This window comes from Peromyscus californicus, unplaced genomic scaffold (assembly GCF_007827085.1).
Source record: "Peromyscus californicus insignis strain IS unplaced genomic scaffold, ASM782708v3 Scaffold_6__1_contigs__length_162567912, whole genome shotgun sequence".
In the NCBI taxonomy this organism is placed as follows: domain Eukaryota; kingdom Metazoa; phylum Chordata; class Mammalia; order Rodentia; family Cricetidae; genus Peromyscus; species Peromyscus californicus.
Window position 1 is genome coordinate 98,552,054 of NW_026294584.1, and position 106,909 is coordinate 98,658,962.

General features: G+C 45.2%; 5 protein-coding genes and 1 pseudogene across 16 annotated transcripts; 4 read left to right on the forward strand and 2 right to left on the reverse strand.

The window, feature by feature from the left end:
• Positions 1-29,581: 29,581 nt before the first annotated feature.
• Positions 29,582-49,934, forward strand: Dusp11 (dual specificity phosphatase 11). Its single transcript, XM_052719722.1, has 9 exons — positions 29,582-29,844; positions 32,040-32,115; positions 32,655-32,786; positions 38,240-38,363; positions 39,376-39,436; positions 41,005-41,051; positions 41,481-41,556; positions 41,779-41,958; positions 44,008-49,934. Exons 1-9 carry the CDS (start codon positions 29,744-29,746, stop codon positions 44,201-44,203), a joined length of 993 nt encoding a protein of 330 aa, XP_052575682.1. The 5' UTR covers positions 29,582-29,743; the 3' UTR covers positions 44,204-49,934.
• A 1,864-nt stretch (positions 49,935-51,798) lies between these two features.
• On the forward strand, positions 51,799-57,993 carry LOC128099967 (probable N-acetyltransferase CML1). The gene is made up of 2 exons (XM_052721924.1): positions 51,799-52,748; positions 57,116-57,993. The coding sequence occupies exons 1-2, from the start codon at positions 52,553-52,555 to the stop codon at positions 57,859-57,861; spliced, it is 942 nt and encodes a 313-aa protein (XP_052577884.1). The 5' UTR covers positions 51,799-52,552; the 3' UTR covers positions 57,862-57,993.
• Positions 57,994-60,578: 2,585 nt separating this feature from the next.
• On the reverse strand, positions 60,579-92,406 carry Tprkb (TP53RK binding protein). Of its 7 annotated transcripts, XM_052721923.1 has the most exons (7): positions 92,079-92,406; positions 91,192-91,350; positions 85,271-85,352; positions 66,538-66,700; positions 63,358-63,480; positions 61,731-61,907; positions 60,579-60,902 (listed from the first exon to the last, which is right to left on the reverse strand). In XM_052721923.1, exons 4-7 carry the CDS (start codon positions 66,676-66,678, stop codon positions 60,816-60,818), a joined length of 528 nt encoding a protein of 175 aa, XP_052577883.1. In that variant the 5' UTR covers positions 66,679-66,700; positions 85,271-85,352; positions 91,192-91,350; positions 92,079-92,406; the 3' UTR covers positions 60,579-60,815. The 7 variants fall into 7 exon arrangements, with proteins under 7 accessions (XP_052577883.1, XP_052577879.1, XP_052577876.1 ...); XM_052721919.1 differs by lacking the exons at positions 85,271-85,352; positions 91,192-91,350; positions 92,079-92,406 and adding exons at positions 67,920-69,128; positions 73,963-74,074 and having other exon boundaries at positions 66,538-66,697; XM_052721916.1 differs by lacking the exons at positions 85,271-85,352; positions 91,192-91,350; positions 92,079-92,406 and adding exons at positions 67,920-69,128; positions 73,963-74,074.
• On the forward strand, positions 73,929-80,393 carry LOC128099969 (probable N-acetyltransferase CML1). 2 transcript variants are annotated; one of them, XM_052721929.1, is made up of 3 exons: positions 73,929-74,044; positions 74,140-74,212; positions 79,537-80,393. In XM_052721929.1, the coding sequence occupies exon 3, from the start codon at positions 79,609-79,611 to the stop codon at positions 80,275-80,277; it is 669 nt and encodes a 222-aa protein (XP_052577889.1). In that variant the 5' UTR covers positions 73,929-74,044; positions 74,140-74,212; positions 79,537-79,608; the 3' UTR covers positions 80,278-80,393. The 2 variants fall into 2 exon arrangements, with proteins under 2 accessions (XP_052577889.1, XP_052577890.1); XM_052721930.1 differs by lacking the exons at positions 73,929-74,044; positions 74,140-74,212 and adding an exon at positions 74,611-74,827.
• On the reverse strand, positions 89,323-92,009 carry LOC128099707 (40S ribosomal protein S7-like; annotated as a pseudogene).
• Positions 91,887-102,440, forward strand: LOC128099968 (N-acetyltransferase family 8 member 2-like). Of its 5 annotated transcripts, none has more exons than XM_052721928.1 (5): positions 91,895-92,149; positions 94,288-94,410; positions 94,523-94,667; positions 95,030-95,452; positions 102,096-102,440. In XM_052721928.1, the coding sequence occupies exons 4-5, from the start codon at positions 95,104-95,106 to the stop codon at positions 102,164-102,166; spliced, it is 420 nt and encodes a 139-aa protein (XP_052577888.1). In that variant the 5' UTR covers positions 91,895-92,149; positions 94,288-94,410; positions 94,523-94,667; positions 95,030-95,103; the 3' UTR covers positions 102,167-102,440. The 5 variants fall into 5 exon arrangements, 4 of the variants coding, with proteins under 4 accessions (XP_052577887.1, XP_052577888.1, XP_052577885.1 ...); XR_008214625.1 differs by having other exon boundaries at positions 91,900-92,149; positions 95,030-97,035; positions 97,761-102,440; XM_052721927.1 differs by having other exon boundaries at positions 91,887-92,017; positions 95,030-102,440.
• Positions 102,441-106,909: the final 4,469 nt, after the last annotated feature.

The following is a 106,909-nucleotide window of genomic DNA, read 5'->3' on the forward strand; positions in this document are numbered from 1 at the left end:
CTGTAGTGGAAATTCATTCCACCAATTAGCTTTGAGGTATAAGTCTTAGGGCATGGCGTCTGATCGCTTAAAAGGAAGGAGAGTGTGTCCTGCCCCGTCTTTTTTTCCCCCTCATTCCCACCTCTTACAAGGCAAGGCCTCCCTCCCATGGAGAGTCAGCAGAGCCTGACATTCAGTTGAGGCAGGTCCAAGCCCCTCCCCCTGCACCAGGGCTGTGTGAGGTGTCCCACCATAGGCACTGGGCTCCAAAGAGCCCGCACATGCACCAGAGAAGGATCCTGATCCCACTGCCAAGGGGCCCCTTAAGCAGGTCAAGCTGCACACTGTCTCACCCAGGCAGAGCCGACACTTCCTGGGGTGGATTCAGACGGCTGGATCCATTTGCTCCCCGGCAGAACGGATGACGGCTGTTCACTTGGGTCTGTGTTTGTGACTGTATCTCCCCTGTTATTACCTTAACAAATCCCTGTTACTCTCTGAAACAGACTCCCCTGGATTTTTCATAATAAAACTCTGCACTTTTTCCTGTCTTTAGTGCTCTGTGTTTCACGGATGATTAATGTTGGGTGCAGAGGAACACCAGGCTGGTCCTTTTCCAGTGCTTGTGTAGGGCACAGCATTAGAGGCTACTTGACTTGGACTCCATTTTCATCATTTTAATGCGGAAAATGTGTCTTATGGTATTGTAGTGGTGACTCGGTGGTTAAGAGTGCTTACTGCTTTATCACTGTAACTCCAGCTCTGCAGAGAGCCATTTGTCCCTTCTAGAATTTGGGGACATGGAGTTTCCCTTGGACCTGACAACTCACACACATAAAATAAAAATAAATTAAAATAATAAACTCCCAGTGCTAGAAAGGGTTCAGTAGAGTCAGGGTTGGCAGCACTAGGGTGCAGGGATATGCTTGTTTTAGGAGGTTTATGGCCTGTGTCAGTTTCTAGGGATCCAGCTAATGGTTTATCCTCAGGTTCCTTCAAAGCCTTACATAGGAATTTAGCTACCATGCTAAGCTGGGAAATCCAGATTCCAGAAGTTCCTCCATGACCTTGCCTTAGGCAAGCAAGATAAAACAACACCACATTCTACATAAACAAATGCAGCATAAACAAATGCAATACACCTTTACATAGTTAAAGTAATATTCTGCAACATAAATGTAACACATCTTTATGTAGTTAAAGTACTATTCCACAACACAGCCCTCCTTCCTTTCTTACAGGTATTTGAAGACAGGTCGCTAGATTTTATGAATGACCAAGTAGCCTGCCAGGCACACCGCTCAGGTTGACCATGCTGCTTACAGATCAGCAGCACTCCAGGGCATGATGATTCGGTGACCTTTTTAAAAAGTCAGCCACTGTTTTGCATGTGGTACTAACCATTTTAAAATTTTCTAGGAAGTGCAGCCATTGACATCTAGTTCATGGAGTGCTTCAGATCTCTTAAAAGGTGAGGATCTGACTTCCAACAAGTTTTCAGAAAACTGACCTGGCGTAAGTTAAACACCACTTTTACAAGCCAGTCAGGGCGCCAGGACACACAAACACAGCACTCATCACACGAGGTTCTGTCCCCACAGTGGAGTCAGCGGACCACGGAGCAAAAGCCTGAGGACGTGGACAAGGGGACACAGCATTCTCTGTGGTGCTCAGTGCTCCAGACTCCAGACACCTGTCCACCAGCACTGCCTCAGCTGATCAATGAGCTCCAGTCTCACTCCTGTGGGGCTGACCCAGACGCAATGGGGACCACTTCTACACAAGTCTTTTCCAAGTCAGGAACCTGTGGTGACTAACCTGGCCTTGTCAGCATCACACTTTCCCCGGGCTGAGTGGCTGATGCCGATGTGCTGGGGGCTAAGTTGTCAGAGGCTTCCTCAAGGTCACATCAGCAGTGTTTTGCCAGGTGTGGTTCCTACAGAAGAGACTTCAGCCTTTGTAGATGACCATGATTCAGCAGGACCCACTTCCTCCCAGAGATTTTTTGCTTCAGCAACCCCTAGCCCAGTTGGTCAACTGTTTAGCTAGATTTTGTAGAAGGTTTTGGATTTCTTGTCAGAAGGCAACATTCTGCACCCCTTCTTCCTCCTCCTATAGAAAAGAAAAGGATTTAGGCTGATACTCCACATCTTGGAAGAAAAAGCCTTGTCAGCATGGAGATGTTCAAACTGTAGTTCTTTTCTGGTCTGACTTTCCAGCTCAGAATCCATGCTCCCTGGATACCCCTGGAGTCATGGAACACATCTGCTAGTTCCTTACTGAGCTACAATATAGCTGTCTTCAGTAACAGCTAGGTCTCACTCTTCTCAGGACCGTGTATGTGCGTGTGCGTGTGCGTGTGCGTGTCTGTGGTGTTGACATATGCATGCATGCATGCGAATGTGTTTGCAAGTAAGCGTGAATGTTAGCCATCAACTTTTGGTGCTGATCTTCAGGGGTAGCCTACCTTTTTTTTTTTTTCCAAAAAGTATGCTTCATTGGTCTGGAAACTCACACCATTGGCCAGGCTGGCTGTCTCTGCTTTTCCAGAGCTGGGGTTGCAAGCATACACTACCCTGTCTGGATTTATTATTATTATTATTATTTATTATTATTATTATTATTATTATTAATAGTAGTAGTAGGATCATTATTATTTTATTATTATTAATGCTTGGGTTCAGGGCCTAGAGCTCAGGTCCTCGTGCTTGCCTGACAAGCACTTTATGGCCTGAGGATCTCTCAGACCTGCACTTTACTCTTTCCTGAAGTCTTGATGCACCTTCATTGTCTGTATCTGATAACCTGTCATCCACAGTTCCATTCTGTAGCTTTGCCGACATTGTATATTCTGTATCCCAGGCAAGGCTGACAGTAAATGTTACACCCGCTGATCAGCAGTCTCTAGTGAATCTGAACTGAACATAAAGCCTCCATTTTGTTTCTGATGCTCACTTCCAGTGACATTTAAAACAGCACAAAATGCCAAGTAATAAACTCCCTTCACTTGGCGCTTTAGAAATGTTTGGGGGCTGGAGAGGTGGTTCAGCAGTTAAGAGTACTGGCTGCTCTTTAAGAGGACTCGAGTTCAATTCCCAGCACCCACATGGCAGCTCACACCTGTCTGCAACTCCAACTCCAGTGAATATGGCACCTTCACATTGACATACATGTGGCCAAAACACCAATGCACATAAATAAATCTTCAAAAAAGGAGAAATGTTTGGAATAGAGCAGCTCAGCCCTCGGCAGACCATCAACACTTGCATACAGAACAACCCAGTAACAGTCTGTGTGTGACTACAGTGTACACTCCAGCCCCACACCGGAGCCCTGCAGAGCCCTGGACTCCTCTCCACGAGCCAAAACTGACTCTCCCCAACCAGACCCACTGCACACCACTGGGAAGATGAATAGCTACAAAAAGCTTTAGGGACAAGCACAGGATCTAAACTTCCCACACCCGACATCTGAAACACCTATGCTCTGGCGAGAAAGTCTTTCTGCTCTTCACACCAACCTTGTCTGCCAGGCAATATTTGTACTCCCTGGTGTACCTCTGTAGGAGGTGACATTTCAGGCTCTGGGAAGATGATTTTTCAGTCTGAGATACAGCACTGACAGCAAATGAGAACAGTTTTAATGTCAGAAAAGAGAGAAGACAGGTCGGGAGAGGCAGCCCTGTCTCACACATGACTTGACCCCGAACCTGCCATCCTGCTCCTCTCTGCTGCTCTGTGGTGCCAGCTCTCTCCCCAGGCCACTGAGACAGGGAAGACCCACACTGAGGATGTTCTTTTTTTTTTTTTTTTTTTTTTTTTTAAAGATTTATTTATTTATTATGTACACAGTGTTCTGCCTGCATGCATGCCTGCAGGCCAGAAGAGGGCACCAGATCTCATTACAGATGGTTGTGAGCCACCATGTGGTTGCTGGGAATTGAACTCAGGACCTTTGGAAGAGCAGCCAGTGCTCTTAACCGCTGAGCCATCTCTCCAGGCCCCGAGGATGTTCTTTTTTTCTCGAAGTGACTACAGTTGTTCAACATTTGCTGCATTTCAGCAGTTTCTCAATAAAGAGTTTAAGGAAAGAGATCAGAATGACGAAGATGTACGGAAAATGTCAAAATGAGGCCCTGAGATGTGACCTCTGTATGCAGGGTTCCAGGGGTGCATAGAGGAAAAGAGGCACACCTTGAAAGCCCTTGTCCCCATATCTTGAAATATGATTTGTTGTTGTTGTTGTTGCTGTTGTTTTGAGACAGGGTTTCTCTGGGTAGTTTTGGTGCCGATCCTGGATCTCACTCTGTAAACCAGGCTGGCTTCGAACTCACAGAGATCCACCTGACTCTGCCTTCTGAGTGCTGGGATTAAAGGCGTGTGCCACCACCACCGAGGTTGAAATATGAATTCTTTCTGTGAATATATGTGGAAGATTTAGCAGTATAGAAATATGATCTAAACCAGTGAATTTTTAAAAAGCATTTACTTTCCTTTTAGCTTAGTGTTGTATTTCAGATAGCCTGCTTCCATATTGTACCTATATACATATATGTATATATATATTTCTATAAGCCAAACAAGTCTCTATTTTATCTATGTTCTCATGGAAATCAAGAGACTCCACAACCACCACAGGTTAAGGGGGAATGCTCTAAAAAGATTGAGAGGAGTGTGATGTTGTAGTCATTATCTTTTTATCATAAAAACACCTGAGATAGCTAGCTTATAAATAGAAAGTGTTGTTTTGCCTGACAGAGCGGGAGATTTCACATAACAGTCAGTTATGGGAGGATGTCATGGCAAGGAGCAGTCAGTGGAGCAAGCTGCTCACCTCAAGGCCTGGACAAAGAACAGGAAGTGATGTGGCTCAGTTGGTAGTGGTCGCCTAATATGCATGAGGTCCTGGGATCCCTCTTTAGCACTTTATAATACTAGATGTGTTGCGACACATGCCTGTAATCCTATAAGTTGGTAGGTGAAGGCGGGAGCATCAGACGTACAGACATTCTTGACTATGTAGCAAGTTTGATGCTGAACGGACTGGAAGAGTTCTTGCCTTTAAAAAGATGGAGAGTGATCTTGGTATGCTGGTCCATGCCTTTAATCCCAGCACTCAGGAGGCAGAGGCAGGAGGATCTCTGTGAAGGCAAGGCTGGCCAGGTTTACATAACAAGTTTCAGGCCAGCCAAACTTACACAATAAGAAAGACCCTGTATTGAAAGAGAGAGAAGTGGGGGAGGGGATGGGCTGGCTCTCCTTATTCTTCAATAATGCTAATGACTGGAAGTCCTGACCCACTTGGATCTCGATGTGAAAGTCCCCGACTTGTGCTTGGGGGCTTGGGCTTTGCCCCCCACATCCCCTACCGCACACCTCATGCTTTCCTGGGGACATCTAAGGGGAGAGAGTCCTCCGGGAGGAACTGTGGGAAGGGAAGTGTGGGAGAGGGAGCAGCGTCCTCCATTGGGTGTCCCCCGCAGCTTGCTCACCTGGCTGTCTCTAACAGGCTGGAGTCCAGGTCCAGGGCATGCCCCCGCGCCCCGCCCACCCCCATCACCTCCCAGCACCCATGCAGCCATGCAGCCACTCTCTGACGCGTGGCGATCCCGAACCCACGGGTGGCCAGGAAGCCTATAGGTGGGGACGGGTGCGTCGGCTGAGCCCCCGGGCTCTCTGGGGAAGGTGTGGAGAAGTGTCAGGGAGAGCTTGAGCTCGGGGAGGGCGGAGGAGCGGTGGAGAAGAAGCCCAGCCACAGTTGAGAGTTTGAGGTTTGGGTCTCGCTGTCCCTCCGTTCCCAGGGAGGAAGGGCCACGCGCGCTGTGCGGCAGGGTCGCTGCGGGGGCCGGTGCTGCTTCTGATCATTCCCGGAAGGTTGGCTACCAAGCGAGTCTGGACGGCGTCAGGGCAGGGGCGGGAGCAGCAGCGAGTAGAGACAGGCGATCGGCGCGTGGGCTGGGTGGCAGAGGGTTGGGGAGGGAGGAGGGCTTTAGGAAGAGAGGGGTTTTAGGAGCCGAGTGAAGAGAGGTCAGCGTCAGTGTCAGGGCCAGCAGGCTAGCCTGTGAGGGGGTGGGGCAGCCAGTGGGTAGGCGAGGGCTCTGGTCTGCAGTGAGTGTCAGTGCCCGACCCGACCGCCAGGGGTCGGCCGCGCGCCCGAGTCCGGGCAAGTGAGTCCGCGAGTGGAGCAGGGACACCGGGAGTGGGAACCTGCGAAAGGCTGTGTGCAGACATTGGCACACAGCAGGTGCGGCGGCGTGTGGACGTGCGGTGTGAGGGGGCCTTGTGTCCCGCGTCATCGCTGGGCAGCTTCGAGTAGGTCCGTGTCGCCGGTTGTGGTGGCGCACGCCGGTAGGATTTGCTGAAGGAGGCGAAACATGCCCGTTCTGTAAATCTGGAGAATAGCCGTGCTGGCAAACTCACAGATCCCCAGGGTGACCTTACCACAATTACTGTGCACAATGGTCATATCCAACTGCCCTCTGAATTGACATCTCTGCACTCAGAGGTTGGTGAGCTCACAGACCTCCTCTGAGAAGTTTCTTATCCCAGCGAGCTGTGTCAACATTGGAAACAGTCATAATGTAGATAGCGTCTGTGGAGTTCTCAGGCATATATGTGAGAGTTATAGTACACCTTCCTCTAAGTCTCAGAGGTGTTTCTAGAAGAGGATGTTTAAAGATTTTAAATTCCAGAGGTCAGGAAGGATTGAAACAGTGTCTTCTGGACATGAGAGTCCTGATGCACTAAAGAACTCTGAGGTCAAGTCAGTCAGTCTTCTCGCATGGAAGGGAAAGGAGCCCACTGGCGCCTCCCCTAACTGAGAAGCTGTTGACAGTTGAATGCTTCTACAGAAGAGTCAGTTCTCTTTAGGGTGCTGATGCTGGATATATTGAGCAAAACTTAGTGGGTGGCCCCATACCCATGAGCATATGAGAGTGAAATCTTGGCCTAGGTATGTCATTTAAAAAAATACACCGTAGCCGGGCGGTGGTGGTGCACGCCTTTAATCCCAGCACTCGGGAGGCAGAGCCAGGCGGATCTCTGTGAGTTCGAGGCCAGCCTGGGCTACCAAGTGAGTTCCAGGAAAAGGCACAAAGCTACACAGAGAAACCCTGTCTCGAAAAACCAAAAAAAAAAAAAAAAAAATACACCAATTTTGGACGGCTGAGTGTGAGATCAGAGAGGGTTTTGGAGAAATGAAGAGGCATGTGGTCAAAATACAATATATTCGTGTATGACATTCTGAAGGAGTTACTTTAAATGTAATGCTGAAAACTTTGTTGTTTAGTGCTATTAAAATTCTTAGGAAATCTTTTCTCTTTTAAAGGAAAAGTGGGAGACACTCACCGTCACTGAATTCTGCTCTGTGACATTGGAAGTCACTGTTACTGCAGTTCAAGTTCAGCTCTCTGCACACTGGACTGAAGATCTGGCTGTGGAGCCGGATGATGGGTGGGGCTCAGTGACGCTTGTCAACCATTTTCTTGGTTCTTCAGAAATGTGAAATGCTGCCGCGTGATTCTTTTTTTTTTAATTAATTAAATTTATTTATTTATTTTACATCCCGACTGCAGTTTCCCCTCCCTCCTCTCCTCCCACCTCCTTCCCTTACCTCCCTTCTGCATGCTCCCCCCCCACTCCTCCTCTGTTTGTGTTCAGAAAGGAGAAGGCCTCCCATGGATATCAACAAAACATGGCACATCAAGTTGTGGTAGGACTGAGCTCCTCCCCTTGTATTAAGGCTGGGCAAGGCAACCCAGTATGAGGAATTGTTTCCCAAGAGCCAGCAAAAGCATTAGGGACAGCCCCTGCTCCACTGTTAGGAGTCCGACAAGTAGACCAAGCTGCACAACTGCCACATATATGTAGAGGACCTAGATCAGTTCCATGCAGTCTCCCTGGTTGTCGGTTCAGACTGTGAGCTCCTATGAGCCCAGGTTAGTTGAATCTGTGGGTTTTCTTGTGATGTCCTTGACCTCTCTGGCTCCTACAATCCTTCCTCTCTTCAGCAGGATTCCCTGAGCTCTGCCTAGTGTTTGCCTGTGGGTCTCTGCATCTGTTTCTATCAGTTACTAGATGAAGCCTCTCTGATAACTATTGGGCTAGGCACCAATCCAGGAGTATAGCAAAATATTGGGCATCATTATGTTGACTTATCTTTTTCTCCAATTGTGTTTGGTTTTATCCTAGGTCTCTGAGCCATCCAGCCTCTGGGTCCTGGCACTCCAGGCAGTCTCAGGGGTAGGGTCACTCTCATGGCATGGGTCTCAGGCTGGACTAGTCATTGTTTGGCCACTCCCACAATCTCTGCACCGCCCTTACCCCTGCACATCCCATAGGCAGGACAGACTGTAGGTTGAAGGTTATGTGGCTGGGTTGGTGTCCTCATCCACTGGAAGTCTTGCCTGGTCACAGGAAATGGCCAGTTCTGGGTACCACATATCTACTGTTGCTAGGCGTCTTAGCTGGGGTCATCCTTAAGATTCCTGGGAGTTTCCCTTGCACCAGGGTTCTACCTGACCCTGAAATGCCCACCCATTCTAGTCATCTCTTTCTGTATTTTCGCCCCCCACCTATCCCCCAAACTGATCCCTCAGGTTCCCATCCCCACCTGCCCTCAGACCACCCATGAGATCTATTTCCCCTTCCCAGGGAGATACTAGCATTCTCCCCTTGAGCCCTCCTTGTTACCTAGCCTCTCTGAGTCTGTGGATTAGTCATGGTTATCCTTGACTTTGTAACTAATATCTACTTATAAGTGAGTACATACCGTGTTTGTCTTTTAGGGTCTGAGTAACCTCACTCAGGATGATTTTTTTCTAGTTCCCATCATTTGCCTGCCAGCTTCATATTTTAGTATAGTAGAGTCATATATATATATTTAGTATAATAGGGACAGCCCTAAGCATCCTTATTCGGGCTAAACTGGGGCAACGGGAGCTTTACTAGATGATGATCTAATTTACAATGTAATTGTAACCTCCCATGCATTTGTTATAATTTTCTTCATAGTCATACCAATAATAATAATGATGATGATGATGATGATGATGATCATTGTTTTTAACAGTTGAGTAATACTCCATTGTGTAAATGTACCACATTTTCTTCAGCAATTTTTTGGTTGAGGGACATCTAGGTTTTTTACAGGTTCTGGCTATTATAAATAATGCGCTATGAACATAGTTGAGCAGGTGTCCTTGTGGTATGATTGAGCATCCTTTGGATATATGCTCAAGAGTAGTATAACTGGCTCTTGAGGGTAGGTCAATTCTCAGTTTTCTGAGAAACCACCACATTGACTTTCAAAGTGGCTGTACAAGTTTGTGCTCCCACCAGGAATGGAAGAGTGTTCCCCTTGCTCCACATCCTCGCCAGCATAAGCTGTCACTTGTGTTTTTGAACTTAGCCATTCTAACAGGTATAAGATGGAATCTCAGAGTCATTTTGATTTGCATTTTCCTGATGGCTAAGGATGTTGAATATTTCTTTAAGTGTTTCTGGGTCATTTGAGATTCTTATGTTTGAGAATTCTCTGTTTAGGTCTGTGCCCTGTTTTTGAGTTGGATTATTTGGTTTGTTGATGTCTAGTTTCTTGAGTTCTTTACATATTTTGGAAATCAGTCCTCTGTCAGATGTGGGGTTGGTGAAGATCTTTCCCTGTTCTGTAGGTTGCTGATTTGTCCTATTGACAGTATCCTTTGCTTTACAGAAGTTTTCCAGTTTCATGAGGTTCTGTTCATTAATTGTCCATCTAAGTGTCTATGCTACTGGTGTTCTATTCAGGAAGTTATCTCCTATGCCAATGAATTCAAGGCTCTTTTCCACTTTATCTTCTATCAGGTTCCGTGTAACTGGATTTATATTGAGGTCTTTTATCCACTTGGACTTGAGTTTCGTGCAGGGTGATAGATATGGATCTGTTTCCATAGTTCTGCTTGTCGACATCCATTTATGCCAGCGCCATTTGTTGAAGATGCTTTTTCCCCCCATTGTATAATTTTGGCTTCTTTGTCAAAAATCAGGTGCATGGGGGTTTACATCTGGGTCTTCAATTCAATTCCGTTGATCCACCTGTCTGTTTTTATGCCAGTACCATGCTGTTTTCATTATTATAGCTCTGTAGTATAGTTTGAAATCAGGGATGGTGATACCTCTGGAAGTTCTTTTGTTGTACAGGATTATTTTAGCTAACCTCGGTTTTTGTTTTCCCACATGAAGTTGAGTACTATTCTTTCAAGGTCTGTAAAGAATTGTGTGGGATTTTAATGGGGATTGCATTGAATCTGTAGATTGCTTTTGGTAAGATGGCCATTTTCACTATGTTAATCCTATCAATCTGTGAGCATGGGAGATCTTTCTATCTTCTGATATTTTCTTCAATTTCCTTCTTCAAAGATTGGAAGTTCTTGTCATACAGGTCTTTCACTTGCTTGGCTAGAGTTACCCCAAGATTTTTATATTAGTTGTGGCTATTGTGAAGGGTGTTGTTTCCCCAATTTGTTTCTCAGCCCATTTGTCATTTGTATATAGGGGGGCTACTGATTTTATTGAGTTAATCTTGTATCCAACCACTTTGCTGGAGGTGTTTATCAGCGTTAGGAGTTCTCTAGTGGAATTTTTAGGGTCACTTATGTATACTATCATAACATTTGCAAATGAAGATATTTCAACTTTTATTTTTCCTATTTGTATTTCCTTGATCTCCTTTTGTTGTCTTATTGCTCTATCTAAGATTTCAAGTACTATATTGAATAGATATGGAGAGAGTGGACAGCCTTGTCTTGTTCTTGATTTCAGCGGAATTGCTTTGAATTTTTCTCCATTGAATTCAATGTTGGCTATTGGCTTGCTGTACATTGCCTTTATTATTTTAGATATGTTCTTGTATCCCCGATCTCACCAAGAATTTTTATCTTGAAGGGGTGTTGGATTTTGTTAAAGACTTTTTCAGCATTTAATGATATGAGCATGTGTTTTTTTTTCTTTCAGTCTGTTTATATGGTTGATTACATTGACAGATTTTTGTATGCTGAACTATTCCTGTGTCTCTGTGATGAAGCCTATTTGATCAATGGTGAATGATCTTTTGGATGCGTTCTTCCATTCAGTTTGTGAGTATTTTATTGAATATTTTTGCATCAATACTCATGAGGGAAATTGGTCTGTAATTCTCTTTGTTAGATCTTTATGTGGTTTGGATATCAGGGTAACTATAGCATTATAAGGTGAATTGGGCAATGGTTCCTTCTGTTTCTATTTTGTAAAACAATTTGAGGAGTATTGGCATTAATTCTTCCTTGAAAGTCTGGTAGAATTCTTCCCTAAAACCATCTGGCCTTGGGCTCTTTTGTTTGGGAGGTTTTAATGACTACTTCTATTTCACTAGGGGTTACAGGTCTGTTTAAATTGCTTGTCTGATTTTGATTTAACTTTAGTAAGTGGTACCTATCAAGAAAAATTTCCATTTCTTTGATTTTTTTTTTCAATTTTGTGATGTACAGGTTATTCAAAGATGACCTAATGATTCTTTGGATTTCCTCTGCGCCTGCTTTTCAGATTTTGTTCATTTGGCTATTCTCTGGCTTTTAGTTAATTTGCGTAAGGGTTTGCCTATCTTGTGGATTTTCTCAAGGAGTCAACTCTTTGTTTCATTGACTCTTTGTATTTGTTCTCTTTGTTTCTGTTTCATTGATTTCAGCCCTGAGTTTGATTATTAATTGATGTCTGTGTCTCTTGGATGTGATTACTTCTTCTTGTTCTAGAGTTTTCAGGTGTGCTGTTAAGTTGCTAGTATGAGATCACTCCAGTTTTTTTTTTCTTTTTCATGTAGGCACTTAGTGCTATGAACTTTCCTTTCATGAGCACTTCCATTGTGTCCCATATGTCTGACTATGTTGTGTATTCCTTTTCCTTGGATTTTAGAAAGTCTTTACTTTCTTTATGTCTGTCCTTAACCCATTTTCAATTCAGTAGAGAGTTCCACGAGTTTGTGAGCTTTCTGTTGTTTCTGTTGTTGTTGATATCTAGCTTCAATCCATGATGTTCTGATAGGATGCAGGGAGTTACTTTAATTTTCTTGTATCTGTTGAGATGTGCTTTGTGTTTGAGTATAGGGTCAATTTTGGAGTAAGTTCCATGAGGTGCAGAGAAGAATGTATATTCTTTTGTGTTGGGGTGAAATGGTCTAAAAATATCTATTCAGTCCATTTGTTTTATAACATCTGATAGCTCCAGTATTCATTTGTTTAGTCTTTGGGTGGATGGCATGTCCATTGGTGAGAGTTGGGTATTAAAGTCTCCCACTATCAGTTTGTGAGGTTCAGTATGTGATTTAAGTTTTAGTAATGTTTTCTTATGCAATTGTGGGTGCCCTTTTGTTTGGGGCATAGGTTTTAAGAATGGAAATATCATCTTGGTTGAATTTTTCCTTTCATGAGTATGTAATGTCCCTTACCTACCTCTTTTAATTAGTTTTTGTTTGAAGTCTGTTTTGTTAGATATTAAAATTGAAGCAGATGCAGAGATCCACAGCCAAGCACTGGGCTGAGCACTAGGAGTCCAGTTAAGAGAGAGAGGAGAGATTATATGAACAAGAGGGGTGGTGAAGATCATGACGGGAAAACCCACAGAGACAGAAGACCCGAGCTCCTGAGAGTCACATGGACTCTAGACCAACAGCTAGGGAGCCTGCATGAGACTGACCTAGGCCCTCTGTAGGTGGGTGACAGTTGTGTAGCTTGGTCTGTTTGCGGGGCGCCTAGCAATGGGACCAGAATCTGTCCCTGGCACATGAACTGGCTTGTTGGAACCTACTCCCTATGGTGGGATGCCTTGCTCAGCCTTGAAGCAGCGGGGAGGAACTTGGTCCTGCCTCAACTTGATATGCAGTGCTTTGTTGACTCCCATGGGAGGAGACCTTAACTGTTTCTGAGCAGTGGATGTTGGGGTAGAAAGGAGCTGGAAGGAGGGACCAGGAAGAGAGTAGGGAGGGGAAACTGTGGTTGGTGTGTAAAATAAATTTTAAAAATTAATAAAAAAAGATATTAAAATGGCCACATCAGCTTGAAGATTCTTAGGTCCATTTGCTTGGAATATTTTTTCCAACTTGAGGTAATGCTGATTCTTGAGATGAGGTCTAAATGCAGCAGAAGGATGGATTCTGTTTTCACATTCATTCTGTTAGTCTGTGCCTATTTATTGGGAAATTGAGTTCATTGATATTGAGAGATATCAATGACAATGATCTATTACTTGTTGGTGGTGGTCCTGGTGGTGTGTGTGGATGTGTGTGTGCTTCCCTTCTTTTGATTTTGTTGGTCTGAGATTATTATTTCCCTGTGTTTTCTTTTGTATGGTGAACTGTAATACCCAGATCGCAGGGACCCCCAAAAGACCACCACAGAGACCGAATCCCATATGTAAAAGCAAAAAACCTTTATTTCAAGCTCAGCACTTGGTCTCTCTGGCCAATGCAGTGGTGAGAGCAGAGAGCCCCCGAGCCCAGGCAGGGTGAGGTTTTTATCATAGCAGAGGTTGGGATGAGGGGATTTCCAGGGTTCAGGACCCCTGATTGGCTGACATTTGTCTAGGGGGTATAGGGAATGTTTGCAATGTCAAGTATTTCCCCTTAGATGTAGGCCCTCTCTGGGTGGGGGTCAGCTCATGGCTTCTCCTAGATCAGGGGTGTTGCCTGCCAGTAACACAAAGCTGAGTCTGGGGCTCTAAGCCTGTCACGGCAGTTGTGTGGTCAAGCTGTTCTGAGCTCCCCCACATAGAACCTCCTTAGGTTGGAGTTTCCCTTCTAGCACCTTCTGTAGGGCTGGATTTGTATTAGATATTTAAGGTAGTCTTTATCATGGAAGTTTATTTTCTCCATCTATGGTGATTGAAAGTTTTGCTAGGTGTATTATTCTGGGCTGTGGTCTGGGATGTCTTAGAGTCTGCAACACATCTGTCCAGGGTCCTTCTGCTTTTAGAATCTCCATTGTGAAGTCAGATACAATTCTAATAGGTCTGCCTTTATAAGTTACTTGGGTCTTTTCTCCTTTCAGCTTTTTAAAATTCTTTCTTTGTTCTCCATCATTAGTGTTTTATTATGTGCGGAGGGGATTTTCTTTTGTGGTCCAATCTATTTGGTGTTCTGTATGTTTCATGTACCTTTATAGACATTTCCTTCTTTAGATTAGGAAAACATATGGATTTTTGTTGAAAATATTTTCTAGGCCTGAGCTGGTATTCCTCTCCTTCCTCTATTCCCATTTATTCTTAGGTTTTGACCTTTCATAATGTCCCAGCTTTTCCTGGATGTTCTGTGTCAGCAGGTTTTTATAGTTAATGTTTTCTATGACCCGGGGGATCCATTTCTTCTATCGAACCTCAAATGCCTGAGATTTTTCTCTTCCATCTCTCATATTCTGTCTGTGAGGCTTACATCTGTGGTTCCTGTTTGCATTTCAAAAATTTTTTATTTCCAGAATTCTCTCAGTTTGTATTGCTTCTATTTCCATTTTTAGGTTTCCACGGTTTGTATTTTCCTGGATTTCTTTAAGGGATTTATTTGTTTCCTCACCTCGTCTTTTTCCTGACTTTTTAAAAAGGTATTTATTCATATCCTTAAACTGTTTGTTTGTATTTTCCTGAATTTCTTGAAGGGATTCATTAAAATCTTTAAGTCCTCTACCATTATCATACAAGTGGCATAAGGACTTTTTCTTGTACTCCTGGAATATTCTGGACCTACTGTGGTACGCCAGCTGAGCTCTAGTGGGAACATGTTGCCCCCGGATGTCTTGATTGTATTTTTACGCTGCATATAGGCATCTGGGCTTGGGATGACTATAGATCTAGGAGCTGGTTTCTGGGTTTGTCTTTGTTGAGGTAGTGTGGTCTATGGTTTCTGTTGCCTCTCTGGATTTTTGGAGAGTGTGATGGGTGTGTGTTGACTGATAGGGCAATTTCTTCTTATCTTATAATTGTGGTCACTGAGGATTGCAGGGTAAAATGTGTTTCTTGATATTGGGAGCTGACACTTGGGAATGGGGGATAGGCTAGGGATTTGAAGTGGTTCACAGGAGTGAGAAAAGCAGAGTGTTCAACCAGGATCTGCTTATTTTATTTCTGTTTATTATGTTTATTTCCATATCCTTGGAATGGGAAGGGGTAGAACAATGAAGAGAGGTTTCCCCCAGAAGGTCTGCTATAGCCCTGGATCTGAGACTTGGGGACCGGATCTAGAGGAACAGAGGGAGAAGGGAAGATCTACAAACAGCCCATCTGCTTCCATGGTATGAGTGGTCTTTGGGTTAGCAGGAGGTGCCTCATGGAGTTGGGGAACTGGGACAAAGCATATGTGGGGGAGAGAGAGGTTAGGAGGGGAAGGGCTATAGGACCTAAAGGAGATGTGGGCGAAGGGGGGAATGAAGGTTGCAGCAGACGTTCTGTCCCAGTGATAGGGATGAGCCTGGGGTTTGGAATTTGGAGGAGAGTGGGGAGAGGTGAAGGTCTTCAGTTAGCTTACCTGTTTCGCTGGTCTGCTCAGCAGGTGTGTACATAGGGAATGTCTGCTGGTGTTGGAGACTGGAATAATGGGATGTGTTGAGGGAAGGGAGATGGAGGCGATCTTTGTGATCCATTCTGGAAGGGGTCAGAGAGAAAAGGGACCCTGCAGCAGGTGTTCTGCTACAGATTAGGGAAAGCAATTTGGAGATTGGGACTAGAAGAGCAGAAGGAGAGGAGAGGATTTGCAGTCAGCCTATCTGCTTCTCCAGGAGGAGTGGCCTGTGGGTTGTCAAGGGGGTGGCTGCTGGAGTTGAGGGCTGGGATAAAGAAACAAGTCGGGGGAGGGGGGGAGTCAGGTTAGAAGGGAAAGATCTGTTGGAACCACAGTAGATGAAGGCAGGGGACAGGAAAAGGGGAAGCAGGTGTTCTGTAGCAGAGCTGTGGGGATGAGACTCAGAGACTGGGTCTGGAGGAACACAAGGAGAGATGAAGATAGGTAGTAGATGAAGATTTGCCTGATCCCTGTCAGGAGTCCATTCTACAGAATGCTTTTTGGAGCTATTTCATGTATAAGGTAGAGCCTTACAAGCTACTAATTTGAATTAACTTATAACTGAAATTTTATTGAATATTCTTGCTGTTTGACCTCTCATTTCTTTAGTGTCCAACACAAGTAACACTCATCAGTGTAACCTTTTGGGAGGTTGGCAGACGTCCTTGGTTTCTGGTGTGCTGATGAACATTCCGTTTGTTCTTGATCCTCCCTGTCAATGCAGAACATTGAGGTCTGGTGTCAAGAACGCATGCCTTGTGAGTCAGTGTGCTTCCATCTATAGACGAGGCTCTTATTGCAGATGTCAGGAATGGAGCCAGGTGTGGTGGTCCCTGAATCTCATTACCTGACAGAGAGAGACAAGAGGAGCAATGTGAGTTGAAGGCCAGGATGGCCTGTGTACCAAAACCTGGTCTCAAAAATAAAACCAGGCCTTACAAATAGACAAAATACTGATTGATTGAACAGTTATATGTGTCAAATATTGAAAACAACATGTTAAGTCTGCTAGTGTTTGAGCACTCAAGGTCCTAATGTGTTCGAGCATATTACCTAATGTGCAGTAATACAGGCATTCCTTGATCTTGCCAGAGTGTCTCATTTCATTGGTTTTTCCACAGTGAATTATATACACCTCAAAAGCTTTCTTTCTTACATGGACCAAGTATCCACATGATTTGCATAAAAAGTGAAAAATCTATATTAAGTATGTGGATACCACAAAAGCATTGTATGTGCGTTTGAGGTGTGGGAAGATAGTTAAATGTATATCTAAATATAAAAGAATTTTTACAAACCATATTCATAGGATAATTGTTGACTTTCTGGGGTCTGACACACTCAGTATAAATCTGAAACAAAAGGCCAATCAGATTTCTGCTGCTCCCGTGAGAAGTGAGCATGCTTACAATCCTCTCTTCTGTGTTTCTCTCCTTCCAGATGAGGGCAGCACAGTAGGGATGGATTTAATATGAGAGACAGGGCTTGAGGAAATGTGTGGGTGGAATGGGGTTATAGGAGAGGATAGAGCATGTACCCTGGGATGTCAGCTGATTTAAAGGTTTACGATATGGGCTCCATGTCACCATGGACATGTCCAACACGATGCTGTAATGTCTGTGGTTGTGACTCCTTGTGAGAAGAGAGATCTAGGGGGGCAGGCAGAAGTGCCCAACCAAAATAGGCATACATGAAATATGTGTCATTGCATAAACACTATAATATTGAGTCTTAAACCCAGTCTAAGACTTTCATTAAATAATTCTAAAAAAATTATTTTACCATTTTTAAAATAAAAATAAAATCACACTATTTTCATACTCCTTTTCTCTCTCTTACCATTTTAATTCTTTCACTCCCTCTCCAATTCATGGCCCCTTTTTATTTATAATTGATATTTATCAAACAAAAATTGCATAAATGTATGCCAACAATGTGCCAAGTCTGCTCAGTAATGCTTGCATGTGTATGTTTTCAGGTCTGAACACTAGGTATTGGATAGTCGGTTATGGGGTTCATCTCCTGGAAAGACCAATTATTCCTCTCTCAGGAGTGTTTAGTTGCCTATAGCTTGGGATGAGTCCCCGTGAGGTTTCCCCCATCCACACTAACATATCCAATGGCATTGTCCTTGTGTAGGTCTTTTCTAGGCAGCCATATTGTTGTGGTTTCTTGGGTCCATGTTCCACACCATTTCTAGGAGACACTAGCCCTGTGCCTATTAGGATAAATATGGAGAATATAGTCAGGAATTACAATGGTTTAGTAGAGTGACAATAATAGGTTCTAGCATAAGATCCATGACTGCAGTAGCCATAGTGATTGACTAGTATTCCAGTAATAAATAGGCAGTATATCCCCCTCTGTTGAACAAGCCTTATCATGCAGACCAGAACCTGCCATACATGAGTGCCAGTGTTGCATTCTTTGGGACACACAGCCATGTGGGTCATTTTGTGGTTAATGGGTTAATCACTGTTGAATGCTTCTGGTCCTTGGCAGTTACTATAGCACCTGCCAGGATTAAGAAAGCTAGTCCTTGTGGAGAAGGTTTTAGTGTGACATCAGCCCAAATTCTCTACGTCCCATGTCCCAAGACATTGACATTTTCAGAAATAGGGCCTTACCTTCAATTTCTGGGAAGTGACCAAGGGAAGCAGCTCTTTTATAATATTTAAAGGGCCAGCCTTAATATTATAGATCCCAGGGGCTCAGGAGAGAGAACTACGAACGGCGAGGACTATTTTGGGGAAATAGAATCTCAGCACACAGAGCTCTTTAGCCCACTTACTTTAATTCCTCTGGGATAACATCCTATTTACACAGCTTCAGTTCTGTTTTTGTGCCTAGCTCCTTTCTCGCCTGATTTCTCTCTATATTTATCTACTGTTCCCTCTATCTTAATTCTCTTGTCTTAATTCTGCCTCATCTAGGTCCTTTTCATCTCGTTCTTACCCAGCTAGTACTTCCCCATCTGACCCTTCCTCATCTTCCATCTCGTCCACACGTTCTCTCTGGTCAAAATCCTCTTTATCCCTCTCCATTTTCCGTCTCAAAGTTCTCTCCAAGTCTCTCAGGAATCCAGTTATAAACCCAAGCAATAGCAATCCCCTGGTCGAGAAGGTCACCAGGCTTGAATTCTACGGGGTCATAAAAGTAGGTAAGAATTTTCCTCAGGCAGTGACCATCAAGCTTTCTTTTACAATCCAAAATGGGAGTGGTAAAAGAGGAAGTCAACTGAGTGTTAATGACCAGTTAGTATATGAAAAGGGGAATCTATGTGCTCAGTCTACATTCCGAGAAGTGGTTAGGTAAGAAGTTAGGGGTCAAAAACCACATGATCATCTCATTAGATGCTGAAAATGCCTTTGACAAAATCCAACACCCCTTCATGATAAAGGTCTTGGAGAGATCAGGAATACAAGGAACATTCCTAAACATAATAAAGGCAATTTACAGCAAGCTAACAGCCACCATCAAATTAAACGGAGAGAAACTCAAAAAAGCGATTCCACTAAAATCAGGAACAAGACAAGGCTGTCCACTCTCCCCATATTTATTCAATATAGTACTTGAAGTTCTAGCTAGAGCAATAAGACAACAAAAGGAGATCAAAGGGATACAAATCGGAAAACAAGAAGTCAAACTTTCACTATTTGCAGATGATATGATAGTATACATAAGTGACCCCAAAAATTCTACCAGGGAACTCCTACAGCTGATAAACTCCTTCAGTAAAGTGGCAAGATACAAGATCAACTCAAAAAAATCAGTAGCCCTCCTATATACAAATGATAAAAGGGCTGAGAAAGAAGTCAGAGAAACATCACCCTTTACAATAGCCACAAATAATATAAAATACCTTGGGATAACACTAACTAAACAAGTGAAGGACCTTTTTGGTAAGAACTTTAAATCTCTAAAGAAAGAAATTGAAGAAAATATCAGAAAATGGAAGGATCTCCCATGCTCATGGATAGGCAGGATTAACATAGTAAAAATGGCAATCTTAGCCGGGCGGTGGTGGCGCACGCCTTTAATCCCAGCACTCGGGAGGCAGAGCCAGGCGGATCTCTGTGAGTTCGAGGCCAGCCTGGACTACCAAGTGAGTTCCAGGAAAGGCGCAAAGCTACACAGAGAAACCCTGTCTCGAAAAACCAAAAAAAAAAAAAAAATGGCAATCTTACCAAAAGCAATCTACAGATTCAATGCAATCCCCATCAAAATCCCAACACAATTCTTCACAGACTTGGAAAGAAAAATACTCAACTTCATATGGAAAAACAAAAGACCCAAGATAGCTTAAAAAAAATCCTGTATAATAAAGCAACCTCTGGAGACATCACCATCCCTGACCTAAAGTTCTACTATAAAGCTATAGTAATAAAAACAGCTTGGTACTAGTATAAAAACCGACATACAGACCAATGGAATCAAATTGAAGACCCTGACATTAATCCACGCACATCTGAACACCTGATATTTGACAAAGAAGCCAAAACTATACAATGGAAAAAAGAAAGTATCTTCAACAAATGGTGCTGGCATAACTGGATGTCAATATGTAAAAGATTACAAATAGATCCAGATCTGTCACCATGCACAAAACTCAAGTCCAAGTAGATTAAAGACCTCAACATAAATCCAGTTACACTAAACTTAATAGAAGAGAAAGTAGGAAGTACACTTGAATGCATTGGCACAGGAGATCACTTCCTAAATATAACACCAGCAGCACAAACACTGAGCACAACAATTAATAAATGGGACCTCTTGAAACTGAGAAGCTTTTGTAGGGCAAAAGACACGGTCAATAAGACAAAAAGACAGCCAACAGAATGGGAAAAAAACTTTACCAACCCCACATCTGACAAAGGACTGATCTCCAAAGTATATAAAGAACTCAAGAAACTAGACATCAAAATACTGAACAATCCAATTAAAAAATGGGCTAAAGAGCTAAACAGAGAATTCTCAAAAGAAGAATCACAAATGGCTGAAAGACATTTAAAGAAATGCTCAACATCCTAAATCATCAGAGAAATGCAAATCAAAACGACTCTGAGATACCACCTTACACCTGTCAGAATGGCTATAATCAAAAACACTAATGACAGTCTATGTTGGAGAGGATGCAGAGCAAAGGGAACACTCCTCCACTGTTGGTGGGAATGCAAACTTGTACAACCACTGTGGAAATCAGTATGGTAGTTTCTCACAAAATTGGGAATCAATCTACCTCAAGACCCAGGCATACCACTCTTGGGCATATACCCAAGGAATGCTCAATCATACCACAAAGAAACATGCTCAATTATGTTCATAGCAGCACTGTTTGTAATGGCCAGAACCTGGAAACAACCTAGATGCCCGTCAACCGAAGAATGGATTAAGAAAATGTGGTTCATATACACAATGGAGTACTACTCAGCAGAGAAAAACAATGACAGCATGAAATTTGCAGGCATCTGGATGGAACTACAAAATATCATCTTGAGTGAGGTAACCCAAACCCAGAAGGACAAACATGGTATGTACTCACTCATAAGTGGATTCTAGATATAAAGCAAAGAACAATCAGATTGCAACCCACAGAACCAGGGAGGCTATATGGCAGGGGGGACCCTAAGATGACTGTGGCTTACAATAAGTTTTGGTTTTACTCAAAATAAATAAATAAATAAACAAATAAATAAACAAAAAAAGAAGTTAGGGGTCTATAAAGTTAGTAAAGCTGTAAGAAAGGAGGGTCTGAACTAAATTGTGTAAAGCTATTACTTAAGGTCCACCTGACCTAGGCGGTGTCTCCTTGTGGAATTTGCCTTAAATCAGGAGACTAGTATGTGGTGATCTGGACTTTTATTTGTTAGTTCTAGAATGTAGCTAAGGGAGATATCTGATTCCAGTGCTGAAAGGGAAGAAATGGATGGGCTGGGGGAAAGGAAGCCTTTCCTGAGGCTGTTCTCCAAATACCTTGAATGTATATGTCCAGAGAGTGATCAGTCCACACTGTTAGCACTTCTTAGGGAAAAATCAACTGGGAAAACTATGAAGGTACACATGATTTTCATAACAGAAGACAGCTGATATATATAACAAGCCAAATAATACCAAAAGCTCCTTGAAATTTGGCTTCCTCTTAAGGAATTCCTTGATCCCTTCAAGTAGTGGCTTTGCCATAACCAGCTGAGTTCTTATAATATTTTCCTGTAGTCTGCAGCAAGCAGCATTACCTTATTTTGTTTTGGAAGTCTCCTAAACTCACATACATACCAGCAATCCAAGAGAGTTTTCTCATGCCAGGGTCTTTGTGTTTGAGGGTTTGGCTTGGGGGGTCTTTGGTTTCAGGATACATTTTTGTCTTTTTGGGGGACTTGGTTTGTTCAGGGATTGTAGCAACAGGGTTTGATCCCTGACTCCTAAGATTTAGATTGTGTCCTGATCTTCTATGGGTTCGTATTTTGACAGGGCTCTTTCCTATCAGCCTTTGTCCTGGGTTCTCTCATTTAGGTTTCTTCCAGGTTCCTTCGATTTCAGGTTTAGCCAGGTGTAGTTTTGTGTTAGCTTTGAGCCCATACTTAAAATACACATGTTTAGTGGTAGGACCAACATGTAAGTCACCAAGGATCCCTGATGGTGTTTCTCACCATTTTTTTTTGTTTTTTTTTCGAGACAGGGTTTCTCTTTGTAGCTTTGGTTCCTGTCCTGGATCTCGCTCTGTAGACCAGGCTGGCCTTGAACTCACAGAGATCCACCTGGCTCTGCCTCCCAAGTGCTGGGATTAAAGGTGTGCACCACCACCACCCGGCTCTCACTATTTTTTGAATCCCCAATTTGATCCATCAAAGGTGAATGAACAAGCAATGATATAAATCTTGGTTAAGGTGACCTGATTATCTTTAGGAAAGATGGTTTCTAACTCACTGACGTTTAAACACCCTTCCATCTGATGCTGCCCCAAGTGTGTTGCATTCAGAGTCTTCTAGCTTCTTTCCAGGAGTGGAAGCGGAAGGTTCAGATCTCCTTAGAATGTCACGTGATAGTTACTGCAAGAGCCAGCAAAACGTAAGATCCATGGCCTTTCTTTTCATACAGTCTGATGGACCCTCATATCTCTGAAGGGAAAGGATGTGTGCATGGGGAACAGAGTGAATCAGACCTGACTGGGAAGGGGGAGCCCTGTGACCATGGACGTCCATCTGTAAGGAAGGGACATTGATGGACAAGACAGTCAAAGCCATAGGATGTTTTCCACAGAAATCCTGCAAAGTCCCTGGGGCAATGGGAAGAATGTACATTGACCAAAGACCACAGGAAGGGAGGCAGAGGTGTATATGACTGGATAGTAAACATGCCAACAAGTCTGCCACCTAAACTTCATAAGATCATCAGGGACAAGTCTAGAGTTGCAACATGTCAGCCTCTAGTTCCTCTAATTGAAGGAGCACAGCACATTTTACTGTTCCTTTAACATGAATCTGGACCTGACTGTGTTTAGGCTCCATGCATGGAATTTCACTGGGAGTGCATTCATCCTCATGTGGAGTCTCACTGGAAAACACTTTCCAGATTCTTGGTGCCCTGTGAACCACACAGAACCTTTGTTCCTTCTCTGCCTTGCAGCCAATCTTCAGCAACTCTCTGGAAATTGATGCTAATCTGATTCTGGAGCTGGAAGGTGTAGTGGGTAGCAGCTCCTCCCATTAGGAAATTTTATCACAGTGATTTCATGACTAGGGAAGCACTCCTGCCTCCTTGGACCTGTTCTTTAGTTTTCCTTGGGAGACTCCAGCTTAAAGATATAAAGCATGGACAGAGGTGCAATGATCTTCAGGATGAGGTCTGAGAATTCAGATATGTGTTGTCTACATGGACACAGCAGGTGAGAAAGAGATGGGCTGGCTACCCACACTTGCTGTTTGTGAATGACCATCACAGCCTGGTCTTTACATCTTCAATCCAAAGTCTGAAAACCTTCTGTTAGAAGTATAGGGAAAGGGCCAAAATGAGCATTCCAGGATAAACTATGGTTGCAGATGAACCTCATGTTTATTGAATACTATATACACACCACTAGGGCATGAAATGCATAATAAAGAATAATATAAGACTACAAGGCACCAGGCGGTGGTGGTGCACACCTTTAATCCCAGCACTCGGGAGGCAGAGGCAGGTGAATCTCTGTGAGTTTGAGGCCAGCCTGGTCTACAAAGCGAGTTCCAGGAAAGGTGCAAAGCTACACAGAGAAACCCTGTCTCAAAAAAAAAAAAAAAAGACTACATGGCTTCAGAACTGTTTTATATACAGAAGATGAAGGCAGAGGTTTATAGAAATCACTGTATAATTCCATCTTCCTTTAGGTAGGCCCTGGTGAGAGTTTAAGGAATCCTCAGTAACTACTTCTAGACGGTGAACATGCCAAAAACATGCCTCCAGAGGAGGGCTTTCAAGGATTCCCATTACCGGTTAGCATTAAAATTATGTCTGTACTTGTGCTCCATCACATTCTTAACCCAATGGGTTATATAAGTCTCTGTGTTTACTTGGTCAGCTCTGAGCGGCTGTGGGACTGGCAGGTGAGTGGGCCAGGCAGGAAAACTCTAGCTACAAATAACGCCCAACGTGGTGGCAAGAGTTTCTACCTAAAACCTGAGAAAAGATTCTAAAACAGAGCTAAAAACAGCTTCCTAATTGTCTCTCTCAAATGAGCTGCAGCTGCTGGTTTGAGCTACTGGTGGGTTCCTAGCATGCGTGCTCGACCTGCCCTATGGTGGGAATGAGGCCTCTGCAAGTGGCACATTAAGCTGCATGGTGGATTTAGCCTTTGCTAGTACAAAACAAAAAAGGTTTTTGGGCTACACGCTGCTTGGATAAAAGCATAGACCCACTATAGCTCCCAGAGCTGGTGGTAAACGCACCACCGCCATGTTGGGAAGCTGAGGTGGGCAGAGCCAGCAACCACAGCTGCTGCAGTTTAAAGCAATAGATTCACAATAAGACGGATTCAGATGTAATAGTTTACAATGTGTGTAAAAGATACGTAGGCTTGAAAGAGACAGAAAAGGTGATATATACAGTTATATAAACAAGTACATAGTTTTAAAAAATAAAGTCTTTAAAGAGACAGTAAAATTAATATAAAAAATAAACCACGTAAAGATGAATATTGCACAGAGAATCTGGATTGTGTTGTCTTTGGGATTTTTAACTGCAGAAAAACATTTGATTGTAAAAGCTGTTGAGTTATGCCAAAATGTATATTTTAAAGGTACCTTGACTTCAAAATTTGGATATAAGGATATGTTCCTTTGGAAAAGAGTCTCTGCTTTTGTTTCCACAGAAAGGCAAAGGCTATGGATTTGTTCCAGATTAAGATACATCAGGTTTGACTAGCCAAGACCCCCTGAAAGGTTTCCAGTGACACCATGGCCCAGATGATCCAACATCCAGAATGGTTTGAAGGCATCTGGCTCAGACAATACAGCTTCATGGACTATTCCATAATTCTAAAATTTTCTTTGTGTCCCCATAAGATACAGTGCCCCCCTCCAGCAGGAAGTAGTAAGAGAAGCTATGCCCAAATTCCCAAATATACCAAGCTGGCTCTGGAGATGTGTAAAAGTTAAAACCTTCCTGTTTTTTTTTTTTTTAAAAAAAAAAGAAGAAAAGGGGAAGTGCTGTGGGATGGTCTGTATGTCAAATCTGTTGCTCTGATTGGTTAATAAATAAAACACTGATTGGCCATTGGCTAGGCAGGAAGTATAGGCGGGACAAGGAGGAGAATAAAGCTGGGAAGTGGAAGGCTGAGTCAGAGAGACACTGCCAGCTGCCATGATGAGAAACAGCATGTGAAGATGCCGGTAAGCCATGAGCCATGTGGCAAGGTATAGATTTATAGAAATGAATTAATTTAAGCTGTAAGAAAAGTTAGCAAGAAGCCTGCCACAGCCGTACAGTTTATAAGCAATATAAGTCTCTGTGTTTACTTGGTCAGGACTGAGTGGCTGTGGGACTGGCAGGTGAGAGAGATTTGTCCTGACTGTGGGCCAGGCAGGAAAACTCTAGCTACAGGGTTACTTGATGTTTCTAATCAGGTCAGGTTGAGGACCAAGGTCAACAGGGAGTAGGAAGGGAACCTGAGATGTCATGCTAAGAGAGTTTGGACCACAGTCTTGTGAGGTTCGTTAAGTTTATGAGGCTGATGTCACATAGCAGACCACTAATGCTGGTTGTTGTGGTGGTTCCAATTTCCTGTGAGGTCTTGGTGTTGGCTAAGTCACACATGAGATCATCTTGTCCTGGGTCTCTTGTAGACAAGATAGTGGCTGGACAAATAATGACACCTGGGTGCGGCCCACACACCCATCATGGCAAAGTCTGTCCAGGTTGCTTCTCTGGTGTGACCCAGACATCATGAAGGCCATGTTTTGTGGTCCTGGGTCCTCCTAGTTAAGCTTATCTCTTGAGTTTGATGAAGAGAGGTGAGGTCCACAACCCTCAAAGTTAATTTTGACCCAGGCTTCTTGGTAAGTTAGCCCCCAGCTCACACTGGTATTGATTGGCTGGCAGGATCCCATTGAGGTCACTTCATGGTCTTTTTCCATGATGTCATTCTGCAGACCACCACCCCATGGTGTTAAAATGTGTCCACCCTTTCTGGAGTCATATGTGCTGTAGGTCACACCTGAGATCAAAGTGCTATCCTTGATCTGTTGTAGTCCTGACAAAACCTGGGCACAGGGGATTCCTGGGTGCGGCCCACACACCCTCTATCCAGTGTGTGCCTATTTGATATTCATATGTGACCCAGATGGTCATGAAGGCTGTGAGGTAGTCTTGACTCCCTGATTTGAGCATGGTTGCCTGAGCTGGGTGAAAGGTGTGCATAGTCTATACATCTTGAAGGTAATATGTGGAAATTCAGTGATTAAACCACCAATGCTTTTGTTAGTACAGTGGGTCCATTCTTGTTGGAGGGTTTCTTGTGGGCTAACTCACACATCAACTTCTCCTGTATTGTTTGGAGTCCAGACAGCATGTGGTCAGACTTGAAATGTGGGTGCAGCTCACATGCTCCTAAGCACAAGGTCTACCCATAATGGCTGATGGTCATTTGTGGCTCAGACACAGGCAAGGATGTCCTTTGGTCCTGGCTCCCCTGTATTGTTCATGGAGCCTGGTTTGGAAGTGTGGCCCAAACACACTTGAAATTTGACCTGAGGTTCTTGGTGGTCAAACAGCCCCCAACTTCCATTGATACCCTACAAAATAAACTAACATGAAGGTGATGCCTGGTGGTCAGACCAGGTCAGGGGCATGGGTATATCCATTTCCTGGGTGTTGCCTGCCAGTAAGCCTGTCACAGAAGCTGTGTCTAGGCCCCTAAGCCTGTCATGACTGCTGTGTGGTCAAGCTATTTTGGGGACCTCCTCCCTCCTTCAATAAACAGCATTCGGCATAAAAAAAAAAAAGCCAAGTTACAACGCAGTAACCAGACTTCATGGGAGAATCCATGACAGCCAGCCAGACCTCCTCCAAGAATATAGAAAGCATTCAACATTATGTAAAACTCTGTAACAATGCAGGATTTTTCTTTTGTTCTTTCTCTGTTGTAGAATATTATTTTAAGGTGTGATACTGTGTCTGTTTAAAACACCTGATGGTCTAATAAAGAACTGAATGGCCAATAAAAAAGAATTTTTGCATCTGTGCTAATTATTAGGTCTAAATTTTCTTGGGGCCTTTAGGGTGAGTTTGTTCTCACCAAAGTATGTGCATTTAGGCAAATCTGAAGTAAAAGACCAGTTTGGCTTTTGTGTTCCTGATAAACTTGTCACATTTGTGCATTAGTCTGCCTATAGGCATTTGTCCTGTTTGTTCTTTGGGCCACGTATCAAAACATTTTTTCATAAGTTCTGAACAAGCACTTCATAATTTATTGTCAATGTGGAATGTATCTACATATGTTTGCAAACTTCACTCTTCTAACTTGTAGCTTTTCTTTTTCAGCAATTTACTAACGTTGACCCTTTTTTTTGTTTTTTGTTTTTTTTGGGCGGGGGAAGAAAAGGGTTTATTTCACTTATACCTAAACATCACAATCTATCATCAAAGGCAGGAACCTGGAGATGGGAATGAAGCAGAAGCCATGGAGCAGTTGTACTTACTGGCTTGCTTCTCATGTCTTGCTCAGTCAAGTTTCTTATATCATCCAGGACCACGTGCCTAGGAATGGCACTACCCACCATAAACTGGGCCCTTCCATATCAATGATCATCAAGAAAATGTCATACAGGCTTACCTACAGATCAAGATTAGGAAGGCATTTTCTCAACTAAGATTCCTTCTTCCCAGACATGGCTAGGTTTGTGTCAAGTTGACAAAAACCAACCAGTACCCCTCTGAGCTTTCCAGCCCCAGGAGCCTCGTTCTTACTCCAAGTTGGATATTTTCAACTACTCATGTCAAATATGAAGGTACATAAGACTTTCAGGTATTACCCTCTTTTCTTTTGCTGGTTCTATGTCCCTGGCTCCACTAGAATTCTTCTAGTCCATTCCTGTTTTAAGAATGGAATTTCTGAAATGTGTTGACCCATTTTTCTTTCTTTCTTTCTTTTTAAAAGATTTATTTATTTATTTATTTATCATGTATACAGTGTTCTGTTTGTATGTATGTCTGCATACCAGAAGAGGACACCAGATCTCATTACAGATGGTTATGAGCCACCATGTGGTTGCTGGGAATTGAACTCGGGACCCCTGGAAGAGCAGTCAGTGCTCTTAACCTCTGAGCCATCTCTCCAGCCCAACCCGTGTTTTAATTGTGAGAGAGTTTTCAGAATTATATAGATGTGTTTAAAATTGCTTAGAATATGACTTTCCCGAAAATGTCATGTTCTTTTGCCCATTTATTTACTCATTCTCTTCAACTCTGACTTTTTGTCAGCTTACTCAGATCTACAATTATTATGAATATTATTAACAGTGAATACAAGCTACTTTCAGAAATTTCAAACCAAAAGCTAAAACTTATTTTCAAATTCGCTATCATAAATTTCTACCTGGGACTTAGTTCTCTGCCCTGACTGCAGATGTCCTGTACCTGGTCTTCCACTTGTAGAATTCAGATATTTCCCAGCAGGCACAGGTCTATAAAGACATTGTATGGGAATTTTGGACTTGAGCTCCTCTTTTATCTCTGGATTATTTTTGGTGTTTGCTAAAATATAAAGTCATGGTGTCCACAGCTATTGTGACACCTGGCATGTGATACCAGTAAAATTGGCTGTGGATGGAAAATGGGCTGAGACCATTTTTGGCAATTGGAGAATATTGATTTTTTTTTTAAAGTGTTCCCATGTGCTTTCTTCATTCCAGACACTCCTTGTCTAGGAATTTAGATATAGTATACACCTATAGGGATGTTCACACCACAGCGTTTTCTGTAACAGAAGATCAAAAACACAACGCAAACAAACAAAAACTTCAATCAGGCTAAGGTGGCCCATACTCTTAATCCTAGAACTGAAGAGGTAGGAGCAGGTCTACCTCTGCGATTTCAAGGCCAGATTACTCTACAAAGCAAGTTCAAGATCAGAGAGCGATACATAGTGAGACCTCGCCTTAAAACAAACAAAACTCCAAACAGGTAGAGGTATTTCAGTTTGGGTACTTCTAATTATGTCGATTATAATCCATTAAATGTCCTGTGCCGTTTAAAACTAGAAAGAACATAAATATATATTTAAATAAGGAGAAATACGTCGTTTAAAACCTTTGGTGTATTTCTTTTCGACGGACAAAAGGACACACCTGTGTGAGAAAGTCAAGAATATCATAAACAATACACAAAATGTAAACGACTGACGGCGTCGCGAAGAACGCAGGGGTGAGGGCGGGCGTGCTGGACTCTGGGTTCCCTGGCCAGGGCAGTTCTGCCGGTGCAGGTAACAATGCGCGTACGTGCGATACCGGCCTCCGGCTACAGACGGCGCTGTTGCAACCCAGGGCTGGCTGACGAGCACCACCGTCCGCGCGTCGTCTGACGTCGTCACGGCGGGCCACGACGCACGCCATCCAGCGAGGCATCTGACACAGCTCTTTCTTGCGCGGGCGCCGTGGATTCCCCGGCGTCTCCTGGCGGCCTTGAGGTCGCCACTCTGGCCGCTCTGGCCCGCCTGGCGTTGGGTGGGCGGCCGGTCTGCGCCCACATGAGCCAGCGGCATTATGGCCGCAATGGTCGTGGTCGGGGCCGGGACTTCGCCGGCCGTGCCCCACCCAAGAAGAAGGTCAAAAACCACATCCCGGAAAGGTAAGGCGCTGTGGTTTCGGGCTGGGTCGTTCCGGCTGCCGTGGCGGCCTCGCTCCCTTCCGCCTCCCAGAGTCGTCCGCGTGGAACCTCCCCGACCCCCGCGTTCTAGGGTCTCAGGTCTGCCCCGACAGGGCTGGCTCCGTGGGGCGCCGGCCAGCGCGGAAGTGCGCTTTGGGGCGCGGCTGCCGGCGTTGGGTAGTCCCTTGAGCCCTGGGAGCCGCAGTCTTCAGACTGTGTAGGCGCTGTGTGAGGGAGCCGGTCCGAGCTGAAGACACCCTGCCCTCAGGACCCGCTGGAGAGGCTCTGTCACTTCCAGGACTCCGGAGGCGGAGGTGTCATTTGAGGGAGTTTTCCCTGTCTGTGCCGGTGGGTAGGTTTTAAGATTTTGTTCACAGATGCTGTGAACGCTTTACTTCTTGTGACGGCCTGCTTCCTTCCCAGATTTCAAAAGTCGGTTGTTTTCTTTCTTTCTTTTCTTTTTTTTTTTTCGAGACAGGGTTTCTCTGTGTAGCTTTGCGCCTTTCCTGGATCTCGCTCTCTAGACCAGGCTGGCCTCGAATTTAGAGAGATCCCCCTGCCTCTGCCTCCCGAGTGTTGGGATTAAAGGCGTGCGCCACCACTGCCGGCCAGTTGTTTTCTTTCCACAAATAAGGAATAGCTGAAGACAGGCGTGGCCAGACTGGCCTCTCCTCTTCCTAGAATTCAACAAATCTTTTGTTTTATCTCCACAAATAAACAATACCTAAAACCCAGGATGGACAGACCGTCCTCTCCCCATTCCCAGACTTCAATAAGCACTTGATCTCCATAAAGAGCAATACCTAAAATCTAGAATGTACATAATGCCCTCTCTACCTTCCTAGATTTTAGTAAGCGCTTCCTTTTTTCTCCTGATTTTTGGTTTTTCCAGACAGAGCTTCTCTGTGTAGCTTTGGAGCCTGTCCTGGAACTCACTCTGTAGCCCAGGCTGGCCTCTAACTCACAGAGATCCTCCTGCCTCTGCCTCCCGAGTGTTGGGATTAAAGGCGTGCGCCACCACCGCCTGGCTCTCCTGAATATTTTTAAAGTCTGTCAGCTTTCCTCCATCGTCACCCCGGTGCAGAACTTGCTTGACGTGTTCCAGAAGACAGGTGTCCATTTATCTACTCTCATTTCCTTCTAATCCATTCTTAGCATACTTTAATATAGTTAATTATTTAAACTGAATATCGAGTAGTAATTGGGAGACAGCTCATAGATGTAAGGTAAAGCTTGATTTTAAAAATAAAACACCAACTCTTTGTCATGGCCTGTCACAGTAGGCTCCACTGTTCTGGGGTCCTCTTATCTCCAGCCCGGTCTCTTTCCACTCAGTCCTCACTTTCTGATCTTCATGTGTACTGAATGAACCCTGCTTAGCTGTAATTCATGGACATAAACTACCTCAGCTCTCACTCTCCACGCTGACCCCTGGCGTGACTGAAGTTCAGGCTGTCTACTCCTATAAGAACTGATGTCACTTGTGTGGAAACTGAGAACACTGTGCAGTCCAAGTATTGTGTTTGAGCCCTTTCAGCCAGCGTGTAGGTATTCATTACTCCTTGCATATTTTTAGTTACCATGCAAAATATGAGTCTCATTATGACATTTTTCTACATGTATGTCATTATCCTTTGCTCATACTCACCCCCAGGAATACACCTTCCCCTTTCTCCTGCCCACATTTTGCCAGTTTCTTTCTTCCCCTAAGTAATTCACCACTTTTTTTCATGTCTCATATGTATGTATATACATTATATATTTAAAACTAGATTCCGCATAGGAGGGAAAGTACACTATTTGCTCTCCTTCCCCTTTTCTGCCTCTTGTTGCCCCCCCCTTCAACCCCCATCCTCTGACACAGCCCCCCTCTGCCTTCATGTCTGATACATTGCCTTGGTATCTGATGCTAGGCTGGTTTATTAGGGGTATGAAAGCTCTGGCCATTTTGGTTTTAGGTATTTCCTGTTTTGTGTTGTCTTGCATTTATTTTCAAGATGGGGAAACAGAAGAAGAAAGTGCAGGTTGTTATTTGTGGAAAATGAACAGGTTGAGTGACAAAAGGCAGAGCAGAGTAAAGGGACATTTTGTGTGTTCTGGGTGCCTGGTTATCTTGGAGCCTTGTTCTGTTGGGAGGCAAGGCTGACATTCAGTCTAACAAATACTGTGTGTCACAGGTGGAAAGACTATCTCCCAGTTGGACAGCGGATGCCTGGGACTCGGTTCATTGCTTTCAAAGTTCCTTTGCAAAAGGTAAAAGTTAATTCAGTATTTTTTCAGAAATCTAAATTCCCCATGGAGAACATGGAGAGCCCCACTGGCTCTCAGCCTGGTTGCTCTCTATTTTCCTGTTTTATGTCACTTTACTAACCTGAAATAAGATTCACAGATCAGTAGGATATCTCAGTTTAAGGAAAAGACAGTATAATTCCCTAGCTATAATATGAAGACTAATTATAACTTGGTTGCATTTTGTGTCCATCTGACTAAACTGGATAGTTGAGTGTTGACTGTGTTGATAAGCTGGTTATTCTACTTTTGTTTCTCCCTTACCTAGTTAATGTTGACTAGGACATTCTAAAGGGATTCAGGCGGGGACATCAAACAGACACAGAAATAAGTGTTCCAAGTGGCTCTTTTTTCCCCACCACCGGAAGCGAGGCTGTTAGGAGCTTCCCGAGGCGGACTGCCCTTTGCTTCTCATCCGTGTTCATCTCTTGGGGCTGGAGTAAATACAGAATGTGGTGCAGGACTTTAAGCAGCCTTGCTCTCTCTACCTCACCCTCTGACAGAAATTTGAAGCAAAGCTTATGCCAGAAGAATGCTTCTCTCCTTTGGATCTTTTTCATAAAATCCACGAACAAAATGAAGAACTTGGATTGATAATTGATTTAACATATACTCAGCGCTATTATAAAGCAGAGGTAAGTAGAACCTCTAAATTAAAAAAAAGAATTCATAGTAATTTCATAGTTTCTGTCCTGTGCTGATGTGAAAGCTGAGCTTTGTTTATGGGAAGTAACAATTTTAAGGAAAAGCAAATAGTTTCCCTAATTTCATGTTGAAATGGGATTGGAGGCCAGGCATGGTAGTAAATGACTACAATCTCAGACTTAGGAGTCCAAGGCAGGAGGATCACAAGCTCTAGGCCAGTTTGGACTATATAATTAAGTCTTAACAACAACAACACACACACTAGATTGGAGACATGAATTGAACTATAATATGTAGTGGTTATTACCTAAGTCTCTTTCATTAGCAAAAGCTTTGTAACCACTGAACATTAATTCCCCCTTTTCCTATACTCCTGACCCCTAGTAACCTCTTACCTGCTTTATTATATGAATTTCCCAGTATTAGTATCTCATACAAGTAGCATAAGGTAATATATATTTAAATTTTTAAATTTAATTTAAATATTAATTCCATCATTTCCCTCCTCCTTCCTTTAACCCCTCTCAACCCCCCTTTTCAAATTCATAGCCTCTTACTCTTTTTTTTTTTTTTTGCTATATGTATATACAAATAAATATACAAATGTAGCCTGCTGAGTCCATCTAGTTTTGCTTCTATGTATGTTTTTAGGGCTGACCACTTTAGGATGCTTATATCTGAAGACGACTTCTCCCTCTCCCAGCAGTTCTTAACTGCCTGTAGCTCTTCCTCTAGGGCAGGCCCTCTGCAGTGTCTCCCATCCCTGTTGGCATGTCCACTGGTATTACTGTTCAGATCTTGTGTAAGCACCCACATTGTTGAAATTTCATGGGTGGAGCCTTCCCTATAGCATGTATAAAATGTAATCTTGTAGCTGACATCCTGGTCTTTGGGGCTCTTAGAAACTTTCTACCTCCCTCTTCTGAGTGTTCTTTCTCTGAGCCTTAAGATGTAAGGGCTGTGTTTTAGATGTATCAATTGGGGCTGGGCAGCTCGGTCTGTTGTTGTCTGTATTTTTGACTAGTTGTGGCTTTTTTTTTTTTTTTTAAATAGTCTGTCTGCTGCAGGAGGAAAAAAAAGTACCTTTGTGTGAGTTATACTTATCTGTGGAGAAATTTTTTTGTTTGTTTTTTCGAGACAGGGTTTCTCTGTGTGACAGCTCTGGGCTGTCCTGGAACTTGATTTGTAGACCAGGCTGGCCTCGAACTCACAGAGATCCACCTGCCTCTGCCTCCCAAGTGCTGGGATTAAAGGCACACTGTGCCACCACTGCCCATCGAGTAACTTTTTTGTTGTTGGTTTTTTGTTTTTTGTTTTTCGAGGCAGGGTTTCTCTGTAGCTTTGGAGCCTGTCCTGGAACTCACTCTGTAGCCCAGGCTGGCCTCGAACTCACAGAGATCCGCCTGCCTCTGCCTCCCGAGTGCTGGGATTAAAGGCATGCGCCTTTTTTTAAGATTTATTTTTATTTATTTGTATGAATGTTTTTGCCTGCTTGTATATATATGCACTGCAGACATACCTGGTGCTTGTGGAGGCCAGAAGTTGGCATTACATCCCCTATAACTGGCATTACAGATGGTTGTGAACTGCTATGTGGATGCTGGGAATTGAACCTGAGTCTTCTGCAAGAGCAGCCAGTGCTCTTAACTATTGAACCATCTCTCCAGCCCCAGTATTATGTAATATACTTGTCTTTTTGTGCCTGAATTATTTCACTAATTATGTCTCCGATGTTTATTGAAGCACATACCAGAATCTTTTCTGACTCCATATTTAAGTTATGTGTATATGCTATATTTCATGGTGGCTCCTATTTCACCCCATTCTGCCTTCCTTATCCTCCACTTTGTATGTGTGTGTGTCTGTGTGTCTATGTCTGTGTCTGTGTGTGTGTTGAGGGGCGGGAGTGTTCTTTGTTTTGTTTTTTTCATGAGAAAGAGTCTCACTCTGTGGCCCTTACTGGCCTAAAATTCATTATGTATACCAGGCTGGTTCCAACCCACAAAGATCCGCCTACTCTTGCCTTCCATGTGCTGGTATTAAGTGTGTGCATTATCATGCCCAGCATGTTCTGTCTTATTTTAAAGGAGCTCTAAACATTATAGAATTTATCTCTACATTTCTGGTATGCATGATATGTAAAATACAATACTTTTTTCCTTTATATAAGTTCTTTGATGTCAGATTTATAATCTGATAGCCCCTAAATGTCATAAAAATTGTCATTTTGAAGTTGGTTGTCATAAAGATTGCTGTCCATGTCTTTCACTTTCTATTTGTCTCTCTCTTGAATTCTGTGCTTTGAGAGATCCAGCCAGCCTGTACTCTCTAGATGTTAGCGGTGTGCCTTCAAGTGCTGATCGAGTCCATTGTTCTCTGTCAGTGGGCTAGCACAACCAGATTCAGGATTGTTTTCCTTTCTCCTTTCTTTCTCCTCCTGTTCCCCTAACCCTGGGGATTTCCTTTCTTTTCCCACTTTCCTTCCTTCCCTTCCTTCCTGTTTTCTTTTGGGTTTGGTATTTAAAGCAGAGTCTTACTATGTAGCCCTGGCTGACCTCACGGTCTTCTTGCCTCAGTCTCTCTCATGCTGGAATTACAGATGTACAGTACTGTACCTGCCTTGATTCTTTTTTTCTTTTTCTAATTTAAATTTGAGATAGCGTCTTATATAGGCAGGGCTGTCCTCAGTTGCTGAGGATGCCCTTAAACTCCTGATCCTCCTGCCTCTACCTCCCAAGTGCTGTGATTACAGGCATGAACCACCACAGCCAGATTGATTTCCTTTTCTAAACAGTCTTTAGTTGTTTTAATGTGTGTTTGTGTGCTGTACCATATTCATGCTGGAACCTACAGAAGTTAAAAAAGGGTGTCAGATCCACTGGAACTGGAGTTACAGATGGCTTCATGAGTTTTGGGAACTGAACCCTCATTCTCTCTCTCTTTTTTTTTTTTTTTAAAGATTTATTTATTTATTATGTATACAGTATTCAGCCTGCGTCCCTGCAGGCCTGAAGAGGGCACCAGATCTCATTACAGGTAGTTGTGAGCCACCATGTGGTTGCTGGGAATTGAACTCAGGACCTCTAGGAAGAGCTGTTGGTGCTCTTAACCTCTGAGCCATCTCTCCATCTCCCCCTCATTCTCTCAAGAGCAGGAAAGGCTCTTAACTGTGAGCCTTGATTTTCTTTTTAACATGACAGTTTCCAGTGTGTCTATATATTTTGAGATGGGTTCTTGCTACGTTGCCCAGGCTGATCTTGAACTCCTGTGTTCAAGTGGTTCTTCTACCTAGCCTGTTGGGACACAAGGACTACAAGGGTGTGCCACCATGCCTGACATAAGACATTTTCATAGATGGTCATGCGTCCTTCCATTAGGGGGCATATAATGAGTGGTTGTCTCTTATGGTATTAGTAATTGTTGATAACTGATCTATTAATTCCTTTGAAGCTTCAAAAAGTTGATTTTCCTTTTTCTTTTTTCTTTTTTGAGACAGGCTCTTGCTGTGTAGCCCAGGCTGACTTCAAACTCAAGATTTTCCTGCCTCAGCCTCCCAGGGTCTAGGATTACAGGTGTATGCCACCATACCAGGCTATTCAAGGTGAATGTTATCATTCATGTTTCATTTAATGACGTTTCTGCTTGTTTATTTACTGAGTGATGTCAACAGGATTCTTTCCTCTAGGTAACACCTTTAAAGTAATACCTTGGGTCCCTAATACCTGCCAATAGTGACTAGTCAGAATTTAATTAAGTTTTTCTCTCATTACAAACTCTCCTGCAGTTGCTTTTTCCAGTCGGAGCACAGTTGGAGGGCCTCTCTTCAGATAGTTGGAGCTTCTCAGTTTGGCTCCTAAAACCTTTTTTGAAAAATATTCTTGAGAATTTCATACATGTATAATTTGTATTTTGATCACAGCGACCCCAATACCATAGCCGATTGCTCCTGGTTTGCACTCACAATGTCATGTCCTCTTCTTTTTATGTGTATTGCTCATTTTTTTGTTTGTTCAACACATGCTTGAAGGTGCCTGTGGGTGGTAGAAGGGATTAGAGCCCCTGCAGCTGAATTACAGGTTGTGAGCTGCCTGATGTGGATGCTGGGAATTGAACCCAGGTCCTTGGCAAGAGCAGCAAGTGCTCTTCAGCTCTGTCCCTCAGTCATTTCTCTACCCTACCCTGACACCACATTTTTAAAAGCAACTCACTGAGTTCAAAATTAGTGCTGCCCAAGAGCACGTGGGTGTGAAGCCATCTTCTGGAAAATGGCCAACTACCCAGGGCCACACTTCTGAAGAAGAAAACTGATTCTCCCTTTACAGGTAGCTCTCAGCTGCCAAAGCTTCTCAGCTAGATTAAACCATTTCTTAGTCCTAATCTTTTGACATGTCCTGATCATCTCTGATCACTTTGCATGAAAGAGTTCCGGGCTCATCTTTTTTTTTTTTTTTTTTTTTTGGTTTTTCGAGACAGGGTTTCTCTGTGTAGCTTTGCGCCTTTCCTGGAACTCACTTGGTAGTCCAGGCTGGCCTCGAACTCACAGAGATCCTCCTGCCTCTGCCTCCCGAGTGCTGGGATTAAAGGCGTGCGCCACCACCGCCCGGCTCCGGGCTCATCTTAACTGTTTCCTGCCCCACCTGACTCAGCCTTTGCAGAAAGCTTTGTTTTCTTTCAGACATGTGAGTGTCAGGTAGATTCATTGCTAATAGACTGACATTGTTGTGAAGCTTTTCTTGTGGACAGAGCTAGGAACTCTGTGTATAAAAATCATGATAGCACTTTCCACTTAAACCCAGAGTTATGTATTTTTCACCTAACCTCTCTTTTTTCCCTAAGGTGTGTGTGTGTGTGTGTGTGTGTGTGTGTGTGTCTGTGTCTGTGTGCGTGCGTGCGTGCGTGCGTGCGTGTCTGCTTGTCTGTGTCTGCCACTTGTGTGCAGGTACCTGCTGAGAAGAGGGCGCCGGATCCTCTGGAGCAGGAGTTAGAGGCTGTTGTGAGCCATTAGGCGTGGGTGCTGAGAACTGACTGAACTACGTCCTGGAAGAACAGCCGGCACTCTTAAGCACTGAGCCATCTCTCCAGCCCCTCACCTGCCCTTTCCTTTCTCGTGTCCACAGCTCCTTTTGCCCAGCTCATTACTACTTTGTGAAGGCACAGAAAGGTGAAATAATTAGATAGAACTGTCCACATAATTTTTAGTCACACCATATATACCCTCATTCACGTGGAATTTGGTGTGTTTTGTATACCTAGTGACTGTCCTACAGTTTTAATGAAATCAAGTGCTATTTCCTGGTTGAAACAGCTTTGTAAGAAGTGACTCTTTAGTCAGAATTGCTGTCATAGTAAGCTTATTATTATCAGTTTATTTTCATGCTCCTCAAACATTTTATTATATACCTACAAATGAAATAATGTACATTTTCTTTGTTTTGCTTTGTAGGATTTGCCAGAAACTATTTCTTACATAAAAATTCTTACAGTTGGCCATCAGGTACCCAGTAATGACACTATTTTTAAGTTCAAGTGTGCAGTTAAAGAGTTTTTAAAGAAAAATAAAGACAATGGTGAGTCCTTGTGGTTTTTCTTTTCTGTCTGAACTCTGTTGTACATTTTGAATGGGTTTAGAGACTCTTAAAATCTTTTTTATTTTAGTTATGTGTGTGTGCTTGTAGCTACATGCATATAAATGCAGGTACTCACAGAGTCCAGGGGCCTCAGATTCCCTCCATCTGAGTTATGGGCAGTTGTGAGCCATCCGACATGGTTGCTGGAAAACTGAATTTGGGCCCTCTTCAAGGGCAGATGTGCTCTCAAGGACTGAGCCATCTCTCCAGAGCAGTTTCCAAACTTTTGATATTGTTAATATTCTGATAGTAGGTCTGTTGTCTCTGAAAATGGCAGCTGTTAGTAATAAAGTGTTTTCCCTCTTGTTGGCCACACAGAAGCAACTTGAGTGAGAAATGTGTAATATGATGGAAGTGTTTCCCTTTTCCTGTGGTTAAGGGGTAAGATGTAGAAGATTAAGAATATCAGGGTCTGCGAGTTACATAAAGAGACAACCAGAGTCAAAGGTTAGGAGCGAGTCTCCTAGGAGAACAGCACAAATAGGCCAGTAGACTCTCCTCTTTGCCACACATACTTGAGGTGTTTCTGCTGGTTTTCCATTCTGAGTACACTTGTGGTTGTTACTATTATCAAAAGTGAAGGTGGGCTGAGGTCTGCAGCTTAATTGCTGAGCACTTGCCTGGCTTACATAAGCCCAGTTTCAAACTTCAGCGTTGCACACACACAAACACATTCTGGTTTCCTCTCCATGGTAAGACAAATGGCTTTGTCTGCTGCAGCTTTAACCCGAATGGCTGCCTCTACAGTTTGCATAGTGTGTCTAAGCAGTACTTGCAAAGTTTGCACAACAATGAATTTTTGGTAGGTGATTCTTGATAACATGTTTCTAAAGCCACTTTTCAATATAGCAGTAATATTTCACTAATTGTGTTAGTCTGCAGAAAATTGTCTTTAACTTATTTTTGGTGGCTCTTGTTTCCTTTACTCAATTCTGCGTTTCTTGTTTTATAGACAAACTTATTGGTGTCCATTGCACCCATGGCTTAAACAGGACTGGCTACCTCATTTGCAGGTGAGTTGCCAACCCAAAAGCCAAATAGTGTTTGGTGTGTTTGTCTGGTTACAGTGGTAATGTAAGCTTACATAGAAATGGGTGAATTACAGAGCAGTGTTGTCTCCACCTAGAGACTGCCACCAGCAATACCATTGTAGACTTCACAGATGCAGATAGAAGTACATCTGTGTGGCTTCAAGTACAGTAGACATGCAGATTTACAATCTAATAGGTGGTAGGTATCTTCCTATGGAAGTATTTGGAAACCTTATGTTTTAAAGGTTATACTGTTTTGTTTTTTTTTTGCATACTGATAAACATGCAAGCCAGAAGTTTGTGGTATGATAAACTATTAGAGTGGTATGAGCATCTTTGGATCCACATGCCACTGACTCAGCAATAACCTCACTTGACATGCAGATGCTGAAATAGGATGCAGTCTGATGGCCCTTAAGGAATTGCTGTGCTGTGCTGTGCTGCTTGTCCATTCAGAAAATCCTGAGGTCTGGTTTGTGTGAGCAGTGTGGGTGCTGGTAAAGAGATTTAACTTGCCTCTGAAGAAATAAGGAAGACTATAATAATAATAGTTAAAAAAAAAAAAAAGAATATAGAACTCTCACTGTCAAGTGCTGAGGGGGACAGGAACATGGTACCGTGATGGGGAGGCTCTGACCTATCTCATCACGAAGACAGTATATTCCCATGGACAGTTTGAGAGACTCTGAATGTTAAAATAGTACTAGCTGAGTAGGGACACTGAAGAGGCTGGACATAAGGCTGAGCCGAGACCCTACAGAAGGATAGCATATACTTCGCTGCGGGGTGGGCAGTGCAGTAAGTGTGCCATAGAAGTGGAGCTGCAGGGGTGGGCAGGAGCAATTAGGCCATGCAAAGCCATGTTTAGGTCTGTTTGGTTTTTCTTGTTGTTGAACTTTTTTGGGTTTGTTGAAACCATCTATTTTTGCTGAATAAAGAATGCTCTAGAGAGGTAGAGGCAAGGAGCCATTAAATGGTTTTTGTATGAATTGAAGTGTAATGGTCACTTAGACCAGGATGGTGAGGGCATTCTGGTGGAAGGCTGTGGTCATCACTGTCAGGACCCTGGTGGTAGAATGTAAGTGAAGATGAGGGAAAAGTGGGTGACAGTGATGATAGCCCCTGTTTCTGACCTGTACAGTTGGTTACCCAGTATTTTTAGCTGTGATACTATTTTTCCCAGTTGCTTTATATGTCGTTGGTTCCTAATGAATACACAGTCATATTAAGGAAGCCTCCTGTTTTTTAGTTCACAAAGCATTTTGAAGAAAATGACTACAGAATCTGCCTTTTAATATTTGCCAGTTTGGTCATGTTATTAGTTATATTATTATTATATTAATGTAAGACCTTTATTAATAGATTTCTAAAGTTGGTCAGTCTTGGGATAGTCGTTTTCTGTGGTCATGGCATGTTATTCTGTAACTGTTGGATTAGATATGTAGTATTTTCTTAGGATTTATATCTCTCCACGTGTAAGTGGAGACCTGTTTTGATTTTTGTTTTTCTTTTCGTATTTTTAAGTGACCCAAATTATGTTGTTTTGTTAGATATTTGATTGATGTAGAAGGCATGAGGCCAGATGATGCAATTGAATGTAAGTATGGGAGGGGGGGGTGTCACTATTTTTCCTTCCTATGAAAGCTAAAGGCGGAAGTGTAGAGCCACTTTTCAAGTTCTGGAAAAAAAAAATTCATATGATCCAATAGAAGATGCCAAAAAGGAAGTGAAGAGAGATAAGGAAGGAAAGCTACGTCTTGGGGCTGGGGATGTGGCTCCATGGGAGAACACTTGCTCAGCGTGTGTGCAACCCTGAGTTTGATCTCCAGGACCAAAAGAAAGAAAGAAAATAATAGTACTATAAGGTCGTCTTTTGCCGAAAGCTGTGAAGGAACATATCTGCAAGTGATATGTGAGATGTAACCTCCTAATGATTAGTCAGTGAATATGAGCTGCGGTTTGCTTTCTCTGGGTAAGATTTCTTTCTGTGCAGCTCTTTCTAACAGTTACCGCATCCACTCCTCAGTATTCAACAGGTGCCGGGGGCACTGCATAGAGCGGCAGAGCTACATTGAAAACCTGCAGAACCGTCGGCTCAGAAAGTAAGTCTTCTTCCATTTTGTGGTGAGATTTGTGGTTAGGGAAGCCTCTTTTGTATAATTCAAGTAGCACATTACCCTGGCATCTTGCTCACTTGCTGAGCAAAACCTAAACAAATAGGAGTGGGGGAGTTGAGATCCTGTGTTCACACACCAAAGTACACAGTTACTGAACTGGCCACTGGAACTGGAATCTGGTGACACTGTGGGACACTTCTCTTTTAGGAACCAGAATGTTAGCACATCGAGGTCATGTGGTCTTGAAGACTCAGCACATCTTATGGAACACATCCACAGCACTAACAAGCCTGTGAACCAAGGACCTCGGAACAACTGGCCTGGTGGCCGTCCACCACCTCCCTGGCATTTTCATACCCAGACCCAGAACTCACAGCAGTCATTCAGGTACCTGGGCTTCCCCCTTTCTTAGAACTGAGATGGAGGCTACTTCAGACCAGGGAAGTACATCATATCTCACTTGGGAAATGGGAAATGAAAAAGTCTCAATTCAGTTAAAATAGTCTAGTAGGATTCTCCAGAGAAATGAAAGAGAAGAAAGGAGAGAGGAAGAGAAGGAAGAAGGGGGAGAGAGTAGGCAGGTAGATGAGAGGGGCCTTCACTAGGGTGATTGGCATGTGTGACTGGAGGTTGAGAAGCCCCTCAACAAGCCCTCTGTAAGCTGTAGACCCAGGGCTGCCAGTAGGGTGGCTCAGACCCAGGGAACATGGTAATTCTCTGTAGGAGTCCTAAGTAGTCCTGAGGAGCCTTGGGGGAGAGGTGGAAGGGCAGGAGAGGGTGAATTTGCCTTTCCTCCCTCGGCCTTTGTAATTGTACTGTAATCTCAGCCCGGAGGCTGGTGCCCGCCCACATGGAAGGCAGATCCTCCTTACTCAGTCTGCTCTTCCTGCATCAGTCTTTGTCAGAGACACTCTTGTTGACTGATAGAAAAATAATGCCTCCCTAGATCTGTAGCTTCTTTACGCTAGTCAAGATGCTACCTAAAATAACTGGTACAGCTTAGAAGATACTTTTAGCTATTAATTTAGTTGTATTTTTTATGAGCACTTGAGGATCATGACTGTCAGGCTGGATTTGAACTTGTCTCCTTACTCTGCCATTCACACTGTGTGCAATCTTGGGTGAGACCACATCTCTAATTTCCATTCTTTGAGGTGGAGATTTTAAAAATACATAATAACTATGGTTGTTCCCTGCTACATCTGTTAAAGCAAGTTGGTATGTTGTTACACTTTCAAAAAGATGCTGCTATTGACACTAAGAGTGGGAGTAACCCTTTTGAATCAGTTTTAGCGGCCATAAAGATGCTCATACCTGGTCAATTCCATGCTGAGACTCTACTTCTCAAATTGTACTGTCCCATACAGAGCTAGGTGCTCTGCATACAGTAGTATATATTATAAGATGCTAATCCCCCAAATAATGATGGTAGGAAAACTGGTAGTAGCCTGTGATTCTAAGAGTGGGGATACAGCTAAGTAACCATAACCATACTGTGACGTATTATAAAGCCACTGAAATTAAAGTTTGTTTATAATAGTAAAAAATAGTAGCAGGAGCTGGAGAAATGGCTCAGCAGTTAAGCATACTGGCTACTCTTGCAGAAGACTCAGGTTTGATTCCCAGCACCCACATGGCTGCTTACAACTTCCTGTAACAACAGTCAGAAAGATGAAAAGGGATAGAGACCAAAGAAACATCTGATCAAATTTGACTAAGTAGGAGAGGAGAAGGCGGGAGGGAAGGAGAGAGGGAGGGAGGGAGGGAGGGAGAGAGAGGGGAAGGGAAGAACGGAGGAGGAGGAGGAGAGAGAGAGAGAGAGATGTGTGTGTGTGTGTGTGTGAAGGTAACCTCCACTATCCCCTTCACACTCCCACCTTGTCTGTGATAGAGCCTCCTTAGTTCCACTGCACATGCTAGGCCAGCTGTCCTCAACTTCCAGGGGTCCTCCTGTCTGCCCCCATCTGGGCATAGAGATTGCAGACACATGCTACTGTGTCTCAGCTTTCTATGGGTTCTGGGCATCCAGCCCCAAGTCCTCACACTTGTGCACAAGAGCTTTACTCCCTGGGCCATCTCCCCACTCCTAGCTCCATTCTATAAAAAAATGAAGAGAAGGCCGGGCGGTGGTGGCGCACGCCTTTAATCCCAGCACTCGGGAGGCAGAGGCAGGCGGATCTCTGTAAGTTCGAGGCCAGCCTGGTCTACAGCGCGAGATCCAGGAAAGGCGCAAAGCTACACAGAGAAACCCTGTCTCGAAAAACCAAAAAAAAAAAAAAAAATGAAGAGAAAGATAAGTGATTATCTGCCCAGGTCACCCAGGTAGGAAAGAGTAAAATCAGAATATCTCTTATTTTTTAAAGCTTATTATATGTTAATCTTTTTTGTGTTTTTTTAATGTTAATCTTGATAATGATTTATTACTTCTTGTTTAAGAAAATTTTCACAAAACCAGAGTGTTTACCAGAGAGGCCTTATCCCTCCCCCTGGTCCGCCTGGAGAGGACTATTCACACAGAAGATTCTTCTGGAACGTGAAGCCAAACAGCAGTCAAGCAACCCAGAATAAGAAGTGGACTTCTGGTGGTTACCAGAGACCTTTCTACCCAGCCTACTGGGGATGGACCCAGTGAAGCCCACCTGGCTGGGCTCTTCTAGGGCCACCTGAGATCAGAGCTGGACAGAAGACAGCTGGATGGATTTTAATAAAATCAGGTCAAAAGAATTAAACAAAATTTTAAAATATTTTTTAACTTTTTAAAATCTTTTATTATTCCTTTATGTATATTAAGTTTAAAGATGAATTGCATTGGTGATCAGTCCAGAACACTTCTCATTACAGGCTTCAGCTTTTCTCAAAGATTTCTGAATGGATAAAAACTATTATGAACTTGCAAATTTTTTAATTGCCTTTTATTTTCCCCCGTATATTTCCTCTGCCCATGCTTATAATATTTATGTGTAGGTCTAAAGATTCATAGTGTTTTACCATGTTCTTTTACTAACACAGTTTTCAAGGGTATCTTTTTTCCCTTACTGTTGAAAGTTTCTACTAAAAGTCTAGCCAGTAGACAATTTCTTTGGCACGTACTCTCTTTACTTGTGGGACCCTGGTCAGTGGTCTTTCCTTGGTGGTCAGTGTTGGAATGTGACCAGCTTCTTACTCAACTGCCAGGTTAGCCATCTAACCCAGAGAAGTGTACATTTTAAGGGACTGATTGATTGTTAAGTTGCACAAAAGGAAACTAACCGATAACCAGAGTGCTGGTTAAATAATCATTTCTCTGACAGGGTAACTGCCAACAACAGGGTAGAACTGTCCAGAAGGCTTGAAGACCTCTGTAGATAGTAAAGGTCGAGCGGACTAGGAACGACCATCCATCCTTGGATACCTGGGAAGACAGAGGGTGTTGCTGACCCTGAGGCCCTCTCCAGGATCTGTCCAGTGGCCTCCCACACTGGAATGGTGCTCTTCCTCTGGAACACACTTCAGGCTCCTTAGAGGTGCTAATTACTTCACCTGTAGAACTCAGGAAGTTGCTCATCATAGTCCACAGCAAGTGTTTGGTGAATGCCTGGGCAATTTGACTTCTACCTTTAAAGCCTCTGATTTTGAGGATTTGTAAAACTGACCAACTAACACGCTCCACGTGGTAGTTACTTTCTCTCGTGTGTGTGAGCATGTAGGGTCTGACCCTGAGGAAGTCCCAGCAGTTCTATTCAGCCTGGCGCTAATTTGCTTGGTCAAGTTGCTCTACACTCATGTGATGACTCTTATTATACTTGCCACATTTAACAGAGTCAAAGTGCTTCTTGCTACAAGGCTCTCCTTGCAGAATTCTTGCAGTGGAGGTTCAGCATTGTAAGAAACTGGAGCAGACAATTGTGAAGCCAAAGAGGGCAAAGCTGGAGCAGGTAGAGAGGTGCATCCAGTCTTGAAGGTGTAAAGAATGCCTTGGCAAGCAGCTTCTGTGGAGGACACTGCCAGCAGAGGCCATTGCATGGGCTCTGCCCCCTCAGGAACTGTTTCTGCCACCTATCCTGCTCCTCTCTCTTTGGATTACCGACACCTTGTTTAAAGCCTTGCTTGCCATTGGATAACTCACAGCTTGTATTCTTACACATACTGGTCTAGCTTCTGTCCATGTCCCACTATCCAAAGGCCTAGTGGAAAGAAGCAGCAGCTTCTTAAAAAGTTTCTAGTGTCTACGTAGTATTTTTAAGTTATATTGTTATTTTAAGGGCACACATGAGTGCTTTCTCAGGTAGCTTTCCTGAGATTACCATGTAAAAGGCATCTTCTGTGCTATTCAGTTGTTAAGTCTCAGAGGTAGCCAGCTTAAGTATTTTTGCCTTATTCTATGTATTTCCCTCTATTGTTTAAGTAATACTCTTAGAGATCACCACTTCTTGATTTTCCAGTATGTGATGTGTGTTGATGAATTCTTCCCCTGGCACATGAGGAGTTAGCGCTCAGCCTACTCACCGTACGGTTGTCTCCCAGCTTTTGATGCATTCCTGTTACTAGGTAAATGTTAGTCTCATGAGCCATTGTGTTCATGGTTGTGGGGTCTTTTCCGTCTTCCCCTTTCCTTCACATTTTTGGCTCATTCATTTGGCCATTTTCCGTTGATACGTCAAATTCATTCTCCATATCTGATACATTATAAACAGTCTTGGTGTGAATGATGTGCCCTTTGGTTTGACTCCTTCCCTGAAACTTCTTACAGGCATTTTCCGTTTCTCATAGTTCTGGATGCTGGGAAAGATGGAGTCGACAAGAATTGGTTTTTGTAGATGGCTGGTACCTCACTGTCTTCATGTGCTCGCTCTTCTGTGTCCTACTACACCTCTCTTGCCACTCAATCCCTCCCTCCCCTCCCTCCCTCCCTCCCTCTCTATGATGTGCTGAGACAGGCTCAGGTGCCATGAGGCTGAGATGCTCTCCAGTTCACTCTTCTCAAGGATGTCAGTCATTAGATCAGGGCTCACCTTAGAGACCTTATTTTTACGTATTTGCCTCTTTAAAGACTTGGTCTCCAAATGCAGTCATATTTGATATGCTGGGGCTTGGAGCTTTCACATAGGAATTTGAGGAAGCAGAGCTGAGTCCAAAGGAAGCACTCTGCCAGTTCATTACACCTGGACATAGCTCCTGACCTGGGTTCTCTTCCCTCTTGTCATTCCTTAGAACCTTCTTCAAGTCTCCTGTTTCCCAGGGTACGACATTCATGACTGTAATTTCCCATTTGATCAGTTAGGTCTTTCACTGGCTTCTCAGGGCTGGGTGGGATGTAAGTGATTTCAGAATGCATCTGTTTGATTCTTTCTCTGCTCCTGTAGCTACAGTTGCAGGTGGGCTCTTCCAGTGCATCTGTTCTGCTGTTCGGGAACTTCACTGCTGGCTGCTGAAATCTCGTATCTTCTAATCTAGAGCCTTTGTCTGTGCCCTGTAATTTTTCTCTTGAAGTCTTAGGGTCTTCTTTATCTCAGATGTCATAATGTGCTTTCTATTGACAATGATATACATCAAGTGAGCCCTTTCAATGTGGTAAATTGCAAGAAAAAAATTTTAAGGTTTATTTATGCACATTAGTGTTCTGCCTATGTGTATGTGTGAGGGTGTCAGATCCTCTGGAACTAGAGTTACAGACAGTAGTGAGCTGCCATGTAGGTGCTGGGATTTGAACCCGGGTCCTGGAACAGCAGCCATTGCTCTTAACCACTGAGCCATCTTATTTAATGCTATTGTATTAGCATTAACCCCTAATTCTAGGGCAACTTATAGTTGGATGTTGGATTTCTTTCCTGAGACCGCTGATTTAATTATATATTTATATTTTTATTTAACCTTTTCACATTAATTTCTTTTTCTAGTATTTTTTTTCTGATATATTGGGCTGGAGATGCTGGGATTGAACCCAGGGTCTTGTGCATGCTAGACATGTACTCTATTATTGAGTTATACCTCCAGTCCCCTTCTGATCTGTATGTCTATATGATTTATATAAACAGTAAAAGATAAAAGAAAATTTTCTGATATATAAATATATTATCTATATGCTTAAAAAATAGACACAGGGTCTCAGTATGTTGCTAGGGCTGGCCTTGAACTTTCAAGGCTTAAGCAGTCTTCCTGCCCTAATTCTCCTGAGCAGGTGTTACTACAGGTACAGGCTCCCATGCCCAGCTCTAAATTTTAATTTCTAAGAGTTAGCTCTTTTTGGGGGGGGGGGGGGGGAAGCCTGCATTTTTTATCTTAACTGTTACGTCTTTAATATACTCACATTATGAGGGGTCCCATGTGAGATCCTAATTAAACATTCTTTCCAGTTAAACTAACAGCTTTCCAGAATTGTATCCTGTAAACAGTTCATGTGTGTTCCTTTCCTCTTGGAAGTGTCACATGGCTTGTGGCCTTGGGTTCCACGTTCCTCTCCTTGTCAAGGCTCTCTGTATCTGGCTGCAAGCTGACTTTTCAAGTCCTTCAGTGTGCACTGTGCACCCTCTGTCTGAATGCTAGTCACTTTGTGGTTATACTAGACCATACACTCTGGCTGGGATCTGTCCTGTGGTCTCTGAGCCAGCCATTCATGCTCAACTGGAGGAATCACTAGTCCTTTCCCAAAGCCCTATCCCCAATGAATACTCTCTTTCTATACACTGTACCTTGTGTCGTTATTTAATTTATATATCATGCTACTCCAGGTTCTGTACCACCATGTCAGAGTCCTGAACCCATCCTGTTGACAGCTCCCCTTTATGCAGAGACAGGCAGATCTCTGAACTCAAGGCCAGCCTGGTCTACAGAGCATGTTCCAGGATAGCCAGAGCTACACAGAGAAACCCTGTCTTGAAAAACTAAAACCAAACCAAAGATTCCCAAGCCAGTTAGGACGCCCGACTCTGGGCCTACATGGTACCTCTAGATCCACACCAGGTCCTCTTTTTATATTGTGACTCCACTGTCAAGTAAAGGGAAAGGCACACAGTAGGCAGTGGGATCTGGCTGCCTGAGCTGCTGCTAGAGGGTCAGGTGATGATCCAGAAGGGTGGAAAATCCACTCCCCCGGGGAGGATAGAAGGAGCCCAGCAAGCAGACGCCCTTCCTGTCCTGCTGTGGACTACTTGCATAATTTCCAGAGAAAGTCCAGACTAAGACTGCCATGCCAGGCTGCCTGATGTCTTTTTGACTTACTAAAGCTGGGCAACACGTTGTATTTCAGGGCTTTGTACCTTGCTTAAGACCTTCTTCTCACCACTGTGTTTATATACCTCAAAGAAGATACCAGTGACTGAATTCTTGCCTCGGGGTCTGCATTCTAGAGGACCTCGGGTGTTTTATAGATACTGTATCTGGCAGTCGTGAGCTCTTACATTGTTTAACCTTAACATGTGATTAATACACCTAGTCTCTTCTACTGACTTATCACAAACACTTGGGACTTTTGAGAACGCCAATATCAGTTATTGAAGATAATAATTTATCAGTAATTAAGGTTTCATTTGGGTTTATATTTGCATAACATGGGGATTAAGAGTATATTCTATTTAACGCACAAGAGCAGTTGTGAATGTTTATGCAACTCCATCACAGCATAACACTCTGCCAAGCCTTTTGAACCAACTTGCATATGCTATATCATGGTCTCTCTCATCTGTGGGAAGAGGGACCAAAGCTCTGAGATGATTTTTTTTTTTTTTTTTTTTTTTTTGGTTTTTCGAGACAGAGTTTCTCTGTGTAGCTTGGCGCCTTTCCTGGAACTTGCTTTGTAGACCAGGCTGGCCTCTAACTCACAGGAATTCCCCTGCCTCTGCCTCCCGAGTGCTGGGATTAAAGGCGTGGGCCACCACCGCCCAGCTGGGATGACTTTTTAAAAAGAAAACTAAAATGCATTCCTTTCTATATGCACTTCAGTGCCTGCAGACAAAGGAATATACAACAGTCCCAAACTCCACCCTCCCAATTCCCCCACTTTCACAGCTCCTCCCACCAACCCAGCCCCTGGCAGCCGCTGATCTAATTTCTTTCTCTTATCTTTTCTAAAATGCTGTGCAGGCAGAACTGGCATATGCACTTCTGGGTGGGGTTTCTTTCGTTTAGATGCTGCTTTTGAGGTCTGAGCTACAGAATGGATCGGCTGGTCACTCTTTCCTCTGTTCCTGAGTTCCATTATATGGTTGTCTTGAACATTGCTTATTCATTGGCCAGCTAAAAGATACTTAGGTTTTTAATTTTAAACCTGCCATAAACATTTTATGTATAGAGTTTTATGTGAACCTCTTTTCTTTTCCTTGGAGTGGGATAGTGGGATTGCTGCCTTGTATGTTTAACTTTATAATAAACTGTCAAACTTTCCCAAACAGATGTACTGTTTTGTATCCCACCAAGAAGAGTGTTCCCATTACACCCTCACTAACAATTAGTATTGTCAGTGTGTGTGTAGGGCAAGGACAACCTCTGATGTTAATTCCTCAAAGGCACTGTCCACCATTCCTCAAGAGGCACTGTCCACCTTGGGTTTGGGTTTGGTTTGGGGGTTGGGTTTTGTTTTGTTTTTTGGTTGTTCAAGACAGGGTTTTTCTGTGTAGCCCTGGCACTATCCTGGAACTCTGTAGACCAGGGTGGCCTCAAACTCAGAAATCTGCCTACCTGTCTTCCAAGTGCTGGGATTAAAGGCGTGCTCCACCATACCCAGCTCCACATTGTTTTTGTTTTTGTTGTTGCTGCTGCTGCTGTTTTGTTTTGTTTTTAAGACAGAGTGTTTCATTGGCAGAGAGCTTGCATGAGTAAGCTGACTGGCCAGTCAGTCCTGAGATCCACCTGTCCCCACTTCTCCGTCCCCTTATGGACCGAGCTATCTAACTCAAATTTTAGCAATTTTGATTTAAAAAAAAAAAGATGTGTTGTCTCACTGTTTTTTGAAATAATTTTAAAGATACAATTGGCATACACTATACATATTTAAAATTGTTTTGGTATATTTTTACATGTACCTATGTATGAAGCCACAATGAAATTAGAACGTATCTGTAGCCCCTTTCCACCCAGACCTTTTCCAAAGAATTACCGATCTATTGTGGCATTATGAATTTGTATTATGTAAATGGAGTCGGTGTGAACTCTTCATATGTCTGGCTCCTGGTCATTCAACATCATTGGGCTCATCCCTGTCAGGAGATGTAGCAGTACTGTAACAGCCTGGGATGCCAGGTCCAGCCTTCCTTAGTAACAGAAGGCCCTTTAATATATTAGCCCAATGGATCATATTGCCATATACACCAATTGTAACAATCTAAGGTGTGTTTTCTAGGTTCCCTTAGCTGTGGTGGAAGTGGGGCAAGTGTAGGCAAGATTTCTTCCACTTTGGGTAGCTCTCCTGAGTCTTGGGAGGCCAGCTCACAATAGATTTCAGGCCTCTGGCACGTCATTGCCTGTTCGTAATTGTATGGGGACATTCTTGGTACAAATTGGTAACCAATGCACAGTGAACCTCCTTCACACAAGCTTTGGCTTGGGAAATGTTTTCACTTTGTGTGTTTTTGTGCATGTACATGGAAACCAGAGGACAACTTCAAATAGCATTCCTCAGGAACCATTCATCTTTTGTTTCATGTTGTTTGAGACAGCATCTCACCATGTAACTCTAGCTGGCCTGGAACTAGCTCTGTAGACCAGGCTGGCCCCAAACTCAGAGATCTGCCTGCTTCTGCCTCCTGGGTGCTGGGATTAAAGGTGTGGACACCCAGTCCAATCTACTACTTTTTGAGACAAGTCTTGACGAAATCTGGAACTTACCAAGTAAGCTAGGCTGGCTGGCTAGTGAGCTGGGTGGTGCCACTGTCTCTGCCTCCCTTGAGCTGGGATTACAAGCATGCAACACCACACACAGCCTTTTTTTTTTTTTAAAGTGTGGGTTCTAGAGCTCCAACTCAGTTTTCCAACTAGCAAGGCGAGCACTTAGCAATTGAGTTATATCCTAGTGCTCACTTGGGATTTTAAAGCAGTGAACTGTGAAGTGCTTGTGCCATTTTACACATAGACCTGTAATATATGAGGCTGTGGCTTATTTTGAATTTGGATTTCATCCATGACTGAGGTTGAGACTTTTTTTATGGGTGGTTTTACTTTTTTCCTTACCTACACACACACACACACACACACACACACACACACACACACACACACACACACACCACTGTATGTAAGCCTGCAAGCCAGTTTTCTGTCTCAGAATTTTTTCCCTCTGTTTGTTGGTTTTGTTTTTGTTTCTTTTCTGAGATGGGTTTCTCTGGATGTCTGGTTTCACTGAATTCCTGGCTGTCTTGGAACTTGCTCTGTAGACCGGACTGCCTCAAACTCACAGAGTCCATCTGCCTTTGCCTCCTGAGAGCTGGAATTCTTAAACTGTGGCCTGAAGTGCTGCTCTCCTAGATACATGCAAGACTTCCTTCCCCCACCTCCTTCCAATCACTGATTCAGAATGACCCTTTTGATGTGCTTTCTTCATTATCCTAATTAGGAGAATAATGCCAGCAGCCTAGCACCCCCACCTTTCCATTTGTCTTGATTGCACGTATCACTATACACCTTCCATGCTAAGAAAATCATGAAGACAAACTCCAACCAAAGAAAATGGAAAACAAATTATGACACGATTAGTCTAGCTGGTAGGCTCAGGGATTACACATCACCTTCCTAAACTACTCTAAATAAAGAGACCATACTTCAGGTCAGGAAGTCCTCAGAAACAAGTCGCTAAGGGCTCTGGGATCCAGGGATGCTCCCAGTGACTGCTGGGACAGCACAAAGCAATAAGAGCCCCATAGTGGGGTCTCTAGTAGTGGAAAGGTGTGCTCACTTCCTTTAGGTTAATACTTTTCTTATCACAGGAAGAAAGTGGGGACATCTTTCGAAAGCCACAACATAAACCTTTAGTAGACTCAAAACCTGACCTCAATTTCCAGCCTCCACCCATGGCATGGATCCCTTCCACAGGAAGGTTCCGACAAGACTCGGTTGGCATTCGCATCCACAAGCTGCCCTAACACGGGTGACGAGTCTACGGACACACACTCATGATGATCCGCTCTACTTGGGCGGAGATCGGGAACTTCCGGAAGTGGAGAGCGTTGTTTCCGAGGGGACGGTTTTCCGAGACGGACACGAGACTGATGGTGAGTTCCGCCGGCGCGAACAACAGCTCTTTCCGCGCGGTCACAGTTTTGTGGGCGATGGCGTGCGTCTCCCGTCGCCAGCGTTTGTCGCGAGCCCTCCCGGGACGCGGGTGGAGAGCGATGAAGCCTCCGGAGCGCAGCTCGGGCCGGAAGGCCGCTCGGTTGCGCGCGCCGGGGCGCCCCCTGCCGGCGGTGCCGGGGGCTGATGACGGAGGAACCGCGTGCGGACCGCACAGCCACGGCGAGGCCCGGCGCTGGGAGGGAGGCGCGTCAGAGAGTCGCCCTGGCCCTACCCGGGCCAGCGGCCTCGGCGGGAGGGACCGAGGCAGGAAGTCCCGAGGACAGGGACGCCCCGTTGGGAGGCCCGGCCACTGGAAGCCGAGGGCAAGCCATCGTGGCGGGAGAGGAGTCAGGCAGGGACCAGACGCTACATGCGGGACCCCGGGACATAAAGTTAGGTTCTTAGCCTCAGCTCTGACTTCCTCCTGAAGGACCCTGTGACCATCAGGATAGGTTGGAATTGCATTACTGGTGGGCAGGGCCTCCATGAGGATGATCTTGGGGTGCTATTGATGAGGGGTGAGTCAGAATTAGAATTGGAGGTAGAGTCAGGACATGGGCACTGGCCGTGTTGTAACAGTGAGAGGCATCTGCCTTAGACCACTTTCTGTTGCTAATACCACAACACCTCATGGGGTGAGGTGTTTGGTGTGTGTGTGTGTGTGTGTGTGTGTGTGTGTGTGTGTGTGTGTGTGTGTGTGTGTGTCTAGAGGGAGAGAGGGAGGTGGTTTGGTTTGGTTTGAATGGCTTATTTTGGTTAGAGATTTTGGCCTGAGATCCTGGGACCAAATTAGCAAGAGATACGTAGCAAGATAGACCTTGCCAAATTAGTTTTAAAAGCAGACTCATGTAGCTAAAGTTTTCCTGCCTGGCCCACAGTCAGGACAAATCTCTCTCACCTGCCAGTCCCACAGCCGCTCAGACCCGACCAAGTAAACACAGACACTTATATTGGTTACAAACTGTATGGCCGTGGCAGGCTTCTTGCTGACTGTTCTTACAGCTTAAATTAATCCATTTCTATAAATCTATACCTTGCCACGTGGCTCGTGGCTTACTGGCATCTTCACATGCTGTTTCTCATCATGGCGGCTGGCAGTGTCTCTCTGACTCAGCCTTCTACTTCCCAGCTTTATTCTCCTCCTTGTCCTGCCTATACTTCCTGCCTAGCCACTGGCCAATCAGTGTTTTATTTATTGACCAATCAGCAACACAATTGACATACAGACCATCCCACAGCAGACTCACTTTGGAGATAAACAATTAATTTGATAATTGTTTTATGGGATTAGTGCATTTATGAGGGCAAAGTCCAAATTACCTTGTAAAGGCTCTGCGTTTAAAACATCTCATACTGATAGACTTCAACATGAATTTCATGGTGAGAAATGGGAGCTCTGTCTGACTGTTGTAAGGTATCTTTCTTAAGTGAGTTACACTAAAGAGCAAACTATCTCGAGGCATTCTAAGGGTTCTTTATTGTTAAAAATGAAAAAACAAAACACGTTTCCCCTCCCTGTTTTAAAGTTCTTAGATTTTGTTTGCTCACTGTACAGTGACCAGAATGTAGACCAGGAAATACTTTAAGAGGACAGTAATAATCCCAGTGCAGAAGACAGCTGTGCCCTGAGACCACATCCTCATGGAACACCAGGTTGATGGTAGTGTTCTGTACCCTCTCATTGACAGCATGACTGAAGATTGAATGTGTATCAAGAAACCATTCCCCACCCCCCACCCCACCCCCACACTTTTGTTAAAAACCTTAGACAATTCCAGCAAATCAGAAATGAAACTTAACGTTTTGGTATTGTTCTTTTCAATATTTTTTTTCTTTGTGCAGGTTTTTAAAAACACTAGTTAGTGCTGCGTGCCTCTAATCCCAAGCCCTTGGGAGGGAGAGGCAAGAGTCTGTGAGTTCCAGGACAGTCTGGACTACATGATGAAACCTTCAAGAGACCCAATAATTAGAACAAAAAATAGTTGGCATTTTTGGATCACCTTCAGCGACCGAGAACTTCCTTTTTTGCTTAATAAATCCTCCCTGTTCTGCTCAAATAAAGAAAAACTCCGCAGTCAGCTGTGCTTCTGTGGTTTGCATTCAGATGACTTAACCTGTCACTGCCCTTTCCATTGCTATCAGCGTCACAGCTGTTTTGGGGGGGGGGGGGGGAAGGCAGTGTTGGGGACTGAATCCAGGGCTTTCTGCTGAGTCGTACCCTAAGTCAAACGTGAGCCCAGATGCTCTGCTGCAGGCTGAAGTCTGGGAAGCTGTCCTGCTTATCCCTAGCTGAGTGGTGCTGACCCTTGTCATTTCTGCACTAAATGCACCGCAAGGTGCTACATTTCACTGTCTGGCCTGTGTCATAATGGACAGGGGACATGAATCTTAGGCGCACAGGTAGTGCTGATATCTCCTTAGTCTTTACTGAACAAGGCTCCCCTTGCAAACAATAAAGGTACTAGGTCCACAGTGTTTTGGACAAACAAGACCTTTGAGCAATTAGGGAACAAAGTGCTTGTCATTGTGCCTAACTCAGCTATGGGACAGAGTTCCTCTTGGAAGCCCGGACTGACTTAACTTGCAAGATATGTTGTTGGCCAGAAGCTCCTGCAGCATGCTCCCTGCACATCTGGGGACCACTGTTTTGCGGGGACCATCCACATGCCTCGGCTACTACACCTGTCACTTAGCTTCCCAGCATCCTCACGGCCTCACGTGCATCTGGAACAGGATATCTGTACTACTTGACTGTGCTGTGGGTCCTGTGTAACCAGGTCCCTGCTGGTGTTAGCCACGAGCTCCTCTAAGGACCCTCTTTTCCCAAGGGCTGTCTCAGGAGCATCCCTGCTTCTCTTCCCCCCCCCCCCCCCCCCCCCCCCACTGTTCAGAAGACCAACCTTTTCTGAGGTGTTGGCTCTGGTCATCCTTCTGGGAAGCCTCACTGCTATGCTGCCATCTCAGCATTTTCTCTGGTCCTTGTCACAGCTCTGAGGGTGTCCCATTCTCCCCTGGCCTGAAAACTTCCTTAAAGTAAGAACCTGCCAGAGCCTCCTCTCCACCTCTGAGAGCCTGCTTGCTAGGCTCCTGTGGGCCTGGGGGAAGTGGGGACAGCTCTCACTGGCTTTCAGGTCAGGGTTGGAGGCAGAGGACACCTTCCACAGGGATGGTCTATAGAGACAGGTGTCCCTCTCGCTTGTCTTAGGGAAGCAACAATTCAGCTAACCCATGTGGGAAGCATAGTATGCAAGCTCTGAGCAGGTCCCAGAGCTCATGCAGCTGTCCCCTGTCTAGGGCCTGCCATCTGGATGGCAGCAGAGCTGGGGCTGAAAAGGACACCATGGCTGACTGAAGGCTGGTGGTGAGGAAGAGGGTCAGGAGTGCAATGTGGGGACCCCTAGGATTCATTTTATCAGGACCAGGCACAGTATGGACAGAGAAAAGTCCAGCTATACGGACCTTGTTGCTGTGAGCCCAGTGTGTGTGTGGGCTGCTCCAAGTAGTTACGTGCAGGACCAGGCTGACCTTCAGAGAGGGCAGAGAGAAGCTGCAGCCTGAAGGGAATAGCAAGCAGGGTGGCAGGCCTTCCATGAGGGTGGAAACTGTTGGGCATCCACACCCTACTTTGCTCTACAAATCATTAACCCAGAGTTCAGAAGGTGAATGGAGGTGACCTCCCTGCTATCACCGGTCAGCTCTGTGACCCTGGGCTTTATGATTAACAAATATCCAAGAGCCGGCCAACAAGATGCCAACTGAGGTCGGCTCACCAGTTGTTAGGCAGACCTAGACTATCTCTATTGCATGCCACCAGAGGCTGATGCCATTCTGGACATTCTTGGTTGTGTAGTAGCAGGTAAGTGCAGCACTCTGGGGAGAGTCTCAGCGTGGGCCTGGAGTCCTAGAACCTACCTGGGGGTTCCAGGATGAGGGCTTGTAGGGAAGGGTGGTTTTGTTTTACCAACTCTGTAATGCAGACTTTTATAATCCTTGGGAAGGAGATCTTTCAGGAATACACACTTGGAAACAGAATGCCTGCAATGTATAGACCACAGACAGTGAACACATGGGTACATGGGGTCCATCTGCAGCACTGTGCTGTGTTTATGTACCCAGGGATGCAGAAGGCTTCTAGTAGGGTGAAGAGGGATGTAGTCCGGTGTTGCTGGACAGACATTCTCCCACTATTAGTGTCTGCTTCTTCTCTGGTGACAGCAGAAAGACATGTTCTTGAACAGGGCCTACATGGGTCCTGGGAGGTTGGGAGGGAAGGTCAGGGGACTCACATGGCTTCTCTCTTCTGCAGGACTCAGGGAAGGTGTGCATGCAGGTGTAGCTGTCTCTCCTGGATGCCAAGATTTGAGACCCAGAAAGAAGTCTCCCATGGCTCCTTATCACATCCGCCAGTACCAGGACAGTGACCATAAAAGTGTCCTGGATGTGTTCACAAAGGGCATGGAGGAGCATATCCCCACCACCTTCCGCCACATGCTGACGCTGCCCCGAACCCTCCTGCTCTTACTTGGGGTGCCGCTTGCCATGGTCCTGGTGTCTGGCTCCTGGCTGCTGGCTATTATGTGCATCTTCTTTCTGTTCCTACTCCTGCAGCTCCTTGCCAGACAGCCTTGGAAGGAATATGTGGCCAAGTGTTTGCACACAGACATGGCTGACATCACCAAGTCCTACCTGAATGCACGTGGCTCCTGCTTCTGGGTGGCTGAGTCTAGTGGTCAGGTGGTAGGCATAGTGGGTTGTCTGCCAGTCAAGAATCCCCCGTTTGGAAGGAAGCAGCTGGAGCTCCTTCACCTGTCTGTGTCCTCACAGCACCGAGGACAGGGGATAGCGAAAGCACTGGTCAGAACTCTCCTCCAGTTTGCACGGGACCAGGGCTACAGTGACGTTGTCCTTGACACCAGTACCATACAGAAAGGTGGTAAGACCCTCTACCTGAGCATGGGCTTCCAGAGGACAGGCCAGTATTTCATGAGTATGTTCTGGAGGTTAGTGGATGTTCCTACAATTCAATTAAAGTATTCCCTCCCTTCTGCCTAGGAAGTGGAGCTGGGACTTATGCTCCTGTGCAGCAAGCAGTCCTGCTCCTCTCTAGAGGAACTAGTGAACCTTGTCATGTCAGTGTGATGAACAATAAAAGCTCCTTGCTGGTGCACACCAGATTCTAATGCATGTGATGGCTGAGGTGGGGGTTTGGGGGTTCTGCTACACTCTAGGTTTCTGGGCTGCCTGTGATTTATTTACTGAGCCCCATATTACTGTTGCACTAGGAACAATGCAAAATACTACTGCATGTATTTCACTTTTGAGTTTGTGGACCACAAGTTTCTGCTGGAGGGAGCAGCTCACCTAGCCTCAGGACACATGTGGGAGCACCTAAGTTGCCCGAAGTGCCAAATATCTATGTACTGTCCTGTTCCAGCAGGCCAGCTGGGCAAGGCTCAAGAGATTGGCAGAGCAGCCAAAGCTAAGGCAAAGCAAAAACAAACAGGCTTTTCCAAGCACTGCAGGTGTTACCTGCAGAACATGCCAGACGGGGGGACAAATGTATTTTTGTGCTTACAAGCTCTGTAGGGTCACAGACCAGAAGCTGGGTGTGGAACTAAGAGAATGATCAACAGTTACTTTTTGTCATAGCAGGGCAGGAAGTCGACTAGGATGGAGTGAGGACTGATTCTATGGGGAAGAAGTGGATATAACTGACACTTCATGGTGGCCAGGCTTGTTGTGGCTATTGTTGTGGGCCGTCTCACATGCCAGCACCACTCTAAGGAGGCCAAGTATATAGCTCTGCCTTTCTAAGAGGATATGGGGATGGGAGCACCCTACAGCTGGTACTCCTGGAATCTAGGCTGAACCCAGCCTGACTTCAAAGGCTCGGGGACTCCAGAAGTTCAGGTGCTTTGTGCCTGATTGTGCATCTTGTAAACCTCTGATACAAGGCTGTGATGGGATGTGGCTCTGTGCTTGGCTGTCCCCCTTTTCCAGCTAGTTCATCTGTAACAGTGGGTATTATTAGAGATGTGGGCTATCTTGCTGTCTCCCAACCTAGGCTACAGATTGCTGATCAGAGAGCTCCAGGCACCCCTGAGCCAGTAATTTGTGACATTTGGACAATATTGGGGGTCCTGTTTCATTGTGACATGACCTCTGATACAGCCTAACTCCAGAGGGGCCAACCAAGCCAAGCCTTGCCCTGGCATGCTGACAAACCTTGTTATGGACCAATTTCAACTACACAAAGACGCCTTGCTATGCCATTCCAAACACGGGTGACTTGATTACTGGGATTATATGCCTCACTCCTTGCTACGTGGTTCTCATTGACCCCAGCCTTGATGGTCACTACAGTATAGTTTCTGTCCATCCTCACCTAGAACGGCCTCCGTGGGCTTCTGGGAGACCTTCTCCATAACCCAAAGTCCACCAGTATCCACTTGAGGGGTCTGCACTCCCTTGAGCTGAAGTTCCAGCTGTACACTCAATGTGGTCCCTTGTGACAGCCCATATGAGGCAGGGATGCTGAGACCATGCAGCATCTCTCCATAATACTTGGACGAGGAATGAAGACTTTTTTCCTTTGTGACAATCTTGGGCAAGTGTCACTTGCTCTGCATCATCCTCTGTCCCCCAGAGTACTCAGCTGTGACTCAGAAGGGGATTCTGGGTACGGAGAACCTAGAGAACAACTCCAGAACTGCATATATGAGAGGGCACCATGGCTTTACAGACTAGGAGCTCTAGAGGGGACCAAAGGGGTGGGACTGGCTGTGCATGTGGGAAGGACACGGACTCACCATTTCCGAAGTTCTTTGAATGAAATGAGGTGAACAGTATCTGTCACTTCCACGTGTGTGCTTTTAAGCTACTATGCTGTTCCTGGCACTCCTGCCCAGCTGTGTAATAACCTAAAAGGCCAGGCTGAGAGGTCTCCAGCAGACAGGCTCCGCCAGCACTGCTGTGGGTTTTTCCTCTGACCCCCACTGCCATGAAGATAACAGCTGCTTCTGCTGTACTGAGCTAGTGAGCTTTAGGGACTGGCTGTCACTGCGGCCTAACTAACCCCAAGTCCACAGACCACAGCCTCCACTCCAGCACCACACACAACTTGTTCGAGTCGAGGTTTACCGGACAGAGGCCGCTCACTATGTATGTGTCTTCTGTGGCAGCTTTCAGACTGCAAAGGTGGTGTTGAGTAACTGTAGCAGAAGCCAGACAGCCTTCGAGGAGCACAGCACCTCTCTGGCTCTTCACAGAGCTTTGCTGACCCTTGACCAGGCCTATCTTGACTGATACAATCAAAATACAAAATAAAGTGAGAAAAAAAATGAAACCATCGAATATGGTTTTATACTAGTTACAGGACCCTGAGAGAGTTAGTTAATACTGATCCACTTTTAGTTGCCTTGTGTGTAAAGTGGGCACAAAGACATACCCACCTAACAAGGCTGCTATGAGAAGTAACTGAATTATTATTTATTTATTGAGATAGGATTTGACATGGTACTTTAGGCTGATCTGGAACTTGTTGCATATCTCTGGCTGACCTCAAACTTGTGGCTTTCTCTTGCCTCAGCTGCCCGAGTACCTGGGCTGTAGGAGTGAGTCGCCATACCAGGTTTAGAGTTAGAGAATTCTTATACTTAAAATACTAAGGATCCAGATGCTTAGAAGGGCAATGTGGAAAAGCCAGCAGTACCAGGTGAGATGCAAACGGATGGATGAATTACTGAGGAAGAGCCTTGAACACTATAGCCTTCACTGGGTGCTTGAACTTTTTATTCCAACTGTATAGAAAAATAAAACGTACTGAAACAAAGAGAAGACAAGGAGACAGTGGCAAACCCAGAGACGGGTGTCTTTAAGAAGTGAAAAGAAAGCAGAGCTGGTGGTAGTTTCTTTTCCCTTTTCCAGCGATGAGAATGTTAATTTTATAACCAGGAAAGAACAGCTAGTGATTAACTTGGAGATTTTCTGTTGATACTTTAGGCAACTTATAAAACATCCTTGGTTGACATTCTACAAATGATACCATCCAATAACGTCCCAATACTCTCTTCTTGTGATGACAGTTTATATATCTGTAAAAGTGAATGACAATCTGTGAGTGCTGACATGTCCCTGCACTGTGATTATAGACACATTTACATATGGCATTATCATGTTATTATGGCATTAATGATTTGAAATCACAAATATGTTTAAAGTGTTCAAAGGAGGTGGTAATTTGTCACTCATGTCAAATATCCTTTTTAAGTGTGGTTATTGATATGAAAAAACAAATTTCCTGAACATACAAATCACATTTGTATCAATTTTAAGAGTTCACATCTAGATATTAACTTCATACAGTCACTGAATATTGGAAGAGATCCCCTTTCTTACAATTCTCAATGACTCCATTCTGAATTACATTCCACACAAACTTGTACATCCCAGTTCTTTAATTTACACATATTTTCCAAGTGTCTGTAAAATTATTTTAGTATTTCTAAACCTCTCTTTATTTTACTTGTATTTTACTTGTTTGCCTCTGTGTATGTGTACTACATGTGAGCAGTTCCCATGAAGGCCAGAAAAGGGCACTGGACCCCCGGGAACTGGAGTTCCAGATAGTTAGGAGCATGCTGGGAATCAGACCCAGGTCCTCTGGAAGAACAGCAAGTGCTCTTAACTGCTGAGTCGTCTCTCTAGTCCCCCCCCCCACACTATTTCTTAAAAGTTTAAAAGGTATTGGGAATGAGAGAGGAGGCAGATATGAGTAAAAGCAGTAATATGAAATGTAATGAATGCCATTATCTCGTATGCTAACTAGAAAGTTAAAAGACTACTTCATCATTCCTAACAGTACGAGCACACAGCATCAGGGTAATTCATCTACTGAACTCTTACAAATGCGTACTACACACCTTTTTGACTTCTGCGAGCTTTGTTATTTCTGGAAGGCTTTCCAAAGGCACCTGCTGGCCTTCCACTTGAGATACCAGGTGTTCTTGGTGTATCTGTTTTCCTCCCTCTTCAATGTAAACGATCAGAACAGAAGTGTCACTTTCTGAGGTACCGAATTTCTTCAAAGCCTCTGAAATCTAAGATAAAAAAACCGAAGGGAAATGAGCCAGCGTCTTCGGTCTGGACTAGCTGCAGGCCTGCTCAGTCAGCCTCCCTGTTTCCCACAGCGTACTCTCCCTTCACCGATCCCTTTCCAGCACCCATTGCTGCCTCTCCTTACAGCGGCACTTCGCTCCTCCGGATCAAGCCTGACTGCTCGGCTCTGCACATAAACACCCGCCTCTATCTCCACCTGACCTTCCTGACCATAGTTTGTATTCCTGTTGTCATTTATCTTCGGACGTCTTAACCTTTGCCTCATTCATCTGCTTCTCAAGAACACATTTGTCTCTTCTGCCCCTACAGCTGCGTCTTGAGCAGGAATGACGTCTTCAAATATTTCCAATGATTCTATTAATGGAGAGTTCTGCTGCCATGCTGACCGCATTTTATAATCTTTGCAACCAAGTGTGGTTTAATTCTTGCCATAGGCTTCCCAATTTTCCCTGTGATAATACTAGTACCTGGTTGTTATTAACAGCAGTAGTAATACTGAAACTTCATCAGCAGAGTTCAGACATCTTTTTCACATGTCACACACAGAATGCCATCACCTCAATACTTTCATTTAAAAAGCACTCTTGGCCTGGGGAGATGGCTTAGTGGGTAAAGCACTTGCCACACAAGTGTGAGGGTCTTGGTTCAAATCCCTAGCACCCATGTAAAGCCAGACCCAACAGCAATTGTCTGTAACCCCAGTGCTCCACAGGAGGGTAGGAGGTGGGGACAGAAGAATCCAAGGAGCTTGAAGGCCAGATGTACACAGTGGCAAAAAATACCAGAGACCTTGTCTGGATCAACACTTGAGGTCATCCTCTAGACCTTCACAAGCACACTGTGGCACTCAGGCACCCATACTCCCACACATGAATATGCATAACACACACCCAAATATACACACACGCACACACACACCGCACACACGCACGCACGCACGCACGCACGCGCGCACACAGGGTTTGGGGGAGCATTCCTATGAGGATTTCAAACCATGACTCTTTCTATAACCCGGGTGAGTGAGTGAGCAGGTGTCAACCACTCTACCAGGTCACAGGAAGTTCCTGGTACTGACTATAAACAAGACACACATCCCATCTCTAGGAGTTTACAGGGAGAGTGACACAAGCTATTTCTACACCTCACATTTGATCATGTGGGTTTCTACCAGTTTCATAAGCAAAAATGCTCAAGGGGTCCGTTTAACACCTGGGCAGGGCAGGTTATACCAGCCTCATGTAGTTTAAAATCTGACTAACCAGGAAACTGACCCCACAGCTGTACTATGATTAGCAGTACTAAATGTCTGTCTAGACCTCTCTATGGAATGGTTTTGGCTTGGAGGAATCTGGCTCCCAGTACTACACCAGGTGAGGGAGGCGCATGCTACGATGACAAGGCCAAGGGAAATAAAGTCAGGCACCACGTTACGTTATTATTTGGGGAGAGGTTGAAGATAATTTCAGTAGACAGAGTTCTTGTCTTCATTTTCCCCAGTTTGTGCAGATGAACGGCTTTGTTCGCGGCCACAAGTATCTGAAATGGGTCGACAATCTAGCAGAGAGAAAACAAAGATTAACCCAGAGAGAATCAGGAGCTTCCTGTACCATGTGCCCGACTTGAGGTAACTCGAGTCCAGCTGTTTATATGATCACCATTCTTATGGGCTGTATTTAAAAACTATCGCCTCAAGGCGGGCGGTGGTGGCGCCTGCTTTTAATAAAAGCACTCGGGAAGCAGAGCCAGGCAGATCTCTGTGAATTCGAGGCCAGCCTGGTCTACAGAGTGAGATCCAGGACAGGCACCAAAACTACACAGAGAAACCCTGTCTCGAAAAACCAAAAAGAAAAACAAACAAACAAACAAAAACCTATGGCCTCAAAGACTGTTGCAACACAAAAAAATTATAGAATTTTAAAGCTGCAAGATTCTTGAAGCCTAATACAGAACAGGCCACATCCTAAACTTCAACAGCATTGTTCTCTTTAATCCACACATACTCAATGAAATCAGTGTTGCTCATGTAACAGATGAGGTAACCATGCCTGGGGGGTGAGTGTGTGGGTGTGGGGTAGTGTTCAATCCCAGCCCTGTTGCTTACCACATAAGGAATCAGGCAAGTTGCTACCTGTCTTACCTATCAGAGGGAAGCAATGCACAGTTCTGCTCTGGCGGGACTACAGGTTCTGTCAGGATATGCACAATGCACACGACAATAGGACACATCTTTACGTGCTAGACAAAGATGGCTGTGACTTCCTCAGTCACAGGAAGTGGGAACCTCGTGCCTTAATGTGTACTATTAACCACTCTGCCATCTGTGGTGGTTTGAATGAGAATGGTTCCACAGGCTCATACACTTGAATGTTTGGTTCTCAACTGGTAGATTGTTTAGGAAGGATTGGGAGGTGTACTGGCTAGTTTTATGTCAACTTGACAGAAGCTAGAGTCACTGGAGAGGAGGAAGCCTCAACTGAGAAAATGTCTCAATAAGGTCAGGCTACAGCGGACATTTTCTTAATTAGTGATTGATGGGGGAGGGCCCAGCCCACTGTGGGTGGTGCCACCACTGGGCAGGTGGTCCTGGGTTCTATAAGAAAGCAGGCTGAGCAAGCCATGGGAAGCAAGTGATTAAGCAGGACCCCTCCAAGGCCTCTGTGTCAGCTCCTGCCTCCAGGATCCTGCCCTGTTTGAGTTCCTGTCCTGACTTCCTTCAGTGATGAACAGTGATGTGGAAGTGTAAGCCAAATAAACCCTTTCCTCCCCAAGTTGCCTAGGTCACGGTGTTTCACTGCAGCAATTGTAACCCTAAGAAAGAAGTTGGTACCAGGATAGTGGAGTATTGATCTGACAGACCTGACCATGTTGTTTTGGGGAGGACTGTGGAAAGACTTTGTGACTTTGGGCTAGAAAGGCCACCGAGTGTTGAGAGCTCAGTGTGCTGTTCCGGAGGAGGAGCTTGGAAGATAAGAATGTTGAGAGCAACACAGACAATGGAGGCCTGGCCTGTGGAGTTGCAGAGGGAAGCAAAGGCTCTACAGGGCCTTTTGTGTGAAAAATCTGTGGTATCTGGTAAGCTGGGACAGAAGAGTCAGCCGCGATTAACCAGAGACCAGCACTACTGAAAAGAAACCTTTGAGTTCCTGGGACAATTGATGCTGGTCAGCTGGAACTGAGAAATTAGCTGTGATTAAGAAGAGACCAACATTAGTGAGGTGAAACCTTCTGGGAAGTGTTTCCTGAGAGCACAGAGACTATTCCAGATAGTCAAGGTTGTACCTCATGCTGGCAGCTGAACTTGGTAGTAGTGTTAAGTCACCCAGGTGGTACTGGTTTTGAAGGCACGAAGGGGCCACGGAGAACAGCTGAGGCTTGGCACTGTGAGAGGCCAGGAGAGGCCATTGGCGAAGGGGTGGCCCAGGTGCAGAAGACCCCAGTATTTTGGAGATGCCGGTACCATGGCATGACCACTAAGAACATCAGCAGTGGCAGAGTGGAGCCTGTCTGAACAGGAAGACAGCTGTGTGTGCTGCAGAGGGCAGAGCTGGAGAAGTGACCCAAGCCCTTGGAGGAGCCCAGTGATCATGAGTGGATCCCAGACATTGGACATTGTGTTGTTTACAGAGCTGGAGTTTGGTTTGGCTTGGATTTGTGACTGTGCCGTGGTTCTTCTCTCTTGAAGTAAGAAATTACTTATTTTTTTTTATTTTACAAGAGCCCACAGCACTTCAGACTCTATTTGCTGTTTTAAATTTAAAACACCAAGTATGACTTGAGCAAATACTTTTTGCCTGAATATAAGAGAATTTTAGGGTAAAACTAGCATGTTCTTAAATGCCTTTATATAGGCTTCCAAGCAGAAAGGGTGGTCTAATTAGAGGTGAATATTCCCAACTCAAAAGATCTGGATTATAAGTGTTATGACTTCAAATGATCCAATTAAGCAAAAATTCCCTCAATGGTATGGTCAGCCATTTGGGGATTCTAGTTCATTCCAGATGTAGTCAGTGGACAACCAAAAAGAGCCATCACAGGAGGTGTGCCTTGCTGGAGAGGTGTGCCACTGGGATGAGCTTTGAGGTTTCACTGGTGTCACTGGGATTGAGGTGTTACTGGGATGGGCTTTTGAAACCTCGAAGCCCACACTAGGTCCAGGTGCGTTCTCTCTATCTATCTTGTGAACAACATGTGAGCTCTTAGCTTCTGCCCCAGCGCCATGCCTGCCTGCCTTCCTCCTGACACACTCCCTGCCAGGATGGTCACAGATGAGCCCTCTGAGACCGTGAGCCAGCCCCCAGTTAGGTGCTCTCTTTTATAAGCTGCCTTGGTTATGGCATCTCTCCACAGCAACAAAAGGCAGTATAATTCTTCTGCAGGCTTACACACATGAGAAGCACCTGCCAAAACACGCGGGGCACAGCTGGGCCACAGCCCTTCCTATTTCCTCAGACAGGACACAGCACTTCAGACTCTATTTGCTGTTTTAAATTTAAAACACCAAGTGTGACTTGAGCAAATACTTTTTACCTGAATATAAGGGAATTTTAGGGTAAAATTAGCATGTTCTTAAATGCCTGGCATGGTTAATTCATTCTCATATTTTGTACTTACCACACTAGGGTTTATCAATGACCCACTGATAGATCCTTCCATGGCCTTTTTTCTCAGGTCTCCTGCATTTTTTACATCTTTAAATAACAGAAGGGTCACTCTGCATTCAGGAAACAGGTCCAACTGCTGTGATAACTGCATGTCATAGACAAGAAGGACTCTACTGGACAAAAACAAAAGACCAACAGGTTCTGATATGTAAAAGATTGTATCATCTTCCCCATCCGGCTTCTCCTCTGTCTCCCTCATCTGACAGTCTTGCTGTCCTAGCCTTGCTCTGTACCTCCAGCCTCCTGCTCCTCCTCCCCAGGCCCTAGAATTGCCTGTGAAAATACACTCAGCTGTAACCAATTTAACAAAAGCCTTGCGTTCCACTCCCGTTTCTGTTCTAGCTTCATTTCTGTTGCTGTGATGAAACATTCTGATCAGCAGCAACGTAGGGGAGGAGAGGAATTGTTTGGCTTACAATTCCAGGAACTCAAAGTCAGAAACCACAGAGGAATACTGCTTGCTGACTCAGTCACTGGCTTCTGGTTAAATAGCTTTTTTTAATACAGTCCAGGACCATCTGCCCAGGGGTTGCCCTCAGTGGGTTAGGCCCTTCTACACCACAACAATTAAGAGTCAAGAGTCGCCGGGCGGTGGTGGCGCACGCCTTTAATCCCAGCACTCGGGAGGCAGAGCCAGGCGGATCTCTGTGAGTTTGAGGCCAGCCTGGGCTACCAAGTGAATTCCAGGAAAGGTGCAAAGCTACACAGAGAAACCCTGTCTCGAAAAACCAAAAAAAAAAAAAAAAAAAAAAAAAAAAAAGAGTCAAGAGTCTTTCCATCACAGAAAGGTTAATAGACCAATATGATCTGCACGATTCCTCAATTGAGACTCCTTTCTCAGGTGACCCTGAAGGCTATTGTCAAGCTGATGGTTAGAGCTAACAAATTAATTTCATAAACTACAGAACTCCTAAAGTAGAAAAGTCCATTTCCAAAGCATCTTTGCCATTTTCGTAAGGTGTGTTCCTAACTGTGCTGAGCTGTTTCTGGTTCTCCTGCTCCTGGGAAAAAGCCAAAGGAAATGGATGGTGCCCTGTTTGGCAAGATGGGCAGCTTCTGTGCATGGTCAAGAGACTACTGCCCCAGCAGACACCCAAGTGCAGGATACCAGAAAACGATGGATTTCCGATTACCTACAGCATTACTAAGACCTTTACTTACCGTATCCTTCCTAAATTCCTAAACTCCTAATCGATTTTATTTATACTTTAACAAAATCTGGCCACGATATTAAGAAAATAATTTATAATACTCAAGTAACATACTTTACGCTAGGATTTATTTTCCAACATGGAATTAACATAAAGCATAAGACTGTTAAATACTTCTCACCAGGTGTGGTGGCTCATGCCCAGTATCTCAGATGAACAGGAGATGTAAAAGAAGTATAGGGTGTGCTCAGTGTGAGGGCCCACCTCCTGTGAATGATGTCCTGGGTATGACAGACATGCTATAGTTACAAAAAATAGATTCTAAAAACAATTTCAACCATCATCTTTTTAATGGAGATTGAAGTTAGGGCCCTGCAAAGGCTAAGCACACACTCTACTCCTGGGCTCCTGCTCCAGCACTAGAGTCTTAACGGAGTCTTTGGTGGGCCAATCTGCTAGGCTCTAGTCATCCTTTGTATCTGTAGGATCCATTTCTAGTTTTCTTTCTCAAGGAACTAACTGGAAGTCTGAGGACGATAAACTAAGATGTCCTTTTATCACCTTGAAAGGCTGAGAACAACTTATGCGGCCAGTGGCAAGGTTTGGAGTGACTAAACAGCCATTAAAAGCTGCCACGTTGGCAGGGAAAATGGCTTAGTGATCAAGCACTTGCCAAACACGCACAAGGCCATGTTCACTTTTCAACACAACAGCCCCAGCCTTCAAACAACACGAAATCAATGCTGCAGTGTTGATCCTCCAAAGCAGTAATAACATGAAGCAAAACCACAGGAAAAAACAAACAAAATGTGGCTAAATGTATCATTTTAATCTCTGTTATTCTCGTTTTCTGAGCCAGGCTGGCCTGGAACTCCCAATCCTACTGCTTCCCTGACACCAGCCGTGGGGTCACAAGCTTGTTCCACCATGCCCAGCCTAACTGTGGAGTTTTTTGTAAAAGCTCCTCATGGGGCTGGAGAGATGGCCGAGCAGTTATGGGCACTTGCTGTTCATGCAGAGTGCCTGAGTTTGTTTTCAACAACGATATCAGGTGGCTTACAACCACCTTTAACTCCAGTTCCCAGGGCACCTACCAATGTACACATACATATGTAGACACACATACATACAGAAACTGAAAATAAAAATCTTAAACTAATTCAAAGCTGCTTATAAAGAAAAGATACAGGAAAGAAGGGCTGAGGAAGGGTTTAGTTGGTAGAGAGCTAGACTAGCATGCACAGAAGCTTGGGTGAATCCCAAGCACTGTATGAAACCAGGGTGATGGTGTTCATCTCCGACCCAGTCCCGAGGGGGTCAGAAGAGGAGGATCAGAAGTTCGAGGCTGGAGGAGGTGGGGTGCATGGGTCTTTACAGTCCAGAAAAATACCTGAAAAAAAAAATGTGGTTTTACCCTTCTCTTGAATCTCTGTAGGTAAACAAAGTAATCCAAGCCCAAACTGCTGTCTCCACCACCTAGCCACTTCGACAGAGGCTTCTGCTCCCATCATTCAGAAAGGAAATATTTATCTTAAACCATATCCAGACTGCTTCCAAACAAATGAGACTGAGTTTATGTAAAGAAATGCATGTAATTCTGACCTTGGTCCCTGGAGCACTAGTCAAGAGGCCGTGGGTGACAAGACCTCCAATGTGAACTCTGCGGTGACACCTGTGTAAGATGATGAGGATGGAATTTGTAGAGCGGGAACTAAATGAGGGACCCCTGAAGTTATTTTGTGTCAGGGTCAGGACAGAAACTCTGGGCTCAGGTGGAAATCAAACGATGATGGTCTGTCTGTCCAGCTAGTCAGGCTAACTCTTCACTGGTTGGTGTGAGGTTTGGAAAAGGAGTGGCCAGATAAATGGTGACAACTCCTTGGGCTGGAGCTTTGATCAGGTACACAAGGTGCTCAAAAAAGGCTTTGGAGAGAAGATTAATAAGATGACTATTTGAGACATACCCTTCAAACAGATAATCATTGTGCCTAAGAACAGTAGTGAACATGTTTGTTTTATCTTTAAAACTAAAAAATCATTCACAGTGAAAAACAGTCCTGTTGACAGACACAGTCTTCCTCATTCAACATAACCTCTGTGGAATCAATGAACAGACACCACTGGACTGAAGGGCTGGCAGACAACTGCCAGGGTGGGAACTACAGTTGCCATTACACTTGTGCCTACTTTTATCTTTGTGCAAACTATGAAGACCTACCCCTGAGGCTCAGGTGTCATGCACATGTACACACAGCTGAACTCAGTGCACATGAAGTTCCTCCAGAGCCACGGAGCATGGCTGAAGGAGGGCCTTTTCATCCTCCTCAGATTCCAAGATGTAGTCTTATCCTTTTACAGATGTAAAACTATCAAAAGATATACTGACTTTTCTAGAATAGTTTCCCATCCTGATAAGGAGGACTGGCAAGGTTGACTGAGTATGGAGTAGTCATCCCCCTGCCCCAGGTAAACCATAGTGTTCTTTGTAGTACTTTCACATTCATTTTTAATACAGTACCATGGTCTACTTAGGGTAGAATGCCTTTGATAGTTGGGGTTTTGTTTGTTTTAATTTTTTTTGGTTGGTATGTGTAAAATGCCAATTAACCAATACCAGTTCATCTTGTATAAGCATTATTTCAAGAATTACCATGATTATCATTAAACTCCAACTATTTTCACTTATGTGTATCAACTGTTGTCTTAACTATGGTGGAGCATCGGCCAGGCATGTTAGCACACGCCTTTAATTCCAGCACTCAGGCGGCGGAGGTAGGTGGATCTCTGTGGGTTTAAGGCCAGCCTGGTCTACAGAGTGAGTTGCAGGACAGCCTAAGAGACACAGTGAGACCCTGTCTCAAAAAAAAAAAAAAAAAAAAAAAAAAACCAAAACTATAGTGAACAACTAGAATAAAAACCAAAATACAATTACTGCTGCCATTTAAAAACCTGAAATGTGGGCTGGAGAGAGGGCTCAGTCAGCAAAGGCTAGGCCCACAAAACAACAAAACCTGGAATGTCAGTTCTGTATTACACTGAAAGGCACACTTGCCTAGCAGCTTAATGGTACTGAGGACAGTATCACTGGTTAACTGTACTTGAGATTTTCTAGTGCTTGCATAATGGAAACCACCTCTAAAAGTTGCCCCATCACTTTCTGAAAAGTGCTTGCATAATGGAAACCACCTCTAAAAGTTGCCCCATCACTTTCTGAAAAGTGCTTGCAATGACTGCTAGAGAGTTAATGCAAAACTTCTTATACTAAACAGAATTTGGGACCCTTTATTACATGTGCAGATTAAGTGGGTAATACTTAACTCTGGCACCTGAATGCTAACATTATGTTCCCAGGCGGCAGTCCTGGAATGCTTTCCTCAACATACTAGTTTGTTCCAGTTTCTGACTCTTTCCTCCCTGCCAACAAAATGGCATGGACTCCTTCTCCTGAGTTTCTTCTTTGTTTATGCCCATCCTGTTTTATCCTATTAAATGTGTATAAAGTTATATTTTCATCTGAAAAAAAATATCAAAGTCATCTGTCGGCAGCAGTAAGTTTGCTGCCTTAATCTTAAATGCCCCTTTTTGTCCTGTCCCAGTTAAGTTGTTTGTGTGAAAAATGTGCAGTTGGGTTCTGGAGGGTGCTGGGGATCAGTTCCCCTGTGGTTTTTCCTGTTTGGAAAACAGTGTCCAGCTTGCCTCCAGATACAGAGTAACCATTCCTTGACCCCTGCTGTTGGAGGGGTATATAAGCCCATGTTGGTACGAATAAAGAGAGCCGCTTCCCTGACGAACTGAAACTGGGTATCTAGAGTGCTCCTCCCAGATTTCGTGCTCCAGCTGCGCGGGCCCCAGCAGTCATCCTCAACTACCAAGCTCCAGGCTAGCCTGAGTTACATAAGATCCTGCCTCAGAAAACACAGGGCTAGAGAGATGGTTCAGCCATTAAGAACACTTGCTACTCTTGCAGAGGGTTTGACTCCCAAAACTCTAATAGTGGTTCATAACCATCTGTAATTCCAGTTCCAGGGTATTCAATGCCCTCTTCTGACCTCCATTGATACCAGACACACATGCGGTATACACACACACACACACACACACACACACACACGCAAGCAAAACATCCATACACATAAAATATTAAAATAAAACCTCACAAAACTTAAACATAATATAAGTTATCTCTGTTTCTCTAGAATTATGTCTGAGGGTCTTGGTTACAGAACAAGAGTTTTGTAAATAATGTCCTGACACAGTCTCTTTTCATGTTAGCATCTAATTGAGACAGGATATAATATGGTATGATCAGCATGCTCTGTCATGTAAAAACATGAACAGAAAAAAATGCAGGAGACAACAAAATCTTGAGTACTGAGATTAAGTGATTTTTATTGTACTCTTAAAATATTTTGTTGTACGTGTTCTGAACTTTCCACAGTCATCCAACAAAATGTAAGTACTTATATTCGGAAAATGATGTTCCCTGTTTTTTTTTTTTTTTTTTTGGTTTTTCGAGACAGGGTTTCTCTGTGTAGCTTTGCGCCTTTCCTGGGACTCACTTGGTAGCCCAGGCTGGCCTCGAACTCAGAGATCCGCCTGGCTCTGCCTCCCGAGTGCTGGGATTAAAGGCGTGCGCCACCACCGCCCGGCGATGTTCCCTGTTTTTTTAAGTGTCTGTTTCAAAAAAATATTTTTACTTGAGTGTTTGCCTGAGTGTTATGTCTGTGTACTACATTCTTGCCTGGTACCTGTAGCAGCTGGAAGAAGGTACTGAATTCAATGCAACTGGAGTTACAGACTTTTGTGAAACGCAATGTGGGCACTGGAAACCAAACCCCTGCTCTGATTTTTAACAGTAAGGGAAAAGAACTCTTAGAAAGCCTCAGAATAATCTGTTCTTGTTTGGTATAAGATTCACTTAGGAGAAAAACTTTGGGATCATCACTTAATATCGACCTGGTTTGACGCCTGTAAAATTCATGCTGAAATTTAGTTCTCAATGTGAGAGATTAAAGTGGGGTCAGGTGGGGACTTCAGAAGGTGTTTAGGAGTTTGTACTAAAAACAAAAAAATCATTAATCCACTCGTGATTATAAAGTTAATAAGTTAATAGTTTATCTCCGGAGCAATTAGGACTTTGCACTCTAAAATTCTTTTTTTTTTTTTTTTTTTTTTGGTGTTTTCGAGCCAGGGTTTCTCTGTGTAGCTTTGTGCCTTTCTTGGATCTCGCTCTGTAGACCAGGCTAGCCTCAAACTCAAGAGATCCGCCTGCCTCTGCCTCCCGAGTGCTGGGATTAAAGGCGTGCACCACCACCACCCGGCTCAAAAATTCTTTAATCCAGGAATATGATTATCAAAATAATGGTTTATATCTCCCGAGCGATTGTCATGAATGCAAGTTTTCCTAGTCTTCTAACCTGCTCCCTAACAGGGAGGCGGGCAGATCTCTGAGTTTCAGGCCAGCCCAGTCTACAGAGTGAGTTCCAGGATAGCTGGGGGTTACGTACACACACAAACTCTGTCTCGAAAAACAAAATGAACAGCAAAACACCTCACCCCATGAGGTGTTGTGGTATTAGCAACAGAAGGTGGTCTAAGGCAGATGCCTCTCACTGTTACAACACGGTCAGTGCCCATGTCCTGGCTCTACCTCCAATTCTAATTCTGACTCACCCCTCATCAATAGCACCCCAAGATCATCCTCATCGAGGCCCTGCCCACCAGTAATGCAATTCCAACCTATCCCGATGGTCACAGGGTCCTTCAGGAGGAAGTCAGAGCTGAGGCTAAGAACCTAACTTTATGTCCCGGGGTCCCGCATGTAGCGTCTGGTCCCTGCCTGACTCCTCTCCCGCCACGATGGCTTGCCCTCGGCTTCCAGTGGCCGGGCCTCCCAACGGGGCGACCCTGTCCTCGGGACTTCCTGCCCGGGCAGGGCCGGGGCGACTCTCTGACGCGCCTCCCTCCCAGCGCCGGGCCTCGCCGTGGCTGTGCGGTCCGCACGCGGTTCCTCCGTCATCAGCCCCCGGCACCGCCGGCAGGGGGCGCCCCGGCGCGCGCAACCGAGCGGCCTTCCGGCCCGAGCTGCGCTCCGGAGGCTTCATCGCTCTCCACCCGCGTCCCGGGAGGGCTCGCGACAAACGCTGGCGACGGGAGACGCACGCCATCGCCCACAAAACTGTGACCGCGCGGAAAGAGCTGTTGTTCGCGCCGGCGGAACTCACCATCAGTCTCGTGTCCGTCTCAGAAAACCGTCCCCTCGGAAACAACGCTCTCCACTTCCGGAAGTTCCGGATCGTTGATCAGGTAGACAGGTTCCGAGGTACCCTGTTTCCGGATCCTGGTGGGCATAGTCCAGTCTAGTCTGTCTGAACTTCTTCTGACTCTTCTACTACTTGCAGCGGCTTGAGGACGCCCAAGAGAACTGGTTCTTTTCCGTTCCTGTGTCGGAAGTGCAAAAGACTAGAAGTTGAGGTATGGTGTTGAGTGTCGGCTTTGTTCTTATCCTGTGTTTAACGTCCTCAGATTCTTCCTGTGAAAAGAAAAATATCCACCAGGACGAGAGTCACAGCTTTTCGGAGCTTTTGAGACTCAGTTTCTTGAGTGTGCTCTTGGGTGGAAGTGGGGATGCAGTGTGGTGAAATCTTACATTGAAGGAGATCCTCTCGTGCTTGGAGGTCTAGTGACAAAGTGGACTCTCTCAGCTGTGACAGGAAAGAAGCAAATCTTTTGGGCAAACCGGAGGGTAGTGAGGCTTCTCTGAAATGATGCTGGGGTGAAGTTCCCTGAAGCCATCTACCTCAGGCAGTTCTGCAACACCACTACTCTTGGGGAAGGATGACCACCAAGGTAGTGAAACCGGATGTTGGTTCGAGCTACCTGCCAGAGAACCCAATAAATAGAGAAGAGGATTGAATCTTAAAATTACAATTTATCTACAGAGTCAGCAGCCTGAGAAGAGAGCAGATTAATTATTCTAGAGACATGGATTCCATCTCATTTCTAGCCAGCAGATTATAGAGAGAAGGAGATAGGCTGGAGGCAAAGACAGCCAATCATCCTGGAGCTCCGTTTTGCCTCCCTGGTCAGGTAGTTAACCACATTTCTGAGAGGTGATGTCTGTGTTTGTTTTGTTATCTTTTGTACTCTTTTCTCATCTGGGATGTTTGGACTCAGGCACTTCTTGAAATTCGGGGTGTAGTTAGTTTCTACTAATATTAACCTTATCCTCCTTCAGAGGTATCTGGGCTGGGCTGGGAAGTTAACTCCAAACAAAAGAGAGTGTGTCCGTGCTAAGTTAATAGTATGTACATTTTGGTTCCTTTCTACAGTACGGAGTACAAGTGTGTCTTCATAATACAGAATGTGAAAGTGTCCCCATCTCTCCCCAGTCATTCTTCACTGCTAGTGGTAACTCTGAGATCTGTATCATATGAAAGATGACATCTTGACACCATGCACCTGGTTGATTGTCAGAATAGCTTCTTACTTGTAAGAGAATTCTCTAGCATGTAAAGATGTACGTCAGAGCACACCATATGTAGCAGGAGCAGCTATGACTTGGAGTGACAACTTCTGAAATATGCCTTTCTCTGAAACTAAAAGTATGAACCAGAGTTGGAAAACAGTGTCAGGTAACCATGCGTAAGAACAATTCCTCTTTAACTTCTTGTCTTTCCTTTTGGAAAGTCTGTCACAAGTGACTCCATTCACACTTGGGTTTGTGTTTGGGTCCCGTGAGGCCCAGACTGACCCCCATTTGTCAGTCTCCGAATCCCAGCTTCCCAAGGGCTGGGGTTGCAAACAAGCAGCATCATTCCCAGTGTGACTTGATTCCGACTCTGACACCTTACACATCTCTGAAGAATGTTCTATCAAGGTACTGTTGGTTGATGTAGTGGTTTGATCTTATCTCTCATCCCTGGGATGAGATCTGTCCCAGTGCTTTGATCTCATTCTGTGTTGAGGGTGGAAATAAGTGACAGGCGTCATGGAATCAGTACCAATAAAGCCCTTTCTGTCCAGTCTTAGGCAGCTAAGAGGTGTAGAAGAAATGGCTCTTAGGCCTGCCTGGAGTCTCTTTTTCTTGGTGGTGGTGTTCTAGCATCTCCAAAAACACCAATGGGGTTCCCCACTAGAGGCTGTACTTCTGCAGAATGTCTGCAGACAATAGTTACATCATTCTTAAAGTAGAACACAAGACAGAACTAACGAGCAACTATTTAAGGAAAAGTAACTTAAAAATTAAGTATTTGGTCCAAGAGATCGCCTGGCAAGCCTGAGCCCTGAATTAAATCTCCTGAACCCACCTAAGGAGAGACCCAACTCCACAGACTTGCCCTCTGACCTCCACACTAAGCATGGCACACACACTATAATAGTAATGAAAATTAAAAGTTAGCACCTGTCTATAGATGCTTTTAAATCTACTTATCTATTTAAATCCCAGTATCTAATGCCTGGTGATCATTAGGAAGCATTGCTCAGAATGTACACTGTTAGGGCATGTTGAATTATCCTTGCTTAAAGAGAATAGCTGGCAGAGTTAGGAGCACATGAACACAGGCCTGAGACAGTGGTAGCATTAACAATTTTGATTTGGAGGAAAACAGTTTTTTGTTGTTGTTGTTGTTTTTTGTTTTTTGTTTTTTCGAGACAGGGTTTCTCTGTGTAGCTTTGCGCCTTTCCTGGAACTCACTTGGTAGCCCAGGCTGGCCTCAAACTCACAGAGATCCGCCTGGCTCTGCCTCCCGAGTGCCGGGATTAAAGGCGTGCGCCACCACCACCAGGCTGGAAAACAGTTTTTAAAGTGCTTCCTAACTGCTGTGTTTTAGAAAGTTTATATAATACGAGAGGCATAAATATATGTAAAGGAGCCAACAACAGCATCACCACATGGAAGAAAGACACAAAGCCAAAGTGCCCCCTCCCCATTACTCCCCATTGTTTATCCATATCTATCTGTCTAGTTTTTTGTGTTTTGTTTTCTGCAAAATTTAGGTGGCAGGGTAGGGTAATAGGTCTACAGCACTAACTATTTAAAAACAAACTTTGGACCCATGGTGGGGAACAGTGTTAATGATCACACATACATGTAGTAAGTGAATTATGTATACAGCAACAAGGTATGTCTTTTGTCAAGGTGAAGGCATATAGAACAGGATTTTAAGTGGCATGACTGCCCAAATGGCAAATTGTGATTTGGTTTTGTTTTTAATTCTGAATGGTGCTGGCTAAAATAACAGAAATATCAAAACGGTTATATTGGCCATGATGAATTTTGTATAAAAGTGAACAAATGATCAAATTTGTTGATCATTCTGTTTGAATTAAATGTCTTTAGCTATAAAAAAAGTTCAGACATAGATCTCTACACACAGATACATGGAGTATTAAATTTATGTGGAAATAATTATTCACAAAAGTTATTTTTTAAGTGGCTATTTAAAGATGTTAAACAAATTAGACTTAATGAACATTGACTTAAGACTGGGTTTCCTAAATAGTTAAATTCTGACTAACTTAACAAAAAAAAGCATAAGTAATTATCTTAATTCACCATTTTTTGTTTTTTTTAAAGCATTTTTGCATATGCTGAGAGCAGATTACTATCTTACAAGAACTCACTGTTTTAGTCAGAACACTGGCTTTTAGGATGTGTGGATGCACTTAATTTTGACCTAAGGAATCCCAGTAGCAGCACAGGACTACAGCACCCACAGACCTTGTGTACCTCACTTTGACTATTCAACACTCGCTTCAGCTCCCTGGTTTTGCCATCATATTTTTTTATTTTTCATTTTGGAAAAATCCAGTCATTTTATCCAGGGTAAAATTATCCAGGTAAAATATTTTACCATACAAAAATCCTTCATTATCTAAAACATTCCCTTTCATTGGGCATGGTGGTACATGCCTTTAATCTCAGCACTGGGAAGGCAGAGGCAGGTGGATCTCTGTGAGTTTGAAGCCACCCTGGTCTACATAGTGAATTCCAGAACAACTATGTAGCTATGTAAAGACACCCTATCTTTTTTTTTTTTTTTTTTGGTTTTTCGAGACAGGGTTTCTCTGTGTAGCTTTGCGCCTTTCCTGGAACTCACTTGGTAGTCTGGAACTCACTTGGTAGTCCAGGCTGGCCTCGAACTCACAGAGATCCGCCTGGCTCTGCCTCCCAAGTGCTGGGATTAAAGGCGTGCGCCACCACCGCCCGGCAAGAGACCCTATCTTAAAAAATAAATAATATAAATAAATAAAAGATTCCTTTTTTCTTTTTCATGACAGACTTACTCTCATCCTTTCTTTAAAAAATTGCCTCGTGTTTATGTGGAGAAGGGAGCCAGTTGAGACACCCTTGCCTATATGGGTGAGGTGGTATTGCTGCTGGCTGGTGTGAGAAGGTCCTTGGATGTGAACATGGCTCAGAGTTCCAGCAACTGCTCTGTCTGGGGACTGTCATTTGGAAAATGGATCTGCTGGGACTGAAAAGGGCCCACGAGGCACAACAGTTGTGTCCTCCACATGATGGATAAGGAGTGGGGAGGTCAGTGTGGACTACAGGTCCATTTTAGTAGGAGCAGGTACAGCTGAGGGATGCGCCCTGCTATGAAGGCCCTTACTGAGCCAGGAGGGGTGATCACATGGCAGGTGGCCAGAACCAGGTTCCTCCTAGCACGGTGGTTCTCGACTTTCCAAATACTGCAACCCTTTAATATATTTCCTCGTGTTGTGGTGCCCCCAAATCATAAAATTATTTTCGTTGATCATAACTGCAACTGTGCTACTGTTAGGAGTCATAATGTAAATATTTGATATTTCTGATGGTGTTAGGCAGCCCCTGTGAAAGGGTCATTCAATACCCTTGGGGTCACGACCCACAGGTTGAGAACCACTGTCCTAGCCGGTGCATTCAGGCAACCAGGCTGGGAATTGGAGAAAAACACTGAGAAGTGAAGTAAACGGGAAGCAGATGGCTGCCTTCCCAAGGGCGGGGCCCAGTGTGTCATGCCAGAACTTGCCTGTCTGGGTGTATTCCGTGGGGTCCCAAGGAAAACAGGTGTGTGCCACCTCCACTGGCACGCTCCAGTTCCTGCTTGGCATTTGGTTTACAATGATTCTGGAGCCACCATAGAGTTGCCTCCCCAGGTCTGCTGCCCAGAAGTGGGAACCATTCCAGACACCCTTGACTGCGTGGTCCCAGGGGAGAGGAGAGGGGGCAAGGCTGGAGCTTACTTATATCACACTATTTAAAGGTGGGGTGTCTGGGGCTTAACTCTTTGCCTTTCACTGGATCGAGTCTTTCTAATGGGGGAAGAAGAGACTTTGCTGGAGCCTGAGCTTGGGAACACAGCTCTGCTGTGTTTAGGGACCCTGAAGAGGAAACACAGTTCTTGGGAGATCACATCTCAGTGCCATCTCAGTACCAGAGACCAAAGAGCCTGTACCTGAGTAACAGCAGAGAAGGAACAGTTTATGTGCATGCTGCATACAAGTCATAGCAGTAAAACCAGATGTTCTTTCTTCCTGATCTACAGATGAAGACATACCTGCTCAGAGAGGATAAAGGATATATCCAGCCCCCCCCCCCCCCACACACACACACACACACACTAGGGCCTAGAAAGGGAAGGAGTCAGAGGAGTGATCAGGTACTGCTGACACAGTATCACTTCCCAGTGTTAGTGTCTGCTTCTTCTCTGGAGACAGCAGAAACACACACCCCTGAACAGGGCCTACATGGGTCCTGGGAGGTTGGGAGGGAAGGTCAGAGGACTCAACATGGCTTCTCTCTTCTGCAGGGCTCAAGGAAGGTGTGCACGCAGGTGTAGCTGTCTCTCCTGGGTGCAAGATTTGAGACCCAGAAGTCACTCATGGCTCCTTATCACATCCGCCAGTACCAGGACAGTGACCATAAAAGTGTCCTGGATGTGTTCACAAGGGGCATGGAGGAGCACATCCCCCCCACCTTCCGCCGTGTGCTGACGCTGCCCCGAACCCTCCTGCTCTTACTTGGGGTACCTCTTGCCATGGTCCTGGTGTCTGGCTCCTGGCTCCTGGCTATTATGTGCATCTTCTTTCTGCTCCTACTCCTGCAGCTCCTTGCCAGACAGCCTTGGAAGAAGTATGTGGCCAAGTGTTTGCACACAGACATGGCTGACATCACCAAGTCCTACCTGAATGCACGTGGCTCCTGCTTCTGGGTGGCTGAGTCTAGTGGTCAGGTGGTAGGCATAGTGGGTTGTCTGCCAGTCAAGAATCCCCCGTTTGGAAGGAAGCAGCTGGAGCTCCTTCACCTGTCTGTGTCTTCACAGCACCGAGGACAGGGGATAGCGAAAGCACTGGTCAGAACTCTCCTCCAGTTTGCACGGGACCAGGGCTACAGTGATGTTGTCCTTGACACCAGTACCATACAGCAAGGTACTGAGGCCCTCTACCTGAGCATGGGCTTCCGGAGGACAGGCCAGTATTTCATGAGTATATTCTGGAGGTTAGTGGATATCCCTGCAATTCAACTAAAGTATTCCCTCCCTTCTGCCTAGGAAGTGGGGCTTGGGACCTATGCTCCTGTGCAGCAAGCAGGCCTGCTCCTCTCTAGAGGAACTAGTGAACCTTGTCATGTCAGTGTGATGAACAATAAAAGCTCCTTGCTGGTGCACACCAGATCCTAATGCATGTGATGGCTGAGGTGGGGGTTTGGGGGTTCTGCTGCACTCTGGGTTTCTGGACTGCCTGTGATTTATACACCTAGCTCCATATTACTGTTACATTAGGATCAAGGCAACATTTTTTGTTCCAAATGCAAAATACTACTGCATATATTTCCCTTTTGAGTCTGTAGACCAGAAATTTTTGCAGGGCTTGAGGGAACAGCTCACCTAACCTCAGGATGATTGGTTGAATGTAAATGTGGGAAATGAACATGGAAGTCTCTGTGTTCCTGTGTTCCAGGAAGTCATGAACTTTGGCCTGTGGTCATTGACCACAGACTTAGTGGCTGATACCTTGAGTCCACTTTTTTAAAATTCTTTGACAGTTTTATACATGTGTACACTGAGTTTTGTGCTGCAGGCCGCAGGAATATATCATAAGAACTCAGCTGGTTATGGCAAAGTCACTACCTGGAGGAATCAGGGAATTCCTCCAGAGGAAGCCAAATCCCAAGGAGTTTTTGGTGTTACTTGGCTTGTTATATATCAGCTGTATTCTGTTATGAAAATCATGTGTGCCTTCATAGTTTTCCCCAGTTGACTTTTCCCTAAGAAGGGCTAACAGTGTGGACTGATCACTCTCTGGACATACACATTCCAGGTATTTGGAGAACAGCCTCAGGAAAGGCTTTCTCTGGAATCAGATATCTCCCTTGGCCACTTCCAAGGACTAGCAGTAATAACAGTCCACATGCAAGTCTCCTGGTAAATTCCACAAGGAGACACCACCTAGGTCAGGTGGACGTTAAGTAATAGCTTTACACAATTCAGCTCGGACCCCTCTTTCTTACAGCCTTACTGACTTTATAGACTGCTAACTCCTTACCTAACCACTTCTAGGAATATTTAGATAACCTCCTGCACTGACAGCTATGCTCAGCCAGAACCCCAGTTCAAGCCTCCCTGTAATTATCATCATTAGCAGCATCCGGCCAGGTCCATCCCCAGATGGAGGAGAGTACTTTATCAGAGATACCTCTGTATTCTCTAAGAACAGACTTAACCATCCAGGCTACCTGTTTGAGAAGGCCTGGCGGATGTGCCAATTAAGCGTTACTTCCTCCTTTCCCAAACCTTACCTCCAGTTCCAGATCTCCCTTTAACTATCACCAGAGGCATCCAGCTGTACACAGGTTGCCTAGCGACTGAGCACACTTTCCCCCACCCTGCAGAAAAACGGCAGATAGCTTGGACAGATAGGAGCCACAGGAAAAAAGAAGACAGTTTTACTTTCTCCCATTGACCTAGCAACTTATAGATTCTTAACATTTTCTACCAATCATGTTTAAGACTATAGTTGAGCACATAAGAGCCCTCTTCTTAGATATTACCTGAATTCAGCCTTTAGTTAATTCATTTCCCCATTGGTCACTTCCCTTTGGGGTTGCAAATGATAATTAATGGTTATTGCCTCCCTATGATTCTTATCACCCTTCCATTTGACCCTGGAAGCCTGGCTTTATATACCAGGACTTCCAGGGCACGGGGGTGGGAGAAGAGAAAAGAGAATGGAAGAACTAGACGGGTAAGAACTTGAGAGGAACAAACTGAGATGGGGAAGAACTAGATTGAAGGGCTAGAAGAGAGGACTAGAGGAATGAGATGGAAGATGAGGATGAGCCAGATGGGGAACAACAAGATGAGGAAGAACGAGATGAGGAGAGAGAAAGAGATGGGAGAAAAGATGATATGGGAAGGAACAAGATGGATGAGAACCTAGAAGGGGCAGAACAAGATGAAGGAATTAAGATAGAACCCAGAGGGGACCGCGGACAAGTGTAGAGAGAAATCAGGCAAGAAAAGACCTAAATATGAGAGAATATAAGCTTGTAACTGACACAGAATAATAAAGTATATGGACTAAGGAGTTTCGTGTACATAGATTCATTTCTCCTCATCAAAGATTAATTATCAGCGGGTTGTAGATTCTTCCCGGACCCTGGGAGGGGACTATCGAGGGGCTGGACCCCCTTAGTCCCTGATAGTTTTGTGTTACAGCCTTCACTCACATAGGTTTTCAGCTAAGCCCAGTCCAGAATCAAGACAGGAGCCCCCGAGTGCTGGAGACTGATGCAAGCATCGAAGGGTTATTGGGGAAAAAAGACGAACATACCAGGGCCTTGAGCTATTGTAGCTCATGTTCATGTCCTCAGAGTGGAGACTTTCATTAAGGAGACAAGTAGATTTATACAAAGTAAGAAATCTCATTTACCCCAGAGCTTCTGGGAAAGTAAATTTCTAACTGCCACCTGTGTTTGGGAACCAAAAGTCCTGTTGTCCTTGTGCAGAGAGATCTATTTTCTCAGAAATAAGAGTGTGGGAATGCACACAGCCAGAACACACCCCACATACACCCGGGCATGCAGTCACTGAAGTCTCCTTATTTGGAAATTAGAAAAAAAAATGCCTTTATCTCTTTATATTATAGCAATGTTGGCGTTGGTAAACCTGCTGTGTAGCGATTTCCTATGCAGTGAAACATTACTTACTTTCTAAAATGAGAAAATAGGTTCCTGAGACTCAGGCGGTAAGTGAAACACAAGGCCCAGGGGGTAAGACAACTTACAAGATCAGAAAGCACCTGAAGTTAAGTGATTCACTGAGGCCCACCCCAAGGTAAGCAGCAAATGCTGGAGAGCAGGGACTCGCCTTCAGAACTGCCTGCAAGTGGTCCAGGGCTGCAGGATGCATCCTTTGTGAGTCTCGGCCCATGCTGGGCTGGGCTTTTCAGAGATGACACTGCCTTTGTATTGTCCATGCTCCTATAAGTAACTCCTTGCTCATATTCCTATACATATTTCAATAAACTCGTTAATTCAACTAAACTAGACTGGTGAAATAATTTATCAGGTCTGTTAGTGCCCACTCTGGGATATGGACATCTGTTCATATTTCTGCAGGAAAATCCTCACGGTGCTTGTCATTGTAAAAATCTCTGCTCCTTGGAGATTTGTGTAAACCTTAGGAGTTAACAATTCTCTGCAAGGTGCACACTAGCACTGTCTTCTCAAGCATCTGGGTGCCCTCTTGAGATGGAATCACCCAGTGGTTTGGTGCCTACCTCCCAGACTATGGGGATCTTGGAAGTCTACCTTGGGCTCTTGAGTGGGAAACTTACCTCTCTCATGAAGATGTGAGTGTAGTGGACACCTGTTCTATCTATGACCGAGAGATGTAGCAAGTAACTGTCCAACCTATCTATGACCTTGAAGTACCTACCCCTGGGGCATGGCTCCAGGCCACCCTTATGACCTGAGTCGCACATAGGCCACCCTCTCCTCTCCCTCGTGGACTTAGATGCTGAGACAGACCCAGGCAGAAGAACAGTATGGGACTGTACCTTGGACTTCCAGGACCCTATGATAAATCTCCCGTGCTGTAGTGAGTCTTCTTCCTTAATAAATTCCTTTACCCTTTAAGCAGCCTCTGGATTTCTCGAATTATATGAGTCTAATTGGTTTGGCTCACACCGTTTGGTAGGTGCACTGGATGGATCAAGGTAAGTGCTCTCCTCATCGTGGGCTCTTGTTTTCAGGAACATGGGATGGGTATAACTGTGGCTACAGGCCTCAACAGGACAAGCACAAGTTTGAAGACATCAAGGACAGGAGGGAGGGAAGGTTTGGGGAACCCGGACAGTTGGGAATAGACCCTGTCCTCAAGAGGTCGCGGGCAGAGCACCAGCACACTCTCCCTCCACCCCCCAATCTCTTCCAGGCCTCCCACCCCAACACGCCAACCCCAAGTGAAGGCTGAAAAGTAGCCTCTTGCTGCTCTGGCCCTGGCAGTACAGAAGGCCAGTCTCTAGGACACAGGGAGGGAGGGAGGGAGGGAAAGAGCTGGCCCAGGTAAGAAGGGCTGTGAAGGCATCTAGGACAGGCAGTTGTGATACATCTACATTTTGTCTCCAAAGCAACTGACCCAGAAGGCCATGCTTCCCTCTCCATGGTGACTGAATGGAGATGCAGGGAAGCCAGAAAAACAACCCAGAGCCAGAAGTGGCCATGAGCCAGCACACTCCAGGCTGCTGAGCAGGCACAGGTTGGCATGGGGTGAAGTGGAGGGTGGCAGCAGGAGGCCACAGACAGAGCCTGTGAGCCATGGGATTCTCCTCAAATGAAGCTGGGTTCTGAATGGTGGGTGGGCTGTGCCAAAGACACCTCCTCCATACTGACTCACAGCCTTGCTTGTCCTTCCCAAGCCTGGGAGCAACAGTGACCCCTGCTTTACACAGCCCCTCCTCCACACTACCCCTGCTGGCTTTTCATCCAAGTTCAAATACATGTGACCCATGAAACAACTCTGACTTTTCTTTCTCTTCCCTCCTCTCTCTCTCTCTCTCTCTCTCTCTCTCTCTCTCTCTCTCTCTCTCTCTCTCTCTCTCTCTCTCTGTCTTTGTCTGTCTCTCTGTCTCTCTGTGTGTGTGTGTGTGTAGGTTGCTGTTCCAGTGTAGGTACACACCCATATAGGTACAGAGGTTAGAGGTCAACCTCAGATGTCATTTCTCAGGAGACATCTACCTTCTTGTTGTGGTGACAGAGTCTCTCACTGGGACCTGGGACTCATCTACTAGGCTACACTGGCTGGCCAGAAAGTCCTAGGGATCCTCTTGTCTCTGCCTCCTCAGAGCCAGGATTACAAGGGCAGGCCACCATGCCTGGCTTTTTACCATGAATGCTGGGGATCCAACTCGGGTCCTAATGCTTGTGTGGCGAGTGCTTTTCTGACTGAGCCATATCCCCAGCCCCTACATCCCCTTTGCCAGCACTACATTCCAGCTAGAAATGGACAGTGTTTGTGAAGCCAGCACAGGCTCTGGACTTACCTGGTTCATGTGGAGAATGCTGCTCCTAAATGGGCTTAAAACTACCGCCTTGAGAGACATGGGTGCTTCTGCTAACTTCTTCCTGGGAAATAGCAACAGTTTATTCCTTTTCTTGGTCAGAGGCTCACAAGGATTGAACACATCCCCAGGAGAGAAGTAAAAGCTTCACAGATCATCTTTATAACACTCATATGAATAAATGTACATATCAACTGCACAGCAGTGTGGCAGTCCAAAGCGGAGAACGTGTTTAGTAACTGGCATTGCTCACAAGCTTGCTGGGGGGCAGCCTTGCCCTGCTCTGGCATTAGAGGGGTTGTGGGGCAGCTTCCCCCACGTACAAGCATTAGGAGTCCTGTGGAGCAGGCTAACTTGTGCCCTGGCATTAGGAGGCAAACAAATGCTCATACCAAAGTCCTCTAAGGAGTGTGTGCCTTTTCTTTCTCCCATTTTTTCCGCTGTGGGGAAGCTAAGCTCAATGCCAGGATCGCGCAGTGGAAGGAAAGATCCAGTTCTCAAAAGCTGTCCTCTGACATGCACGCGCTCGCTGGGGCTCTCTAGCCACTCCCTCCCGAATCAAATGTCTTATCAAGTGGAATCTGGGTGTGGTGGTTCTCACCCACGATCCGAGCGCTTCGATGTTTCTGAGAGTCTGTGAAGAGGTGGTGTGGATTTATTGAGATCACTGGATCTGAATTTTAATTCTGGCACAGCCCTTGGAGTTTGAGAGATTTTCCAACTCTGAGCACAGCTGTGTGGAGATGCCCTTATAGTGGAGAGACCAGGCTCCCCTCAAGCAAGTGTCTAAAACTTGATTCACCCTTAACGGGACCAGCAGACAGTGTATGCCTTCCAATGGGAGGCAAAGGGAAGAAGTGACCACACTGTGTGCTGTGGTCCCAAGACATTTCCACTGATTGTACTCATGAATAAACTGTTCCAGATAATTCTGAGTAACCATTTACATAGAGTCCTGAAAGACAGGGCTATCTTTACAAAAAAAACTCAACTTCATTTTTAAAAGGATAATTCTAAGAGACATAGCAACTACAGGCAATGCAGAGAGAGGGGCCATGATGTGAGCATCCTATTTAAGAAGACCAAGCACCAGGTGTGTGTGCAGGCCGGTAAATGGAAGAGCCCCAGAGAGCAGGCGGCAAGCAGCATATAGTGGTGAACTCATGTCAAAGGTACAAGACATCCTTAGATATTTTTGTTTCTGCTCTATTCTGTAGCTTTTTGGGGGAAAAAACCCCAACAACCTTTTTGAGACAGTCTCTTGCTACATAGCCCAGACTGGCCTCCAACTCTCAGTTCTCCTTTGTTTCAGGCTCCTGAGCACTAGGATTACAGATGTCCTCCACCACGCCTAGTATGAACTTTATTTTGAAGTCAGGAAAGAGCAAATCTGTTTCCTTCCTCTAGTACCCTCGAGGAACAGTGAAGACTAAACAGTGCACACGAAGTGCCCAGCACAAGCATGGAGCCCGGGAGCCCTGGGAAAGGCTGATGAGGGCCAGAGTCCTGAGGCCTCTCACTGGTCAGTGTGTGCTAGCAGCACACTTCAATGCTTATTTTAAAGATTTGTTTTACTTGAGGTGAATGAGTGTTTTTGCTTCCGTGTATGTATGTATGTATGTATGTATGTGAAATGTGGGAGTGCCTGGTGGCACAGAGAGAAGAAGGCATCACATCCTTGGCACTGGAGTTACAAAAGGTTAGAAGTTGTCAGGTGAGCTCACAACTGCCTGGATCTCCACCTCCAGGAGACCTGATGCCCTCATCTGGCCTTGGGGTCAGCATCTGCACACACACGGCATCAACTCAGACACACAAAAACAACATAAACCTTTGAAGTAAAAGCAGGACTGGGAGTAGTCTTTTTTTATACTAATCTTTGTTTCAAACTTTTATATAGTGAACATATATTAAGTTTATAACCAGGGAAGGAAAAAGTCAACGTTTTCTTTAATGCTGAGATTTTGAGAGATTTCACAAAACCTCTTTTGTTGACATTCTACAAATGACATCATCAAATAACTTCTCAACACTGTCCTCTGTGATGACAGTTTGAATATCTGTGAGGAGGAATGGTAATTTATGGCTTGTTGATATATTTATGTGCTAATTGTTTTATGCAAGCATTTATATGTGAAATCATTTAACAATTTGGTTAATGGTATGAAGTTACAAGTGATCAAAACACTCAAAACAGAGCCAGCGAGATGGCTCAGCAGGTAACGATTGATGCCAAGCCTGATGACCTTTTCCTGTAACTCACATGGATAAGGAAAGAGCAGAGTCTAGCAAGTTTTAGTCCATGTCTACACATGGGCTCTGGTGCACAAATACCCAAGAATACACATACAACATAATAAATAAATGATAGATAGATAAATGTAGTTTAAAAATAAATTTAGAGCAGGTGGCATTCATCACTCATTCCAAATGTTCCACTGAAGTACAGTTATTAGTATAAGAAACTAAATTCTCTGAACATAGAAACCAAATTTGGTCTGATCACAAGGCCAGCCTGGCTATATGGTGAGTTGGAGGTGAGTTTGTCTACCTCAATTTCTGTCTCAAAAACAAAACAACTAAAACTGTATTTGATTCCATTTTAAAATACATTTAGATACCAACTTCAAACCACATTCTACCAGTACTTGATAAGTTTAATATTCATTTATTTATTTTTAAAGACTTATGTTTTAATTTTATGTATATGAGTGTTGTTTTGCCTGCATTTATGTGTGAACACCACAGGTGTGTTTACTGTGCCCTCGGAAGGCAAATGAGGGCATTGGATCTCCTAGAACTGGAATGATGGATAGTTATGAGCCAGCATGTGTGTGCTGGGTGAAACCCAGGCTGTCTGGAAGAGCAGCAGTGTTCCTAGGAATCTCTCCAGCCCTGCATGGATTATATACGTTAGTGATTAACTCAAAGTTACAGATAATGCATAGGTATCACATTAGGGGAAGAAAGAAAAGCACTTCCCCTGGAGTCATTTAACCAAGATGGAGTCCGGATTTGAATTCTCTACTTCCTGTTCCTCTCGTCTACTGTCCTGTCTTTCCGCTGCGTAAGTCTGGATCTCTGCTGCCTGAAGGCTTTCTTGTGAATCTTCTGTTCCTGTCTGTGTCTTCTGTCTGTGTGTGTCTGATGATTGTGTATGTGTGTTGAGCTCTGTGTGTCCGGGTGTCTGCCCATCACAAAGGACTTAACTCTCTAAGTACTGAACAGCACAGAAAGCGCCACATGAAGAAGGAATGGAATCCTTTACACTGCAGTGGTTCTCAACACGTGGGGTGCTCACGGCCAGCGGAAAACACATATTCCTGATGGTCTTATGGACCCTCAACCATAAATTTATTTTGTTGCTACTTCATAACTATAATTTTGCTACTGAGCAGTTTCTCAGTTCCTAAGACCACTGGAAATATGTGTTTTCCAATGGTCACAACCCACAGGTTGAGGATTGCTGCCTCACAGAAATCTTTAACAGTCTTACAAAAGATTAAGTCACTGTCTCCACCTGATCCCAGCTGAGCCAGATAACAAACATCATTGTTTACCAACCAATACCCATAAATGTTGCTTTCAACCTTTATGGTAAATTTTACAATGCTGCTTTCAGCAAATGATACATATGCATTTTCTGGGTCAGGGGCACGGAACGGTACATAATGGTACATAACTTAAGATCGTAGCTATACAGCCGGGCGGTGGTGGTGCACACCTTTAATCCCAGCACTTGGGAGGCAGAGGCAGGTGGATCTCTGTGAGTTCGAGGCCAGCCTGGTCTACAAAGTGAGTTCCAGGACAGGCTCCAAAGCCACACAAAGAAACCCTGTCTTAAAAAAAACAAACCAAAACAAAGATTGCAGCTATACATTAGCTTAGGCTGTCCAAGTTGATTACATGGGAAATCCAAGGCCCGTAAGGATGAGTATTACATTGTCCTCTCTCTCTCTCTCTCTCTCTCTCTCTCTCTCTCTCTCTCTCTCTCTCTCTCTCTCTCTCTCAACTATGAATGACACTTTATCCAGTCATTTTTTTTTTTTAACAACCAAAAACTCTGGGAATTCAAAATTAACTTCTTGCCTGTGAGCTTCTTAAATGCACCAGAGAGAGCTTCCACCTTGTGCTCCATTGTTCTGCTGGGCTGTGTCTAAACAAACCATCAGGAGCCAGCTGCCATCCAGTTCCACACAGATCCTCTTACCCACAATTCCACTCGGGAGGACCAAGTCTTGAGGATGGTGTTACGCACTGCTCTCGGCATGGCTTCTAGGTGCATCTGCTTATTTTTTGTATGGCTTTTCTACTTGGCATGGGCAGAACCCTCCTCTGAGCTATAAAGACCATGTGTTTTCCTCTAAACCTTTTCTCCAATTCACAAGCTATCCCGACTTAGATTTTCTGGGAAGATTTCAGCTAAGGAACTGGTACAAAAGTTATGACCCCCACCAACTTCATCAACCTTGGCCATGGTAATGGTGAGTTCCCACCGCTGAACCTTGAGATCTGAGTTCATTTCCAGCGTGCCTGGGAGATGCCAGGTGCTTCACAGTCTTGGCACTTGAACTGAACATGACCTTGTCCTTTCAGAGTGCTAGCTTAGAAACACGTTGTTCTCTTAAAGGAAGGTTAAATCAACAGTTGGAGTACATAGTAGAATGGCAGTCTTAAGAGACCTCAAGGTATATTATCAACTCTGGCCGTGAGGTACAGCAAAAGTTCCATTCTCTTAGAAAGTAAGAGAGAGTTTCATACTCCATCACTACACAGCCCAAGCTTAATAATGTAGAGAACGCTTGCATCTATCACTTCTTGTTATATTTTACACAAACCTGCACCTCCTGATTCTTTTTTATCTATAAATACTCCCAGGTAAATTTTTCCACATAATTTTGAAAACTGCATTAATATTTCTTAAAACTTCCCCAAATAGAGAAGAGATTATTAGGAAATGAATACAAGCAAAATCCAGTGATAAACATATATGAAAATGTCATAAGCTATATTATTTTATATGCTAAATAAATAAGAATCCAAAAAAAATAATTTTTTTTTTTTTTGTTTTTTTGTTTTTCGAGACAGGGTTTCTCTGTGTAGCTTTGCGCCTCTCCTGGAACTCACTTGGTAGCCCAGGCTGGCCTCGAACTCACAGAGATCCACCTGGCTCTGCCTCCCGAGTGCTGGGATTAAAGGCGTGCGCCACCACCGCCCGGCTAATTTTTTATTAATTGGTTGGTTATTAATAAACAACAGCATTGATTCTCATCTATTATTATGAAAACACAGATGTATAAAGCTTTTGGGGTTTGTGTGTGCAGTGTATGTGCATATAAGCATATGTGCAGGCATGTGTAGAGGGGTGCGTGTGCACAGATGCCAGAGTTGACTGCAGGTGTTCCCTCCCAACACTTCCCACTTTAGATTTTGAGGCAAGGTATCTCTTGCTGAATCTAGAGCTCACAATTCATCTAGACGGGCTAGCCATCTGTCTCTGGAATCTGGAACTCTGCCTCCCTCATGCTGGGATTACAGGCAGGTGGCTCTTCCTTACGGCCTGTGATTGGGTGCTGGCGATCCCAGCCCTGGTGCTCATGCTTGTACAGGCGGCCTGTGATTGGATGCTGGGGATCCCAGCCCGGTGCTCATGCTTGTACAGCAAGAGTTTGCCCACTCCATCACCTCCCCAGCCCGAACCGGTTTTGTTTTCTTAGGTACTTATCTCAGGAAGGATTTTTAGAGAAACTCGATGACCTTCCATGTGAGATGTTCGGTATCGTTTGTTCCAGACCTCTACAATGTTACCAGAGTTGAAGTGTTGACTGTTGAGATAGTTTTCAAAACCCCTGATAGCAAAACAAGACAAGGCACCAATGTTTTCTACGTCTGAAACATCTGACCTGCCTTCTTCCTCAGCCATGTTCTTCCTCTGTTTTCAGACACTAGTTTTCCCTTGGAACGCTTGAACACATTTTCAGTAGTTTTCCTCTTCATTTTCACGGTTTGTAGTGACGAAGTCCTTTGTTGGTAGCCACAAATATCTGACACGGGTCAACAATCTACCAAAGATAGTAGAAAGAATTAGAGTCTGACGCCTTCACACACATGAATATGTGTTCTGTGTGAGGGTAACACTAATCCAGGTGTTCTGCTTTTTCATGATTCTTACGGACTATTTTCAAAACATGACCTCAACGGCCATTGTAATACACAGAATTATACACTTTTAAAGCTGTAATGTGCTTTTTAATTAAAAATAATTATCCCAGCACTCGGGAGGCAGAGGCAGGTGGATCTCTGTGAGTTCGAGGCCAGCCTGGTCTCCAAAGCGAGTTCCAGGAAAGGCGCAAAGCTACACAGAGAAACCCTGTCTCGAAAAAACAAAACAAAAAAAAATTAAAAATAACGTGACTGAGGGCAAAGGCTGTGTGGCTGCTATGCGTGAAGCCCTAGATAGCAGAGACGCACTGTCTCTTGCAGGCTGCCTTCCCAGGGCTGCTCTGGGCACAAGTCCCTGGGCTCCCTCCTCCCGCCTCAGCTCGGGCACTGCCGCCAGGGGGCGCCTCAGCTCGGGCACTGCCGCCAGGGGGCGCCTCAGCTCGGGCACTGCCGCCAGGGGGCGCCGCGGAGCCCGCGCACCCCTTGCCTGTGCTCTCCAGCCCTGGCTCGGAGGGAGCGCAGCAAACGTGGGCTGGGGGATCTGTGATCTGTGCGCCATCACACAAGGTAAGTGTCAACACCAGAGGAGGAGCACTCGCTCGCGCCAGGCTCTGAGAGCAGAATTCACCTTCAGTCCCGGAAGATCGTCCCCCTCGGAAACAAGTCCGCCACTTCCGGAAGCCTCCAGTGCCCTCCCAGGTAGAGCACTTTCCTTCTGAGGAGTTGTCCTCACGGCTGAGCCTAGGTGGCTGACCCGGAGAGAAACAGGTGCCCTTCCCGCAATGGTGGAACTTTTGAGATGAGGTTCTGAGCGGTGCCTTTGTTCTTAGCCATTGTCATGGTTCTCATTAGAGACCCGCAGGTTCTGTCTATGAAAAGAAAAAATATTCACCAAGGGAAGATTCACTGCCCTTTTCCAGAACATCCTGGACTCTGCCGAGTGGGGGCTCTCGGGAGGAGGCAGGGAGGAGAGCCACGTGGGGGAGGTGGGGGCGGTGTTTTACATAGAAGGAGCCCCAGGGTGCTTAGCGGCCTGGGGACAGGTGAACACCCTCAACAGTGACAGGCATTCCTGAGGACAGTGAGTTTTCCAGGAGAGGACGCTGGAGCTAAAACCCCGGCTTTGCGAAGGCAGCCGGTGAGTGACACAAGACCAAGACACCGCTCTAAAATAAAGCAAGAAAATGCGTGATGGGAGGCAAGGACCTGGCTCTGCAGGTCCTGCATCCTTATTAGGCAGCGTGGACTCAATTCCGGGAGAACAAGAGACCACATATAGATCAAGTCTCATAAACATACCCACAGTTCGTGCATCTCACTAGTTAAAAGGCTGGCTATCCGCTCCTTGTAAGGGTTCCTGCTACATAAACTTGAAGTTGGCGTGGTCTCTCTCCCCTCCCTCCCACGTTCCTCCCTACAGCCTACCCTTCGCCCCTCAGAATCCATGTAAGGTGTCTTTCCCCAAAAGCTATGACCACGTCCTTCACAAGCTGTTCCTTAGCTCTGCTCAGGAATCCCGGTTTCTCTCCCTTTGGCCTGAGAAGCTTCTCTCCTGCTGGCAGAGGCTAACTAACCTCTCTCAGAGTCTTGACCCCACGTCCTCCTGGAAAACCTCACTAGCTCCCTCCCCCACATCCTCTGGTGTTTATTGCAGTGTTGAAGTTCCAAAGGCTTCTCTCTGTCTCTCAAGTTCAAAATGAGCCCGAGAATCTTCTTCAGTGTAAGACCCCCACCGAGGCTGCCTCCTATCTTTCTCCTTAGAGCTCACCATAGGCCCAGTAAACACTACAAAAGAGTGCCAGCTTACAGCATGACCCCGTGCTATACCCATCATCCCTGTCTGTAGCCCTGCTTATGCCACCTAGGTCCATGCCCAAGGGCTCCCCAACTTCGCCACACATGACTCCTGAGGAGCTCCTATGATGTAAGGCTCCACCCCACCTTATGTCTGTTTTCTCCAGAGAGCCCACTGGCCCTGCCCCCAGCAGGCCCAAGCTAACTGGAGCAGACAAAAGTTGGCTTGCAGTGTGACCCTGTTCAGGAAGCCATGAGAGGAGACAGCAGGGCCCTCACTGATCTGTAGATTAGGACTGGGGCCAAGAGCATCTATCTCACAGGGGTAGCTTGCATGAAAAGGATGCCCCTCTGTGTTGCTCTTGCCTGGCTTGTTGAGGTACTTCCTCAGCTAATCTGCATGAGGAGTATGATGTCTTGCTTCTGAAGAGCTGCCAAAGCTCTCAAAGCTGCCCACTGTGTGGGGCCTGTTAGCTAGACAAGTCCTGCAGGGGCTGAAAAGGACACATCCAGCAAAGCGGATGCATTAACGTGGTGGTCGAGTGAGGGCATGCTGGTGAGGAGGGCAGGAAGTCAGTTTGGACCGTCAGGATCCATTGTCCTAGGACCAGCCACAGCTCAGAGACGGAGAGAAGCCCAGCTTGTCATGAGCACGTGCCTCTCCCAGCAGCTGTGTGTTCTGGGTGGAAAGATGCTGTGAAGGGGACAGGAAAGGGGAGGCCTCCTACAATGGTGAGAAACTCGGGGCCCACCGGAGCCAGCTTCTTCTCCGGGTGAATCCTGTGGGGGTCAGGAGATGAACAGATGAGGATTCCCTCCTGTGTCACTTTGTTTTGTTTTGTTTTGGTTTTGGTTTTTCGAGACAGGGTTTCTCTGTGTAGCTTTGCGCCTTTCCTGGAACTCGCTTTGGAGACCAGGCTGGCCTCGAACTCACAGAGATCCGCCTGCCTCTGCCTCTCGAGTGCTGGGATTAAAGGTGTGCGCCACCACCGCCCGGCCCGTGTCACATTTCAGCTCTTGACTTTTGGTTTATGATTGTCCAGGAGTCAGCCAATGAAGTGCCAAGCCAGATCTGCTCCCTAGAGATTCATCAGGCCTTGGTAGGCTCTCCTGGATATTGTCAGAAGCTGAGGCCATCCTGGACACTCTTGGATCTGTAGTACCAGGTGAGAGGGCAGAGAGGTGAGACTTGGGGGTCTCTGTGGGTCTGGAGTCCCACAACCTTCCTGAGGACCCATGGGCAGAGTGTTTTTGATTTGACCCTTTGCTTTTGTGTAGACGAAATCTTCCCAATTGCTGGAAAGAGGATTTGCTGAAACGTGCGCCTAGGAATACAGGAGTTTTCAGTGTCTGGACCCTGAAGAAGGAAACAAAGACCTCAGAACAGCATATCTTTCCACAGTGTGCCACCTCAGTACCAAAGGTCAGATAGCTTGTAATCGGAGAAGGAGTGTGACAGGGAAGGGTCTGCACATAGCTTACTGGATTAAATCCTCAAAGCAACCTGGAAACCAGGTGTTGTTTTACCATGATCTACAGATGAAGATGCACAGGCTCGGAGAGGTCAAGGGACATGTCCCAGGGTCACATGGCTAGAAAAGGGAGGAAACGTGGGCGGGTGTGTGTGTGTGTCATAGATGATGCTGACCTGATGCTTTCTCACAGAAGTAGTTTCCTGCCTCCTCCTGGGTGTTGACAGAGGCACACCCATGAATGGAATCTCCCGGTTTCTGGGAGGCTAGGAGGGGGTTGGGAGACTGACATGGCTTCCTCTGTCTCCTGCAGGGCCCAGGGAAGCTGTGCAAGAAGGTCTCAATGTTCCTTGTGATCACTGATATTTGAGATCCAGAAGTCTCCCCATGGCTCCTTATCACATCCGCCAGTACCAGGAGAGGGACCACACAAGGGTCCTGGAGTTGTTCTCCAGGGGCATGGAGGAGCATGTCCCTGCCACCTTCCGTCATATGTTGACACTGCCCCAAACCCTCCTGCCCTTACTTGGGGTGCTTGTAATCATAGTCCTGGTGTCTGGCTCCTGGCTCCTGGCCACAGTGTGCAGCTTCCTCGTGCTCCTTTGCCTGTGGCTCCTTGTCTGGCTTTTTTGCAGAAAGTATGTGGCTACATGTTGTCATACAGACCTGGCTGACATCACTAAGTCCTATCTGAATGCACATGGCTCCTTCTGGGTGGCTGAGTCTGGGGACCAGGTGGTGGGTATAGTGGGTTGTCTGCCAGTCAAGGCTCCCCCATCAGGGAGGAAGCAGCTGCAGCTCTTTCGCCTGTCTGTGTCCTCACAGCATCGAGGACAGGGGATAGCGAGAGCCCTGGTCAGAACTGTCCTCCAGTTTGCACGGGACCAGGGCTACAGGGACGTTGTCCTTGAGACTAGCATTGTGCAGTATAGCGCGTTGGCTCTCTACCAGGCCATGGGCTTCCAGAAGACAGACGAGTACTTTGCCAGCATAACCATGAGGTTAATGGCTCTCTCTATCTTTCACTTTACTTACTTTCTCCCTTTTGCTTGGGAACCAGGGATGTGATCATTTTCTTTGTCTCTGAGGTTCCAGTTCGCTCTGCTGTAGGAACAAGCAAACCCTGGTAGTTTACTGCTGCCCGTCACAGGAGCTCATTTTTCCTTCCTTTCAGATCCAGCCTTGCTGATGGTGAGGTGGGTGTTGGCTTCGGCTCCCATTCTGCCCTTTTAAGTCACTCTTCGATCTTTCTAGTGCTGTGATAATACAGCGCAGAACCCAGCCTGAGCCCATACTGCACACATTTCCTATATGAGTCCATCAGCTATCAGTTTCAGCTAGGTGGTCTCAGAAGTTCCAGCAGCCCAGTCAAGATGTAGGATCTTTGCGGAGAGGCCAAAATGAACACAGAAAGGAGCAAAGGTTTTCCTGGGACACCGAACTTGTCACTTAGGAAAAATCTAAGGCTTGCATAGAAACAGAGCCTCCTCTGGTAGAGGCACAGCACAGTCATGGGTCAGGGTGACCTGTCCCCTCTGAGAACCGGAGCAGTGATACACTTAACTTACTCCTGTAGCATGAATCTTAACAGTTCTTATTAATAAGGTCAAACCCGAGGCCAGTTATTGGGGTCAATGCTGGAAGGTCAGAGTACCAGAACAAGCCACAGCTATCTCACCTTGCCGGATCCTCAGTTGGTCTTGTCTCCTCAGACTGGAGGCCTCTGAGTCCTCATCCAGAATGGGTCTCAGCTGAATTGCTGCTGAAAGGTTTACAACACGCCCCCACGGTCGGGCGTGTTCGCATATGCCCAACAGACACTTCCACCTAGCCAGTTCCAGGTCAGGATAGCCATTTCCGGGTCAGGGCATCTTGCGTGACCAAGATCCGTGATGTTCCATTGGCTACGTAGGCGCGCAACGTGGCCATGTGATCTACGCGCTTGCGTGTAATAGTGACGCTGATCTGTCCACGCCCAGCCTTTAAAATCCGGCGCCATGTTCCCGGTTTCTTCTTCTTCTTCCTCCTTCTTCTCCACACACGTGCTTCCCGCAGGCCTGTTCACTCTCTGTCCCTTTACCTTTAATAAAACTCTTGTTAGCGGATTCTGTCGTGTTTCGTGGCATTTCCTTGCAGGGTAAGAACACAACGCAGCCGAAAAACTAACATTTTGGTGCCGAAACCGAGCGGGCGCTTCCGGGCGCCCTGCGCCTGGAAACCCGTAAACCGGGGACTGCAACACTCTGCTCCGTACGCGACAGACCGCTCTCCATTTTGCCTGACCGCAGAAATTCCATGCAACACCGCTTTCTCCGATTGGTGAGTCCCCCCCATTTTTCGGCCAGTGTAAACGGTTTCCTGAATCTGTGAGAACAACCGGTACCTCACCAGTATTCTTGAGACCGGGGTAACCCCTGGCCACGGTCTTCATTGGCTACGGTCGGCCCCTATCGCAGGCCTGAGATTTCTAGCCCTCTCCCACGTCTGCAGCCTGAGATATTTCTCGCGTTGGGACCACCACCGTTGGGTGCGTCCTGGGGGCCACGTGGGGCCGACACGTTCATCCGACTTGACGAAGCGGCAGACGCTGTCCGGATTCCCGGGGAATCCTTTCCTCACGTGGCAGGGGCCCCCGCTTCTGTGGCTGACGAGCCAAGGAGCGGCTTGTGCCCGGGATCCGTCCTTGGCCTTGGGGACGCCTGGGGCCTTGGCTCCGGATCAAGTTTGTTTTTTTATCTTTTTTATTTTTCTGCCTCTCCGCTGCAGACATGGGAAACAAGGCTTCCAACCCTGTTAGTCCTTCCTCTTCGTTAGGCTGTCTTGTTGAAGCTTTAAAACCTCTCAGTTTAATGCCTTACATAAAGATTCCTAAGCTAACTCGTCTATGTTCTAAAAAATGGCCAAAGTATGCTTTAGAAAACAACAAAAAATGGCCGCCGAGCGGCTCCTTAGATCCCGATATTTTACGGGAGTTATCTAATTACTGTCAGCGCTCAGGCAGATGGAAAGAGTTGCCCTATGTCATAGCGTTTTTTCTTTCTCAGTGCTAAACCATCTCTTCTGGATTCCTTCTCTCCTGATCATATGCTCCTGGCTATGCCTGAACCGGAGGATTCTCTGACTCCGGAATCTCTGACTCTAGATCCTGCTAACGAACCTCCACCTATTCAACCTCCAGCTCCAACTCCTAGAACAACTGTTCCTTCCGCTCCCCTTCCGGATTCTTCTTCTTCTAAAGCTGCTCCTTCCTCGGCAGCGGCCGGTTCCAAAGGCCCTGCCCTAGCTCCAAACTTCACTCCTCCTATCACCCGCTCTCGGACTGCTAAATTGTCGGATTCCAGCCATCCAAAACTTTCCACTGTTCTCCCTTTGCAGAGGTGACTGATGTGGATGGACTGATTAAGGTTCATGTTCCATTCTCTCTAGCAGAACTCTCTCAGATAGAAAGTAAGCTGGGTTCTTATACTTTTAATTCTGCTGCCTTTATTAAACAGTTTCAATATATAACTCAATCTTATAATCTCACCTTTCATGATATATTCATGATACTTTCTAATAACTTACTTCCTGAGGAGCGCAGGCGGGTTTGGGAGCAGGCTAGGATTCATGCAGACGAAATTCATCAAACTAACCTCTCACACCCACCAGGAGCTGAGGCGTTTCCTGACCGAGAGCCACACTGGGATTATAACACCCAGGGTGGCTGTCTAGCCAGAGATAGGTTTATTACCTGTCTCCTGACAGGTCTCCGTAAGGCTGCCCTAAAACCAGTAAACTATGAAAAACTAAAAATGGTTAATCAAGATAAGGACGAAAATCCGTCTCATTTCCTAGAGCAGCTCACCAAGGCTCTACTTCAGTTCACTAGCTTAGACCCGGAGAGCCCTGAGGGCAGGCAGCTGCTAATAACCCAGTTTGTCTCACAGAGCTTCCCTAACATTAGGGATAAACTTAAACGTTTGGAGAACGGCCCTCTAACTCCACAGGCAGATGTGCTGGTGATAGCGTTTAAGGTGTTACATGGTAGAGATGAAAAAGCCCATAAAAGGAGCTGCCAGATGCTGGCAAGCACTGCCCGACCGGCTCCCCGAAAGTCATCTGGTCCCTGCTTCAAGTGTGGGAGAGAAGGCCATTGGGCCCAGGCTTGCACCACCGGCCCATGAAGGGCACCGACAAAGCCTTGTCCAAAGTGTTGCCAAAAGGGTCACTGGTCAGCTGACTGTCCTAATGTCCCAAGCGACATAGGAACGCCAGATGAAGACCACCCTCCAGCTGACTTTGTAGGCTTGGCTTACAGCGAGGACTGCTGCTGCCTGGTTTCTGCCCCGGCCACTCCCATCTCACACAGGGAACCTAGGGTAATTATAAAGGTCAATGGGCAGCCCCATCTCGTTCCTTTTGGACACCGGAGCTACCTACTCTGTCCTGAGAGAGTTTTGGAGGCCCACCTCTCCTGCTCGTCTCCCTATTGTCGGGGTTGGGGACAGCCTTATCTACCTCATCAGACACCACCACTCAGTTGCATTTTCAGAGGCATCCCTCTCACACACACATTCTTAGTGGTGCCAAGCTGCCCTGTACCTTTAATGGGGAGGGATCTTCTAGCTAAGGTAGGAGCGTCCATTTCTTTCGCTCCACACATATTCGCCTCATCCCAGACGCGCCAGCGGCTCCTTTACTTCTCCTCCTAGCCACTCACTCTTCTGACTCTAACAATTCCTTTCCCCTACCAGTCTCTCAGGTAGACACAGTCTCTCAGGTAGACACACAGAGCCGGAGGCAAAAAGGACCATCAAAAATATCCAGGCGGTAAGGAATAATGTAATACAATAATCTATCATTGTTCAATACTCACCAACTGATCACCTGCGTTTCCTAAATGCTAACCTAATAAGGGAAACCGGTGCCTTAAATAAACTACCTCTAATAAGGCTTGTCTCAGATAAAAATTAAGCAGAGTACTAAGGCCAGATCTACCTCAGGTAAATATCACATGTCTCTATCTGGACAGGCCAGATCTACCTCAGACAAATGCCAACTCCAAAATAAAATAATAATGATTCTTTCTCTCTAAGCTTTTTCTATGTCAACAGTGTCTTGTCAAACAGAAGGTTCCTAGCCACAGCACGGAGGGTTCCCAGCCACAGCACGGATAGACAGCCGCAGAACAAGGGGACGGCAGAACTTTATTCCAGGACCTGCCCACCAACATCCCAGGACTTCACAAGATACCCTCTCATCCCCCTGCCCCCCAAGAGCCAACCAACGCCCACTATTCAGCTGGAAGCAGTCTTTGAGAGAAACGTCGCCCCCCATACCCAGGCAACCACAATTTTTTTCTTTTTTAAAAAAGGAAGAGTCAGGGATGAAAGGTTTACAACACGCCCCCACGGTCGGGCGTGTTCGCATATGCCCAACAGACACTTCCACCTAGCCAGTTCCAGGTCAGGATAGCCATTTCCGGGTCAGGGCATCTTGCGTGACCAAGATCCGTGACGTTCCATTGGCTACGTAGGCGCGCAACGTGGCCATGTGATCTACGCGCTTGCGTGTAATAGTGACGCTGATCTGTCCACACCCAGCCTTTAAAATCCGGCGCCATGTTCCCGGTTTCTTCTTCTTCTTCCTCCTTCTTCTCCACACACGTGCTTCCCGCAGGCCTGTTCACTCTCTGTCCCTTTAATAAAACTCTTGTTAGCGGATTCTGTCGTGTTTCGTGGCATTTCCTTGCAGGGTAAGAACACAACGCAGCCGAAAAACTAACAGCTGCTCCAAAGCCTGAAAGCTTAACCAGCCAAATGCTTCTAGTTTCTGGTCCTCATGCCTTATGTACCTTTTTGCTTTCTACCACCACTCCCTGGGATTAAAGGCTGCTTTCTGGGATTAAAGGCGTGAGTCACCATGCCTGGCTGTTTCCAATGCCGCCTTGAACTCACAGAGATCCAGAGGGATTTCTGTCTCTGGAATGCTAGGATTAAAGGCGTGTGCTAACATTTTCTAGCCTAAGTATCTTGTGGCTTTTCTGTTCTCTGACCCCAGATAAGTTTATTAAGGTACACAATATTTTGGGGAACACAATACCACCACATACTCCTAAGCCACCTTTGTGGCAAGGGGAGGAAGGTGACCTGTCCCCTCTGAGAACTGGAGCAGTGATACACTTCACTTACTCCTAAGCCACCTTTGTGCCAGGGGATGGGGGTGGGTGGGGAGGGGGGACGGGTGGGGGTGGGGCGTGACCTCTGGTGCAGTGAGAGACATTTTGAATGACCTCTCCTGGGTGTAGTGATCCCCCCTGGTCTTATTTGGTCCTGGTCTTGTGGAAAACCACAACTAAATGCTCCAAACATGGAGCATCCTTGTGGATCCAGGAGGAGGCTATGGAATCAAGAAGTGTCATGAATAGATCACTCTAGAGAGGAATCCCAGAACCAACTGACACTTGCTTGAGTTGGGCAGCAGTGGCGTCCAGTGATCCTGGTTATCCTCTGTAAACAGGTTTCATAAGCCCAAGCCTAAGTGTCTTACAGATAAGACAATAGTTAATGCAATTCAGGAGTTGGAACAAAGGCATTCTCAGAACTGAGGTTGTGGGGTGGAAATTCCAGTGCTAGGTGGAGGCAGCCTCTGTTGGGAAGGAGAAGCCTGAGGTCCCCCCAAACCACAAATGATGTCGCCACTGGTTTTGGCTGAATGTCAACACTAGAATCACATGCTTCGGTTTCAGACATGGAGGAGTCCAGCAGGAGGTGGGCTGGAGGATCTCTGTCTGCAGACTGGATTTCCAGTGCCAAGAGGCTCAACGCAGGCTGCTGGGGGGGGGATTGTTACAGATGGTCTTGCTTGGTTCCAGACCCTGTGTGCTACACTGTTACACGCCAGAACCATGTACGTAGTGGTACAGTAGTGACATTGTTATGTGTGCCAACAGCTGCTTTCTGATCAAACTGAAGGCCTGTCCCAAAGAGGGAACTCCTAGGGAGTACTTCAGGTCAACACAAAGTCCTGTGGCTGTGGAGGTTATAGGCCCCAGCAAGGAGACGACCACTATTGTTTTATTTTTTTTTATTAAGTATAATGTGTCCACTTAATAAACATTTGTTTATGCCCACGGATGACTGCTGTACCAGCCTCAGTATGAAGGGAGACCTTTCACAGTGGGTGGTGGTTATATCAGGAACTTGTAACTTGTCAAATTGCTGAGAATAAGTGACTGTTCCTTTGGTACAGCCCAATATTGAGTGATAAATAGGAGAAAATAGATGTATATATATACCGTCTGCTCCAAGGCTTAGGAGAGCTGTGGAAGAGGGTGCGTAAAAATTTAAGATCTCGAGTGGGTGGAGTGTTTGGTCTGAATTGAAACATCCTCTCATGGAGGGCTGACAAAGGCTTGGAAGACTCAGGAAAGGGCTCTCATGAGCTCTCCCTAAAGTCACCTAAGCAGTAAACATTTTCTAGCAGAGAGAAGTCTCTTAGGAACCCCAGTGTTGCAGATTTTGTGTGCTTTTACCCATGCAGCGGCGGGCTTTCAATTAATGTAGCTGCCTGGGTCACCCATGTTCTTTTTTTTTTTTTTTTTTTTTTTTTTTGGTTTTTCGAGACAGGGTTTCTCTGTGTAGCTTTGTGCCTTTCCTGGAACTCACTCTGTAGCCCAGGCAGGCCTCGAGCTCACATCACCCATGCTCTTAAGTAACTCCAGTAAACTGTTTCATTAAACTTGACTCGAGAGAATCGTTTCTTTGGTCTGTCCTGGTGTCCTGTACAGTGTCAACAGAGGTTTGTTCACATCCCCGGGGGAAATCAGACACAAAACACTAACACAGGCACAAACAAAGATGGTTATACTCTCACGTTGTACCCACTTGGGTAAGCCACACTTGATCCAAATGACAGGAACAGAGAGGCCAAACAGGTCCAGGATGGAGAGACTGTCAAAGGAGGTAAGCAGTAAGTCCTGGCTCCCGGGGAAACTGTGTGACTCTCCAACTCAATACATTGGGGATCTCTCCTGCTCAGGGACCCTGCTTCTGGAAACACAGCCCCAGAACTGCACCTGGAGCTCCCGGCCCTAGTCCCGGCCCTTCCTCTACACAGGTCGCAGCTCAAGGCCAGTGAATTTGCTGACCCATCAAACGTGCCACACTGATGGCCACTGGCATTCTCTTGCTCTTCTAGTTCCCTCGCCATTACTGTTATGGGTTCAGCACTGCACTTCAGCTGAGAGAAAAGGATGGTCAATGAGTAGAGAGGAAACTTGGCCTGTTGGTATCCTGGCTGCCGTGGAGAGTTATTTCTTTGCGCCATGACCTGTGTTCCCCACAGGGGGAACATCAACTGCCATGTTGCCTACTGAACTGAAGAGGGGACATGGCGCTCCTTACACCCGCAGGGGCCAAAGAGCCATCTCCAGGAGGAGGGGAAGGAATGTCCTCAGTGTTCTTGAGCTAAATCCATATAAGGGTTCTCCATCTCTTCCCAAAGGATGCTAAGATGGGGCCATGCTGTGCTGATGGCTGCATGTATATGTGCGTGGGATTGACATCCCTGAGTCAGAGTGGGCTAAGACAAGGAAGACTTCCTGAGTTGTAGTTGAGCACTGGAGTCATAGACTTGGGAAGTCCACATGATAAACAGGAAGTTGTGCTATAATGCAAGTTAACCTGGTAAAATGGAGGTGCCAGGGTCTGGGGAGACAGAAGCAGGAAGTTGTGGCTGCCAGAGCTCAAGTTGCTTCTTGGGCTGCTGGGAATGCTTGGGATTTGAGAAATATTGTGATGGCACACTTTTGATGGACCAAAGGCCGCAAAGTCTTACAGTGTAACTGTAGGTTAATTTCATGTTGGGTACCTTACATCTAAAAAAAAATTAGAAGGAAATAGAATTGTTGGAAAGGTCTAAACTCAGAGTTAGAATCTCAAAGGTTAGAAAGAGCAAACTCTGAGTGGCTGTGGCCCAAGCCAGTGGCTGCACCACTTTGGCTCCAAGTTGAATCCACCCCCACCAGGCTGTGAAGCCTAGTCTGAATATAAAATGTATACGTTTCTCAACAAAATCTCTGTCCTTAGCATCCATCTTAGGCTTGTGGAGCCCGAGGCATGAACAGTTCTACATTCAGGAGAGCAACTTATAAACGCAAACAGGGTTCACTGGAAGAACCAGGGCAAGGCTGAGAAGGACCTGAAGCTTAAACTCTGTAGCTTGAAGTGTGTGGTTGAATACATCAGGGAGAATTTTGTCCCTCCATAGAGGAATGAAAGCCCTCTGAGACTGTTCCTCATATAAATTGTGTGGTTTATCGAAGCTTCTCAGTACCAAGTATCTTGTTGAGTCCTGGGCTTCCCTCGGAGCTCGGCTGCAAGTCTCCACCCACGGACACAGACTCAAGGCTGAAGGACTGAGGAGGGGATGGCACAAGAGCCGGTTCCCACCCTCATGTAGATGTCCTTAACGCTGTTGGACTATGTACTTGAAAATGGTTGTAGGACTGGCAAGATGGCTCAGCAGGAAAAGGCATTTGTGGCCAAGCCTGGTGACCTGAGTCCCACCTCCAGGACCCACATGATGGAAGGAGAGAACCTACCCCAGCAGGTTTTTCTCTGACCTCCACCACATCGTGGTGCATGCGCACTCACACATATACTCACACCAAGTAAATACATGTAGTACACTTTTAAAACAACTTACAATAAACGAAAGAACAGTTGTGTAGTCAATGCTAGGTATTTTATGCAAGTGGTAAGAGTCAGCCCAGTCATTTTCACCAGTCCCTAACCAAATAAATTAACCAACCAGAAAGCTGGTTGGCTCTAAAGGAAAAGAGTTCAGGGATGAGCATCCTAAAGCACAAAGTAATCAGCAAAAACCCTTCTTTTTATTATTTTCATTTTTCTAATGTTATTTTTATCCATCTATTTATTTTACATCCCAGCCGCAGCCTCTTCCCCACCACCCCACCACCCAATCCTCTCCTCTTCCGTCTCCATCCAGTAAAGGGCAGGTCTCCTATGGATATCACAAAACATGGCGTATCTAGTTGTAGTAACACTAAGCACCTCCCCATGTATTAAGGCTGGCAAGGCAACCCAGTATGAGGAGTAGGGCCCCAAAAGCCAGGAAAAGGGTTGAGACAGCCTGTTAGGAGTCCCACAAGTAGACCAAGCTACACAACTGTAACATATGCAGAGTGCCTAGGTCAGTCCCACACAGGCTCTCAGGTTCTGGGTTTTCAGTCTCTGCAAGTGCCTATGAGCCCAGGTTAGCTGATTGTGTGAGCCTTCCTGTGGTGTCCTTGACCCCTCTGGCTCCTACAATCCTTTCTCCTTCTCCTTCGCAGGATTCCCGAACTTTGCCTAATGTTTGGCTGTAGGTCTCTGCATCAGCCTCCATCAGTTGCTGGATGACTCCTATATGATGATAATTGTGTTAGGCACCAATTTGGAGTTCCTTGATCCTGCCTGGCCTCTGGTAAAGCCAACGACTTCTTCCAAAGTAGTAGCAACAAAGACTCTTCTAAGGCCACACCCTGAACAGTGAATACCTCTGCCAGGCTACCTACCAGTGATTGTTGGTTCAAGTGGCCATGTTCTGATAGCTGAACTTGAACTTAGATCTTACTATTTGTGGTCAAGGACATCTGATTCACTAAGTCTTACGTAACCCTCCCCATGATCCTTCAAACTTCCCTTGGGGCTGGAGAGATAGCTGAGTTGTTAAGAGAACTTGTTCTTGCAGAAGACCTGGGTTCCATTCCCAACACCATGTCTATGAAGCATTAGTATCCTTGGACTCAGGTGGTTCTCTCACTGCTGCCAGCGTCCATGCATTCAAAGACATTTTATATTTCTATTGGGGTCCTGAAATCTATGGGACTAGACGTCTCAGATTAAACTTAACAAGGCCCATGGGGCCTCTCTCTAGGGTTATATAAGTAGTAAATAGTTGTTGGGGGTGGTGAGGGGACTGTGATGGAGCTACCAGCCTGTGGTTCAGGGATTTCCAATGATCCAGCTTTTATAGATCATGTTCTGTGCTGATGTGGGCACCTGTAAGGAAACCCAGTTAATTCTGGCTCCTACTGTGGTCTGTGCTCACCTAGTGCTCAGAGAAAGTGCAGGAGGGACTGAGGAGACGGCTGAGTGGGTAAGTGAGTGCTTCCCACACAGACAGTGTGGGAATCCACACAGTGTTCAAACACTGGTTTAATAGCAAGAACAAAGATGAGTCATTATTGGGACTGATACAGGCTTTAAGCGAGAGCAATGAAGGCTTACAGGAAAAGATTCTATCTCTGGAATCTGCTTTAACGGATAGCAATGAGACCTTAGAGAAAAAGATTCTTTCTCTGGAATCTGCTGATCAGGATTTACAAAACAGGCTTGTACCAAAAATTGATCTTATTGATAATAAATGTGAATATTTAATGGACAGAACACTAACTCTCCAGACACTATATAAGGAAGAAAGATTATCATTAATTGATAAGATAAGGTCCATGGAATCATGTGTTTCTGAGGAACATAAAAACTTCTATGATTCCATGAGAAATCTGGAGTCCCTTGCCAGAGAGGAGGTTCACTCCATAGAACAGACTCTAGGTGCTCATTTGCAGGCCTTAGAAGAAAAAAAAAAAGAAAAAGAAAAGAAGAAATGGAATGGATAGGTATAAGATATTATGGTAGATTATTATGTATACTAGTAAACAAATTTAGTAAAATAGTAGCCTTAAATAATTTGCACTGTTATGGGTTCTTATATGTTGATACAAATGTAAACTATTTTTATATTCCTGTTTAAGATAATTTGTATATTGATACAAATACGGAACTATATTTGTTATAATGTACATATATTTTTACTCTTATTTGAAATACTTGTATATTGATACAAATGTAAATTTATATCTGTCATACTTTATGTAGGTTCTACTTCTGTTTAGGATATTCGGTATATTGATATATATTTAAGATTATTGTCATATTGCATATCGCACTATATACTCCTACCTCTGTTATAACATCTTGTGTATTGTCACAATTTTGAAGTCATCGTTCTTTACCATACACTTGCTTATAGACTGTTTACCTTGTTTACGTGAAGCCTTAGTCCTTAGGTTATTTCGGTAGATAAGACTTATAGATTTATAGTCACCTATGCTTGTCATCTCTATAGTTACGTTAGTTAGGTTATCCAG

Bases quoted from the DNA above. Each gene is read 5' to 3' on its own strand.
- LOC128099968 (XM_052721927.1), top strand. From the start codon at position 95,104: ATGGCTCCTTATCACATCCGCCAGTACCAGGAGAGGGACCACACAAGG.
- Tprkb (XM_052721915.1), bottom strand. From the start codon at position 73,965: ATGGTGAGTTCCGCCGGCGCGAACAACAGCTCTTTCCGCGCGGTCACA. The intron at 66,698-73,537 runs GTTAGGTTCTTA...TTTGTCCAGTAG, and splicing joins GCGGGACCCCGGGACATAAA to AGTCCTTCTTGTCTATGACA. The intron at 63,481-66,537 runs GTAAGTACAAAA...TCTCTCTGCTAG, and splicing joins CATTGATAAACCCTAGTGTG to ATTGTCGACCCATTTCAGAT.
- LOC128099967 (XM_052721924.1), top strand. From the start codon at position 52,553: ATGGATCCCTTCCACAGGAAGGTTCCGACAAGACTCGGTTGGCATTCG. The intron at 52,749-57,115 runs GTGAGTTCCGCC...TCTCTTCTGCAG, and splicing joins AGACGGACACGAGACTGATG to GACTCAGGGAAGGTGTGCAT.
- Dusp11 (XM_052719722.1), top strand. From the start codon at position 29,744: ATGAGCCAGCGGCATTATGGCCGCAATGGTCGTGGTCGGGGCCGGGAC. The intron at 38,364-39,375 runs GTGAGTCCTTGT...CTTGTTTTATAG, and splicing joins AAAGAAAAATAAAGACAATG to ACAAACTTATTGGTGTCCAT. The intron at 39,437-41,004 runs GTGAGTTGCCAA...TTGTTTTGTTAG, and splicing joins ACTGGCTACCTCATTTGCAG to ATATTTGATTGATGTAGAAG.
- LOC128099969 (XM_052721929.1), top strand. From the start codon at position 79,609: ATGGCTCCTTATCACATCCGCCAGTACCAGGACAGTGACCATAAAAGT.